Below are 144,179 nucleotides of genomic sequence, written 5' to 3'. Positions count from 1 at the left end.
TAAGTGTACATTTACCTGTGGGAATTAGGTCATAAATAATTCAAAACCTTCAGGCTGAAAAGTCAGCATTTGAAATAAGTAAACCCTTATGATGCAAAAAACATCCTTGACAGTTTTGGGATGTGCCTTTAGCAAGAAAGAAGACACTTTTGTTTTAAAATTATTATTAATTGTTGAGACAACATATCTATGTGGAAAAAGCAAGTGTGAATTATACATTCTATTCCTGAATGGATTTTTTAAACCGTACTGAACAAGTCCCAAGCACGTTTGACTCTGCTCTTCTGTTTACTCTTGCCAGTGGGTGATTTTACCACTCAGCCATTTTTGGCGGTGTTGTATGAATGCCAGTTGATAACACAGCAAACTCATCTGTGTTACTGGAGGTCGATGGGATGCCCAGTCATGGGTTCAATGACTTGTAATACACATTATCTGCCCTGGCAATGAATTAAAAATGGAACAGACATATAATCAGCAAATTTTGCTGGGCACCGATTTCGCCTAGTGCTTGCTTCCAAAGTCCAAGGGCAAGGCAATCTAAAGTTTTATACCCCTTTTTTTGTTGCGAGAAACAATTTAACGAATTGCATTCTGGATAATGGGCGACCAACAGGAACGTTTTATAAGCAAGTACTGTTTCCAAAATTCACTCCACATTACTGCTTTAACTAAGTGTCTAATGGGACATTAATGAACGGTCTCCTCGCTGCAAGACTGCCACCTAGTCTAAGTGAAATCCAGAATGACATGCCACAAATTGAGGTACCAACCTCAAAACAAGAGGAAAGTTTGGTCTCCTCGATGACGTTGTGTGAAAGTGTATGCAGCACAAAAGGAGGAGTGAATGGCCCATGTCACCTCATGCCCAACTCCTACAACACAAAAGAAAAACAGACATTTGAAGTGAGCAGATTCAGAGTGTGTGGGCCTTGGCCCTTTTTGCAGGGTCACCCCTGAAATGTTTGCCTCCCTCCTGTATTTTGTCTGACCTGTTTTTGTTGGTTTTACGACTCTGGGCACTTTACCACTGCTGATCAGTGCTAAAGTGCGTATGCTCTCCCTATTGTAAATTCATGTATGTATTAGTGACTCCATGATTGGCTTATTTGATTTACTGTCAGACGCTAGTACAGTGCACTGCGGGTGCCCAGGGCTGGTAAATCAATTGCTGCTGGTGGGCTTTCAGCACTGGTTGTGCCACCCACAGAAGCAGCCTGTAAAGTGTGTCTCAGGTCTGCCATTGCAGAGCCTGTGCGCAGTCTGGTACTGCCATGTTGACAGGACAGTGCACCCACTCGCCAGTCCCTAAACCTTCCCTTTTCTGCATATTAGTCACCCCTATGGTAGGCCCAAGGGCAGGGTGCATTGTAGGTCAAAGGTAGGACATGCCCTGGTAAGTGTGGCATGCCCTAATAGTGAATGACAGCCATTTTCGTTTTTCACTATTGTAAGGCTACCTGTTCCCCATAGGCCAGAATGGGAAGATTGATTATAACATCTTATAATCCTAACTGACTCAGTGAACTAGGTAGAAATTCGAGTCTAGTACGCCTGAACTCAGAATGTTAAAATACATATTTTTCGTGAAGTTGGGTTTAACATTCTGTGTTTGAAAATACCACTTTTAGAAAGTAGTATTTTCTTTACTAACTATCCAAGCCTGCCTCTGCTGGGTTGTGTATTCCTTGTCTGGAGTTTGAGTGACAGGGGCTGGGGAATTCCAGTAGACAGGATGAGTCAGCACAGGGCAGTAAATGGTTTGGAGTAGTTGCACCTGGGACCTGAAAGGGGCTGTGCCTGCCTTCCACAATGCTGGCTCTACCTCCTGTGGTGCGTCTGATGTCCCTGGCCACACTGTCAAAGGAAGGAAGGAGTCTTGTCAGCAAAGTGCTCCAGGACTGCACATAACTGGTTTGGACTAGGTACAGGACCCTCTGCCTTCAGAGGACAAAGGATTTGCTAGTATAGATATTGGGACCCAGACCCAAGAACTTTAGATCACCTTTGGGAAACAAGAACAACCTTTGCTGAGGAGAGGAACCAGAGAAACTGAGGAGGAGACTATCGATAAGCTGAGTGCTGTTTGGGGGATTGGCCTGCACAGGGCCATTTCTGCCATTAGGCAGGACTAGGCGGCCGCCTAGGGTGGCAAAATGGTGAGGGCGGCATTATGTTGTGGCACAAAAAAATCATGCAGTGGAGTGCACTGTGCAAGTGCACCTGCTGCTTGTGACATCATGTTGCGCAGTTTAAACTTTAGAGCCGAGCGGCGAGCGCACACCCTAGATTAGTGGCAGGGGCGGCGCGCACCCTAGTTTAGTGGCGTGTGTGGGTCGGGACGGGCACATTAGTGCTAAGTGTGAGTCCCCAGGGCCGTCAATCTTGTAGCGCTGGATAGCGCTACCAATGATGGCCCTGGGAAACATTTTTGGCCAATCCGTGAGCAGTGCTTCGGCCAGGGAGGGCAGCCCAGTGACGGTGATGCATGACTCGCACAGCGCACCTTTGCCACCATCGATCTCTCTCGGCGTGCACGGGGGACTGAGTGTGTGTGTCGACTGGAGCACTGCTCTGGTGCCCCCTGGCTGGCCCCTGTGTGAACAGTGTGATGGCCGTGAAACCTGAATTTGGGCAATAATTTATTACTATTACTGCAGCTGCCACACAGTCTTGTTGTCCCGTCTGGTACCGACTCCCGGCCCTCTTATTACTGTCTCCCCGACAGTCCGACTCCAGCACAGCACCACGAGCCTGCAAAGTGCAAACAGCACAGCCGTTGTGGTCGTGGGGACGTACGTGACTTGAGCAGTGCACCGGTGAGTCAGCGCAGTCAGCGAAGGCCGCTGGCTGCGAAAATAAATATATATATCGGATGCAATCTATGTTGTTCACTCAGGCCTCAGAGGCCTGCTAATGTTGAATGAAAATGAGGCGGCGGCCTGTAAGTCAGTGAATCATTATCTCCGAGTCCCGAGACTCCGAGCTCGTCCTCACGGTCACAGCCGGACTGGCGAAAAACACTGAGTGAGAGCTGGGTTACTTGGTAGCAGCACTGTGAGGGGTGAGGTGACGGGCAGGGTGTCTGAGTGAGGTGTGGCGCGTAGAAAAAGGGAGGGCCGGCATTTTTCAATTCTCGCCTAGGGCGGCCAAACACCTAGAAACGGCCCTTGGCCTGCAGTGGTTGCCTGACTGCCAAAGAAAGGAGAAAGGACGTTGTGCTACTTTGAAATCAATTTGGGCTGGGGGATTACGGGCACCAGGGTGAGTCAGCACAGGGCTGAATAGAGAGATCTGCATGCAGATGGGGGGGTGGAGTTGTACCTGGGACCTGAATAGGGCTGTGCTTTCCCTCCACAATGCTGGCTCCACCTCCTGTGGTGCGTCTGATGTCCCTGTCCTGCACTGTGAAAGGAAAGAAGGAGTTATTTCAACGGAGTGCTCCAGGACTGACCAGAACTGGTTTGGACTACAAAATGCCCCTCTGCCTTCAGAGAACAAAGAGAAACTGTGTATAAAAAGGGGGACCCAGACTCCAGAACTTTAGATCACTTTTAGGAAACAAGAAGACACCTTTGCTGAGGAGAGGAACCAGAGAGACTGAGAAGAGGCTATCCCTAAGCTGAGGTGCTGCTTGGGGAATTGGCCTGCAGTGGTTTATGCTACAACTTGTGTGGTGTTCATCTGTAGTGTTGTCACTGGGTTACTGTATGTGTTCACAAACGCTTTACACACTGCCTCCGAGATAAGCCTGTTTGCTTGTGCCAAGCTACCAAGGGGGAGAGCCAGGGTTATTTTTGGAGTGTACCCCCCTTACACTGACTAGACGCAAGGGTCCCTATTTGGACAATGGTACCTACCTCTGCCAACTAGAGGCCCCCAATTCTAACAGAGTGCAGCTGCTGTTGTAGGGTGCTCCATATATAGAAGCTGCTCTCCACCTAAACTTAGGAACTAGGCAGAGTTCCTTGCTTCCTGCCGCTCGCAAGCTTGGGACGTGTGCAGTTTGCTGTTTTTTTCCCCCACGGCTTGGTTTGTGTCCAGATTACGGTTCTTTTCCTCCACGGAGCAGCGGACAGGGACAGAGGACTAACGAGCGCCAGAACAAGGAGAGCAGGGACTTGGGACTGCGAGGTCCAGCGGGCCTTGCGCACAGACTATTGGCCGCAGCTGGGGCCTCTTCCAGTATCACTCCCATTAACTATTTTAGACACGCCCATTGATGTGCTAGCGGGACGCGCGCGGGATGAAGACCGGGGCGAAGCCCGGGCCAAGGGCGGGCCCGTTGTAGCCCGTTTGAGCCCGGCGAGACCGGACCGAGCCACCCCTCTTGGCCTACGGCTAGCCCACCCGCAGGATAATTATTTCGCACCGTAACAAACCTGGCTGGGACTTCCACTAAGAAAAAGGATCATGACTTCAAGGGAGATGAGAAGCAAAGCCATGGCATCTACGTCCATGGTTGCAGGTACTTTGGACAGTTTTCTAATTAGAGCTAATTCTGTGGTGAACAATAAACTAACTATGTTAGAAAGGCGGCTATCGGATGGGATTGAAAGCGCTAGAAGATCCTCCTTGGGTCTAATTGCAAATGCCAGATCCCCTGAAAAGGTTGATGCTTCCCATGTAGCCCTTTTGGACAGTATCGACCAAACGATTGAGTCTGTCTTGGAAGAGCTAAGGACTACTTCATCTTCACATCGAGACTCGCTCCAGACTATTTCTGAGGTTGCACCTGAGGTTGCACCTGCTTTAACATCGGAGGCAGTTCCGATTTTGGATGAGGGGAGTGACCTAAATCTAACCCAATCTTGAGGAATGCGGGAAGGTGCTGTCCCGAAAAAGAAAAGAGGGAGGCAGTTAAAGGGAGAAAAAAGGGTTAAATTAGATCCTCCCCTTAATAACCCTGAGAACATCCCCCATATAGTGGATTGTCCTACCCCTTTAACTGTAAATGTAAATGCTAGTCCAACTCAGCCCGTACAAACACGGGTGACAGCGCTGCCTGTTTCTTTTATTTTTGGCGTGGGGTCATCTGGGGGGGGATCAGTCTACCCAGGCTTTCACCAACGTTTTGAAGAATTTTTTAGACCCCCTGATGGCCAGACTTGACTGTATTGATACTAGGTTACAAGTAATAGAAACGGTCACCGGGGGTATCGAGGATCATCTGAGAAGTATGGGTAGCACCCAAAGAGTGTCTCGTAATGTGGGGGTCCCCCTTTCATCTGGTCTGATAACTGCCAAGAAAATCATCCTTCCCACTTCAGCAAGCGTACCTCTATCCAAACCACCAATCCCTACTTTAGTAGCCTCCCCTAGGCAACCACCCCCCTTGCCCTTAGCACAGAATTCCAAGCTGGCAGTCACAAAGAACCCAACGAGGCCAGCGAAGATCCCCACTGAGATTGGTGACCGTTCTGCCCAGGATTCAAATAGCCTAAGCCGGGAAAAAGTAGTTAATCTACCCCCAGAGGCGGCATCTCATGTAGTAATTTTAAGCGGTGTGCCTGAACTTACCAACTCCGCACCAGAAACCTTTGATTCCATAAAGTGATCAGTGAACTTTAGGGATCCGCAGATCGTTTCCCATATCTGCAACTGGCTGGGTACTTCGGGAAACACAACTATTCAACCACTGCCATTGTCCTTCTTTTACCCACCACCAAATATCAGATTGAACCCAGGGAATGATGAAGGATGGACAAGGGTGGGACCAAGTTTTCAAGGCAGAAGATAGAGGCCTATTCGATATGACGCACCTACTCCGGGTGATTATTCATATACCAATAGGTACAGCTGCCTTGACCAGGTAGATTGACTCCCGTGGGAGGTAGGCACTGGGGGAAGAGAAGGGGGCCCACTCATATAGATCAGCTAGGGACAGTGGCAGCTATCCCTGATGATGGTCATCTTTCCAACGAATATTTATTTCCTGGTCTCGTGAGCACTAGCAATGAAGAATCTGCTATGCAACCTCTTGGCACCCCCTCCGACCTGTGTGTATTAAAAATCCTTTCCTGGAATGTAGCGGGCCTTTGTAATAAACTGGCCTGCCCCGATTGGAGATCATTTGTAGATCTGAATGATATTTGCCTCTTCCAGGAAACATGGGCATGGGAGGAGCAATTTCGCTTAGGATTTGCTTCATTCTCAGTCCTCGCATGGTGGGGAGGGAAAGGTAGACCGTCGGGGGTCTAACAATTTGGGTCGCAACCCATTTGGGTTGCAGTGCTAGAATCATGGATACAGCTTCGGAGGACATTCAGTGTGTGATCCTAGAGTGGCAGAATGGCTCCAGACTTGCACTGGTCAAAATCTACTCTAGACCTGTGAGTTCCACCTCTGAGTCTGAAGCCATTGAAGAGCTATCCTCCTTCCTAACTAACATTCCAGAGGGAGTTATGCTTGTGCTGGGAGGAGACTTTAACTCCCACTTTGAACCACTTGAGGGTTTACTGGATGGCGTAAATCAGGAGGAAGATGATCTTTGGAAAATCCCACAGGTAGTAGGCCCCTTGGTAAGGCCATGGGCTCCTCTGGCCATTCAAATTACGTCCCTGACTTTGGCCCATTCCATCAGGGCATGTAATGGTGGCACAAAATCTGACAAGCCGCCTATGACCACCTTTAACAAGCCAGGGAGGGAGGCACAACTGGATTATATTTTTGTTGAGTGTAGGACTTGGAATATTAGACTTCAGGGTTGTACCCAGGGGAGAGAGCGATCATAACCCCTTGATTCTGGACTTTTCTGTGCCTGATATCGATAAGGGCAGTCCCTCACCACAGCCCGATACATCTAATGGGGCCACCCTGTCTAGTAACAGACGTAGGGTGAGATGGGATAAGCTGGTTATCAACCCAGATGGTGTAGGCAAACTATACGCCCGGGTTATCCCTGTACTAGTAGACGTGGTTGCTCTTAGTGAACAGCACCATACGCATGATTTTTCTGAAAGGCTGGGAGAACTTAATAAGGTATTACTTGATAGTCTCTCATATATCCTAAATCCCCCAGGTCCTAGTAGGAGAAGGGCTGGAAGGAATCCAACCTGGTATAACAGGGCATGCAGATTGGCGATAAGAGAACTCCTTGGTGCCTTGAAACAGAATAACAATGGGGAACTCATGAAGCGCAGGAGGGAAGCATACCGGCAGCTAATCCAACATGCTAGGATCGAGTGGGGGAATGAAAACTGGGCAAAGTTAACATCAGCCCTAGTCGCTAAAGATGCATGGAGGTTCTGGCAGATTGTGAGCACTGGTTCGGTTGAACCAGAGTTGGCAGTAGTGCCAAACATTGCTGCAGAGGTCTGGGAAGAACACTTTAGCATCCTGTATAAGGGGGCCAATTCCCGTATGGAGTTCCCTCCGGGTGACATAGTGACTAGCCCTGTTGTTGATTCATCTGAGATTAGGTTCACTTTAGGAGAGGTCCGGGCTGCCATATCCAAGCTCCCTGAGGGTAAAGCACCAGGATTGGACAAGGTACCGGGCGATCTTTATAAATACGAAACCGGGATTTGGGCTCCTTACTTGCTAATGATTTTTAATGCAATCCTTGGAGGTATGGCAGTTCCAAGTACTTGGCTGGGAGCAGAGTTAGTCCATATCTCCAAGAAGGGGTCGCCTCTGCTCCCAGCCAACTACAGGCCAATCAGCCTAATAGATGTATCCCAGAAACTCTTTGCAAGGCTGATTCTGGACCGCCTCTTGGACTGGATAGAGGATTCTGAAATTTTAAGCCAGTATCCACCATTGACCAGATTTTCAGATTATCTATGCTTTACTGGAAAACGGTCAAGGTGGAGGGCGGTTCATAATATACTGTTTTCGTAGACCTCCGTGCGGCCTTCGATCTGGTCCCACGCAGGAAACTTTGGAGCATTTTAGGGGACTTAGGCATTCCAGTCCCCCTTTTAGATATCATAATTCGACTCCATACTAAGAATTTCGCAAGGGTCAGGTGTCGTAGAGAAGGCAATTTGTCATCAAGCTTCTCCGTTGGCAGGGGGGTAAGGCAGGGTTGCGTCCTGGCGCCAACCCTGTTTTGCCTCTATGTCAACGGAGTAATCCCCCAGCTGAATGCGGTCCTCAATAGAGATGCCCCAAGGCTCGCTGGGTCGGGGATCTCTGCGATCATGTTCGCAGATGATACCCTGTTACTCGCTAAGACTTCAATGGGTATACAGCGAGTCTTGGATGGCTTTGTCACCTTCTGTTATGATCGGGGGCTCGAAATAAATACATCTAAAACGAAACTCATGATTTTTAATCCCCCGAAAACAACACGCCCAAACCCTGCTATAGATGGTGTTCGATTGGAAAGAGTACAGACGTTTCCGTATCTGGGTCTGACTCTCAATGAAAATATGACCTGGGCTCAACATCAGATCAAATCTCAATTATAGCTCTCTCAAAAGGTGGGGGGGATTCTTAAACTACTGAATAATTCCACTCTCAAACCTATTGGCTCACCTCTTGAAATCTACAAAATGCAGGCACGTGGGGCGGTAATTTATGGAGGTGAACTGTGGGGCCACAATTGTGCCCCTGCAATTACTGCCACGAAAAATATGTTTCTCAGGCAGTTGGTATCTCTTCCTGTCAGTACACCCCTGCTTCCCCTGAGGCTAGATCTGGGATTGAGATCATTAAAAGAGGAACTGGGCCTTAAGCCCCTAACTTTCTGGAGGCGTCTGTAGGTAACCCCGGAACTCTCCAGTTACAGGCAAGAACTTTCGAAGCTGTTAAATCTTCCAAATGCGTGGAAATTCCCCTGGCTAAAATATATAAGGCAGGAATTTGAGAGGCTAGGCTGTACTTTATTGTGGATTAACCCTGAACAAGCTTGTAGAAGCATATCCCGTAAAGACCTGGTTAATATGTGTTATGATCAGAATTTGTCTGCTTGGTTATCGAATGCCAAAATGGGATCACGTCGAGCACATTTGTAGCAATGAAAGATTACTATAAAATGGAGACTGTGCTTGATGACATTAGTCCTACCGGTCTTAGGAAGTTGTATCTACAATGAAGACACGACTCTCTGCCAATTAGAGCCCTCACTAGCCGATGGTGCCCACCTACTCCCAAAAATTGTCCAGCCTGCACCGCGGAGCTAGAAAATGAAATCCATGTAATGTTTTTCTGTCCTTCCTACCAAACATCCAGGAAGAAGTGGATTGTTCCAATTTGCAAAAACTTGGGGATTAGGCAGTGTTTTTACACCTATCGAATATTAAAAACTGATTTATCTCCAGAAATAGTTTTTGCTGTAAGCAAATTGTTAGCTGCTATGTGGCATATCAGAAGATATTATGTGGCAAAATGAGATTTAGTGTATCTTTGTATAGCTTTAGGGTGCCTGAATGTTATTAGTGAGGAGCAGGACCTTGAGTCGAATTTCTTTTTAACTGTTGCAAATGTTTTTATGATGAATTAGTTTTATGACAAGATCTATTCCTGGTTTCTTATCTTAAAATTGTAATGACTTGTGCTGAAATTTTATTGTGACCTCTTTTATGACATTTCTTTTGTCGAAATAAAGATGATAAAGAAAGTAAAGCTTCTTTTTTTGCATAAGTTATGCATCACTCCAATCTTAAAAGGTTATTGACTTGACTTATACTGGGTGCTCTGTTGTGTCTGGACAAAATTATACCTCTCTGATGTATTCTTTTTCTTTTCAAATATATTATTATAGAGAAAGTTCTTCATTATACATTGCAATGATAATGGTGCATACTAAATAATGTAAGACAAAGCCCTGGTGAAATCATGTATTAAAGTATGCCTATGTTAAAGTATGATACCCTGGAATTCATATAATCTGAACCTGAAGTTGGTGGTAATTTGCGATTCCTTAAGCCAAAATCTCACAACTTGGGTGCTTCTTACATTGCATTTAACGAATCGCAGTTTGCAATTCCTTAAATGCATTTGCAAAATAGAGAATTGCAAATTTTGCGATTCCTTATTTTGCAAGTCGGTTTTTGTGTGATACATTGCACACTGCGAATTTCAGCATTTGCAATCACAATTTGGCTTGATACATATGGCCCTAAACGTTCCAAGTCACCTGTAAGGTGGCCACAGTGCCAAGAAGCAGCTGTTGGCAATAGCGCTTGTTTGCATAATTGTTCAGGAGTCCAAAGAGATCTATAGGCAGTCCATAATTTACATTTTTAGCAGAAGGGGGGACATTTTATGTGGCAGGAGAGATTTCCATATATCATCCCATCCAGCGGAAGAAATGGGCTCCTTATTATATTTGGAACAAGAATGATTCCATGCTCACTGCATCACGATTGTTTTTGTAGACTAATGACAGAGTATGCATTTTAGACAAGAGTTTTTCAAAAAACTGCAAACATTCTGCCACGTGTATTTATTGCCCCTTAGAGCGACGTTTCTTTTTTTTAAATATAAAAATCCAATGGCTGCATCTTTGAGACTACATAGCAAAAGATATAGGATTGTGAGGTTGAACAATATCTCTAATATAAAAGATACCCACAGAGGCCCAATCAAAAGGATAAGAGAGGGTCTAATTTTATAACAGTATCAAACCACAAGGAGGTGAGAGCTGTGAGCTCTTAATCGTCTAAGGGAAGCACCTATCCAGATGTTTTATAGCGAAAACTGAATCTTTAATAATCTGGAAGAAGTGAGCGACTTTCATTTGTTTAAAAGAGTCAAAGTGTTAATGAGCGATAATAGGCAAACCAAATCTAATTCAATATCCGAACAAACTGGACAATTGAGAGCTGTGGATGTAGCCACCAAACGGTTTGTTGGGCTAAAAATGCTATTTGATCATTTTTAACATTAGGTAGGTTTATAACAGGCTGGCATTTATTTAACTTTAGTTTTCAGAGTGATATCCTCGCTTCCATATAAAAGATGTTATTAGCACGTTGACTGAATTATGGAAAGAAAAAGAGAGACTGGCAAGGGACATGGTAAGGAAAACATGTATGGAATGTGGAAGCAACATTTTGACCATTTCAACCCAGCCCCATCCTGTTACAAATTTCGTGACCAAGTATCACTTAACTATTCATGTTTTGAAAGTAGAGATTCCTCCATATGGACCCTGATAACATCAACTGAGTTCGCCAATTCAAGTCCAAGATATTTTAATCGAAACGGTTGTCAATTTAGATTGAAATTGACAGCTATATGAAGAAAACAAAGAAAGTTCAAAGGGAAAAGTTCGGTCTTTTCTTTAATCAAAATTTGCAATGATTTTAAGAATTTCCGGAACAGCTATATCAGCTTTCATTGAAAATATTAAAACATCATCAGCATAAGCTGCTAATGTTTGGGCTTCAATAATACATGGGATATCTTTTATTGTATAATTAATCATGATGGTGTGTAAACACGGTTTAATTGAAAGCAGGAAAAGGAGAGGGGACAAAGGGCACCCTTGTCTGGAACCCTGTGATAAAACAAATGTATCAGAAAATTGGCCATTAAGGTTTTATTCATGCTCTGGGTTTATGATAAACTGCCACAGACATTCATAAAAAACAAGGACCCAAATTTTATTTTTCTAGCATAGATCTGAGGAGGCTCCAAGAAATCTTATCAAAACCTTTCTCTGCATCCAAGGCCATGGCCAAACTGGGAGAAGGAATCTGTTTAGCTTTCTCAACTTTGTGACAAAAAGTTTTGATATTATCAAGAGCCAGTAACCCTTAGCAAAGCCAGTCTGTGAAGGGTGAATAAGAGATGGGAGAACCTTTGCTAATCTAAGATCTAGGAGCTTAGTGTATATTTGATATACTGTATTAAGTAAAGAAATACAATGGATTTTTTTTTCATTTCTGTTGGATCTTTATCCTCTTTTGGTGGCACCACAATATGAGCTACTGAAGTAGAGTTCACTTTGCTTTTCAAATATACTGAAAAGATGGGACAAATGGGGTGAAAAAATGTGTTGGAAACTGATAAAAAGAAGTTAACCAGGTTTGTTGCATTCCAGGATCTTTATAGCTTTATTTTTAGGGAACCATATATGGGCCCTTTCCCTCAAGATGTTGTCATATTTATATTTAAGTTGCCTAATTTTGGAAGTTAATAAAGGGTCTAAGTTTAAAATGCTATCTTTTTTCTGAAGAGGAGATTTGTTTTTCTAAAAGATTTAGGGCCTGGTTTTAAGTACAGTGGTCCCAAGACCACCGAACCTGCGGCTGGACTGTCACAAGACTGCTACCACCTTCAGGATCCTGGATCCTACAGAGGTGGCAATGTGGAAAGCGGAAGTTGATGTCAGCATGCCTATTCCAACCTTGCTGTCCACTGAACTTTCATGGTGGGAACCCCGCCATAAAAATGTTTGTGGAAAGGCAGGAAAGGGGCCTCAAATAGGGCCCTCTTGCATTTTAGCCTATTGGGCATTGTGGCTGGGGGCACATGTTGTGCCCCCATGCCTGCACTGTCGTGCATGCACTGTGTACCATGCACAACATGATGCATGGCAACAGTGCGCGCACAGCAATACAGGCACTGCAGTGTGGTGGCAATACCTTCAGGCTCACTCAGTGAGCCCATGCATGCAGCCACAGACAGACCACTACTGGCTCACCACTGGCCCGGCAGTCAACTCCAAATGCATCAGTCGTGATGCTGCCAGCCTGTTGGCATACCCCCAACCGCCGCAATGGCAGTCTGGCAGTCGGACTACCAAAGTTGAAATTGGGCCCTAAGCCTTGTAGTTAATTGTTTATTCCTAAATAACATAATGCCAATCATTTACCCAGAATAGTCGCTTTCATAGCGTCCCATATCTTTTCAATATTCATATCCATGATGTCATCATCTTAAAAGAAGAGGGCAAAGGATTGTGGAATTTGGTCTTTAGAAGTCTGATCTGATAGTACATCATAAATTATTCTCCATGAGCAAGATTTAGACTGTTGCAAGGATAGGTTTAGGGTTAGTGTGATACATGCATGGTCCAATTCAAAAATCGGTTTAATAGTGGGATCAATGGCTGAGTGGACTACATTTTTACTAACAAAGAGGTAGTCAATTCTAGACAGGGTATTGGGGGTATGTGAATAAAATGTGACATTGCGGCACGTCGGATTGTGTAGTCTCCAAATATACTCAGTTAATGTATGAAGCTGTGTAGTATCCTCAGGGAATTATCCTCAGTAAATATATGGGGCTGTGTATGAGAGTGTTTAGATCTTTAAGGGCATGGTGAGATTCTGTTTAGAGTAGTATCATATGGAAGATTAACATCACCCGCCAAAATAAGTTTACTATCCTGGGGGGATCTCATGTAATTTATGAATTAACCCCTTCGATGCTTGTGACGGAACCATTCCGTCATGCCTCCGGTTGGGCTGTGCGGATGACGGAATGGTTCCGTCACGACCACACCCGCGAACGGAATGTTCAGCACCGGGGGAGAATCGGCGCCGCAGGCATCGTGTTAAAGAAGTCCAGAAGGATGGATTATCCATCATTGGGGCGTATACGTTTGCAATAAAAAAGGAAAAAAACATCTTTCATGATCTTAGAAAAGAGCTGTCTACCCTGATCGTCTATGCCAAAGTCTCAACTAAATATCTGGCTTGTTCAGAAATCAGAGTAAACCATCCATTCTTCATATTAAGTGCCGGGGAACATGTACAATCAGAAATCCAAGTATGTTGCATACTGTGAGCCTTAACCTGCCCCAGCTCTGGCCTCTTGAAGAATGATGATATCATGTTTCAATTTCTGAAAATAATCTAAAAAATGATTTTGTTTGATTTGGTGATTAATACCTTTTCAGTTAAGAGAAATGATTTCAACTGTTGAGGGTACCATCATGCAATAAAATAGTTCAAAATATCATGCTATGCACTGAGAAGGAACCTCCAGAGAAAAAAATAGGAAAGGTAGATGACAGAGAAAAGCAAGAGAAGAAAAGAGAGAAATGCAAAAGTTAAGGAAGGGGCAAAAACATCATGATATGTATTATCATTGCACCACATTACAGAAAATATAACAACATTCTCAAAGCATCTCCCTGACACCCCCTCCCCCACCAACAACCTGCCCTGTAAACTGAAAGGAAACTAACTGAAGTTTTGCTCCTTGGAGACCGTAGGGGGGCTCGTTATAGATGCAATCTGTTGGTTAAAATGCAAAAGGAGTTAAGTGCATCTGCCTTATGTGTGAATGGCATTACATTAGAAGAAGGATGGGTGGAGCTGCCTTTATAGTAAAGGAAACAAGGAACAGAGCCGTTACCACCGGCATTAGTTATGTATTCAAGTCATATAACTTATAACTATAGAGCCCGCCGAAATACCTACAGTGGGGCCTCAAGTAATCCCGAGGACGTCAGCGGTACATTCTCGTGGCCTTAACACAATCGCTGCTGAAGGAATTCCCCTCCTGTGCTGGCCCTTATTTATTCCCATTGTTCATGACGAGCTCAGCTCGTCATAAGCACAGCTCAACCGTGCCTCATGACGAGCTGAGCTCGTCATGAGCATCGAAGGGGTTAAATGCCAGTTTCACCCGTGAACCTTTCTGCCCACGTGACTCGCGGTACTGTCATGTGACCGTGCGTGCGTGTGATGAAAGGGGGCGTGGCTATGAACATTGGTGTACTCGGGTCCACTCAGTCTTTGTTTACAAGAGATAGGGTTAAAAGTTAGGTGATTTTATGGAGTACGGGGGGATCGAGGGCAAACTCATAGCCTCTAGAATATTGTGAGTTGCTATAACTTTATTATTTCAAATGCAAACAAAATGTGTGTTAATCCAATACCTCAACACTTAAATTAGAGGTAAATGTGGATTATCATCCGGTTATTACGATAACGTTTGTGCTGCAGCTTGCTCAATAAGCCTACTTTCCTATCAGATGCACAGTGCAAAAAACAGACCTTTGTTATAATACTATACAGGCAAACAGGGAGATCCCATTGAATTCCATCAGCAGCATGTTCTGTAGAATCATGACCATGGTAACTTCCCTATATAAAATGTATCGATGTGTATGATTGATTGCAGGATATCTTATACATAGGAGAGGGCTGGTGGACCGGGGATTTACATGTACCAAGTGAGATATCCCTACACTGTTAGTTTGAGGTGGACTGGTGTGGAGGAACTCAGGACGATGTGACCTGTTGGATTCAGGGAGAAGGAACTATGTGTCTGTGGTGATCACCTCTGTCTGACAGTGTTCCAGGGAATATTATCATTAAGGCCAATGATGATGGTAGCTAACCTGTGGACCTAACATTGTTCCTTTTCAAATAACCGTTGTGTTGTTTTTTGCCCAGGTTTCACTTCTTCTATCACTGTCCATCTCATGTCATTGGTAGTGTTGTTGTTTGGGAGGAGGTGTTCAGTCACTTTTGTAGTGACATTCCTGCACCTGATTGTACTGCGGTGTTCGCAGATCCACTGTTTCACCTTCCTTCCTGTCATGCCCACGTAACATAGACCGCATGGGCAGGTTATCAAGTACACCACACTTGCTGCTGTTGCAGTTTGTGTGAGCCCTTTGCGTCCAAATTTTGTCTTCTTCCAGATTGAGTGTTTTGGTTGCAGAAGTCAAATGTCAAACACTACAATTGGCACATGGATTGTGACCAGTTATTTTTGGGAGGCCCCTTGCCCTAAATACTTTTGTGGTTTGTTCATTTTCCTCCTGTCTTGGGCGAGTGTTACTAGTGTATCCCTAATACTCCTGGCTCTTTTGCTCTTTTGTAAGAAAAGAGTGGTATGTCCTATTTTAAGTGTCCAGTCTTTAGGATACACCAATGTTTAATATTAGACCTAGTCACTTAATGTGCCAGTGTGTTGTATGTAGTTACACACATAAATGGTGGTTCCTGCTTAGTTGGACCTCTAGGAGTGCCTCTCATGGTTGGTTTCTTGCACTTTATTGGCATTTCCTCAGTATGTGATCCCCTGTTTGAAAGTTTCTTCGGGGAGGTCAGTAGCTTGGTTCCAATAGTCTTGTAATTTGCTACAATTCCTCTTAAGCCTAAGGTACTGACCATAAGGTATATTTTCTTTCAGTGCCCTGGGGTGGAAACTTTCAAATTTGAGCAGATTGTTCTTTGCAGTAGGTTTATGGTGAGTCCTGGTTTCCAACCTCCCTTCTTCTTTAGTGATGATTATGTCTTGGAATAGCATAGTCTCTTTGTCCGTTGAGTGGGAAACCTTAAGTTGTTGTCACAGGTGTTAATCCAGACTATGAACTCTCTCAGAGTGTTCTCCGGTCCTTGCCAAATAGCAAGGACATCGTCAATGTATCTCTTCCAAAATACAATGTATGGTGCGAAAGGGTTACCATCGCCCAAAATGAATTTCTTTTCAAAATTGAAGACGTAAACTCCTGCTACACTCGGAGCGAAAGTGCTCCCCATAGAAGTTCCCCCTGTCTGCAAGTACAGCTTGCCTTCAATCTCAAAATAGTTCCTTTTGAGTGCTACGGAGGCGCATTCCAAAACAAAGTGTTTGGGAGTATTGTGTGTCCATACAGTATCATCCAGCGCTCTACCGAGAACCTCAAGGGTTTCCTCTTGTGCAAGACTAGTGTAGAGGCTTTCAATGCCGAAGCTTACAAAAATGGTAGTCTCTTCTACCTGAATGTCTTTCAGGAGGACCAGAAGGTTCTTGGTGTCACACAAATAGGTGTCAGTTTTTTGCACCATAGGCTTGAAAAAGCAGTCACAATACCTTGATAGGGGTTCCAGGAGGGACTCAATGCCAGAAACAATGGGCCTTCCTGGTGGAGGGGTTTTGTGTTTATGCATTTTTCGGCAGTATGTAGAAGTATGGGATTTTTTCTTCACTGGTGGTGAGAAAATCAGCCTCATGCCTGGTGATGTAATTGCATGTTTCGGCTGCGTCCACCTGTGATTTTATTTCCTGTTTCAGTTCTTGTGTGGGATCATCGCTTGTTGTGAACGTATCTAGGACCCTAATTAAATATTCCTGATTTATGCCCTTATGTGGTTATAACAAATCATATCCTTAAAAAGGCATAAGAATCATATCTATATTTAGTCATAGCCAATGCAGTCCAAATACAGCAAGGCTACTTCCTTAGACTCCTAGAAAGTACAACGCGTTCTTTAAAGAAACCAAACCCCAGCAACCCGGGAAATCCCCCTGCTTTTGTTTTGATTTGTCCTAGAACTCCTGCGAGTCCTGAAAGAACTGCCAGTTCTTAGTGACAGTTCCTATTGACGTCTTATGTCCAACCTTACGTCAAATACGGCACCTTCCAGGTATAAATATACCAGCATTTACCTTAAGCAACACACGGTGGCTTGGAGCAGAACGGCTATCTACTTACCCAAAGCCCAGCTGATTCGAGTGCCGAAGGAAGCCGTCCCTCCGATTTGATGCACTGAGAAAGACGCTGTCTTTTCTCCTGCCGAGAAAATCTAGCTTCAGTGTTTCCAGTCACCATTGCGGGTTACTGGGAGATCGAGTCCTCAGAACAAGATACAAGACCTCCTTCACCTAACACCCAGGTAAAGAGCTGATTAGACCCTTAGAGAAATCTTGATTCAGATTCTTGGCAAAACAAACTTAACTTAAACTGCAACACACTTACTCCTTCCCACGTACTATGCTTAGGTTAGGTACACCGGGGTAGGCGTATTTTAGAAGCACTAGTTGAGTACGTTTAGTCAACTTTTATCATTGTATGTAACTGTATATATTTCATCCGTTTTAAGTATCATATGGCTCAGAAACCATATCAATGCTTTTCCAGTATTATTTCATAATACTCCTTTTACTGTACGCACTTTACTTTATGATAAGTATTGTAATTGTGGCAATTCATTTCTCTTGCATGAGAAAGAAGACTGCTCAATAAATAACACCTTTTATTGAAAACGCCCGTCTCTCTATTTCTCTGCACTCTGATGAAACTAAGTATGCACGATTGACTGAGTGAAGTAGCTATCTATTGTTTTCACAACAATCCGGAGATATACTCCTTATTCTGGAGGGAGCAAAGTTGCCATGTTTATGCGGTTGTCAGAAACGAATCCCTTCTTGTCTAATCAGGGAAGTTAACTCCTCCCTGTTCATTCGAGAAAGTTTCTAGTGACCTCTGAGCTAGCTGGCATACCAAATTAAGTCTAACATATTCAGTAAAGACCTAGTCGACCTCAGTCCTACGTCTAAACTGCCGTTTATGTTTTCCAATGCGCAGAGCCTATTGGGAATATAGAAACTACACTACAAGGCGCCCAACGTTTGGTAACGGCGATAATCTAACGCAAGATACTAGAGTAACTCAGTCGTGCTTTTTCACACAGACCCCTTTTTCCCGTAAAAACTCCAATAGACGTGGGTAAAAGGTTAATATCCGCCAGAACTTAGTAGGAAGAGATTCCTATGTATTAGTTTTTGGTTTAGTCAACGTTGAAGGATACAGTGTTCCAAAATATTGTGCACCCACAATCTTTGTTTCCTCAAAACTTGCTCTGCAAACTTTCTGTCAGTAAAAATCTCAAATAGTGAGGATGAAAGGGAGAGAGCTAGACTAGCAGCTCAACTCTTAGCGGACGACACAACTGTCCAAAATAACAACCCGGATACAATAATCATCCCGGTCAATATAAGAAAAACTATAACTATAAAACTTATAGAAAATGGAGTATCATCAAGAGGTGGTACGGTCGTATTTGTGGTAGAGGCACATGCATTTCGGCAGACAGAGGTATTCTATTCCTGGATACATTTTCCAGCAGCACATGCTGTAACACATGAGCTCCACTACTACAAAATAGCGGAATCTCCAGAGGAATACTCTCCTTTCGGGGAAGTTGAAATACCACTAACATACCAAGAGCGCCTGCTCTGGTTTAATGGCGTCCTAAAACATCAAAATCACAATACCAGGCTCGGTCCACTAGGTAGACAAGGAGCCACATGGCCGGTTCTAGCCAGCTACACACCACACCCCGACATTGAAACAATGTCAGACAGAGAACTTTTAGGTCAGTTAAAACCATTAGTTAAAATACATAGACAATTGGTCCAATATGTCATGCGGACTTCAACAGTCCAACCTGCAATTAAAGTTTCACAAAACACCCCGCAACAGGGGAACACAAATAACATTACACCACAGAATATGCAATCATGTCTTGGTAAAACACCCGCAAAGCGGGAACAAATTCCATTCTGGTTAGCTCAAAAAATCACTCAAATAGAGGCAGTATTTCCTAATACTACCCCTCACGAAAAACACAGACTCCTGACTATCTGTCTCCCAATGGGGATCGCACCACATGTGGAGGACTGTGACACTTGGGGCACAGTCTTTGCTTCTATCTACACAAAAACACATGGTGTTCCGTCTATGGCGGTTATACCAGATGTAATAAGACAGATTCAAAATGAATACGGTCCAGAACCTGCTTTAACTCTGGGTATGAAATTACTGAAAGACTTTAAGCAGGTCTCGGCTACATTATTAGCCAACATAAAAGGAGAAGCAGCATCTGTGGCGATCCGCCAAAAATTGAAAGCGACAGATATAGCAGAACAACCTTTTGAACTTGCTAGAATAATTGAAAAATCCTATGAAGAATTAGGTAGAGATAGCTTGGGTGGTAAACCAGTAAAACCCCAACTAATTGAAAATCCTGAAAAGACTTTCATTAAAAATAATCTCAAATCCCAAAAGAAGAAGTGGGAGGGTAATAAACAAACCTCTCCCAGAGAAAAACAGTTTCAGTCCAGAGGAAGGTCTCCCCAATGAAGAAATAGATCTCCAGAAGGGGGAGGCAAGTCTCCAAAACGGGAGCCCTCTGAAAAAAGATACAACCTTAGAAATAGGGAAAATTTGAAAAAACCTGACAGATATCAAGATATTGATACACGTCCCTCTCGATCTTTTCAGACTTCCTCACAGAAATCGGAAAGAAGAGGACGGTCAGAACATTAAGAAGAGCACGTCAAGTCCAAAGACAAGGAACCTGCTCATCAAAGTAAAAAATTACAATTTCCCAGAAAGAAGGTAGCCAGTACTAAAATAAAACATGCCGAGAATCCTGAGGACACAACTGAAAAACGGAGAGTGGGCCCAGACAATGCTAGACAGCGCAGCAGAAGTGACTATAGCTCGCCAGATCCTGAGGAATCTTCTGGAGACAGTGGACACGAATGAATACATTCAAGTAGAAACTGCAGACACCCGAGTTAGCGTGCCCCATAAACTATATGAAATAACATTACGTATAGAGGGAGATAAAACTAGGAAAATAAAATGGTCTCTTTTGGGAGAATCTAAAGGCTATGATATCCTTCTAGCAGAGAAAGACTGGCCACCAGAGTTTGTCAGGGAGTGCCCACATGGCAAAGAAATGATTATGCCTGCCTTCTCAAATCACATTCCAATTCATAAAAAATACACAATTGCTAGAAAATGGGCAGTGGCCCAAGCCCCTGCATTATATAAAAATCATGTAGGATGGGATGAGGATTCTCCTCACCATAAAATCCAGTTAAAAAATCAACCTACTGCACAGAGGCAGTATCCTGTTAAGCAAGATGCTAAAAAACAAGTAAGAGAAATTTTAGATCAACTTGAATATCAGGGGGGGATTGAAACATGCACCTCACAAATGAACAATCCTTTGTTTCCTTTCTCCAAGCCTGACGATTCATATCGTCTAGTTTTGGACTACAGACACCTAAACTCCTGCTGTAAAACTTTTGCAGTACAAAACTCACACAGTGCAGCACTAATGAATAGCATTGTGCGCAAAAAATATAAAACATCATTAGATATTTCAAATGGTTTCTTCTGTCAAAACATAGCACCTGAAAGCAGATATTTGACCGCTTTCTACAGCATGGGGACCCAAAAACAATGTTGTCGTCTCCCACAGGGATTTAAGAACAGCCCAGGATTGTTTTCAGCCAGGGTAACAGAGTTACTACAAATTTATGATGATGAAGCATTATCCTATGTCGATGACATCTATCTTACAGACGATGACTTGGAGACTCACTTGAAAAGAGTGACCACCATAATACTTGGGTTCGCATCTGAAGGGTACAAATACAACTTTAAAAAATCACGAATTGCCCATCTAACTGTCATATTTTTAGGATATGAATTATCAAGTGAATGCAAAAGCCTAGCAGACAACTTCTTAGAGAAGTGTGCAGTGCTCCAAGCTCCAAAAACGCTGAAAAACTTACAATCAATTATAAGTTTCCTGAATTTCGGAAGAACATACATTCTAAGTTATGCAGAGAGAGTTAAACCTCTCTATGAACTAATAAAACCTGATTTTAAACCAATTAATTGGACTCAAAAACACACAGAAATTTTAAGATCATTACAGACAGACATGTTAACTAAAACAAAATTGCAAACACGCGCAAACGAACGCAAACTTGTAATCCGAGTCATCGCAGGAAGATGCGGATTCACATACCTGATCTCTAATGAAGGAGAAACGGTACCAATAGCTTACAAATCACACTTGTACACACAAGCTGAAATGAAATTCAGTTCTACTGAGAAAATTCTAACTGCGGTTCAAACTGCTGTAGCGAAAGAAAGAGCCTTTGCACAAGGTAAACGAATAATAATCATTACACCGATACCTGCCCTAGAAGCAGTAACAAGAGCAAGCATCTCCAGTGCTAAAGCTTTACATCCGAGATGGATACAATGGGTTAATTCTCTTGCTGCACCAGACGTAGTATACGAATTTGATCCTAACTTAAAAACACAAGAATTTCTACAATATGAATATGAATATCCTCTGCCGACCGAGGTCCTGCCTCTGGAACATTACGGCTGTGTAATATATACAGACGGCTCAGCACAACCCGCAGTTGGGGGTAAACAAGCCTATAGTGCTGCGTGCTCGATTATTAAAGATCGTTGGCACGAAGGAAAATTTAAACCTTTGGTCACTAAAACTCAATCACTCGGAGACTGTACAGCTCAGCGAGCTGAACTACAGCCGTTTAAGATATCACTTGAAAATACCGATCGTGAATTCCCCACACTAATAGTGTGCGATTCATATTACTGTGTCCAGTCTTACAATGAATACTTGCAGAACTGGGTTCAAAACAACTACCAAGATGCAAAAGGTGGCACAATCAAGCATAAAATGCTTGGGAACAAGTAGTTCTTTTACAGAAAGAACTACAAAAGACTCATGTGATTCATACACTGAGTCATCAACGAATGGCTCACTTCTGCACATGCTGGTGTTTCCGCCACAGTATCATTATTAAAACAGAGATATTGGTGGCCACGCATGAGAAAACAGACTAGGAACTATGATCTAGAAAGTGAAATATGCCAAAAAAGGAAAGTATCCACAGTGAAACGACCAGCGCAGACGCCCCTTCTAATCTCAGACAAACCATTAGCATGTGTTTACCTGGACCACTGTGGTCTCTTACAAAGGGATAGCAACTATAAATATATCATGATCGCTTGGATTCCTGCACGAGATTCATTTGGATGTGGCTCCAGCGCTCGGCTGACGCCAGAACTGTTATAAGAGATTTGCGAGTCTTTATCTGCACATACGCAATTGGCATGCTACATTCTGACCAGGGTCCTGGGTTTAGCTCTCGGGCTTCCAAGGAGGCCATGGCCAGCATGGGCATTGCAGTGCGGTATTCTAGTCCATTCCATCCCGAGGGAAATGCAGTAGTGGAGAGAAAAAACTGTGACATAAAGCAATCTATAACAGCGAGGGTATTAGGTTCGGGTGATGGGTGGGCATCTAACAAGTGTCCAACGTAGTCTTAATAACATGCCAAGAAATTCTCTAGGAGGTATCAGTCTGTACGAACTTTTATTTGCTACTAGAATGACCATCCAGGATTTTGATTGTCAGACTTCAGTGGTGAAACAAAAAACCTTTGATATCATCTACAGGACTTAAATGAAACAAGAAAAAGTCTGAGTAACGAAAAGCTAAAGCCAACGACCACTGAAGAAAAACCACCTGTCCCAGCAAGACCTGTCTGGGTTCCAAAGATTGGGGATCTGGTCAGAGAAAAGATCGCGGTAAAGAAGGAATTTGGGCCTTCTTACAGAAAAGCAGTACCCGTCTTAGCTGTCAGCGGAACAAGATCAGTAGTACTACCGCCCCTTGCTGGTAAAAAGGAGAACCGAGTTGTATCGATCGACCTGCTGAAACCACAACCATGTGGCCAATAATAAGTAGTAGGCCCAGTGGACTCCCAAGAAATAGCAGAAAAACAAATCTTGCTACAATCCAACAGGTTCAAACTGAGAGACTAATCACATTTGATAAATCTGCAGTGAATAAAAACGGACTATGCAACAAAGCCATGGAACTTGTGCCTATTGAATCCCAAATCGCAACAGTTTGTCAAGAAACACCTGTCTACAACGATGTAGCCTCTGACTATACAAATGTAACAAAAGAAAATCCAAAGATCAATGGAAATCCGGAAGCAATTCCACCAATTGACAGAACTGCATCTGGCTACTTTATCAACTTTGATGACTTTTCCAATGATCCAAGTGAACATGGAGACAAGCCAGCAACAAAAACATTTAAAAAGAAAATCACTGAGCTCTTTCATCAACTCAGAGAAACATATCTAACTTCACCATGGATTACATTATGGATTGTGTTAGGTGTACTTTTCCTCCTTCTATGCCTCATCTTGGTTTTATGTTTGGGTAGATTTATTGATGGAAAATATAGTACAATGGACACAGCAAGTCAGAACATCAACTTGGTGCTGAAACCACACAGATCTTCTCAAATCGAGAAAAGAGAACTATCATCAGTGAACATCACAGCCATCCCTATACCTGGTGGTATTGCATGGGACAAAACTGACTATGATATCTATGGCCCGGTTGAGCTCTTGAAATATCCACACCAATTTAAGATCTCCTTAAGTGACTTTGTATCACCTAGTACTTCCTCTGATGATTGGGACTTTGAAAATAATAATAATATGATGTCAGATTTGGAAATGTCAGCAAAATTTACAGAACATGATTATTTACAGGGTTCATCGAATTATGAGGAAATGTATTGTTTCAATCACTTTGGGCATCATTATCTGCATAAATCTGCTAATCTTTGAAATATTTTCAGTTATAATCAGTGGGAACATTGTCCAACTCTGCCAAAAGGCAGTTCCAAAACATTTTATGAGAAATGTCCATACTTCTCAGGGTTTAATTACACTAATCCAGAAACGTTTTATTTCAAAATGTTAAATAGGACAGGAGTGAAAAACATGTTGACAAATACTAAACTGATTTATTCAGAAAAATTTTATGAAAAAATGTCTACATTTGGTTTTGAATTTTGGAAAAATACCATTGAGACAAAAACCATCTGGGGTACAAAAGAGTGGCAGGTACAAGGTCTAGAACCATTGTTTAGAGCCTGCATGATCCCAGAACAAATAATGTTCCTGAATGAAACCATCCAACAAACAACCTGTCTTGGTCTAGCCGAGATAAAAGATTTAAACAACCTGTCTATACCAAAGTCTATGCCTGATAGAAACACCACTACAGATGAGGGGTTAGACGTGTCTAGGCTGTGGGGTTTTAGGTTTAAACCTATAATAACTGATAAAACCCCACTGAAAGAAAAATAGCCCTCACCGGTTAAAACATATAAACACTGAAAAAACACCTGGACAAACACAAACTAAATGCCATTCAAAGAAAGGAAAAAGAGAGTGAAAGTCATTTTTTTCTTCCTGAATGGGTCAATACAATGTAACTTTGTTATACAAGCTAGCAGTAAGAAAGACTGGCTAACATTATTCTGCTTTAAGTTTTGTTCTTTAGGGAAACCACTAAAATAGTGTTTCTTCTTCCTTTTACTTTTTTCAATTTTGTGGCCTTTGGTCTAAAGATGCAGGGTTTAGTTTAATGTTTTAGGTCTAGTTTAATTATTTTATAAACTATGGAGAATCAGGAAATATCAAACTCATGTTTGATATTTTGGCTGCATTTGATTCTTTCACTGATAGGTAAAATGGCTGGTTTCATAAAAATCTTTCCTAATATGTGTCATCACATTTACCCACTGAGAATGGGTAAAACCCCTTAATACATCAGACCATAGTTTCTAGTGGGTCAGTATTGATAGTAGGGGAATTTCCAACACCTCAGACTTTAAACATTCAATGCAAGGTATAGTGACAAGTATATATATCACCAAGCATCTGGGATAGTGGTGAAAACATGACACCAGACTTTTGGAAAACATGGAATGCAGTGTCACTTGTAATGCTCTGCAAAAAAGGTTATTTCCAAGTTCAACAAAGATTGGAGTGATATTGTTTGTATTAGCAGTGATTCAGCTACGTATATAAAACAGTTGTGTGATGACGTGTCAAAATTGCTACCTGAGCTGAAGTTATTCCCTGTAGGAGATCCTTGTCACTTGTTAGATGGTATGCTAAAAGCATCTTTACAATCTTCAGAGTTAATGAGGTATGCTATTGCCTTTTTTTTCTGGTGCACTGTTTTCTTATGCACATGAACTAAAACACAAATATTTATTATTTTGTGCTTTATGTGGCATCAAAGAAAGAGTCATACCACCTGTGTTCCTTAGCTGATGGTTCTCAGCCCAAGGGGCTATGAATGCTGAGAGGGCCTTTCACAGAAGTTTACATGAGAAGGAAAGAGCGAACATACATGACCCAAAGGCTCACTGAAGAAGTATTGTATGGTGTACTACAATAAGATAATTTTGCAAAAATCTATTTGGACCTCATATACTATAAGTACACTGTCTATATACCATGTTCTTTCAGTGCAGAAAGCAAGCAATAATAAAAGCAAAACGTTCCATAAACACTGGAAAAACACTTTTTCTGTTGTTTTTAGTGGCGCGAAAATGTGTAACCACTGAGAACAACAGTTTTTTAAGATATTGAAAACACTGAAAAAACCCCACCAGAATTTACCAAAAATAGAAACTGAAAACAGGAAAGCCTAGACGTGTCCTATATTTTAAAACAAAACAGAACAATTCATGATTGGAACAAATGGTTGATCTGGCCCACAGACACAAATAACTGTCAAAATAGATTCCTGAACAAAATACTGGGGTTCAAATAGAACTGGCCAGACCCAAGATATTCCCAGAGACAACATCCAGGGATAGTTACAACATATAGTGTAGGAAAACTATGCCTCAATTGGCTACTAAGATCCACACTTCCCGAAATTAAGCAACACTTTCTTTACTTAAAGAAGGTGCTTACTTGCGAGATGTCATAATGGGACCTTGCAAACAGCGTCACAAACTTTTCATATACGCCGGTATATACGCAGCTTAGAATGAAGCTTGGAAAGTATCACAAATTGAAACTGCAGAAAAAATACGAGAAATTGATCGTATTAATTTGGAAAAATCCCTTTCTGTAGTGGACAATGGGTTAACGACTCTGTCCTCCAGAATGTATTCACTGGACAGCATTGTATCATCTGCTATTGATATAATAGAACAGGATATGCTAATGTTACAACATGGTCAATCCCAATAGCGTTCTATTGTACAGCTAGGCTGGACGTTACAAAACCTCCGTTCAGGCTACGTGCCATGGCGTCTAATCCACACAACGTCATTATTTTCTATCTTTAACCTTACTGATAGACAAATCTCGTTGGCACAAAAAGGAGCAGACTATACGGTGCTGAGCATTGCAAAACTAGAAAGATTACCATTGACAATGTCAGAAAGACCTGTCATTGAATGGATAATACATGGCACCATTACAATCCCGATAACAACATTTCAGTTTCAATACTGCCAAAAGTATATACCAGCAGGCCTGTATGAAAGGTTGGGTAAAGGATACATCAAATCAACCTGGAATTTACCTTATACACATAGATGTTATAGTGAAAGGAAAAAAGAGGTATTTCTTAGCGGTAACAATTGTAAAAAATCACTAAGGGGTACACTTCTGTGTCAAGGTATGACCTTGCATGGAGCCTGCGAAGGTTCATCAAACAACCTTTCATGTCATCTGCACGGCACCCCTGCTACACAGATAGAGCCCTTTTTCAGACAACTTTCCAACGGTAGCTACGTTATATTAAGTGACCACAGCTGTTGTGGCATGATGCCAGGAAAAGCCTATCTTGTGAGCGTTACTTCCAGGGTCATTTGTTGTATGGAAGTATTGTATCCAAACAGCAATCCAGACATGGAGGCAGCAATATGGCCTTCTGTGAATACCTCTTCTACTGGAATTGATACTTTAAGCAGAATGAAGTCTATTCTTTTACAAACAACTGTGCCTTTAACCTCGTCCAAAGAGACGTATGAACTGCAAGTTGTAAGGACAGCGGCAGAGATACATACCCTATTATCGACAAATTGCCCCGTGCATTTCGTAAAAATGTTAAGCCAAATCTTAAACATGTCAGATACCAGTCGCATCGCACATGTATTTAAGACAAATTTTTCTGGACTGTTAGCACCCTTTGAAACAGTTTTGGGCATCTTCCCGAAATTTGTGCATTCCCTTTTTGGTGGCCGCCTCTTATTTTGGGACTCGTAGCAGGAATTTTATTTTTGTTCCTTCTGCTCTGATATGGCAAGCCAATTCACAGACAAAACTCAGGCTACGATGGAAGAAATGATCCTAGCAATGCAATACCGAGACCGTATCACTAAGGTCCTCGGATTGGGACATTGAGTACTGAGAACGAGATACAAGACCTCCTTCATTCTAGAACCAAGGTACGGAGCTGATTTGACCCTTAGAGAATTCTTGATTCAGATTCTTGGCAAAACTAACTTAACTTAAACTGCAACTCACTTAGTCCTTCATACGTAGTAGGCTTAGGTTAGGTACACCGGGGTAGGCATATTTTAGAAGCACCAGTTGAGTACGTTTAGTCAACTTTTATCATTGTATGTAACTGTATATATTTTATCCGTTTTAAGTATCATATGGCTCTGAAACCATATCAATGCTTTTCCAGTACTATTTCATAATAATCCTTTTACTGTACGCACTTTACTTTATGAAAAGTATTGCAATTGTGGCAATTCATTTCTCTTGCTTGAGAAAGAAGACTGCTCAATAAATAACACCTTTTATTGAAAACGCCCGTCTCTCTATTTCTCTGCACTCTGGTGAAACTAAGTATGCACGATTGACTGAGTGAAATAGCTATCTATTGTTTTCACATGACTCTGGAGATATACTCCTTATTCTGGAGGGAGCAAAGTTGTCATGTTTATGCGGTTGTCAGAAAATAATCCCTTCTTGTCTAATCAGGGAAGTTAACTTCTCCCTGTTCATTCGAGAACATTTTTGGTGACCTCTGAGCTAGCCACCCCCTTTTCTGAATCATCTCTGAGCTAGCTGGCATACCTAATTAGGTCTAACATATTCAGTAGAGACCTAGTCGGCCTCAGTCCTACGTCTAAACTCCCGTTTTTGTTATTCCAATGCGCAGAGCCTATTGGGACTATAGGAACTACACTACAAACTCAGGGGACAATAATTTCTACTGTCAGTGAGAAGGCAGAGGTATCCGGTTTGGTATGTCGTTCTATCCAAAAATACCACACCACCGCCCTTGTCTGCAGGTTTATGATCTCTTTGCCGTTTTTTTAGCTCTTCCAAAGCCTGGGTCTCAGTTTTTCTCATATTGTAGAAAGGTTTTTTCTCTTCCATCCTTTCAATGTCGTTGTATACTGCCTGTTTAAAAGCTGCTATTTCCACTGGAATTGTGTGTGGTGGTGGTAAGAAAGTGAATTTATTGTTATGTTATGTTATGTTATGTTATGGAAAGGTACCGGCAGGGTTTAAACATGCTCTACTGATTCCCCTGATCAAAAAACCCAGTCTTGATCCTCACGATCCTTCTAACTATCGCCCGATATCCTTGCTGCCATTCCTATCAAAAATTCTGGAGGCACACGTTGCTAGCTGTCTCTCTAGCTTCGTTGAAACTACTGGATATCTGGAGCCCAATCAAGCTGGGTTTCGACCAGGGCATTCAACCGAGATGGTGACACTGGCGGTCCAGAACGTACTAAGAAGCAATGCAGACAAGGACATCCACTAAGCATTGGTACTTCTTGACCTGTCGGCCGCATTCGACACGGTCGACCACACCATCTTGGTCGACCGTGTCGAACAGGCTGGCCTGAGGGGCTCGGCACTTAAATGGCTGAAGTCATTTATCTCGGAGCGTACCCAGGCAGTGAGATTAGGAACTTTTACAGCCCCCAAAATCAAAAACGAATGTGGAGTCCCCCAAGGCTCGTCCTTGTCCCCACTTCTATTTAATTTGTATTTACGACCCTTGTTATTTTCACTAAAAAAGTTTAGAGCCTTAATTTTTAACTATGCAGATGATCTGCAACTGATCTTCAGTCTGGACTCACCTGGCGCGGCCACCGAATTTCGGGAGGCCATGATTCACATTCAGAGATGGATGGGCCTAAATCACCTGAAACTCAACCCAGGCAAAACGGAATTGATTTTGCCTGGGAAGAGTGAACTGTATTGGGGACCACACTTCTGGCCTCCAGAAATGGGAGACCCTCCAGCTAAATCCCAAACAGTTAAGAGCCTAGGGATCACTTTCAACGAAGATCTTTCGCTCAAAAGTCAGGTAGGGACTGTGGTATCTGCAAGTTTCTTTCAACTTCGCAAGATTAAGAAGATTGCCCACCTCTTAACCCACCCTGCTCTGATTCAGGTCATTATTGCTCTTGTGCTGTCCCGTTTGGATTACTCCAATAGTTTATATTTGGATCTACCAGCGGGGCAGCTCAAGAGACTTCAACTGGTCCAGAACCAAGCGGCCATGCTGATCTGCAAAATTCCTAAGTGGCAGTCTATCAGATCTGGACTGGCCAGTCTCCACTGGCTGCCTGTAGCGCAGAGAGCAGCATTCAAAGCGGGATGCATTATCTTCAGGGCTCTACAAGGTAAGGGCCCTGGATTCATTAGCAGCCTGCTTGTCAGTTATACTCCCTCTCGTGCTCTCCGCTCCGGCCAAAAGAACTTGTTAGTGGTGCCCCGGATCAGGAAACAACGTCAGGGAGGAGGATCTTTCCACTTCCTAGCTTCCTCCCTATGGAACTCCTTGCCACAGCCGCTAAGGCTCCACGAAGATCTGTTAGCCTTTAGACAGGCTTTTAAAACTTGGCTCTTTAAGCAAGCTTATCCTTAGTTAATTTTTTCTTTCTGTCACATGTTATGTTTTGCCAGTCTTCCACAGCGCCATGAAGCCTCCGGGCGTACGCGCGCTTAATAAATTTAATTTAACATAACATAACATAACGAATGTATCATGTGGGAACAATGACTGTGGATAACCTGTTTGCCATCCAAAACCTGATAATTGATGGTGTGGGTTAAAAGGGCCTGAGAAGTTGCCTATTAGGGAAGCATTGTACCGTTGCCATGTGATCTGGGACCTGCCTCCTCCTCTCTGTATAGTTCTCCCACTCCCTATGCTCGATCCACTGCTGACTGAGGAGTAATCACTAGATGCCTCTGAATTTCGCTCTCCCTTTGTAGGTGGTACAAAGTCTGGGTCACAGTAGGGGTATGTATTGACATATGAAAACCGTTTCAGGTCTTTCTGAAATTTTTGTACCTTTTGTTGAGTTAAGTTGTCTTTGTACTCAATAAGCTCTCTATTTAATTAATTCAGTCTTTTTTTATAGCCAGTGATCATGGTTTTTATGTGATTCTCCGTGTACTGAATTTCCACTAGTAGGGCCTCAGACAACCTTACTGCTGTTTTTATTACTAGCACCACCCAGTTGCGTGTGCAGTGCTACGCGATCTGGGCCATCCAGGAAGATTCATGGTACATTAGTGACAAGTAACCCCTTTGCCGCGGTATTATTTCTCAAATACACGGTCAGTATTATACCGTGTAGGATGGTTCTGATTCTATTCCTTTTAATTTCTGATAGTTTATCCCAGTCCGTGGTTTGGGTATGCTGGAGTCCGCAAAAATTGAGGTTTCGGCTAAAATAGCCTCTACCTCTTTATTAGTAAAAGATAAACCTTGGTTCTCACTCATGTCTGTCGATAAAGTAATGCTTCCCAGAGGGAAGGACTCTCACAGCTGCGTTCTGCCTAGATTATGTTTGTACAAAGAGTGAGTAAGGGTAATTCGTCAGGACACAACTCCCAGTCCCCTAGGGTCATATATCCAAAAACAAAGAGGGAGTATCCCCACGACACAGCGTCCTAGTGATTTGTGGAAATGAAGAGAAATACAGTAAAAAAAGGATTCTTTCTTTATTTAAGAAACCCCTCACTGACAAACCTAGTTGGTGACATGATTCATCATCGGGGTCCACCCAAGTAACCAGTGCCACTTGAGTGTGCTTCGACGCCTGTAACTACAGAGGAGCTGTTTTTTTCTTCTAAATACCTGCTATTATTTATTTCATTTATTAAATTTGATTTGGTTAAAGTAAACAAAATAAAATATCATATTAGAATGTGACTACAGCGTTCAATAGAAACTTGCATTTTACTTACAAGAAATATTATTTAACTAATGCATTTTTCAAATACAGAGTTATTAGTACTATACACCTGTATATTTGCAAAATTTCCAAGAAACATATGACATCCAGGGTGGCTCGTGGGTTGCAGGGTGGGGGACGGGGACACGGGGACACGGGCTGCTTGATATAAATAAATGAATAAGTAAAACTTACCTTGCCGCTACTGGGTCCAGCGTCTTTTCTTCTGCTCACCAGTGTGTGACTCCCGGTCAGAACAGGAAGTAGACGGCCAGGCGCCCACCCCTAAGCCAATCACAATGCTCAAATGGAGCATTGTAATTGGTCTGAGCACAGTGACACAGCGCTCAGCCAGAGGCTGGATGAGTGGGCATGTTCTCCATGCAAGCTGTAATGCAGCCTACATGGAGAACAGGGGAGTGTGCATGACTGTTTTGGGTGGCCAGGGAAAGCTAACCAAACAGTCATTGTGCACAGTAGTGGTCTACCACTCCTTCCCTGCACCTCCGCCCCTGCCTCTCATGCACAGCCGCAGCAGGAGGAAAAAATAAAATTATAATAATGTTCCGTTATTATCATTTTATTTTTTCATTTCTTTGTTGCTCATGGCAGTGGGGCGGCGCTCTACTGCCTTCGTGGAGGAGCTGCCACTGGCATTGTCATTTTATTCCTATATGGCGGTGCAAAAAGATGGACAATACATGGCTCCTTCTAATGGTTATATTTTCTTTGTGGAAATCTATGTTCAAATGTCATGACCTGCTTACAACGGTTGTCCCTAATTGGTTCCAGCATTTTCAAAAGTTAAAAAATATATTTTGAATGGAAGTTACAGATGTTATGCTTCTTAGTTTAACAAACTACTAACTCTTGACATTAGTTACTAGACGGCTAAATATAAATTTACAAAATGCTTAGCGCCCAGTTTCATTTTACAAACATTCTTATGAATGTTTATGATTTGAAAAAATTTGGAAGCAGTAGCCCAACATCTATACATAACATTGTGTTCAGTTTTTAGAAGCCAACTGGTACACTTATTTGAAAAAAAGCTCAATAAATGTTAAATGTTATTGTTTAGAAAACATGTATAAATCACTTTGAAATGGTTTCTGTGTGGAATATTACTTTCCAAATATGACAAGTTATTTCTAACATTTAACGATCCACTCTTTTTAAGGCTGTTATAACACTTTTATAAAATATTTTGAAAAGTCCTACTTTTCTTTTCAATTACATAACTTACATATACTCTTTTTGGCATACGTTACACAAAGAACAGTTACATTCGTGGAAAGGAAAAAGGCCTGATGAAGACACCTAGAACTAAGCGTGGGTGCAAAATTCGTTCCGTTCGCGGAAGTTGCAGATTTTTGGCAATTTCGTGGTCCGCGAATCGCGCAAATGTGCCCCAAAATCCGCAAATTGGCAAGCTGGCAAATGTTTTTGCTTGGTCGCACTTGAAAAATACAATATCACACGCGTGGCATTGACTTACCAAGATTCTGCGTTCGCCGAGTTGTTTTTCTCCTGGTTTGCGTGTGCTGCGCAATTTTGGATCTTGCTGTGTGATCGCGTGAGAGATTTTCGACCGTGGGTACGTCATCACGGCCCGCCATCTTGCACAGCGAGAGTTTGACAACGCGAGTACGTAATAAGGGTGCGGCACGCAGTTGACTTCCGACGGGAGATTTGAACAGCTCGCGTTCCCCAACTTGCAAAAATTGCTATTCTGCACAAGAAATCCACCGCAGGCACCATAAACATTCTGAAAATCATGATTTTGATCAGAATAACTCCTCAGATTGACACTTGACTGCACTTTTTTGTGCAAGGAGTCCATTTTTGGGGGGGGTCGGTTCGAAAAAGAGCGGCAGAAAATTGAAGGGTCCGGCAGAAGTACAACTGAATCAGCAGGCCATCTGGCGTCAAGTTCCACTTCTAAATCTGTGGCCGAAGGGAGTCACTTTCCCTCACAGCCGTTAACGACACCAGCAACCGTATCATCATCCTCACCTGCACCCGGCCCAGCCATAACATTGTCGGAAGCGGATTGGCTAACTCATCAATGGTTTGCTTGTTCCAGTGATGCAAAGGCCACAGATGGTATGCAAAGTGGAGCAACCCTGGAGAACCTTGATTGTATGGTGCAGGCCTATCTGGATGACACAATAGAGGTCTTCGTTAATCAGAACCCATTGCTGTATTGGTATAGGAAAAGAGCTCTATGGCCACTGGTCACCAACCTGGCTCTAAATTATTTGTCTTGCACACTCGCAAGCGTGTATCCTGAACGTTTTTTCAGTGCTGCTGGTGCCATTGTAACTTCAAAAAGGACCCGCCTCTCGCCCAAAAATGTGGAGAGGTTAACATTGATCAAGATGAATCAGCACTTCATACCACCAGATTACAAAATACATGAATGCACACAGGAAGAAGAGGACACAAACTTTTGGCCCTGCCGCAAGCATGGGCCAAAAATCCATTCCGCTCGCGAAATTTGCTGTTTACGGCGGCAAATTCGCAATCCGCGAATCTCGCGAAATTGCCAAAAATTCGCAAATTCTTGAGCATAACCGATTTTTGGGCCATGCTTGCGCAGGGCCATGCAGATGGTCAAGACAGGCACCAGTGAGTGAAGCAACTTGATGTAGCATACTTACTAGGCTCTTTTGCACAGACAGACAAAGCATATCTAGGATTTAGGGTTCAGTGCGGTTTACTAGTGTTCTTGGGTTTAATTTGTTAGGGTTCCCGGAGTCTAGGGCTCAGGGCCCGATGCAGGCTCGTTCATAATGATGGCATTTTTTGGTCCAGAATTGGCCGAATTTTGGCCTTTTTTTGTGTTTTGCAGGCGCGTGTGTTTGGGTGAAAAGTAGTCATAAACCTTCCAGTGGATCGATTTTGTTCTGCCTTGCTGAGATTCTTGGGAATCGCTGGAACAAATGTCCCTGTAAGTTTCAAGAGGAACGAAGTGGTGGAAGTGCAGTTAACAGCAATTTTTTGTTAACAGCGCAATATGCCATGTTTTGGGGATACCAGTATTGCATGTTTTTTAGGGAGCTACTTGGGGAGTTCTAGATGTTTGGGGGTGGGTTAAGGGGTCTAGGAGCACTGCTGGGAAGGTCTAATATTGATTGCAAGGGGTTTGAGGAAAATCCATGGTGGAAAAGGGGGGTTTGGGCCTAGTTGCAGACAGCGTTTTGGCATGATTTAAAGGTAGGCCTCACTGAGGATAGCACTCCTGCGTGTTTTGGGGGGGCTGTTTGGGGGTGTTCTCCATTTGTGGGGGTGGGTTGAGGGGTCTGGGAGCACTGCTGGAAAGGTCTAATTTTGATTGCAAGTGGTTTGAAGAAAATCCATGGTGGAAAAGGGGGATTTGAGCCTAGCAGCAGAGTGCGTTTTGGAGCGATTTAAACTTAGGCCTCTGGAGATTCTAAGTGTTGCATTTCTGTGATGGCCTGTTTGGGGGGTTCTACATTTTTCGGGCGGTGTCGAGAAGTCTGGGAGCACTGCTGGGAAGGTCTAATATTGAATGCAAGTGGTTTGGAGAAAATCCATGGTGAAAAAGTTTGGTTTTTTTGCACTCCTGCATGTGTTTGGGGTGCTGTTTGGGGGTGTTCCCCATTTATGGGGGTGGGTCGAGGGGTCTGGGAGTACTGCTGGGAAGGTCTAATTTTGATTGCAAGTGGTTTGAAGAAAATCCATGGTCGAAAAGGGGGGTTTGGGCCTAGTTGCATAGAGCGTGTTGGTACGGTTGAAAGTTAGGCCTAGTAGTATTGCATGTTTTTGGGGGGCTGCTTGGGGGGGTTCTATATGTTTGAGGGTTGGGTTCAGGGGTCTGGGAGCACTGCTGGTTAGTTCCAATTTTGATTGCAAGTGTTTTGAAGAAAATCCATGGTGGAAAAGGGGTGTTTTGGGCCTACTTTCAGAATGCGTTTTAGCACGATTTTCAAGTAGGCCTCAGCCAGGTCGCAGTACCGCATGTTTTTGGGGGGCTACTTGGGGGTGTTATAGAGTTTTGAGACTGGGTTAAAGGGTCTGGGAGCACTGCTGTTAAGGTCTAATTTTGATTGCAAGTGGTTTGAAAAAAATCCATGGTGGAAAAGGGGGTTTGGGCCTAGTTCCAGAGAGCGTTTGGGCACGATTTTAAATTAGGGCTCGTGCCAGGTAGATGTATTGCATGTTTTTGGATGGCTGTTTGGGGGTGTTCTAGAATTTTGCGACTGTGTTTAAGGGTCCAGGAGCACTGCTGGGAAGGTCTAATTTTGATTGCAAGTGAATTGAAGAAAATATATGGCTGAAAAGGGGTGTTTTGGGTCTACTTTTAGAGTCCGTTTTAGCACAATTTTCACGTAGGCCTCAGCCAGGTCGCAGTACTGCATGTTTTTGGGGGGCTACTTGGGGTGTTCTAGATTTTTGGGGGTGGGTTGAGGGGTCTGGGAGCACTGCTGGGAAGGTCTAATTTTGTTCTAAAATCGCAGTTTACACCTAGCTTGAGGGGAAAGATATGCAAAATTCGCCCACACGTATTTATCCTTGAAAAGGAGACTCAGAGTACGCACTTTCTAAATGATGCTTGTATATATTGTAATACTATCGACTCTGAAACTGAAAGTGTTATTTTTGCACTACACAGCGTACCTTATATTTTTTTCTCCGTGGTGTTTTGATATCACTTCCTGTTTTTCCATCAACAATTACAGGCAGGCTTCTACCCTGTGCAATGGGAAAAAGGATGAACTCAGGCTTACCAATAGCGAGCCGCAATTCAGCATCCCCCAGGCAGGCATAGGACAAGGTGTCTTTGGTCCCCAACATTGATCGCCGGAGCGTCAGATGGAATGGAGGAATACCACGAAAAAGAGGAATGGCTGGATACATGCAACTTCCCAAATTCAACTGGACAACTACAACAACATACAGTTACAGTATCCATCTTCATTTCTACTTATCTTTTAATTAATGTTATTGCTGTGAACTTCTATGAGTGTGACTCTGTGCATTTGTTTGCTCTCTGCTTCAATTCATCCCTCCAGCCATTGTATACTTTTTTCTTTGCTATTTTTTAAACTAATTTAATGTACTAAGTGGTTCTCTTCTCTCTGAGGGCAGATAGGCAAGTGAAATTGCGTAATTACTGCAGCCCTGTACTGTCACATTGTTTCTTCATAGTTAGTACATTGTAGAAAGTACTACTTACGTTTCATTAACCTATCCATTTAGCAAACAACGTCATGCATGTAGTAGTGCATGCAGAAGTGCATGCATTTCCTTTATGTCCCTTAAAAGTTTTATGGATAGCTTCGTATCCAAAGATTTGTTTATCTTCATTTGTTGTTTGTCCATGCTGTGTTTTTTTTTCCTCTCTCCACAAAACTTTCTCCAGAAACTCCATTCCTATCCAAGTTTCAAACCGTAACCCTCTTCCCCTGGGCTGTGTGGTTTTCATTGAGGTGTGGGTAAATTACAACAATAATTCCACACACTTGCTGGGGAGGATAAGGTGCAGGCAACCTCCTCAAATCAATTTTAAGGCAGCTAGATGAATCTTGGGATATTGTAATTCTGGTACAAAAAAACAACAATGAGTATTTTAAAATAAATTCTGAATTACATGCCCACCATCGATTGGATCCATCATCAATATCATGTCAAGAAGACTTGTTACGCTGCTGTGTCACTGTTCTTGTTGTAGCCATAATCATCCATGCAATTCTTTTTTCCCCATACTTATCTTCAGCATTGTTTAGGCTACTGTTCCTTCTAATACTCCTCTCAGGCCACTCAATGTCACATTTTTTTACTTTGTTTTTCATATGCTGCTACTGCTAGTGTGGTACCACTCCTACTAACACCACAACACGGAATTTCGGTCCTGGATGGCGTAATCGTCATTTGCCATGCAGCCAGCGCTGTGCCTAGCTCTATTCTCAAACACGAATCAGAGGTAAGATAATCATTTGGGGAGGTAGAATAATGGACTAGGACTCAGAGGAGAGTGTGACAGTAGTACTAGTAAAGTACTAGTCGGCCAAATGAATTCACTAACTCTGTTAGCGGCACTTTTGAACATTTTTGGACGTTTTAGATAATTCATGCTGGCAAGTTTGAGGAAATCAAACGTGCCGTAACCCCCGCCCACCACCCAACAAAATAACATCAACGCATACACTATGTTGAAATATGTAAAATAAATATTTATATATTCACCCTAACAAAAATAAACTAGTCCCATCTCTCCCTAACCCAAACAATTGTCCATTTCAAATAGTCCTCTGAAAAGTCCCAAATAATCCCCAACTCCCGATTCCCACTCCCCCAACAGTCTTTAAAAAAGGGGCAAGGGACACAGTCACTTCCGGCGGTGTGTGGACAGGTGGTCCCGCCGCTCCTTGCGGAGGTCCCGGAGCTGTCGCGCAATATTGTCCACCTTGTGCTCCAGGTAGTCCACTCTGAGGCGTAAGCGGCGCAGGCATGCCCTCCAGGCTCTGGGGGGGCCAGCTGCTGGTGTTGTTGCAGCTGAGCGGCGGCAGAAGGCTGTCCGAGCATGGCGCCGTGCTGGAGGCTGCTGGCTGGTGGACAGGGGGGCACTGGAGGAGGTTGTTGACGCCTCTTCCTCCTGTTTCCGAGCCCACAGCCGGCGATATTCCACACAAATGGCCTCCAGCTTCCGGGCCCTGGCCCGGACAGCCATCTCCTGTCTGGTGAGCTTTTTTGGAGCATCTATATGAAGAAAGAAAGAAAAATAATGTAACCAATACTCTTTAACAATAACACAAAATAATTCAACAGAAAGTTGTCTCACAGTAACACTATCAATTTGCAAGCACAGTATAACATTTTGGCATGTATCTTTCCACTGTCTTTGTAGGCCTGTAACAGTGGGGGTTTCAGGAATTCTACTACCAGGCAGCACTATGGACTCAATACATTGTCAGAGAGTCAGAAAGTACACAAGTATTATTCTTTTTTTCTCTAGTTTTGCGAAAGAAATTACTTGTACGTGAACTTGTGGTAGCCGGCATAATGCCAGCTCAGTCAGCTTGCACCCAAGAAAAAGAGACACAAGCCATGATGACGCAGACTTGCATGCATTACTTTAAGCAGTACATGCAGGTGGGGATAGGGAAGCTCTTACTTTTGTATAGGGGTGGCACTGGCCATACTCGGTTACACCAAGGGTCACTGCTCAATGTAATTTAAATTTCCCACTGCCCCCCCTGGGCCTTCAGTACTACAAAAGGAAAATGAAGATTATTCATTTCTGATCATGTATCCATCCGATCACATGATCTCTTTGCTTATATGATGGATGACTTTAGGTGCTTTGTTGTGATAGATTGAGTGAACAACATCGATATTCCACCCATGATTAACACAGCAGAAAGAAAATTATGAACATAGGGAGTTAGTGTGGTAACCATAATTGCCGGAGGAAGGGACTTGACTTGATATATTTGTAAACTATACAATACATACACAATATATACTGTGCTTGCAAAGTAAACTACTGTTCTTTTACTTTAGGCAAGGGAGAGTTTCTGAACAATCACAACTTGTAGTATTTGGATTTCCTCTGCTTTGCTACTCTGGCACGGACATGCTGTTCGAACAAAGTAACACTCTTCATGCACTTAGCGTCTACTCTACATACACCTCTGCTATGTAGGAGGAAGAAGATACCATCCAGGCTTCCAAAGTTAATATCTGTCATTCTTCTTAATGTCTTAACTGTAACAACTTTACTTTTTCTCAAAAACCAAATAACACCCTTTTCATTTTATTTGGTAAACCACTGTATTGACTTGCATTTAAGTTTCACCCAAATTATATATTGCAATGCACACCGCACATGAATTTACTGATTCACCCACACAGGCAGGCATTTTTTCTTTCTCCTCCAACCATCCTTGCTTCAAGCAGCCATGCATCTGATTCCTTTCTATCAGCCACCTCTGCCTGCATTCAAAAACACATATCATTCTTTAAGTCATAAATGTTACGACTCGCTCGTCCTTCCATTGACCCTAAGGTCTTTCCCTTTTCGTTCATCACATCCCTCAAGTTCATCTGAAATGACTTGGCTTCACAATAAAAGTTTACCAGCTGATTTGAAGACAAATAGCGGGGGCCATTGCTTACTCGAGAACTACCGCTGCTAATGCTATTGCTAAGTCAAGGGTGACTATCTTCTCCGTGATTAGCTAAAATTTAGTTCTAAATCCGTAACTGTTCTTAACAGTACAGTGTACTTGTAGTAGTGTACTGTCTACTGTACAGTACATCATAAACTCCTTTGCGAGCCTACTCTAAAATGTCAATAAGTAAGGAGTATAATAATAACTTACCACCATCCGCCACTGCTGAGCCATCCCTGAAAGCTCTTCCTGGTGGCACTTGTGGCGCCGCCGCATCCGCCCCTGGAGTGGACCCCTCCGCGCTGCTGTCCTCGGCACTGGTGGTGGGAAGTGCCGCATCCGATGTTGTGACGCCTAGAATATACAAGTCATATTTTTACATGCCATACACCACCCCCTATTTTGTCTCGTAATGGAAGAGAAAATGTTAAACAGTTTTTAATTATTGGGACTGAAAAGAAGTAACGGTTTTGGTCAGGGTGTTAACTTATATGCTTAGCCATAATATGCAACTCTTTTTGGCACAACTGATGAATGCTTGCTCTTTAACGTGCAACATTTTTATAAATATAGACAGAACCAACTACTCCTCATCACCACCAGGAGGACTTGAAGTTTCAACAAGGTGAGGGGTCCCGAGTACTGCACAGTTATTTCTGACTGAGGTATGTGGAAAGTCGAACTGCACCTATCGTCAACAATGTCCTATTTCTCTTGTCCATACTTCTGTATGTGCAGAATAGTCCCTGAAACACTAGCGGTATGGTATGTGCTACTATCAAATCAAAAAGCCAACTACTAGCTTATTCTTGGTAGACATTGACATTTTGTTGTTGGAAATTGTCAAAGGACTAACATTAAGAAGATTGGAATAGACAGCAAGGGCAACCCAGAGGACTGCACTCAGTGCCTTTAGAGCTATTGCTGGATCAGAGTTTTGTTTAACACCGTTTGCCGACTGGGCAAGCTTCGCTACCTACACAGACCGACTCATATTAATAGTAAATAGTAGTAGCACAGAGAGTGATGGTAGAGAGGCAGGATAAGAATGTAGAAACAGTCTACAAGAAGATCAAAGACTATTTTGTAAAAAATAGAATTAGGAAACAGTTTGGAATGAATAGGAGCTGTAAAAGTTAGGGAAGTATAATTATATTAACAACGGAACAACTTACTGGGGCGAGCAGAAGAGCCTGTGGAGGGCCGTTCCTGCCCTCTCTGTTCTGGGGTGATGCTGTCTTCTTCCCCCTGGGAGGTGCTGATGATCATGAAATAAACTCAAACATGGATGATTGTTTTTTTTGAAATATTTGATTTCTTTGACCACATTCTAAAATTATCTCGGGGAAACAAATTAGCAACAATTGCACTATATGTATTGGCTTATCCGTGTCAACTAGGAGGATACTAGTACAGTATTCCTGGATTCGCAGACCATCTACTTGGAAAGTTATGCAAATCACTAACTAAACCAACAACAAAAAGGTTCTACTACGACTGCCAGCACTCAGCAGCACGGGGCGTGACAGACACAGTCCGTCATCATGATTGCAGACCACTAAAAAATGTCCTACTACTAATAACAAGTCATACTATACTCAACCTACCAATCCACCACTATCTCTTCTTCTTAGTGGCAGCAAGAGTACAAAGGAAGGACTAGACTTGAGCCTCTAGTCTCTCTAGCATTACGCAGTTCTGTAAAGTACTACACTCATACATATTCAGGCCAAATGAGCACAAAGTTGCAAACAAGTAAGCATAGTAGCAACGCCACTGAGCAAGCGAGCACCCACAGAAGCTATTTAAACATTAATTTACCTTCAATGTAATTGAATCGGCAGCATTCTTGATCTTCAGGAAAAACATATATCAGCAATGTAACACAGAGTAGAAGAAAACAAAGTAGTTGTTAAATAGCTACTCACCAAGGCCAGCGATCTCCACACCTAGCAGGTCGAGCAGGTCCTGCTCCCGGGTGAGGATGTCGGCCCACCGCTGCGTCGCTTGGTCATAGGTGCGCCGGACACCAAACTCCCTACGCATGGCCCGGCACACATTATCCCACTGCTGGCGACGCTCCCGGAGGCCATACCATTGACCGGGCCTGCCCCCGGCTGCCACGGTCTTAGGGAGGTGGCGCAGAACAAAAAATATAAGAGTGTCCACCTCCATCGCGCTGAAAATCTCCCTGGCCACCACATCCTCCCCCCTCAATCGCCCGCATGGGAGCCGGGTACGGGGTGCGGGACCCTTCCCCTTCCTCTTCCCGGCTCCCTTTGCCATGGTCCTGGACAGCTGAAAAAAAAATAGGAAAGAATAGGGAAAAAGTAAGGAAAAGAAAAGAGTTAAAAAAATGTAGCTTTAAAGTAATCAAAAGTAGAAAAAAACATAAAATATAGATGTAGAAAAAGAGATGGATAGATAATGATTAAAAAAGATCCAAAAAAAGTTCAAAGAAACAAAGGATTGCAAAGATTAGGATATGATTGAAAAAGCATGCCCAGAACCATAGCAATGACTGAAAAACAAGATGGCCACGTCCAATGAGGACCGCGTGGGTAAGTTTGCACGATATTTCCCCTGCGAGTACGCAAAAATGCCCCACGCGAGCATACAACTAGTGCCCGGAAATGGAAATACGCAACGCGAACAAGATGGACGCGCCCATGTACGACCGCATGGGTAACTTCGCGGTCGTTGCGCTGCAAACGTCCAGTGAACACGCAAAAAGCCCTGCGAACACGCAAAAACAAATCCGCAAATTCGCACGAATTTGTGAATATTGCAGATCGCGAATTCGCGCATTTCGCCCATACTTACCTACAACTGACCATTTTTGCTTGGAGGCAGAAACATTCACTCACCCCTAATTTTAAATGGTCTTACCCCGTTAGCACCTAATCTGGTATTTAACCGATCCGACCTTGCTCTTCCTATTTCCAGGTGAATACGAGTCAAAGAAAAAGAATAGGACAGGAATGACAGAAACATAGGAAGGGGGATGGCCACATTGCACATTCTCTCCCTCTCTCTCTCTCGGACGGATATGTTAGAATGAGCTGAAAGCCATTTTGTAATTCTGGCAGCCATTTTAGTTAGCCATGTGCTGCCACATGCTCGCCATGTGCTCTGTCCTCCCTCAGTGTTGACCGCTCTTGTAATCTGCCTAGAAACAAACTATATTCAGCATCTTCCACCTTCGCGCATGCTCAGTTGAGCTTGTAGCTGTCCTTGCAACTGTTTCTAGTCTGTAAATGTCAGGATGTGTTTGCCAAAAACAGCCACTGTTAGCTCCTCCCACTTTGTTGAGCAAGCAGATCTTGTATGCCCATATGAGTCATTTTGCATGCTTACATGAGCCAGGACTGTCCCTTGGTCTTATGCTGACTATGTAACCCTAAGCATATATAAGGCCCAGGTTTTCTGTACTCCTTAGACTGCCTCATTCATTTGCTAAGGCTTCTGTGTGACGTAGTCTACCTCATCTTAAGTGAATAAATATGTATTTTATATTACAGTGGGACCCCTGAGAAGGTTTGTTGGTTTCTTCACCCCCCCCCCCCCCCCTCAGCTGTGGGCTGAGAGGGGAGGATGCCAGACAGAACGGCAAAGTTCAGTGGGAAAATCACAACCTGACAGCATTCTTGCTGACCGGCTAACAGCCCAATCACACCCACTGTGTCCATTCAACCAGAATGAGTAGCAACAACCCGTTAAAGAGAGGGACCTGGCAAAAAGTACAATAAACTGGGAAGTGAGTATGCATAGCAGCATTCCAAGTCTTTTGAATATGTGTTCACGCTCTCATCGGATGTTAATTTGCCCTGTGGCATAGATCTGCTGGTGGTCTGGCGGGGAAGAAAAATAAGTGACAATTGTACTTGTGAAGTAATTGTAAGGAAATAGTTATAGTAAATTGAAAGCATAGAGAAGTGGAGAAAGTTAAATAAAAATGTCAGTGGAAATTTAAAGAATAGAGCAAATGTGATTCACACATCAAACCAAATAACCACGTTGGTAAGCATTCTCACATTTGTTGCCCTACACAAGACAGAGTGAACTCAACCCAAAAGTCCAATTAGGCCCATCTGAGGTTATGTGATTTAATATTATGAATGATAATGTCAAGGTTATTGTAAAAGACTATACTTTTATTCACTGCTTCCTCTGGTTTTGGATTTCATCTAGGAAATTACAGGGGGGAAACATGACACATGGCAAATCATTCACAATGTACCATCACCATGAGAAATTGCTGTGGCAGATATTGCTCAGTAATCCAAATCATAGGTATTAACATATTTCCCTAATAGTTCCTTAAGTTCACCTTTGGTATTTTCTACTCAGCAATTAGACTGTACAGGATGTTAGCATTTAATATACTGCATATGTGACATAAAATGGTCTATTCCTGCTCAGTGTCGGTAGCCACTTCAATACGTAGCCTGGTGGTAATTTGTGAAGGATCAATGAGAAGGCAGTTGGACCAGATCACAAACCTTTTTTTCACTGGTGCTATTTCATACCCTTAGTGGTAAGTTAAGGCAGTACTTGGTGGAAAATCTTTTACCACCGCTTTTTGAAAGCAGGTTTCTTGAGCTGGCAATGTGTGACAACAACTTTTGTGAATATTTGTTGTGTTTGTTTTTGTTAAGGAGATGTGTTCTGTTTTTAACTGCTTGGTTTTTGTGCTGCATTAGTGCAATGTGATATTGTTGTGTTGTACAGTGGTTGCTATTTTGAGTTCTGGTTTGATAATTTCTTATGACAAGCAACCATTTTCTTTTTGAATTTCAAAGATTTTATTTAAAAATTTTACAAGAAATACAGTACAGTGGTAATGCAATGCGGTACAGACTGTCTAAGCTGGTGACATAGTTCTGCTGCTGGTCATTGCAATACAGTGGCAGACAGCATGGGGCTCAACACATTAAAGGACCTGACTACGAGTTTGGCGGTGATAGAGCGGACTTCCATTGCCCGCGGCCTGCTTCTGCACCGCCAAGCCGGTGTGCCCACCACCGTCCAGATTGCAAATTTCCTCCTGTGGTGGTCTATTTCTGACGGTTCTTCATTATTTTGTGTTTTCACATCTTGGATCGCAGTGAGTTTTCTTACTTTACTCGCAATATTTTTACCACTCATGTCTGAGGGATCTTAGCATCATTTTCATCCACCTCACATTAGACTAATTCATATCATGTTTTATTCACCTCGTATTCAACTTATTGCACTTTATAGTGGTTTCTCTTGATAACTCTTTCTTTGGCTGATTACTTATCACCACAAGCTCTTGTTTTACTACTGTCTGGTTATCATAGTTTGGTGAGCACTATCTGGGTTTGACTATTAGCAGGCACATCAGGATGATTGTTTTATCGCCTTTACTTGGGCATTGTATTGGTGCAATATTGTAATAATATATCATAATTAATTAACAGTGATGATGTTCTTATAGCATGTTTCTTGTTTTATTACTAGTGCCCCTGAAGAAGGGAGTTCCTCCCGAAATGCATTGGGCTTTACCAAGAAGATTTGAATATTAATGTTCATGAAAATATACTGAAATTCTTTTTGTTTTTTCTTGATTCATTGACATGTAAGAAACACAAAGGTTACTGTGGTTTCTTTGTACTTTTTCCATTTTGCAATATTCATGATTTTTTCAACAATGAAATGAATATGAATTGCATCATTGAGTGATTTGATTTGTTTGATCTCTGTAACAAATTGTTTGAGTGTAGTATATTACAAATTTTGATAATCAGTTTGTACCTAAGAACAATACTTTAATCATTGCAGTGCGTCTGGCATACCAGTGGATTTCCACTAGCTGTTGCACATTGATTCGGGCTGGCCGCCCACCCACCAGGCAGCACGCGACATTTGATCTAATTTTGATATACTTTCATGGTTTAAATTGCATAAATAGGGTGTGCACTAACTATACTACCGACTGGTTCACTATTTCTGACGGTCCCACGGCAGTGCCTCTGAAAATCGGGACTGCAATGGGAATGCCCAAAAAAAAGTCTGTGCTGTGCAGGAACTGGGGTGAATGCAAACATGGGGGCACACATGTTGTGCCCCCCCTAAATGCATCTTCATGCACATGGGAAACAGAGGACCCTTTAGGGCTTGCTTTGTTCCAGGAATGTCACCTTTTCAAGGAGGAAAGATCTCCATTATACCATTGGCGGTCCTAAAACTCGTAATACGCATGGCGGTGCTGCAGTGGCACCACCAGCATATTGCTGAGGCCCCAACGTCCGCACCACCATCTGGGAACGGTGATTCCCTGGTGGCTGCGCTGATGCAATGGTGGTCTGACCTCCTAAGTTGTAATGGGGCAGTCGGACCACCGGTGTGGTGGTGGCTGGACTGCCACCCCTTCACCCCCTCACAAGTCTGGTGGTCTATGGACTGCCAGACTCGCAATAAGGCCCACAGTGTGCATTGGGGGCAGCCACAGTTTTGGGTGGCTTATGTCCCAGATGGTTAAAGAGCTAGAGCACCACTATTTCACTAGCTTAGAAGGTGATAAATGATTGTTTGCCTCAAGTACCTTTCCAGGCGTGGGCTGTTTTTAACTGGAAATGTATCAGCGTTTGTGGACATATATAATGTAAGCAACTAAGCATAACACAATACCATACAAAAAGCAACATAGCATCCCAATTAAAACAGAAAATGACATATCACAACAAAACAGTCAAATCCGAATACAACATATAAACTACAGTACAAATAAACAAAATCACAATGCAACAATGCGGCACAAAAACAACAGAACACATCAGTAGCATAACAAAATGCCAGACACAAAATGTGCCCAAACGCGCTGTCACACATTACCACTCCCTGAATCCTTTTTTCTTAATACAGAGGTAAAAGGTGTTTAGCACAAGCACTGCCTTCGAAAAGCACCAAACCAAAATGTTCTGTGTTTTGACTCCTGTCTTAGGCTGTCACTTGCAGTGCGCGCTTTATGTTGTAATGCCCTCGCTCTCTTCTGCTTTCCAGAATATGGTCTCTGGCAGCTCGCAGTTCAATAGTTAACTTGGCTCCCTGTTTCACCTCTCCAAGGAGTAGCCTGCCTAGATAAGCCTCCTTTGGCAGACATGGACCATCTGGAGGAGCTGACGAGAATTGGCATCTTGAAAGGCGATGTGGACGGCCCAATGAAAGTTCATCTGGGTGCAATATTCTGGGACATCTTGGAATCGACGCGTGCAATGCTTGCTGAACGCTACCCAGGGGTTAGTGTTGGAGACCGTGTTTGCATCAGTTGGGATAAATGCATTCATTTTACTTACTAAATGATGTTAACGCAACAGAGCTGCATGTTCTGCAGTACTTACACTGCTCAACTGCCCGTGTGATGTTATATCTTTCATTTATGCAAATAAGTTAAACTTTTACCGAAATAGATTTTAAATAACCGCTTTGACTTGGAAAGTGATACCACAATGTTTAATTTTCTGAATTTCTTCTGTCTTCACTTTAGATGCTTGAAATGTGTTTTGTAGTTCACAAATGTCGAACCAAGGTCTTAGCTTTCCCGGTAGCCACGATTTGTATTGATTTAATATGAATATTTTTTCCTGCACAGTTTAGCTGAAGGAAGTTCCCACTGAATTTGCACGAACACATGATTGTTGCCTTGTAAATTGATACTTGTATAGCGCACCAGCACTACTCATCCGCAAGGGTCTCAAGGCGCTTGTACAATACCACTGTGGAACCCGTCCTGGCTTTCCCTGTGAGGCGTCCACTCTGGGCACCCCCAGGGTGAAGGCCAGACATCCTTAGCGTTGTGGGGGCCGTTGTGGAGAGTTGCAGAGTGGGACTCTATGATTAGAATAGGCACCGAGGCGAGAATTATCAGGTCCGTGGAATTTTTGAGCCCAAGACCCGCCGAGGTGGGGAATTGAACTCTGGTCCCGGGCTAGACCTCTGCATCAGGGTCTGCCGCTCTAATCATTGAGCCACACTTCTCTGTACATCACTACAGTAAGCAGGCCTCTTACTACTCTTGCCACTTAAATTTATTTGAAGCAGCCAAACCTAGATGAAAATGAGCAAAACTATGCAAGCATTTTCTTTATTATAAGCATTCTTTTTTGGCAGCCATATAGAAGAACATGTGATAGCAAGGCACGCTTAACAAATGGTAATGCTCTTAAAGGTTCAATTAGTCGGTTTGATAGATGGGTACTTAGTCATAAGAATAATGGAGGTCTTGTCCACCTTATTACTAGTGTCATAGGCTATAATCGACTTGCAAAAAAGGCAGATATGGTATGTTTCATGTATGTGATGGAGTAACCCATTCGCAAAACTCTAGGCCATATTTACAAGCCCCTTTCGCCACCATACACCACTTTTCTTGACGTTGTGGGGGTAATACAAGCTTTGCCTAATTAACAAGTCAGCGTTAAGCCACTTAACGTGGCTTAATATCGCTTTGTGAATAGGGCACCATTTCATGCTATGCTTAGCGAAAAGGGGCACGCAATGGTTGTTGCAGGGGGCGTTCTGCTGCAACATCCATTGATTTTGACACTGCCCCATATTTACAAGTGTGGCGTACGGTAATTGTAATTGCATCTATATAGCGCTTACTACCCCTGACAAGGCATTGAAGCGCTTTTCCTGCAAGTAGCATGCTACTCCTGAACGCACAAAGGAATAGTGGAGAATTAGTATAGTGAAATACGAAAGTAATTTGAGTGATGGATATGTTAGTCAGTTATTTGGATTAAGAAGGATAGTGGAGAGATAGAAGAGGGAAAAAGGTTTGCATTATATAGCAATTGTTGCCCGTGATGGGGTGTTGAAGTGCTTTTTCGGCGAGTAGCATGTTACTCCGGAAACCGTAAAGGATTAGAGGTAAATTAGTATAGCAAAATACGAACATAATTTGAGTAGTGGATATGTTAGTCAGTTATTTGGATTGAGAAGGATAGTGGAGGGATAGAAGAGGGAAAAGGTTTGCATTTATAGAGAGCTTGCTCAACCCTGATGGGGTTCTGAAGCACCTTTTCAGCAAGTAGCACGCTACTCTGGAATTCATAAAGTATTAGTGGTGAATTATTATAGTGAAATATGAAAGTAATTTGAATGGTGGCTATTATTTGGATTGAAAAAGATAGTGGAGGGATAGAAGAGGGAAAGATTTTGATTTTATTTTGGTTTGGAGCTCATAGCAGTAGGAGGAGGCTTGGGATGAGTAAAAGGAAAGAGGAGGGGAATACTCAGAGGAAATGCTTTAGAAAGGCTTGTTTTGGGGGATCTGAGTAATAAAAGTGGTGTGAGATGATGCAAGGAGGGGTAAAGTAGGGAAGAGACTAAAAAGGGTTATTTTGGGGATCATTATAGTGGTATGGGGTTTGCGATGAATGAGAGAGTGGAGGTATAGGAAATATTGATAGAGGTATAGGGTGAGAAATAGGGTAGTTCATTGGAAAGATTAGTAGAAAGAGGTTTGAGAAGAGTCAGAGATTTGAGGTAGAGGATATATTGACAGTGGTATAGGGTGAAAAATATGATAGTGCATTGGAAATGCTGAATTAGAATAAAATAAATAAATATATTGATCCATAAATACAGGGAAGGTATGTAGATGCAAAAGGAAAGTAGTATATGTAGATTAAAGATGCATTTAATAAACTCTAGCTTTTAAGTGTTCTTGTACATAAAATATATTTTATTTATTTATGTGTATATATATATATTTATACATACTAAATCAATAGTGAAGCAATTGTAGATAAATAGTTATGATAAAAGATTTACTTAGTTATGCAGTCACTTATATACATGTTAAACACATAGAATAATGTAACTATCAGTAATATGTACAATTGTTAAGCACAACTAATGAATATTTTAAAACATGTATTCTAGACGTTTCTACAAAGATATACTCTTATGTAGGTACATATATATAGTACAAATAAATGCTTATATACAGAGAGATGTGCTGTATAGATTTTTTGCATATGGTGCTTATGTGGGGTAAAGCCAATTCTTAAGTAGTTTTCTTAAGATAAGGTGATTATCTTATGTTGGGGGTAAAGAGTAGCATAGTTTGTCTGCTTGAACAGAGAATGATATGCCACCCATGTTTGTTTTCTTGGCTCTTGGGATTTTGAGGTGATGTGCCACTCTAAAGCGGAGGTTTCTTTGTTGAATGTGTTTGGTGATTTTATTTCTGATGAAAAGTGGTTCCGTCCATGTATCGCTTTGAGGGTGATACTAAGCAGCTTGAACGTGGATCTTCTGGAAACTGGTAACCAATGCAGGGATTTCAAGGTAGGGGAGCTCTGATCTTGCGGTTTTATATGTAAGGGTAGTCTGGCAGCCGAGTTCTGAATCCACTGTGGTCTTTTCATGGTCGTTAAAGGTGATCCGTAGTAGAGGCTATTGGCGTAATCGATTTTTGACAGAACAAAGAAGATGGTAGCCTGGACCTTGTGTAGAAACCCTGAGTGGCGGAAGATTTGTCACACAGTTTTTATAGTAAGAAAGCTTGATCTTAGAAGTTTTTCCACTTGGGCTTTCATCAATAGCTTAGAGTCCATGGTCATTCCAAGGTTTCTTACTTCCTTCAATACTTTAGGCAGTGTTCCCAGATCATCAAGCCTTGCGGTGAGTGGGTCATAATATTTCCAATCGCCACACATGAGTATTTTCAGTTTTGGAAGCATTCAATTTGAGATGGCTCCACATCATCTATTGATCCACGGCTCTGAGACAGCTTAAAATTGGCGCGTTTCCAATGTTTTTGAGTTATTCCAGTTGAAGGAGTATTTCCACGTCATCTGCATAGTTATAGCACATGAGGTGGATGGATTAATCAGTGATGGTAATGACTTCATGTGCATGTAAAAAAGAATGAGAGATATTAGAGCCTTGAGGGACTCCTGCTTTTTTGAAGTACGGTTTGGACGAGAAAGGTGAGGTATGAATGGTATTAGTTCTGTTGCAAAAGTAGGATGTGATCCAGCCTAGAGCAGTCTCCTCGATGCCAGCTTGGTAGAATCTTTGTATCAGATTTTCATGGTCAACCACGTCAAGGGCAGCTGAGAGGTCCAAGAGAAGTAGTGCAGCAACTCCATTGTGGTCAACTGTGTTCTTCACGTCATCCCAGATGGTAAGAGGGTCAGATTCTGTGCCTCTTCCTGGATGAAATCCTGTTTGGAAGTTAGAAAGTATGGCATTCTCTTCAGTGAATTGTGACATCTGGGCGAATGCTTCTCTTGCTATCAGTTTGCCCAGGAAAGGTCCATTAGTAATCGGTCTGTAGTTGTCCGGGTTCAGCGTGTCCAACTTTGTTTTCTTCAGTAATGGGCGTATGCATGACTCTTTGAGTTCTTCTGGAAATATTCCGGTAGTTAAGGAGTTTTTGATGATTCTTCTTACTGTAGTGGTAGAAGAAGTTGCTAGAAGGATTGTCTTGAAGGTTTGCAGTGGACACATGTAAGAAGGACTGCCGGCAGGCATGCTTACTTTGACCTGGTCCATAAACTCATTGTGTGAAATATGTTGGAAGGAACAGAGAGGCTGGGTTAGAGTATTCTTGGATAGTTGTTTTGTAATGGGTTAGCACTGATGCTTTATCTTTGTTTTAAGTATGAGAACAACATGTCTGCTTTGTTTGTGTAATGATTTGCTAGTTTGTCTGTGATATCCTGAGTAACAGGATGAGCCACTTTGAGGTAATTTGGTTTCTGAAATTCATTGAGAATTTTATAGAATTCTTTATTTGCACATTAAGCATTTTTTAATTCTGTCTGAATAGTATCTTTTCTTTGCTTTTTTGATAGCTGGCTTGTATAAGCTGTTAATGTTCTGTAGGCAAAGCCTGTCTTGATTGGAGTTTGTTTTGAGCCTGGTACATTGCAGCTTTCTCATTTTTTGTTTTATCACTTTTATCTCTGTAGCTCTGTATTTCTCCAAGGTGCTCGTTTTCTTTTGCTCTCTTGTATGTTTCTAGGACGTATAAGGATATCAAAAGCTCCCTGTAGATACTCATATAGGTTTTGAGCATAATTTATTGTTTCTAGATCTGTACTGGATTTTAGTTGTGTTTCTAAGTGTTCCAAATTGAATTTGTTCCATGGTCAATAGGTGGATTCAAGTAAGGCGGTTTTTGGTGTGTCGCTTATTGTTATTTTGTGTTGTAAGGCAAGCAAATGGTGATCTGGCCATGTGACTGGAGTCATCGTTTGAAAGGTAACTAGTTCTGTATTAGCATAAATGACTTCTAGGATGAGTCCAGCAATGTGTGTGGGTTTTTGAACGATCTGATGCAGGTTCAGTGCGTCTAGGCCAGCCGTGATTGTTTCGGGATGGGCATATTGGGTTTGTCAAACCAAATTGTTGAGGTCACCCAGAATGCATAGGTTGGAGTGCAGTGTTATCAAGTTTGAAACCATGTCAGGAAGTGTGTCTGGGAATGTTGCATTGGTAGGTGGAGGCCTGTAAAGGAGCAGGAAGTTACAGGAAGAAGATGTGTAGGATTGCAGCGGGTGAAAGGGGCCTCAAACTTTTTAAGGAGATGTCCCCAACTTTAGTGATATGTAATGTTTGCCTGGAACACAACAGCTAAACCATCTTCTTTTTGCTTATTATTGTTATTGTTATTGTTAACTACAGCTTATATAGCGCCAAATCACCATCAGGTCTCCAGGCGCTTATGACAGAAAAGGACGATATTTAGCAGAGTGGGTAAAAGGAGAAAGATGTGTAGGGCCTTGGCACTAAGTGGGGCTTAAGGCTTCCCTAAACAGCAGTGTTTTGTAGAGACCAGCCTAGCCGCGTCGTTCAGGACTAACTGCAGCCTGTTAATCAATGTCTTGGGCAGACCCAGATACAGGGCATTCCCATAATCTAATCTTGAAATTATTGTGGCAGAAACAATTGTACAAAGCGTGGATGAGGAAAGAAGAGGGACTAGCTTACGTAGCTGTCTAATTAGATTTGTGCAGGTCCCAACAACGGAGGAAATCAGGCTGGCCATTGACAGCTCATGGTCGATTTTTATGCCTAGACTTTTTACATTAGAGCATGGTTTCGGGGTGGGGCCAAAATCTTGAGGCCAAAACAAGTCACCCCAGGGGGAGGCTTCCGTTGAAACCACCAAGACCTCCATTTTGTCTGGATTGATCTTCAGCGAATTCGCTGTCATCCAGCTCACCGTATGTCTAAGAATTTTTTGGGCATGGGTCTGTGCAGATGCCGTGTTGTCAATACTAAGTAACAATTGAGTATCGTCGGCATAGTTAAACGTTTTACAGCCCATGCTTACCAGGGTGTCGATTAAGGGCTGCAGATAAAGGTTGAAAAGAAGTGGGGACAAAGCAGATCCCTGAGGGACTCCGCACTTCAGGGTACCCAAATCTGATATACAGTCCCCCAATTGAATCCTTTGAGTTCTCCCGGAAAGAAAGGATTTTAGTGATTCATAGGCTATGTCTTGTATCCCAAAAGCAGCCAGTCTGTCCAAGAGCAGGGTGTGGCTGACAGTATCGAATGCCGCTGACAGGTCTAATAGTATCAGGGCACTCGGCTTCTTACTGTCAGCCATACCTCTAAGCTCATCCAGCACTGAAAGCATCACCAATTCAGTGCTGTGGTGTGCCCGAAACCCTGCTTGATGCTCCTGGAATAGATGGTGTGACTCCAAGAATGATGAGAGAGATATCAAGACGTGTTGTTCCAGAATCTTGGACAGAAAAGGTAGCTGGGATATAGGCCTATAATTTTTTGTGTTGGTGGGATCAGCCCCCAGCTTTTTTATTGGGGGCCTAACTTGAGCTTCTTTAAAACTGGAAAGAAGTTGGCCAATATCTAATGAATTGTTCAGTAAAGAGACAAAATGACTCTCTAAAGTAGGGAGCTTATGTAATTACGGGTGATCGTTTGATAGCCTAGAGGAATGGCTTCATGCAGGACTGGAGCCATATCATCCCCCAACTATGATTCAGTTATGAAAAGTATGCCTGGTTTTGCGTGAGTGAGAAGGTCGTGGACATGATGTTTGTTTTTAGAGGGCGTTCAAGCATATATTAGTAGACAATTTAGAGTATGTGCTTTGGTGATAGTGTGAATTTTTTTTTAAGAGAAGTTAGCAGTATTTTGTGAGCTTGCAGCAGGTGCGTCCTTGGTGTTTGTATTAGGTATATGAGGATAGCAATTGCGTAGCTTTTCTGCATTATGATGGGTCTGCGTGAGTAGGTGGAGGAGATGGTGTTTGAGAGTTGGTGTGCTGTGCTGTTTTTTTGGGGTAACCTTGTTATGCAGTAGACTTGAAGAAGCGAAATTGTGAGGTGTGGAACGTTGCTCGATTTGTTTGAGTGTGTTTAGGGTGAAAGGTGTATGGTTTAGGGGTTGTGGTGCAGCATGTGGGTCATGTAGTAAGATTCTAAATTGTCCAATGGAAGAGAGTTGGTTAACCTCTTTCATGCTCATGACAAGCTCAGCTCGTCATTCAGTACACTGGTCGTGTGCTTATGACAAGCTGAGCTCGTCATGAACCATGGAAATCTGAAAATTTCAGCACCGAGCGGGAATTGCTGCAGCAGTCAAGGTGTTAAAAGAGAGTTGATGTGTTGTTGTACATGTGTTAGGTGTGGTGGAAGTGAGAAAGCTTAACATTGGAGTTTCTTCATTTGTGTAGTTTGAAAGTTGGGTGTATGTTTGTAGTTTGTGATGGTAAGTACTATGATTAGTGAAAGTAGGTGCTGATGTATTTGTTTTTATGAGATGGATGTGTTAGTATAGTTTTGTTTGTGAGTGGAAGTTGTAAGGTAAAGGGGTAGTGATGTGTTTGTGAGTAGAATGTATGTTGTGTGTAGGAGGGGATGAAGTAGAGTTAAGAGTGGCTTAGATTTATTTGCTGTAAGAGGTCATATTTGTGGCACAGTGGAGTGTAAGTGCTGTGCGGTTGTATTATTGTAGTAGAAAGAAGAGGAGGGTAATTGCTGGAGAACTGATGGAAGGCTGAGTATAGGTTTGTTAGTGATGAGAAGGGGTCTGTTAGGAATAATTAGAGCAGAGTGTGTGTGTTTGGATGGGATGAAGTTGAGTATGGTGTGGATTTGGGTTGTGTTAGTCATGAGTGGATTGTTTAGTGGTATAGAATAGATTTGTGTACTGTTTGTAAGTGATGGTGTAAATGTGTGGGAACTGGTATTAAAGGATGCATAGGTGTGGTTTGTGGGGTTGCGTAGTGGGTGCTGGGACGGACAAGTTACTAACATTCGGTAACGCCTTATCTGGTAGAGACATGATCTATCCACAGATTCCCTCCTCCACCTCCCTGAAACTCCAAGTGCCAGGCTGGATCCAGAAACCCCCAAATGCATTATCTCTCATTGTTTTTGCTGTTTTTTATGTGTGCTGCATTGTGTAGCACACATAGAAACAGAAAAATGCAATGAATGATTGTTTATGTGCAGGAAGGTGTCCCTTTCTGCAAACAAACAATAATTTTCAATATTATTTTAATTAATATATTTAGTGATATTTGTGTAAGACGATATTGATGTGGTTGATAATATGTCATACAACCATTGTGGGACCTGAGCTTTAGAATTATTCCTCAAATGCTTGGACTTTTTCCTAATTGGTTTGCTTTGGTTTTAAGACCATGGCGTGCATAATTTCATATAGGTTTCTGGTATTTTCCGTATGTGTCTGGTAGTGTTATGCGTGAATGTGAAGATACATGGGGTGGCCACAGATACTATAAATAATTTTCCTTTTATATTTGCACAAAGATATTTTCCTGAATTTCAATCGTATTTTCTCTTTATTTCAGCTGGGTGCTGTGGGGGATAGGGAGCCTGGATTGCCACAGATATTCCCTTCAACTTTTCTTAATTTTAAAGTGTTTGCTATAGTTGTAGTAGTAAACTATATTGTTTGGTTAATTAAAACCGTAACAATGTTACATAAAGACCTTCAAGTGAGATCATTTAAAATGTTATTCCATACAGTACATAAAAGCCTTCAAGATTATAGCAATTACAATGTAATTCCATACAGTACCTATATTTCATCTTCTTAATATTATAAGTGTACTTGTTCCATCTTCAATCTTCAGTGTAAAATATTGGTTATGCTAAAAAGTAAGTAGTAGTAGTGAGTAATCATTCCTGACTGTTTTTAGGGTGAGTTTGAGGAGCTTTAAGTACTTTAACAGCTTACAATTCAGTTGAGGATCTGGCGGGTCAAGGCTTTGTATAATGGTGGCCCTACATGTCCTGATCCATCTTAAGTTGAAGTCAATCCTTAAAAATGTGATACATGCAGCATATAAAAATGGGCATTCGCAAATCAAGTGAATTAAATCCTCATTTTTTTTACCCAAAAGTCTGCATGCTGGGGGGCCACTGCATTTCCACCTAAGCTTGTTTTAAAGTCTCATACTTCTTGATTTCCATCCATGCATGTACTAGCTGGCAAAAGCTGTGTTTATCTTGTAGCAGGGAATTACATTTTGCCTCGTTATTATTGATTTGACCAAAGGATGTAAAGGGAAAATTTGTATTCCATAATTGCCGTGTTGGTAGTTTGAAGGGTTTTGAGTAGATATTGGTTATATGAGGATGTTTTGTCTTTTTCCACTTCAGTCCATAAAGCTCGTCAATTGGTAAATAATTTGCTTTAGAATTTATTTTGCACCAGCTTTATATTGTGGACTACAGCCACCTAAATGATTAGTTAATTAGCCCAAATTCCAACTGCACCTGCCCGCTGATGCATTTTTGGGTAATTGAAAGACCCGTTTATAGGTGGCAACATGCAGTTTGTTTAGAAGTATCAAGTCTTTACCTAGTAGGACAATGCTGGTGTAGGATATTGTTGGCAAGAATCTTGCTGCTATCACAGAAAGCAGTGGTTAAAGGAAAGGCATTCCAATTTCTTGGCTAGTGTGCTAAGGGCAAATGTTAGTGCACTGGCTCTTTTTGACAAGTAGTTATTCTGTTCCTGTTGGTTGAAACTATTATCTAGAAAGACTCCTAAATATTTATAACTAGTGACTTCATCCAGCAGCTTTCCACCTAAGCAGATGTGAATGACTGGGTTGGTTTTGGATCAACATGCTATTAGTTTTTGTTGTATTGATTTCCAGTTTATTGGTAAATGTGCAATCCTGCATTTCTGCTAATGCCCGCTGGAGGCCTACTTATGTTGGGCTCATTCATGCTACACCTTCAGGGTATGAAAGATGTGACAGGGTTAGTTTACCCAGTCAAGGTGGGTGAGAACTGATTTGGGCAAGCCTTTGTGCTAAATCTGACTTGAACAAATTAAATATATGGGGAGCCAACATGCATCCTTGCTTCAGGTCCTTGCTTGTGGCAATTCTTCTTGAGACCCTGGTGCCATACCCCAACGTGACTCTTATCCAGGTGTTGCTGTATATGGGCATTATTCCACGCAATATTATTTCTGGAATGTTCCGATCTATTAGTTTTCTCCACAACTGGTGTCAATGCATTTCTGTTTTTTCCTTTTGCAGTTGTTGGCTATTACTGAGGCCTCTTGTATATTTATTGTTGTTCGGGTCTGTTTCCTAAATTCAGTCTGATTGTCCGGGATCAGGTTGTGCTTGTCTGACCACTCAATCAGGTCTGCCCAGATCATTGATGCATAGTACTTTGCTTTTCCATCAAGCAGTGCTATAAGCCTGTAGTTGGCTGGGATCGATTGGTCTCCACCTTTGTAGATTGGATTTATTTTAATACTTAGCCAGCTGGGTGGTAAGCAACCTAATAGTTCTACTTCTTTGAATAACGTAGAAAGGTGGTTGCCCCAAAATATCATGTCCCATTTTAAAATAGCCTGGGGCATGCAATTTGGGCCATGTGCATTGTTACTTCTTGCTATCCCTATTGTGATTATAACGTCTTCAGCTAGGAAAGTTGGAATGGGGATGTTGTCTGCGACGGAGTTACTTTTTCTTACTGCACCCGGATTCTTACATATCTGGCATGTTTAAAAGGTTTTCCATTGACAGAGTTGGCAATGATTTGGGCAGTATATCCCCCTTGAACTTTCTGCTATAGCATGATCCCGAGGCTGGTCACATATGTTTTGCCATTTGGGCATTTTTGTTCTTTTTTTCATGAGGCATGCATGTGCTTGTGCAGAACCTAGTATCCGTTTTGTCTCTAATGCTATTCTTCAGGTGTGCTTCTAGACCAGACCACCATTTGCTCTACTATGCTAGTCTAAACATGTGCTGGTGGGAAAGGAATCCATTTTGTTTACTATGCCATTTTGTGTACGCTACTGTCCTATGCAGTCATTCTGTTAACAATGCTGTTCTTCATTTTGGCTGCTGATGTGGTCATGCTATTGTGTGTACCATTGGGTGCACTGCCTTATATTTCCTCTATTTCTTCAGTATTTTCCATATATGTCTGCTGGAGTCTTTGGGAATTAATTAGCTGGGATGACCGCATTGTTTTTCATGTCATTTTCTTTCAATGTGTCTCCTCAAGTTTGTAGGAATTAGGAAGCTTGGGGAACTTTTACTGATAGTTACCTAAATTTTATAAATAATTCTTTCTTTTTACTTGCATGGGTTCTAGTTGTATTACGCAAACTGGATGACCTCATGATTTAAATCTAGTCATTTTATTCTGCTTGCCTTGAGGGATATCTTTGCCATAGCCAAGGGGGGTTCTATAGGTCCAACTGGAATTCCTATTACACAGCAAACTCATGCAACTTTCAGTATTTTTCTTCTAAGTGAATTTCAGAGTGAGTTTCAGAAATGTTTTTGCCATGTTGTCATTGTATAATTTTGAGTATCTTTCAATCAATGGCGACTGGTTATAACAGGAGACACTTTCTTCTTGGAGCAGTCTCCAGCTGGTCTTTTGCATGACTTTTTAGTTGCAATACATACTAGTCAAGTACATTTGACTATATGTAATTTTTGTGAAAAACATGCATATTTCAGGAAAGTCTTTTTGCAAACCAATAGGTGATGGTATGTAGATGACTGTCAGACTCATTAGATGACAAGAAAGGCGATGGTTAGAATGGAAGTGTATTGATGAATGATTCTGTGATAAGTACACATGTTGACATCTAATAGATTAACATATTTCTTCTTGGATGTAGGTGGAACACAAAGGAACCCTCCCCTGATCTTGAATCTCCTAAGCAATAATTTACTCAGTGGGACCCTAAAAATCTGCAGCTACGAAGGAAGTATCCAGTTCCTTCAGCACCTCCTAAAAGCCATCCAGCAACATGGGACAAGTTGGTTTAAGACTCTCCATCTTCTTCTGAAGATGTACTGAGACTTTTGCAGCTGGTGCGCATAGTACTTCTGACCATCAAAATGTGGATCCAGTTTACAATCATCATTGGAGAAAACATCCTGTTTTCATCTCAGTGCTGCAGTGGAGGCAATCTTGAGTGCACAGGAAAGTCCCAGAAAGACTACTGAAAAAAGAACAGAGTGTTACATTAGCAGTAGCAGAGGATAATCTTGGTTTTGACACATCTACATTACAGTCCTCACCATCTCCTCGAAGAAGTCCCTCAACTTTAACACCCTTTTAGATAATGGTGAAGAGAACAGGACCCTTGTACACCAAGAGGGAAATGGCAAAAGGAAGTTTTAAGAAAGCTTGATTGCCATTGCTGATGGTGATTGTGAGACTGAAACAAAAGATGTGCAAGACATAGTCTGTCAGTGCTTAATTTGCAAAATAATGAGTGTCAGGCCCATATTGTTACTAAAAAGCCCACTCTGGGTGCTGCTGAATGTCAGAATTACTGAATATGAAGACACTCTAGTTTCGAGTCGTACTCAATGTTTTTTCATCCATAAACTGAGCAAAGTCCTGCCCAGCCTGGGTTCCAGCTAATGGTGATGTAGGAACAACGGAATCCACTCGAGTGATAGTGATCCCTAGAGTGATGGGGAACACACAGTGTTGTTTAAATGCCCCTCACACACCAACAGGCCCCTTGGTGTCATGCTTCATCATCGGGGCCTTCGCACCCCTCTACGGGATGCGGCGTGCTACGACTCGCGAATACGCAGGAGCACTTGAAGTGAACTATGTGTGGGGGTGTGTGTTTAATACAAAGATGTGAGTGAGGTGAGGTGAAAAAAGTGAGTGGTTAAAAAATACCTGGCACGTGGGAAGAAAAAAACTTTATTAAATCCCCGGCTGGTATTATTAAAATTTAAAGTGCAGGGCGTGGTTTTAGAAAGATACGTGTTAGGGTATCAAACCACTGTATTAAAAGTCAACATGTTTCGGAGGTCAAAGCCCCCTTCTTCAGGACAAGGGTGAATGCACTTACCCTCCCCTTACTCACATGTAAGATGTAAAAGTGAAAAATAAAAATTACCACAATGTGTAATGTTCCTCACAATGTTATATGTAAGTGAGTGTAGTTGCGCCCAGTTGGCGTAAGAACTTAAAGTTCCCAAATACAGGACTTCATGAGCCTTTAACGTATATTGGGGAATCCTTCCTTTCTAATCAGAAACGGTTACAGCAACAGCTAATCGCCTGCCTTCCCTCAACGCGGCTCCGATGAAGTTCTTACGCCAACTGGGCGCAACTACACTCACTTACATATAACATTGTGAGGAACATTACACATTGTGGTAATTTTTATTTTTCACTTTTACATCTTACATGTGAGTAAGGGGAGGGTAAGTGCATTCACCCTTGTCCTGAAGAAGGGGGCTTTGACCTCCGAAACATGTTGACTTTTAATACAGTGGTTTGATACCCTAACACGTATCTTTCTAAAACCACGCCCTGCACTTTAAATTTTAATAATACCAGCCGGGGATTTAATAAAGTTTTTTTCTTCCCACGTGCCAGGTATTTTTTAACCACTCACTTTTTTCACCTCACCTCACTCACATCTTTTTATTAAACACACACCCCCACACATAGTTCACTTCAAGTGCTCCTGCGTATTCGCGAGTCGTAGCACGCCGCATCCCGTAGAGGGGTGCGAAGGCCCCGATGATGAAGCATGACACCAAGGGGCCTGTTGGTGTGTGAGGGGCATTTAAACAACACTGTGTGTTCCCCATCACTCTAGGGATCACTATCACTCGAGTGGATTCCACTTTGTTTATTCATATGACTCGGGAGACTGAATCCACTGACTCTCTCTCTCCCCCCTCCTGTTAGAATTTGGATGTAGGAACAACAGCTGTCAGGACGTTTTCAGTTGTGCTTTCATGCAAGTCTCCACAATTACATCAGTGCCTAACGAGCAATGAGCCACATGTCAGTAATGCGAGAATTCTCATGTAATGGACTTCCCAGAATGTTGGGCAGTCACCATGGATACTTGCTGGTCACAACATGAAATGGCTCAGAATCGATGGGAGCAACAGATTTTCATTTTCTAGACTGAGGAACAAGCACTCAATCTCCTCTAGTAAAAGTAACGATATTTGCATGTCAACACTTGTCTGCATACACCTTCAATTTCCTTTTATGATCCAAGTCTCTAATACAGGTTACTTCATCAGTACTTGATCTTCTGTTTGTCCATTGAGATTAATTAGTCATCATGGCTTTCCTGAACATCAAGGTTACAGGGTTTTCACCTGTGGAAAAGTGAGAGGTTGAACGGTGAGCTCGAAGAGTAGAATTCAAGACAGTTTTAAGGTCAAGCTTTTCCAATACAGCAGGCTGAACATCTCTATTGAGAGTACTCATTAAACTTTTGACAAGCCCATTGCCCTTTTACAAAAAAGGTGTGCTGTTCTGATGCTTCACATTAAGATGATTGAGGAAATCTCAGATTTTTCAACAGTTGAAATAAGGAGCCATTGTCAGATTTTAAGATCGCAGGAACACTTCATTTCACAAAGATGCTGCCATACTCTCAATGACTCTTTCTTGAGAGATGGATAAGAGATCTTCTATCAATGGAAAAACAAGTATTCATCAACAATCACCATCGGGTGATGTCTATTCTTTTCAATACATGCTTTGGCAACTGTGACATGTTTAAAGTGTGTTGAGTGGTTTTCGATGAAAGGCAGTTGCATAGCTGACAGGCCTTCAATTCTCTTTCAACTCTCTTATTTGCAATAGAGAAAACAGACTCAGTCTCGGAGAGCTTGTTTTGTGGCAATGATTCCATGATGTCCTTCATGGGTCACTTCAATTATCTGTTGTCGGACAGTCTCCAGAATACCAATTCTCAAACCTCTGAAGATAACGACATCTTGAGTAATGGACAGTTTATTTTTGACAATTGTTATCTTCTGGTATTCCCTATCACTGGTAAGAGGTCAGGTTTGCTGGTTCCAAGATTGATGGGTAATAATGTCTTTTAGTTCTAATATGTTACTATCTTGGTTCGTGGCAGTGACAAATTGTTCTAACAAAATTGCAGCTGTCTTCACAATGAAATTTATGTAGGCTTCATCTGGCTTGGACGGTGTACTATGCTCTGTAAAGCCACTCATGAGAAGTAGTCAGCGGGGTTTTGATCTTTCCCTGGATGGTGCACAATTGTGTAGTTGTATTCTTGTAATTGTAGACCCCAATGTTCAATGTACAGAGGCATCTTGGCATTTGAGTTGCCAAAGATGGTCAACAATGCTTGATGATCTGTCACAAGCAAGAAAGGCTTTCCATTTAAGAATGTGTGGAAATGTTCACAAGCCTACACCATAGCTAACTTTTCCTTCTCAGGTTGTGACTAAGCTTGTTCAGTTTGGGACAAACCTCTGTTTGCATATGCCACAATATGTCTTCAAGCATTTGGGTGTCCACTGTGCTGGGCAAGGATGGTGCCTAACCTGACAGGGCTAGTGTCAACAACAACCTCTGTATGAAGCTTTGGCTCAAAGTATGCCATTTCAGTAGCATTCTTGATAGCTTGTCTAGTTCTCTTGAAACTGTATTCCTATTAACACGAGCAATGAAATGATATATCTTTTTTTGTCAAGTATCTCAACAGAGCACTTACGATGGCAAAGTCTTGTATATATCTAACACAGTATCTAGTCAAGGAATGAATGTAACATGAAAACATCTTGTGGGGGACTGGCTATTGACAATGCTATTATTTTAGCTGGATCTGGCGTCATTCCCCCATCAGAAAAGATATGGCTAAAGAATTTTAGCTTCGCCCTATAGAACTCATATTTATTAGCATTCCAAATCAAAACTGCATCTGCAAGTAAATGACACACTTGCATGAGATCTTTATTGTGGTCCTTCTATATAGCTCTGAAAACCAGTATTTCATCATCATAATTAAACATATTTATGACAGGCTGCATGATACATCAAATGACATCTGGAAACAGCTCTGCAGCTGATGATACACTGAAATTTAGGTCCTGATTCTGAGTTTGGCAATGCGGGAGTATGCCGTCACCCCAGCACCCTGCTGCCACACAGCCAAACTCCACCACCGGCCACCCCTTGTCTGTCATGCAGTGCTTTGGTGGTCCCAGACAGTGAGCCTTAAAATGGTACCGCCTTGCAAACACCAAAGCCTGTTCCTGCATGGCGTGGACTGTGAAGTCCATCCCGTGCAGGAACAGGGGGTGCAGGCATACAGGGGGGTATAACATGTGACCCTCTTCATGCATTCCCTGGTCTTGAAAGAACAAGGGCCCCTTTTGTTTCCTCCCACCACAGTTTTCATGGAGGGCTCACCGCCTTGAACATTGTGGAGGTGAGGAAACTCAGAATATGCTTGGCGGTGCCGCAGCGAGTTTGGCCTTCCGATGGACCGCTGTAGTGTAGTTCCTATTTTCCCAATAGGCCCTGCGCATTGGAATAACATAAACAGCAGTATAGACGTAGAAGTGCGGTCTTCCAGGTCTCTACTGACTATGCTAAACTTAATTGGGTTTGTTACCAACTAGCTCAGAGGTCACTGGAAACTTTCTTGACTGAATAGGAACTGATCAGCTTCCCTGGTACAGACAAGAAGGGATTCAGTTTTCCAACAACCACATATGCATGACAACTTTGCTCCTTAGAATAAGAGTCAATCTCTAGAGTCGTGTGAAACAATAGACAGTTATTTTACTCAGTCAGTTGTGCAGATTACTTTCACCAAGGTGCAGAGAATAGAGAGACGGGCGTTTTCAATAAAAAGGTATTATTTATTGAACAGTCTTTCTTCTCGTGCAAGAGAAATGAATTGCCACAATTGCAAGACTAGTTATTATAAAAAGTGCGTACAGTAAAATGAGGATTGCGAAATAATACTGTAAAAGCATTGATATGGTTTCTTAGCCATACAATGGTTTAAAATGAATAAAATATATACATTCATATATACATTCAGCTAACATACTGAACTGGTGCTTCTAACTACGCCTACCCCAGTGTACCTGACCTAAGCCTAATACTTGGGAGGGAGTAAGTAAGTAGCAGTTTTAGTTAAGTTGGTTTTGCCAAGGTTTGCTTCAAGAATTCTCTCTAAGGGTTTAGTCAAAACCATACCTCTGAAATAGAATGTTGGAGGTCTTGTATCTCCTTCCAGGACTGGATATCCCAGTTACTCGCAAGAGTAGGCAGGAAATGCCCGAGCTGGATTTTCTCGGCAAGAGAAAAGACAGCGTCTCTCTCAGCGCGTCAAGGAGGAGGAGGGGCAGCGTCCGTGGGCAGCTTGCATCTGCTGGGCTCTGCAGGGGACAGCTGTTCTGCTCCTATGTTCACCACACCATCGCTATCATGGATGTCGTTGAGGCAGCGTTTGCTTAAGGCAACGTTGGTAATATTTATACCTGAAAGGTGCCTTGTTTGACGTAAGTTTTTGGACATAAGACGTCAATAAAGATGTCACTAGGAAGTGATCGTCTCTCAGTGCTCTTTAGAGTTCTATTACTTATCAAAACATAGCAAGCGGGGCTTTCCCAGGTTGCTGAGTTTTATCTTGTTGAAGAACTTGGAGTGTAATCTAGGAATCTTAGATAGTGGCTTCTGCTGTGTCATTTGCTCTAATGAGCTGCTGAGGAAGAGATTCTGAAATGTGGCTCTGATCGTGTTAGGCCAGAGACGAGTTTCTGAAATATCGCTCTTGATCGTTTATGCCATTACAGAGGTATAAATGGATTATAGCCGTATAGGGGCATAAGGTCACAGTATTGATCGGGTCCTAGATTGGAACACGACACCCACTCCACGAATTTATGTCCATCAAATTACTAAAAACTATAGCAATAAGATGCATGTGTAACATTACCCACCCCAAAAATACATATTTGCATTTGAAATGGCGTATTTGAAATACATACTGTACGTCTTCAAGCATAGAAATCATTCAAAATTATAGCATATGTAATCAGTGAACGATTTTGCGAAAAAATTACACATGAAATATCTCTTTATACAGAAAAGAAGGGCGAGATAATTTCATCACATAGAAATGCATTTGCTGTAACATGAGCTAGAAGCTGATGTAAAGTTATTATGTCTCTAGAAGTACCTAAAAATAGAAGTTCTGTTCTTTATGAATAGGTCTACTTTAAGCAAAGAATTTTCGTGCCAGAAAAAGGTAAATATTTTTAAAAATGTTCAATTAAAAAAAAAAAACAATCTTGGTGAACGGGGGAATAGAGTTCCAACGCTTTTCTGTATTTTTTGTTGATCAAACCTGAAGGCCGAATTCAGAGTTCATGGGAACGCTGTGTGTCGGAATGCTTTTCAAAAATTATTGTTTCTGTTCAGGGGAGAACCTCATATCAGACAGGCTCTCAAAGAATTGGTCTACAAAATCAGGTGACAGTTCGACCAAGTTCGATAACGCTGTAACTTGGCAGGTGTGAGAATGATTGCTATCATCAAAGTCTGGATCAGCAATGCTCACAGAAGGTCGTACCTGTGTGATGTTGCTTTTATTTCTCGCTCCACTGTTACCACCTAGTCGTAGCACAGGAGTCTCAACGAATGCCATCATCAGGATTGGTAGCCGCTGGGGACAACACAATGCATGAGCCGTTACACGACTTAGCAAATTATCGATATACATTGGTACTGCTGATGGAAGTGCAAGACAGGTGTCCAACACGCACTCATCTCTGCATAGCATACATCGAAGCACAGGTAAGATGCAGGTCTGCCATATAGGTCTGAATGAAAGAAACCAGGTCATGTTCAGATCTCTCAGCCTGGCCAATCCAAGGACTCTAGTTATTCGGTCCCGGTAGCGTATTGCTAGGATCGTTTCTTCCATCCCTGCCGGAGTCATGTCTGAGTTTTGGCTTGCCATATCGGAGCAGGAGGGTAAAAAATAAAATGCCAGCTACAAGTCCCAAAAGTAGGGGTATGCCGCCAAAGACTGAATAGACAAAATTAGGAATGATTCCCAGAATTACTTTGAATGGTGTTAACAGTCCTGTAAAAATGGTCTTAAATACGCCTTGGATGCCTATGGCACTCGACATGTTAAGAATTTGGCTAAGCATTTCTGTGAAATGCACGGGGCAATTTGTTGATAAAAGGTCATGTATCTCCGAAGCGGTCCTTGCAACTTGGAGATCATACGTCTCTTTTGATGACATGATGGGCACTGTTGTCTGCAAAAGCACAGACTTCATTCTGCTTAAAGTATCAATTCGTATAGAAGAGACATTCAAACGAGGCCATACGGGAGTCTCCGTGTCTCCGGGGCCGTTTGGAAACAATGCTTGCATACAGCATTTGACCATGGAAGTTACGCTTACGAGATATGCTTTCCCTGGCAAAAGGCCACAACAGCTGTGATCCGTTATTAGAATGTAACTCCCATTCGAGAGCTGCTTAAAGAAAGGCTCTATCTGCGTTGCAGGTGTGACATGTTGGTGGCATGAAAGGTTGTTTGAATTTCCTTCACAGGCTCCGTGTAAATTAATACCTTGGCACAAAAGTATACAGCTTAGTGAATGTTTACAGTTTTCACCACTAAGAAATACATTTTTGTTGCTGTCACTATAGCATGTGTGTGTGTATGGTAATTTCCATGCTGACTTAATGTACCCTTTACCCAAACGTTCATACTGGCCAGTCGGTATGTATTCAAGGCACTTTTTAAATCGGAAAGTTGTTATCGGAATTGTGATAATCCCGTGTATTATCCATTCAATGACAGGACTTTCTGACCTTGTCAAAGGTAATCTCTCAGGTTTTTCGATGCTCAGGATTGTATAGTCTGTTCCTTTCTGTGCCAAGCTGATTTTTTTTATCAGTAAGGTTAAAGATGGAAAACAATGACGTTGTGTTGATTAAACGCCATGGCACGTAGCCTGAACGAAGATTTTGCAGCGTCCAGCCTAACTGTACAATAGAAGCAATTGCGACTGGCCATGCTGTAACATTAGCAAGTCTTTGTCTATTATATCTATGGCAGATGATACAATACTGTCCAGTGAATATATTCTGGAGGACAGAGTCATTAACCCATTGTCCACAACAGAAAGTGATTTTTCCAAATTAATACAATCAATTTCTCGTATTTTTTCAGCTGTTTCAATTTGTGTGACTTTCCAAGCCTCGTTGTAAGCTGCATATATACTGGTTGCTATGAAACGTTTTTGACGCTGTTTGCGTGGTCCCAGAATGAAATCGCGCAAATCAGCACCATCTTTAAGTAAAGATAAGTGTTGCTTAATTTCTGCCAGTGTGGATGATTCTAGCCATTCAAGGCACAGCTTCCCTACACTGTATGTTGTTACTATCCCAGGATGTTGTCTCTGGGAGTATCTAGGGTCTGGTCTGGTCATTGTTAACCCCTGTGTTCTATTCAGGAATCTATCTTGACAGTTGTTTGTGTCAGTAGGCCAGATTAACCACTTTTTCCAATCAGGATGTGTTCTGTTTAGATATAAAATTTTAGATACGTCTATTTCAATATCTGTAGTTGCATTATCAGGTATTGGCTTTGGAATAGACGGTTTGTTAAGGTCTTTAATCTTAGCTAGGCCAAGACAGGTTGTTTGTTGAATTGTGTCATTTAAGAACATTATTTGCTCTGGGGTCATGCAGGCTCGAAATAATGCTTCTATGCCTTGTACCTGCCAATCTTTCGTACCCCAGATCGTTTTTGTTTCAATGTTATTTCTCCAATAATCAAAACCAAATGTCATCATTTTTTCATAAAATGCTTCTGAATATATCAATTTAGTATTTGTCAGCATTGTTTTCAACCCTGTTTTATCTAAAAGTTTATAATAAAACATTTCTGCATCACTGGTGTTAAACCCTGAGAAGTACTGAAATTTCTCATAGAATGTTTTCGAACTGCTTTTAGGTGGAGTAGCACAATGTTCCCATTGGTTATATTTAAAAACATTTCTAGGTTGTGCAGATTTATGTAAGTAATGATCCCGATAATGTGAGAAGCAGTACATCTGTTCATAACTAGACGAACCTTGTAAATAATCATGTTCTGTAAATCTTGCTGACAACACTAAATCAGACATCATATTATTAATACTTTCAAAATCCCAATCATCAGAAAATGTACTCGGTTTTACAAAGTCACTTAAGGAAACCTTGAACTGGTGAGGATATTTCAGGATTTCCACCGGACCATATATTTCATAGTCAGTTTTGTCCCATACTACGTATTGGAATGGCTACGTATTGGAATGGCTGTGACATTTACTGTTGACAGTTCTCTTTTCTTCACGTGGGATGATCTGTGTGGTTTGAGGACTAAGTTGATGTTCTGACTTGCTGTGCCCATTGAACTGTATTTTCCCTCAATGAATTTTCCCAAACAAAGTACCATGATGAACCAAAGCAGGAGGAAAAATACCCCTAGTCCAAACCAGTACTCTAACCATGGAGATATAAAGTAAATTTCCTTGAGTTGATGAAAGAGTTCTGTTGCTTTTTCTTTAAAAGTCTTTGTTTCTGGCATCACTTCGGCGTTGCTTTGATCCTCAGAAAAGTTGTCGAAGTTAATGAAGTAACCAGAGGCAGTTCTGTCAATTGTTGGAATTGTTCTTTCAATTTGTCTTTCGGTAGCACATTCTGATGCCACGTCATTGTAGACTGGTGTTTCTTGACGAACTGTCCCTCTCTGTGCGCTGCAGGCTTATCAAATGTGATTAGTCTTTCAGTTTGAACCTCTTGGATTGTTGCAAGTTTGGGTATTCTGTTGTTTCTCGGGTGTCCACTGGGCCTACTGTTGATTATAGGCCACATGCTTGTGGTTTTACCAGGTCGATTGATACAACTCTGTTCTCCTTTTTACCAGCAAGGGGCGGTAGTACTACTGATCTTGTTCCGTTGATTGCTAAGACAGGTACTGCTTTTCTGTAAGAAGGCCCAAATTCCTTGTACACCACTATTTTTTCTCTGACTAGATCCCCAATCTTTGGAATCCAGACAGGCCTTGCTGGGGCTGGTGGTGCCTTGTCAGTGGTAGCTGGCTGTTGCTCTAATTTTATGTTGCTTAAGGATTTTCTTGTTTCATTCAAGTCCTGTAAAACAGCCAAACGGTCTTTGATGCCAAAGTCTTTATTCTTATCTTCTACCACTGATACCTGACTATCTAAGTCCTGAATGTACATTCTAGTTCCGAACCAAAGTTTGTATGGGCTGAAACCTTTTAGAGAATTTCTTGGCAAATTGTTAAGACTGATCTGGACACTTATTAAATGTTTGACCCACCCATCACCCGAACCTAATACCTTCGCTGTTTTAGATTGCTTTATGTCCCGGTTTTTCTTTCCACTACACTGTTCCCTTCGGGGTGTGATGGACAAGAGTATTGCAAGCCAACGCCCATGCTGGCCATGGCCTCCTCATAAGCTCAAGAGCTGAAAGCAGGACCCTGGTCAGAATGGAACATGGCAATTGCGTATGTGCCGATAAAGACTCGCAGATCTTTTATAACCGTTCTGGCGTCAGCCGAGCGCTGGGGCCACATCCATATGAATCTCGTACAGGAATCCACTGCGACCATGATATATTTATAGTTGCCATCCCTCTGTAGGGGACTACAGTGGTCCAGGTAAACACATGCAAATGGTTTATCTGAGATGAGAAGGGGTGTCTGCGCCGGTCGTTTTACTGTTGATACTTTCATTCTTTGGCATATTTCGCATTCTAATACATACTTCTTAATTTGTATTCTCATGCGAGGCCACCAATATCTCTGTTTTAATAGTGATATTGTTGCGGAAACGCCAGCGTGTGCAGAAGCAAGCCCTTCGTGTGCCGCTTTGATAAGTCCTAACCTGTGTTCCATGTTTGGAATTACTCTATCCCCGACTCCAGGGATTCAGGCAAAAGGAACATTATTCGTATCTGTTAAGTATAAGTACTTTTCTGGAAAGCCTTTTGGAAGTGTTTTTTTATCATCTTTTACTGACGCACTGACAGCTTGTAGAATGTCGCTGTCTATTTTTGTTTGTGACCGAGTAATCACAGCTACGGAAGCCGTTTGCACAGCTGCCTTCGCCAATGAATTCCCTGCAACGTGAACGCCATCACGTTGGTGACTCAGAGTGTGTATCACGTGAGTCTTTCTGTAAAAGAACTACTTGTTCCCAAAGCATTTTATGCTTGATTGTGCCACCTTTTGCATCTTTGAAACCATTTTCCACCCAATTCTGCAAGTATTCATTATAAGATTGTACGCAATAATATGAATCGCACACTATTAGTGTGGGGAATTCGCGATTGGTATTTTCTAGCGCCATCTTAAATGCTACCAACTCGGCTCGTTGAGCTGAACAATCTCCTAGAGATTGTGTTTTAGTGACCATTGGTCTAAATTTTCCTTTGTGCCAACGACCTTTAACAATCGCGCACGCAGCACTGTAAGCTTGTTTGCCCCCAACTGCGGGTTGTGCTGATCCGTCACTATATATAATACTTCCGTATTCTTCCAGAGGCAGGATTTCAATTGGCAAAGGACATTCATATTCATATTGTAAAAATTCCTGTGTCTTTAAGTTAGGATCAAATTCGTAAACAACGTCTGTTGCAGCAAGAGAATTAACCCATTGTATCAATCTCGGATGTAAAGCTTTAGCATTAGGAATGCTTGCTTTAGTTACCGCTTCTAAAGCCGGTATGGGTGTAACTATTATTATTCGTTTACCTTGTGCTAGGGCCCTTTCTTTTGCTACAGCAGTCTGAACCACAGTTAGAATTTTCTCAGTTGAACTGAATTTTATTTCAGCCTTTGTGTACAAATGTGATTTGTAAGCTATTGGTACCTTTTCTCCCTCATTAGAGGTCAGGTACGCGAATCCGCATCTTCCTGGGATGACTCGGATACAAGATTGCGTGTATTGTCACGTGTATCTAATTTTGTTTTTGCTAACATGTCTGTTTGCAGTGATCTCAAAATTTCTGTGTGTTTTTGAGTCCAAGTGATTGGTTTAAAATCAGGTTTAATTAGTTCATAGAGAGGTTTAACCCTCTCCGCATAATTTAGAATGCAAGTTCTTCTGAAATTCAGGAAACCTAGAATCGATTATAAGTTCTTCAGCGTTTTCGGTGCTTGGAGTACAGCGCACTTCTCTAAGAAGTTGTCCGCTAGGCTTTTTCCTTCACTTGATAATTCCTATCCTAAGAATAATACTGTCAGATGGGCAATTCGAGACTTTTTAAAGTTGAATTTGTAACCCTCTGCTTCGACCCAAGTATTATGGTGTTCACTCTTTTCAAGTGAGTCTCCAAATCGTTGTCTGTGAGATAGATATCATCTACATAAGATAATGCCTCATCATCATACATTTGTAGTAACTCTGTTACTCTGGCTGAGAATAGTCCTGGGCTGTTCTTGAATCCCTGTGGGAGCCAACAGAAATTTTTCTGAGACCCCATTACTGAGAAAGCGGTCAAGTATCTGCTTTCTGGTGCAATGTTTTGACAAAAGAAACCATTTGATATGTCTAATGTCGTTTTATATTTTTTCCTAACTATGTTATTCATTAGTGCAGCACTATGCGAATTTTGTACTGCAAATGTTTTGCAACATGCGTTAAGGTGTCTGTAATCCAAAACTAAACGATATGAATCGTCTGGTTTGGAGACAGGAAACAAAGGATTGTTCATTTGAGAGGTGCATGTTTCAATCACCCCCTGATACTCAAGTTGATCTAAAATCTCCCTGACTTGTTTTTTAGCTTCTTGCTTAACGGGATACTGCCTTTGTGCAGTCGGTTGACTTTTTAACTGGATTTTGTGAGGAGGAGAGTCCTTTATATCATTCTGGTGCCTGGGCTACTGCCCATTTCCTTGCATATATATATTTAGTGTGAATCGGAATGTGATTCGAGAAGGCAGGCATAATCATTTCTTCGCCACGAGGGCACTCCCTGACAAACTCCGGGGGCCAATCTTTTCAGCTAACAGAATATCATAGCCTTTTGAGAGTTTATCCCAAAATAAACCCTTTATTTTCCTAGTCTTATCACCCTCTATACACAGTGTTATTTCGTATATCTAATGGGGCTTGCTAACTCTGGTGTCGGCAGTTTCTACTTGAATGTATTCATTCGTGTCCACTGTCTCCAGATGACTCATCAGGATCTTGCGAGCTATGGTGATTTCTGCTGCACTGTCTAGCATTGTCTGTGCCCACTCCCCGCTTTTCAACTGTGTCCTCAGTATTCGCGGCATGTTCGATTACTCTAATACTGGCTACCTTCTTTCTTGGAAATTTAGATTTTTTACTTTGAGCAGGTTCCTTGTCTTTGGACTTGGTGTGCTCTCCTGGGTCTGACCGTCCTCTTCTTTCCGATTTCTGCGAAAAAGATCGAGAGGGACGTGTATCAATACTTTGATATCTATCAGGCTTCTTCAAATTACCCCTATTTCTAAGGTTATATCTTTTCTCAGAGGGCTCCCTCTGGGGAAACTGATGTTCTTGAGTCGGAGTTCTTTCCCTCCGTCGAGGAGACCTTCCTCTGGACTGGAAAACTTTTTCTTTGGGAGTGGATTGTTTATTTCCATCCCAGCTCTTTTTAGGAGTATTAGAATTATTTTTAATAAATCATTTTTGAGGATTTTTGAGTAGTTGGGGCTTTACTGGTTTTCCACCCAAGCTGTCTCTACCTAGTTCTTCATAACATTTTTCTATAATTCTGGCAAGCTCAATTGGTTGATCTGTTATATCTGTTTCCTTCAACTTCTGGCGGATCGCCAAAGATGCTGCTTCTCCTTTTATATTGGCTAGTAATATAGCCGAGACCTGCTTGAAGTCTTTCAGTAATTTCATACCAAGAGTTAAAGCAGGTTCTGGACCGTATTCATTCTGAATCTGTTTTAGCACTTCTGGTATTACCGCCATTGATGGAACACCATGTGTTTTTGTGTAAATGGAAGCAAAAACTGTACCCCAAGTGTCACAGTCCTCCACGTGTGGTGCGACCCCCATTGGAAGGCAGATGGTCAGAATTCTGTGTTTCTCAATAGGGGTAGTATTCGGAAATACTGCCTCTATTTGAGTAATTTTCTGCGCTAACCAGAAAGGAATTTGTTCCCGTTTTATGGGTGTTTTACCAAGACACGATTGAATGTTCTGTGGTGTAATTTTATTTGTGTTCCCCTGATGAGGGGTCAGCTGTGGAACGTTACCAGCTGTTTGGACTGTAGCAGTCCGCATTACATATTGGACTAATTGTCTATGTATTTTAATTAATGTTTTTAGCTGTACTAACAGCTCTTCTTTTGACATTTTTGCAATGTCCGGATGTGGTGTGTAGCTGGCTAGAACCGGCCACGTTGCTCCTGGTTTACCTAGTGGACCGAGCCTGGTAATATGATCATTGTGTTTTAGGGCGCCTTTAAACCAGAGCAGATGCTCTTGAAATTTTAATGGGATTTCAATCTCCTCAAAAGGAGCGTACTCTTCCGGTGGATCCCCTATTTTGTAATAGTGGAACTCGTGTGTTGCAGCGTTTGCTGCTGGAAATTTTATCCAAGAATAGAATACCTCTGTCTGCCGATATTCGTGTGCCTCTATCACGAAGACGACTGGCCACCTTGTGTGGTCAGTCCATTTTCTATAAGTTTTGACGTTATAGATTTTCTTATGTTGACCGGGATGATTATGCACCCGGTTCATTAACACCGTCGGGACCCTGCTCAGTCGCATTTACTGCGGGTGCAGCGGTTCCGTTCTCTAAGTCTGACATTGTATAAAATGCAGGTTTTTGCAGAGCAGGTCTCCAAGGAGACAAAGATTAGGTGCACAATATTTTGGAACACTGTATCCTTCAACGTTGAACAAACCAGAGCTATACATAGGAATCTCTTCCTACTAAGTTCGGGCGGATTTTAACCTTTCACCCACTCCAGACGTCTATTGGAGTATTTACGGTAGAAAGGGGTCTGTGTGAAAAATGCACAACTGAGTTACTCTAACATCTTGCGTTAGTTTTATCGCCTTACCAAACGTTGGGCGCCATGTAGTGTAGTTCCTATTTTCCCAATAGGCCCTGCGCATTGGAATAACATAAGCAGCAGTATAGACGTAGAAGTGCGGTCTTCCAGGTCTCTACTGACTATGCTAAACTTCATTACCAACTAGCTCAGAGGTCACTGGAAACTTTCTTGACTGAATAGGAAGTGATCAGCTTCCCTGGTACAGACAAGAAGGGATTCAGTTTTCCAACAACCGCATAAACATGAAAACTTTGCTCCTTAGAATAAGAGTCAATCTCTATAGTCGTGTGAAACAATAGACAGTTATTTTACTCAGTCAGTTGTGCAGATTACTTTCACCAAGGTACAGAGAATAGAGAGACTGGCGTTTTCAATAAAAAGGTATTATTTATTGAACAGTCTTTCTTCTCGTGCAAGAGAAATGAATTGCCACAATTGCAAGACTAGTTATTATAAAAAGTGCGTACAGTAAAATGAGGATTGCGAAATAATACTGTAAAAGCATTGATATGGTTTCTTAGCCATACAATGGTTTAAAATGAATAAAATATATACATTCATATTTAGATTCAGCTAATGTACTCAACTGGTGCTTCTAACTACGCCTACCCCAGTTTACCTGACCTAAGCCTAATACTTGGGAGGGAGTAAGTAAGTAGCAGTTTTGCCAAGGTTTGCTTCAAGAATTCTCTCTAAGGGTTTAGTCAACACCATACCTCTGAAATAGAATGTTGGAGGTCTTGTATCTCCTTCCAGGACTCGATATCACAGTTACTCGCAAGAGTAGGCTGGAAACGCCGGAGCTGGATTTTCTCGGCAAGAGAAAAGACAGCGTCTCTCTCAGCGCATCAAGGAGCAGGAGGGGCAGCGTCCGTGGGCAGCTTGCATCTGCTGGGCTCTGCAGGGGACAGCTGTCCTGCTCCTATGTTCACCACACAATCGCTATCATCGATGTCGTTGAGGCAGCGTTTGCTTAAGGCAACGTTGGTAATATTTATACCTGAAAGGTGCCTTGTTTGACGTAAGTTTTTGGACTTAAGACGTCAATAAAGATGTCACTAGGAAGTGATCGTCTCTCAGTGCTCATTAGAGTTCTATTACTAATCAAAACATAGCAAGCGGCGCTTTCCCAGGTTGCTGAGTTTTATCTTGTAAAGAGCTTGGAGTGTAATCTAGGAATCTTAGATAGTGGCTTCTGCTGTGTCATTTGCTCTAATGAGCTGCAGAGGAAGAGATTCTGAAATTTGGCTCTGATCGTGTTAGGCCAGAGACGAGTTTCTGAAATATCGCTCTTGATCATTTATGCCATTATAGAGGTATACATGGATTATAAGCGTATAGGGGCATAAGGTCACAGTATTGATCGGGGTCCTAGATTAGAACACGACACCGCCAAACTCATAATCAGCACCATAGTCCTTTGTATTGGAATAGACCAATATGAGTAGAAAAGGTTGTAAAGTGCCTCCAGCTATCTTCGTGCTCCAACTGATAATAGCCTTTGTTCAAATCAAGTTGAGAGAAGACCTTCACGCCATTCAATTGTGTTATCATGTCAGCTATGGGTGGACTGAATGTCATACTTGTTCAATTGCTCTGTTTGTTTGATGCAAATAAACATAGATGCCTACTGCTCCTTCACTGTCCTTTTTGGGCACTACCACTATGGGAAAAACCTATGGCATTGGACCAGTTGTATGTTCAATGATGTCATGTTTGAGCAATGGTTCAAGTTCTTTTTCAATAGCTTCCTGTAAATGTAATGCAGTTTGTCTGTCTTTGAGCACATATGTTCTCATTAATGCGTAACTGTAGTTCATAGTCTTCAGTTTTCCTAACCCATGAAACAACAAAGGGAACTGACTTACTACTTCTTGATGAGCATTCATGTTATAGTTCATTGATATCAGTCCCATATCAACAGCTGTACTGAAAGAGAGTAAACAGGCACTTGATGCCATACCTTGAAGTACATGAATGGGTGCTTGAACTTTTTTTCTTGTGTTTCATCAATGCTTTAAGGGAACCTTGACTTTTTAATGGAGCTAATGAATCCCATATATGCAAGTTGTGGCAAAGGAGATTGTTCACTGTTTTCTCCTCAGGCATTATGTTTATTGATCCACATTGATAATATAAAACATTGAGGAAAAGTGTACTTTTAGTGTAATCTTCGGACAATGTTTGAAGGGTTTGGTTCTTTTTCATGTTGACTTTTCTTTGACTTGTATTTTTCTTCACAAGTGGCCAGTCCAACATGCGCATAGTTTTCTGAGGAAAACATTGATATTGCACAGCCATATTCTTCACTTTGACTTGATGTTGCTACTGAAGAACTTTTTGAAAATGATTCAAATGATGCTCAACTTTGGTGTTGATTTGCATCAATTGGTGTGGTCACTTGGCCTTGTGAGCGTGCATTGTCCGTGACTTTTGAAGTGTTCGCGTGGCCATTTTGTCTTTGTGCGGTGACAGGCCTACTTTTTCCTTCACCTTGCAAAGCATTACAAAACGGTTATCCTTCCCACAGCCATTGTAAACCTGTCTAATCGAGGGACATTTACCTTTGTGTCGAAACGAAATCCACATCTGAAGCACAACTATTTTTTCCGTGCAGACATCACTATGTGTCCCTCTGCCTTGTGCTTTGGCTTACTTTTCATGTTCATGATTATCTCACTCTGGAAACCTCCGGCCTCCATGTTAGCAGCTTGATGATCAGCACACTCTTTAGCTCTAGCTACCTCAAGAACTCTCTCCAGACAAAGAGTTTCGCTCAGTATTCATCATCTGTCTTCCTGACTGAAAATATACCTTTCGTATTCTACATTCGACACCGGATTGAACTTGAAATTCATGGCTTCTTTGATTTGATGACATGTAATTTAGTCAACTCTCGGCTTTTTCTTCATGACTTGTTTTACACCTTAACCAGCTAAATTCTTAAGATATTTGATGATCTTACTGTTATCTGTTTCTTCTAGCGCATCAATGTATTAATCAAATGTCACTATCCAAGCAGTCCATCTGTCGCCAATATTCAACTTTTTGGCGGTACGCAATAATGGTGGTGATTTCAGAAAGGCAGTGGAATTGTAACCATTTATGAGAATGGTTCACACTGAGAGTAGAGTTCTCTCGGACACTGTCTGCTGACCACTAGGACCTGCATCACCCATACCATCTCTAACACCCTGTGCTGTGCTGGCCTCTGGGTCATCTTGGCCAGTAAGTGGAACCTTGACCTCTCTCTTGGTCTTCATACGAGCCCTTCATTGTCTTGGAGACCTTTGGAGTCATTCTGAGTTGCCGGCATGCAGTTTTGGTGGTGTATCACTTTGTGTATGGACGGCGTCTTAAGTAAAACCCTGGGTACTTCTTTGGGGCTAAGTCCCTCAACACTGTGGTATGATGGCTCACTCTACTCAGTTCTGGCAAGCAGATGACCGTTTCCTGTATCTAAACCACTTTGCTTTTGGGCATCTCTTTGTACTGTTTGACACATGGTTGATCTTTGCCTTAAAGCGCTTCTGATCACAGCATAATCACTCCATATGATGTATATCTTTTGGTTCCATAGTAGTGCACTACCTCCCTCCCTCATCAGGTTCTTGGCCAATGATGTGTAGACTTCTCTGTGAAGCTTTCATTATCTTCAAATACTTAACTCTGGCTGGAGTTGTGCTTTGACTCCACATACACCAAGCATTGATTCTGCACTTCCATGGAGGCACACGTTGAATGCACAAGCAGTTTGCAGGACCACAGTAAACTCTATGGGAGAGCACTGTTGACCTTTGTGTTACTCATCCCCTTTCTTGTTGCCAGTTGTAGTGTCCTCACCAGCTTGGGTACCCGCTAATGACTACGCAGCACACAGGCTTAGTATAACACTTCTATATGTGTCTGCGTGTAACCACAAACTCAAAATTCTAAACCTGCATTCACTTCACTCCGCTCTAATGCTTACTTACAGTTCACAGAAGTACATCTGCAGGCAAAAAGGTTCCCTCATTGTTAACTCACACAATGCTACATACTGTACTCCCTGCCCCTTTATCTCATTTTTTCAGGTTCTTTACCATCACTGCCTTCTTCTTTTGCCACTTTTTTCCTGTATTCCTCTTCCTCCTTTGCGCAGCCTTTCTAATACTAAGGTAATGTTAAAAATAAGTCCTGGTTCCCAAAAATGAGTGGTGTAACTACCTGTAAATACTGGCTTAAATGAGGCACTGTAGCCAGCACTCCATACCATTTCTATCTTTTTGTTACAGAAACAGAAATGGACCACAGTTTAGCAAGTACATCTAAAATTGCAACAAAAAGCTCCGCATTTGTATCCAAGTTTCTATGTCCATTGTGTCTGGCACCACCGAATCACACAGTTCTGCTGTCAAAAATCAAGAATTTCATTTTGATTAACTTCACAAGACACATGACTGTTTGCAGTCTGCACCATCTACCATGTTGAACTGAATTGTTGGATGCACAATGAAAAGATGCATACGGAAAATACATAGAAAGAATATTGATTTTTGGGTGGAATTGCTTCTCAATCCATAGCCCATACATGTAACAAAGAAGATCACATAAGTAAGCATACCTCTACCTGAAAGTGTTAGGACGCCATGCCCTGGCTGTAATGTGCCTGCATGCAGGACACCAGACAATAGACAAGTACAAATACTGCATCACCAAGATTTTTTATGTGGCACACTATGCCACAAGCCTGTCTTGCCAAACAGTCTGTACTGACTCATGTTACTGGGGCAGTGAATCCCGACACTACTGTCAGCACCGAGTCACACTCATGTATTCATGGTTAAAGCAACATCTGTAGTGGGCAAGTACACACAGTTTAAACATTTTACCAAAGTCACATTGTTCTACTGGGACATTGGAGTATATGAATTAACAAAGCTGTCTACATGAACATTATGCAAGCTACCAAGAACAAAGCATTGGAGCATACACATATATGAAGCTACCGTTATGCAGAGTCAAGAGACAACACACACGTTTTGTCGTCCTGTGTATCTGAGCCAATTTCCATACAATAAATGTGTGTCCATATTTATTATATTTGCCACATCTGTAATTGTACGTAGTCAGGCACATGAATTTCATTTTTGCAATGGTTAAAGTGTTGCCTGACACCCAAAAATAGGATGTGACATTATCTCAGATGGCCTGAGTTGGCATACCTGTCCTTGGTCCATGTAAAACATGGGATTACCCGGAGCAACTAGGCAGGTGACTACGCATTTTGAACGCTAATCCATTTCATTTGTCTGAGGCATCAACATTGGTCTTACCTGTGTGTGTAGTATATTTCTCAGAAACCTGTGTTGACCCAGAGCAGCAATTCGAACACTGATGTATTTACCACACAGAGTACAGGTCATATTTCACTCAATGTGCTGACACATATCGGACAATTTACTCACTCATGATGGTCAACTCAATGCACCTGTTGTATATGGTTTTATTCACATTAACCTTGGACTACAGCAAATACACAGGATCCAAGGGACACATGTAACAGATGGAAAAGGACACACCTGGGCATTTGAAGAGGAAGGGGCATCATTACATTTTGCCACATAAGTGTTGTCTCAGGAGACAGATGAGCTGTGAGAGTGTTACCAGGCTGATTGAGTGCAACATGCATGTCAGACATAGTACAGCAAAATGGCACAAACTCACCCCACCTTGCTGCTGTCTGGCCTTCAACTACCCATCCAGGTCAGGGAAGACCACAGTCAGTATACGGAGCATGTGGGGGGTCAGGGTTCATCGTCCACCCCTTTTGCGAGGAGGTGACAGCTTCAGGTGGACTCTTGCAATCCTCCAGGTCCAGCCACAGAGGTCCTGTCACCTCTTATGGCAGTGGTGGATGCAGTGTTTGAAGACCCCCACAGATCTCACAATCTGGACAATAGTCAGCCAAATTTCCTGCTTCTGATGGGCGTCGACCTGTAAGGATGACATAGTGACACACCATTACTACACATTCCACATGTTTGTTCATCACACACTTGGACATATAGGTCATTGTTAGACGGGCATATAATGTATAAAGGTTGTACAAGTATCATCAGGGTCAGTTGTCCGGTGTGCAAGGCTGCGTTAACAGTGCATGAAAATCAATTTGCACAAAATACACTTTTAAATCACTGTACCTGTCCAGAACATGATTCTACACACTGTGAGACTTACAATAACTATGTATGCATGCTTGCCCTTGGGGATCACAATAAAAGTAGTGCCAGATTTAAAACATGATCAATTGACAAGGTAGTGCAACAACACTCACCTGCTCCCCTGGTTTTCCGTACAGCTTTCTGTACTCTGGAAGGAGGCTGTCCAACAGGGCCTGGTTCTCCTCCTCTGTGAAAGTTGGTGCCCTCTCCACAGTACGGGCCATTGTAAATCCCAGAAGATGCAGAGATAGCAGCAGTGGTAGGCCGAGATGTAGGCAAGTAGCATGTAGTGCAGGCAATTGAAGTCTCTTGGGAACAAACAGAGCAGGATTCTGTTCCATGCGTCCAAAGAGATAAGTCCGAGACATTTGCATTGTCTGAATATGGCCAATCCATAACATTGTACGCATCGGACACCCATGACTATGCTCAGTTTTTTTCATTTATTGAATTATTAAACTGCATAGACTTGATTGACACGCCGGTGAAACGGGATGGGGGGGGTGCAATACAAGTTGACCTAATTATGATAAGGCCTTATGATGTGATGTACAGGTTATGCAAGAATATCCCAATGTTAATGCGGAATGATTTGCGTTATGTGCAGGCTATTAACGATTGTTTGAATGTTCTGATTTGAATGTACTGTAGCAAGTCAGTTATTGAGGCCTGTGCCCTGACGAGGCCACACACTTGTGTAATTTGGATTGATCATCTTGTATGCTAGCTGTGTATAAAAAACAATAAAAATATATATAATTTTTTTTTTTATTGTACGCATCGGACACGCCTACCGCGTCGTTCAAAGATTCGGCATCGTAACACTATTGAGTTTGATACATTTTTGTTGCACGCGATTCGTACACCAAGCAAAACCATGACTGTCCCTATGAAGACCAATAGCCAATGTGTGCGTCCAGCTTTGTTCGGAAGTGTACAACACGTCTTTTCAATACTCATCTACGTCTATCCCCATTACAGTCATTAGCCAATGTGTGCACCTTGCTTGGTTTAGAAGTGTACGACGCATCTTTTGAATACTCACCGGCGTCTGTCCCCATGACGACCAGGAGCCAATGTGTGCATCCGGCTTGGTTCGGAAGTATACGACGCGTCTTTTGAATACTCACCGGCGTCTGTCCCCATGACCACCAATAGACAATGTGTGCGTCCGGCTTGGTTTCGAAGTGTATGCGCTTCTTTTGTATACTCACCCGTGTCTGTCCCCATTACAGTCAACAGCCAAAGGATGCAAACCACACTGTTTTTGCTGAGGCTCAGGTGCCCTACACCAATCAATTGAGCATGTCAGACAGTATAGGAAACTTCTTTTCCTGCTTTATGAGATGTGTGGGTACATAGATGAACATGTCATATTGGACAGAGCTCTTCATAGCTCACACTCCCATGATGAGCCGACCTTCATGCATCAAATACATAGTTTGTGAAGCACATCACAACTGCGAGTAACAAGTTTACAAAGCACACTCCTAGGCCTGGACACAGTCCCAGGGGACCACTGTGTTATCACAAGTTACAGACACACAGAACAACAGCTGTATGGGACTGTGTGTTACAAAGGGCTTTGGCTGCAGTATTCTTGAGTGAATACACAGTGTCTGAGTATTATACAATGCACACACTCCATTGTTTAGGTTGTTGATGATATTCACTTTAAACATCAAACTGTATTAGGCATGTGAGTTGCTGTTGTGTATTTGTGTCACAGAAATACCCGTTTGTTATTCAAACAAAATGTGATGCACCATCAAGTGTTTTTTTTTGTGTGTGATGGTACATATATGTCAGGCATTACATCATGACAGTGCCCATGTGTCATTACATGATCCCTGTGTGTGTACCTTTCCACCACATGTCAGTTGTTCCACACATCTCTCTTTGATAGTTACTTAGGTGTGTGTTTAGTATGTGATGTTTGTTAACATGGACTGTAACAGACACCATTGATTGGTCACAGCACAGCATTGCACTTGTTGTAAAACCATCATGACATGAAATGTTCTGTGAGGGTCACATTGCTGGCCTTTGTGTCAATGCCCAACAATGCACACCTGACTTCATTGAGTCTTGCTTTGATGTTGCATATGATATTCAGCATGTTAATTGGCACATTTGAAAAGGAATTGATAATGTTTCTTTGTCACCTATGTGTTCCTAGTTCTCATCTCATTGCACACACGTAAATGTGTTTCATTAGCAAATGGTGCTGCTGCTTAGTTTTGTGCCTGGTAACATCATGTATATTGTTCTTGTCTTCCATGAGTTAACCAAGGCTCCTTTCTTGCTTTTCCATTCTCAGGACTGTGAGGTACAGAGGTTTGCGTGCTTGGGTTTTGCTGCTGTGTGTTGTACCCATCCTCCTACCAAGTGCAGATTATTCCTTTTGTTGAAAGTGTCAATGACAGTGAGGGGAGTGTAGTGCCAAGGATTCTAACAACGCTGCATGATGTAGAAGTTCAATGCAGCTCACAACAGTGCTTTGTATAAATGACACCATGCAACTGTGTCAGCTATCTTTATATGGCCATTCCATTCTCAGTCAGGTATCCCTTGTCAATGATGGACATGTTGCTTTGTGTGTGTGTTTTGATGCATGCTATGTCTGCATCTCACCACATGTCCTGTACTCCACACACCTTCACAGCCAGCCTAGGGGGCACCCCTGGGACAATGCATCCCAAGACAGCGAGTGGAAATGTACAGTGAAGATTTTTTATAGTGTTGACTGGTGTGAGAGGGCCAGAGCCTAGGTGTGACTTGTGGCCAATTCATACATAAGGCCCATGTGTCAGCCATCATGCCGGTACATTTCATTTCACTGTCATGGACTGACTACTCACAAGAGTGCTATTTGATCTGACTGAGAAGGTGTGTGTAGGGCAGGCCTTGATAGTTAGTAGTTGAAGTCAATGAAGATACTCCTCCCTCACCCCAAAGCAAGTATACCACCATAAACCATGCTCCCATGGCAGTGATTAAAAGTTTACCTTCAAGATGTCTGACAGTGGCGGCCTGGTGTTTGTTTGTGCACAACTCCCATCAAGGCCTTGCACTCCCCACATCATAGCCCAGTGTCAGTCATCTTGGCAGTATTTTACCACTCCCTGTGAGATGAGCATAGTTCAAGGTGGGCTTGATGGGCCATGTGAGAGGAGAATTGTTAGCTGTGACTATGACTCCCATCATGCTTTTGACTACACCCCCCTTCCCAGCAAACCCTACTTTCCTTCCTGCAACTCATCTTCCCTGTGAGTGAGGGAAACCGAGCTGGCAAGATGCCTGACAGTGGTGACCTGGTGTTTGTTCGTGCACAACTCCCTACATGGCCTTGTACTCCCCACAGCAGAGCCCAGTATCAGCCGTCTTGTCAGTACTTGTCCACTCCCTGTGAGATGAGCATAGTTCAATGTGGGCTTGATGGGCCATGTGGGAGGAGGATTGTTAGCTGTGACTACAACTCCCATCATGTTTTTCACTACACCCCCCTTCCCAGCAAACCATACTTTCCTTCCTGTGACTCAGCTTCCCTGTGAGCGAGTGAAACAGTGGTGGTAAGATGTCTGACAGTGGTGGCCTGTTGTTTGTTTGTGCACAACTCCCAACAGGACCTTGTACTCCCCACAGCAGAGCCCAGTGTCAGACATCTTGGAATTACTTTTCCACTCCCTGTGGGATGAGCATAATTCAAGGTGGGCTTGATGGGCCATGTGGGAGGAGGATTGTTAGCTGTGACTTCGACTCCCATCATGCTTTTGGCTACACCCACCTTCCCAGCAATCCGAACCTCCCTTCCTGTGAATCAGCTTTCCTGAGAGTGAATGTGTTTAAACAAGATGGCTGCTGTATGGACTGGTGTTTGGAACCCGTTGCCTTGCTGTGAGTTAGTGCTAAGTTTGTAAATATTTTTACATGGTGAGCTTTCCTGTTACATTGTAGGTATGTTGTTGGTTACAATTAACATTTTATCACATATCCCATCATGGACTGGTGCAACTCACCCAACGCCCAGTGTCAGGCATCTTGGAAGCAGATATACCTTGACTCTTAGGTTGTGCATGGTCCCAGGTGTGGTGTTTGGTGTTGGTGGGAGGGGTGTATGTGTGACAGGGCATGCTGGTAGATGTAGTCAGCGCTAGCCCTCCTCCTCCCCCGACCAAATAGGCAACCATGAACCATGCTTCCATGCCAGTGATTAAAAGTTTACCATCAAGATGTATGACAGTGGTGGCCTAGTGTTTGTGCACAACTCCCAACAGGGCCTTGCACTCCCCACATCATAGCCCAGTGTCAGTCATCTTGGCACTACTTTTCCACTCCCTGTGAGATGAGCATAGTTCAAGGTGGGCTTATGGGCCATGTGGGAGGAGGATTGTTAGCTGTGACTATGACTCCCATCATGCTTTTGACTATTCCCACCTTCCCAGCAAACCCTACTTTCCTTCCTGTGACTCAGCTTTCCTGTGAGTGAAACAGTGCTGGTAAGATGACTGACAGTGGTGGCCTGGTGTTTGTTTGTGCACAAACCCAACAGGGTATTGTACTCCCCACAGCACAGCCCAGTGTCAGCCATCTTGGCATCACTTTTCCACTCCCTGTTAGATGAGCATAGTTCAAGGTGGGCTTGATGGGCCACGTGGGGGGAGGGTTGTTAACTGTGACTACGACTCCCATTTGCTTTTGACTACACCCACCTTCCCGGCAAACTCGACCTTCCTTCCTGAGACTCGGCTTCCCTGTGAGGTAGTGTAACAGTGCTGGCAAGATGGCTGACAGTAGTGGTTGGTGTTTTGAGGCCAAATCCTTGCTGTGTGTGTTAGTAAGTTTGTACATGTTATGACATAGTTACATACTACCCTGAGATTGGCGGTATTTTGTTTGTCTAACTGGCATACACATTGCAGGATAATTTGCTTTATGTTGATATGGCTTTTCTAACAGTGATTGGTCTCACTGTCTCCTTGACAGTGATGTCTGTGGGTGTGTATTGGCTCACAATATTGGCTAGTTGGTTATGTACTCACCAGGCTCTGGTATTCCTGATAATCCATGGATGCCCACCGGTGGAAGGATGGCCCGCACCTTCACCTCCCAGAGAGTGAAGTTCGTATGTTTTGCAGGAAGGCCACCTCCAGTCCGCTGGCTCAGGGCATGGTCTGTGCCAATCATCTTCTTGACCCTCCTTCGCACATCATAGTACCTGTTCCTAATATTGTCCATTGTGCGCAGGCAAGGTGCTTGTGTGTTCACCTTGTTGGCAATCCTCTCCCACATCTTTGTTTTCTGTGACATCGGGGTCTGTTGGACCAATGTGCTAAATAACTGTGGCTCTACTCTGGGAATTTCATCTACCATGACTTCCAAGTCACTGTGAACTTTGTATTCTTCTTTGGGGGCATGGTGATGGGTGGTGGGGGATATGGATTTGTGGGTGAGTGTAAAAGTTAGGTTGAGGTTAAGTGAGTATGAGTAAAGGTATATGTTTGTGAGTGTGGTATTTGACAGGTGCAAGTGGTGTACAGGTTATGTGGTGGGTGGGTTGTGAGTGTATATCTCAGTGCAGTGTAGTGGTGGTATCTGCTGGCAGGTCTGTTGAATTTGCAAAGGATGCGGGTAATGATTTTGGCCCTTAATATAGGTGGAGTTGTGGGTGTGTCTTAATAAAAAAAATGGTGCCTTTGACAATGCTTGTTTGGACTTTTTCTGTCTGTTTTTGTTGTATTGAGTTGAGCATGGCGGATACGTTCAGTTGACCGCAACATATGTTTTTTTTAGCATTTACCGGGTAGTCCAAGTCTGTCCCATTCACATTATACTATGTTGCAGCATTCGCGCACCAGTCGGTATTCTTGGGCTCTTTTCTATACGATGTACTCGGACTTCTTGATTCCCATAAGTGTCGGTAGTCCATATTGTACTCAGTGCGAGTCAGTTGTATTTGACACGCGCTGCATCGTACTCCACCAGTCGGACAGCGCGCACACATGTTGGTCGGAATACATTCCTGGTCCGTGTCGGACGGAAGGGTTTTCTGAGCGGGGTCTGAATCGGACCCTTTGTAGTAAATATACAAATGTTGGGGTTTCATCATTTCCAAGGCTCAGTTTACGACGTACTTGTCTCAAAATCATAAAACAGTGGGTGGATCCAAATTTACGAGTGTAAACTTACTAGTAGTACCTTTTCAGACAAAGGTGAAGGTCTTTGCCACCGGGGCAGAGATCGTCTTTAGATAAAGTATGGGAAAAATTTCAAAGTTTACTCAACTTTAAAGAAATTGCTAAAATATGTTTACGTTAAACATCAATTCATTTTCATTATTCATTTTATATATTTATTTTTAAAGTAGACCAAACTAAAAACTGCTATAGCACTATTAATTTAATTTTGAATAAAGTATGTAATAATTTAACTAATTTAAATTTATTAAATTAAATTAAAATAATTTTGTAAAAATTTATTTTAAAAACATTCTCACCTAAAGTAATATGTTTATATTCATTTTTGTGTTTATTAAGAATTGCTAAACATGAATAGAATGTATTAAAATTTTATTTTACAAAAAAAGAAAGTTAAATGTATATTTAAATTTAAAAGTTTATTAAATTATTTTATATTAAGATAGATAGATAGATAGATAGATAGATAGATAGATAGATAGATAGATAGATAGATAGATAGATAGATAGATAGATAATTTGTCACCATTAGTTTAAACCCATTATATTTTTACAAAGTCAAGATAAACTATTTTATTTTCACAGTAATTCCTACAGAGTTCTATTTTAAGTCTCTGTCTTTATTATTTTCTTTGGGAGTGTGTTGAAATGCCTGTGAGTGGCCATATGTGATGCTGGACCTACTGCAAGTCTGGGCTGGAGTATATTTATTAATGCTTTGTGTTCCTTTGGGACTTTGTGGAAGTAGCACTCATACAGCAAACAGGATCTAGTAGGATGATGATTGACCTCAATTGAAGCAGTATTGGTATGCACTGACAAAAAGAGCTTCCATCTGAATTAAAAGAAACAAATTGATACGCTAGAATGCAGCACATTTCTACATATTTTAGAAATAAAACCACATTCTGTAAAGCTACAATTCTTCCATTAAAATAAAACATCTGATTTTTGCAATTTTCGTATGTGAATTAAATAAAATATTCAACAGGGTGTATTTGTTTGATGCATGATTTTGTCTGCATGCTTGAGTATTGCTTTGAGGATCAATCATACAAATTGCTAATCCAGGGGTCCCTGGCTTCCAGTAGCTATTCAGTGGCAGTCCACAGAAATCCAAATTTAAGACACCCAGCTCTATACTGATATTCAGAGGCACATAGTGCACTACATGCAGAGCCTTCTTAACTTACCCAATGAGGTGGACTGCAGCCAAATGTTTATCGTGATTGTTGGTATCTCTAGGTCGAAGAAGCCAAAAGTGGGTCACTTGCTTGAAGCTATCATCTTCATTGCATACTGCTCTGTTTCCCAGATAAAATCCTGAAGCCAAGGACACTAAAATAAAGCAGACCACAGTTAGAAGCATGTATAACAAGGCTTCCACCTCACCAGAGAGCCACTGCCCATCTTCTAAAAAGTCCCATATCAGCATGCAGCCACAGTGATCCTTCGACCTAGTGATGTAATTTGAGATGTCATAAGTGATGTCATCAGTGATGTCACTCACCATGTAATGAATGTCTGTCAAGACGACGTTTTCCTCAGGATCTGTCGTGAAGTTATAAAGACCCACCTCTCGATACCTCCAATTCCGAATGTAATTATTACACAGAATCTTGGAGTGATCAAGCGGGGGGGAAAAGGGAATTAGGAAGGGGACAGCAGGGAAGGAGATCTGGAAAGGAAAAGTTAGTAACAAAATATTCCGTAAATCCAAGTTGACCATAAAACCTTGAGCCAAAGCTGAATTATTCAGCAGAACCCTAGTGCTTAATCACAGTCCTTGAAGATACATTCAACTTCTTAAAAATAAATACTAAATCTTTTAAAACATTCTTTTCACCATATTGTTATTCTCTTGTGAATAGCGACAAAACATTCTTATCACAATTTTGTTATTCTCTTGTGAATTGCGACAGATTCTCCTTAAACAATAACAAACTCCACTCTTTAGTAAATAACCTCTTTACCAAAGCTTTGCGAACAATCCAATGCAAAATCTCTCTGCTATCTTTGTTTTAAGTTATAACTAAACTCCTTTTGACCTTTTCTCCCAAAAACATTTCAAAGAACGAGTTGCGCATAAACAATCTGCATTTGGAAAGAATGCACGCACTTTCATAAACTTTGCACTTGTAAGTTAAACATCCCTTGCCAGCAACGAGATGTAAACACAGTTTTATAGAACAAAATATACCAATGATTTCGAGTTTCAGTGTTCTTGAATATTCCTCATAAAATTAACAACCCGATTTATCACATATAAATCAGAAAAAATATGCTTTGAAGATTTTAGCGCTGAGAACTAGGTTTGTTATTTCCTACCTGTAGAGTACGACCTACTCTACTACCTTGAAGGACAAGACGTCCCCTCTGGACACTCAAAACGGCTCTTCCAACCAAAAACCTTGCACACTGAGAAAGCTGGATGCTGCCACGCCCCTTGGAAACGATCTGCAAAGGCCTCCGATGGAATCCTTCTTCAAACCACTGGAACTGTGCAAAAGGGGGAGGGAGCAAGAAGAGAACACAGCCACTCCCCAGAAGATGCCAGAATAGTGAGCACTGGAGACAGGGCGCGGTCGCGTAAGCTAACGTGCCTACGGCGCTCACGTATGCGACCGGTCTCCCAAAGCTCACGCATTACGCGTACATGCCAAACCTCACGCATTAGGCGGAACGGCATTAGGCAGCAAGCAAAGAACAGGAAACTGGCACAGACACTCTAGGAGGGACGCAGAACAGATAGACAAGCGGGTTTAAAACACCACAACCACCAACGCCCTCCCATAGATGCTTGATGCATTTTGCCACACAGATGACCCCGAATGTTGAGTGGGGCGGGCCCTAGACCACAGGCCACCCTGGCCCTGACAGTACTCCCCCCTCCCAAGAGTGGTCTAGGGCCCGGCTTTAGAGAATGGAGGAGGTGGAAACGGCGTACCAAGCGTGGGGCATGAACATTGTCAGCCGGCTCCCAGGAATCATTCTCAGCACCGTATCCCTTCCAGGAGACAAGATACCACAACTGAGAACCCCGACGCCTAGAATCCAAAATGTCCTGCACCTCATATTCCCAATTACCATGAACTAAAATCGGAGCTGGACGGGGAGCCAGATTCTGATTAGCAGGTTTAAGAAGGGAAGTATGAAACACTGGATGAATTCGTAGAGACTTAGGCAACAACAACTTGAACGTCACAGGGTTCACTTGTCGAAGAACTGGGTAAGGACCAATGTACTTAGGTTGAAACAGACTTTTGTGTTTGAAGTTTAGGTTCTTTGTGGATAACCACACTTTGTTTCCAGGAGCATACGTAGGACCTGAACGATGTCTTTTGTCATACTGCTCTTTGTATTTCTTCTTGCTTTGCAACAAGCGTTCCTGAACTTGACGATGGATAGTTTGCATGAGTTGTACAGAGTCTCTAACTGCTGGCACACCACTACCATCATTGGTTATAGTTAACGGAATGGTGTTGGGTTCATAGCCATAGAGTGCTTTGAACGGAGAGGAACCGGTTGATGAATGAGGCGAAGAGTTATACGCAAATTCAGCAATCCAAAGTAAATCCAACCAAGATTTCTTAGAGTCCGTAACATAACATCTCAAATATTGTTTCAAAGATTGGTTCAATCGTTCAGTTTGTCCATCAGTTTGGGGGTGATAACTAGTGGACATATTGGAAGTGATGTGTAGATCTTTACACCATTGTTGCCGGAACTTGGAAGAGAACTGAGACCCTCGATCTGAAAGCAACACAGAAGGCAGTCCATGTAAGCGTACAACATGCCGCAGAAATATTTGTGCTAACTGTCCTGCAGTGGGTAGTTGTTTACAAGGGATGAAATGTGTATATTTGGTTAAACTGTCCACAACTACTAGAATCACAGTATGGTGTTGGATTGGTGGTAAGTCCGTAATGAAATCTAACGAAATATGTTTCCATGGTTCAGTTGGTGTAGGTAGAACCTGTAGAAAACCCCTTGGCTTAGTGTGATCGGATTTAAATCTTGCGCAGACCTCACAATCATTAGCCATTTTCAGCACATCCTTTTGCAACGTTGGCCACCAAAACATCTTTTGAATTTTCTCCACAATCTTTCGAGGGCCTGGGTGCCCGGCCATAGGATGTGAATGTAACCAGTTGAACACAGTTTCTTGTAATTGCAAAGAGGGCAGATAAACTTGCTTTCCATGGAAAGGTATCCCTTCTTTGATGGTTTGGTTAACATTGGAGTTTAACCATGATTTCCACTGAGAAGAAGGAAAATTTTCATGAATGTTCTCCAAAAATTGATCTGCCGAGAGTACATTAATTACTTTGCCTGGATCGATTATTGGTTGAGGAGTTCCTTCAAACCGATGCAAAGAGGAATCTTTTCTGGACAGGGCATCAGCTTTCTTGTTATCCTGGCCTGGACGGAAGGTGATTATGAAGTCATATTCGGCAAAGAACATCATCCACCTGAGTTGTCTCGGGGTCAACATTCTGGCTGAGCTCATAAACTGTAAATTTCGATGATCAGTGTACACGGTTACAGTAAATTTTGCTCCCATTATGTAATGTCTCCATTCTTTGAAGGCTTCTAGAATAGCTAGTAGTTCTTTTTCAGCTATTACATAATTTTGCTCTGCAGGATTTAGTTTTCGAGACATGTAGGCAACCGGATGCATTTGACCAGAAGTGTGATGTCTTTGAGAGAGAATGGCTGCTATAGCTACATCAGAGGCGTCAGCTTCAATGATAAAGGGTTCCTCTACATTTGGATGCATGAGAACAGGAGCTTCAGTAAAGGCTCTTTTTAACTTCTGGAATGCATGTTCTGCTTCTGTGGACCATTCAAAGTTCACCTTCTTCCTTAACAACCGTGTGATGGGAGCTACCACAGCAGAAAAGTGATCAATGAAGCGGCGGTAAAAATTTGCAAATCCCAAAAAGCACTGTATGTCTCGAACAGATGTCGGGGTGGGCCAATCAGCAACAGCTTTGATCTTTCTGTCCGTCATTTTCATCCCAGTTGGAGTGAGGAGGACTCCTAAAAATTCGACTTCACGAACATGGAAATCACATTTAGATAATTTGCAATACAAATTATGAGATTGCAGAGTGCTCAAAACCTTTCTGACGTGACCCTCATGTTCAGCTTCAGAGTCAGAATAGATCAAAATATCGTCGATATAGACAATAACAAAGAGATCCAAAAACTCTTTCAAGGCATCATTCAAAAAAAACTGAAAGGCAGCTGGTGAATTGCACAGCCCGAATGGCATCACCAAGTACTCAAACAATCCATATCGGGTTTTGAAAGCAGTCTTCCATTCATCCCCTTGCCTGATACGAACCAAATGGTAGGCTCCTCTGAGGTCCAATTTAGTGAAGATTTCTGCCCTTTTAACTTGGTCCAATAGAACAGGGATGAGAGGCAATGGGTACTTATTTTTAACTGTGATTTTGTTCAATGCCCTATAATCGATGCAAGTCCTCAATTCCCCATTAGCTTTCGGAATGAAAAATAAAGGAGACGCTGCCGGAGACTTGGAGGGGCGGATGAATCCATTCTCTAGATATTGATCGAGATATTGTCTTAAATGTTGATTCTCTTTTTCAGACAGAGCATAAATGCGACAATTTGGAACACTAGATCCAGGTACAAGATCGATTTGACAGTCATAGCTTCGATGAGGAGGAAGGATGGCTGCCTTAGCTTCACTGAAAACTTCTGCGAAGTCCTTGTAAACTTTAGGTAACAATGTTTCTTTTTCCTCAGCTGTGGCCAATTGACTTAAAGTTGGTTTTGAGGTATTGAGACAAGAAGAATGACAAAAATCTGACAGAAAAACCAGTTCTCTCTTTCGCCAATCTATGGTTGGATTGTGTAAGCAAAGCCAAGGCATTCCTAGAATAAAACCATACTGAGGTGCTTGGATAACATCAAATTGAAGCTCCTCTTTATGTATCTGTTGCTTAGCATCTTCGCAGAACATAACAACCTTAGATGTTTGCATGGTTACTGGACCTCCAGCTAGAATTTTTCCATCCACCGCTTGCACTATTTCTGGAGTCTCTTTTTGTTCACAGATGATTCCTAAGCTTTGGGCAGTTTCTAAATCTACAAAATTTCCTGTAGCTCCTGAATCAACTAAAACTTCCATTTGGCATGTTTCATGAATTAACCTGATTTGTACGGCTAATCTAAAATGAGCTTTGTAGTTAGAAATGCATGAGTTCACAGAAGGGAAGGCAATAGTACCCAAGAGATCTCCCTTCAAACTTCTTGGGCCAGTTAGTTTTCCGATTTTGGATCTGTTTTTTCCAGAGCAGCAGACTTACTCGAGTTAGGGAATTTTCCCTTTGGCTTAGTTAAACAGTCCTTCACGAAGTGACCTTTTCGACCACAATAAAGGCATTGTCCATTCTTTCGACGATTGTCTTTCTCATCTTTAGACAATGGTTGTCTTAAAGTTCCTATTTCCATAGGCTCTGAACCAGTTTCTGAATTTGTAAATTGAGGCCTAGATTTAGCTTCTGATCTCCAGTTTGGTTTGTCTGTTCTTTTTTTATCTGATCTCCGTTCAGAGAGTCTATGGTCTAAACGCAGCGTTAGATTAATCAATTCAGAGCAAATTACAGGTTGAGGATCAATTTGTGCCAGAACATCTTTTAGATCGTCTTTTAAACCTTGATAAAAGAGGGCTGCTCTTTTTTCCTCTGGCCAAGAAGTTTCAGCGATTAATCTGTTGAAGTGAGACAAATAAGAAACAAGGTCCCTATTGCCTTGTTTCAACTGAAGTAGTTCTCGATCTGCGGATAAAGTAACAGTTCTGCGATCAAAAACTTTTTCAAATTCCTCCACAAATCGTTTCCAGTTGTAAAGCAAAGTGTCATCTTGTCTGACCAAAGGAACTGCCCAGTTTGCGGCATCTCCGGTCAAATAGGAAATTAAAAACGCAATTTTAGACTGTGGGGTTGGAAACGCAGTTGGTCTACAAGCAAAATGCAACTCGATCTGGGTCAAGAAGATTTGCACCTTAGAGGGGTCCCCAGAAAAACGTTCAGGAGCTGCCAAAGGAATTTGGGGGGGCACTGTAACAGCTATGTTTGTATTTCCCCTGCTAACACCAGTTTCTTGAACCTCTTCCGGAAGAGGAGTACTCTGTAATTGAATATTTTCTACCTTAGCTGCTAACAAAGCAGTTACATCCATGGTTTCTTTTAAGTCTGCTTGTATACGCATGATTGCAGACATTAAATCATTGATGGTGGTCATTATGACGTCACGTACAGACCAGGAGGAAAAATAATTCGTGGGCTCACTATTCTGTCAAGACGACGTTTTCCTCAGGATCTGTCGTGAAGTTATAAAGACCCACCTCTCGATACCTCCAATTCCGAATGTAATTATTACACAGAATCTTGGAGTGATCAAGCGGGGGGGAAAAGGGAATTAGGAAGGGGACAGCAGGGAAGGAGATCTGGAAAGGAAAAGTTAGTAACAAAATATTCCGTAAATCCAAGTTGACCATAAAACCTTGAGCCAAAGCTGAATTATTCAGCAGAACCCTAGTGCTTAATCACAGTCCTTGAAGATACATTCAACTTCTTAAAAATAAATACTAAATCTTTTAAAACATTCTTTTCACCATATTGTTATTCTCTTGTGAATAGCGACAAAACATTCTTATCACAATTTTGTTATTCTCTTGTGAATTGCGACAGATTCTCCTTAAACAATAACAAACTCCACTCTTTAGTAAATAACCTCTTTACCAAAGCTTTGCGAACAATCCAATGCAAAATCTCTCTGCTATCTTTGTTTTAAGTTATAACTAAACTCCTTTTGACCTTTTCTCCCAAAAACATTTCAAAGAACGAGTTGCGCATAAACAATCTGCATTTGGAAAGAATGCACGCACTTTCATAAACTTTGCACTTGTAAGTTAAACATCCCTTGCCAGCAACGAGATGTAAACACAGTTTTATAGAACAAAATATACCAATGATTTCGAGTTTCAGTGTTCTTGAATATTCCTCATAAAATTAACAACCCGATTTATCACATATAAATCAGAAAAAATATGCTTTGAAGATTTTAGCGCTGAGAACTAGGTTTGTTATTTCCTACCTGTAGAGTACGACCTACTCTACTACCTTGAAGGACAAGACGTCCCCTCTGGACACTCAAAACGGCTCTTCCAACCGAAAACCTTGCACACTGAGAAAGCTGGATGCTGCCACGCCCCTTGGAAACGATCTGCAAAGGCCTCCGATGGAATCCTTCTTCAAACCACTGGAACTGTGCAAAAGGGGGAGGGAGCAAGAAGAGAACACAGCCACTCCCCAGAAGATGCCAGAATAGTGAGCACTGGAGACAGGGCGCGGTCGCGTAAGCTAACGTGCCTACGGCGCTCACGTATGCGACCGGTCTCCCAAAGCTCACGCATTACGCGTACATGCCAAACCTCACGCATTAGGCGGAACGGCATTAGGCAGCAAGCAAAGAACAGGAAACTGGCACAGACACTCTAGGAGGGACGCAGAACAGATAGACAAGCGGGTTTAAAACACCACAACCACCAACGCCCTCCCATAGATGCTTGATGCATTTTGCCACACAGATGACCCCGAATGTTGAGTGGGGCGGGCCCTAGACCACAGGCCACCCTGGCCCTGACAATGGTGTAATATGTGATGTCATCAGCAGTGCATTGCAGGGGCGTGAGTTATAGTTAGCTTAGCTAACTATAACGGTGGAATTTCTATGGTTTTGTATTAGTGAAATGTCCAATTAACTATAACGCCCCTGAAACCTATGTTTTTTCAGTTAATTTCAAAGGTTTGTAAATGCAAATATCTAACTATAACGTGCCTGAACCCTATGGTTTTTGTTCAGTGAATTTCAAATATTTTTTAAATACTAATTTCTAATTATAATGTTAATTGAACCTATGTTTTTTTCAGTGATTTTAAATTATCATTCCATTCTCAACCTGGTGAAAACAGCCAATATCACTAGTTTTCCAGTAATAGCTTCAGCCCAAAAAAAATCGACACAAATGAGAGCGACAACTAACGCTAATAATATGCAGAGTAGGCATTCTCGTGCAAAAATAACATGAAAACACCACTTCCCAATATTTTCGACGAGCAGCCAAATCTGGGGTGCGATCCAAAAACAGGCGATAAGCTGCGTTAGCAGTAGGAACTGAACATCCACCTTTTGCTTGTGTAAAGCAGGACGACTACCTACAGTGTGAAAGGGAGCCCAGCCCAGAATCACATCGAAAAACAAACACATGTCATAGAGTTACTGATCATGCAGCTCCGACAACCAAGAAGGTCACAACACCCACTGCCACTACCCTCAGGACCTTCCCCTTCGGACCACCCCCTCCCTACTACCACCGAGGCAGCGCAGAACACCTTCCAAAAACGGCATGGTCCCTCAGCCACACAATAGCTGAATGTTGGGAGATGTGGCATCCAAGTACGTGTGAAGGACGCAAGTCACCCATCAATAATAATGCACACAATACCAAGTGTAGCGGTGATGTGCTGGACAGACCTTACAATGCAGACCACAAACCTCCCCATGTGGACATATACTGCTGATGCTTGTAGTGTTGTGGACAATAGACACAACCATGTTACCTCAGGCAGTAGGAAAGATCTGGGTCATGTAGCTTTGTCGTCCCCCCCGGAAGTAGAAGCTGAAAGGGAAGGTCAAAGCATACGCCAGAGCGGCAGACCTCACCCTGCCACAAGGCCTCTGCTGTGACCGCCGGCCTCCTCGACACAGGCCCCGTGAACCCAGCAGCACATTACCACAAACTTATGTCTGTACAGACTACTGCCTTTGATCTATACTCCGGACAGCAGGGCTCACAATTAAGATCGAGTTGCGATTGCAGATGACTCAGTCCAGTAGGTAAGAGACATTGCTCCCTGTGCAGCCCGACCGGACCACGCATCATCACAGACTGCGCACACACTGAGTGCTTTAGGTGCCACTAACTCAGTGCACCACAAGTCAATGCCATGTGTACTTATTAAGGTAGAATTCATTAGGCAAAAGACATTGCTACCAGAGCGACCTGCCCGGACCACGCATCATCGCAGGGTCCACACACGCTGGTTGCTTCAGGTGACACAAATTGTGCAACTCAACTCAACCACGTGGCTGTGGGCCCTTGCTGACCACTGCCTCCTGCCTATACTGCAGTCATCAGGGCTCACAGTTAAAATTGAATCTTGGTTCATTAATTGCAGAGTTCAGTAGGCAACTAAGTGTTAGGTCCCTAAACCCGACATAATATCCTTTTAGTGTCCTTGCTTCAAGAACTTGTTTTATAACAGTTATACCTTTAGTACAATGACCAAATTCATCTTGCAAGTCCAAAGGAGCACTGAATGGCAGTCTACACTGAGGACAGCAGAGCTCACAATTTGGATTCAGTCTTGATTTATTCATTGCAGTCAGAATTGTACTCTATGTCCTCGGATTTTGTCAAGAGGAAGTGACAAAAAGCATTCCTTGATGTCTGTGCTGACTACTGCCTTCCATCTACACTGTGGACAGCAGGGCTCACAATTCAGATCGATTTGCGATTCCAGATGATGTAGTCCTGTAGGCAAGAGAGACTGCTCCCAGTGCGGCCCGCCCGTACCACGCATCATAGCTGACTGTGCACATGCTGAGCGCCACACCTACCACTAACTCTATGCACCTCAAGTTAGCGGCACATGGCTGTGAGCCCTTCCTGACCGCTGCCTCTGGCATACACTGCGGTCAGCAGTGCTCACAATTCAGATCCAGTCGCGATTGGAGATGATGCTGTCCTGTAGGCAAGAGAGACTGCTCCCAGTGCGGCCCGCCCGTACCATGCATCAACGCTGACTGTGCACATGCTAAGCGCCACACCTACCACTAACTCTATGCAGCTCAAGTCAATGCCACGTGGCTGTGGGCCCTACCTGACCACTGCCTCCGGCCACACTGCGCTCAGCAGGGCTCACAATTCAAGATTAGTACTGATGCAAATTGTGTAAGAGTCTGTAATCGGTTAAGAAAACCAAATGCTCCCCATCTGTGCAGCTCAAATGAATGCCACGTGGCTGTTGCCCTTGGATGACTGCTGCCTCCTGCCTATGCTGTGCTCAGCAGGGCTCACAATTCAAATTCAGTCTTCATTCATTAGTTTCAAAGTGCAGTAGGCAACTAACTATAATGTCCCTAAAACATACATATTTCGACAGTGTATTCCAAAAATGTTTCATCTTTTGTTCCATACACCTACACTGTGGTCAGCAAAGCTCACAATTTAAATTGAGACATGAGTTATTTATTGTAGAGAGAATTATACTCTGTGTCCTCTAATTTTGTCAAGAGAGAGTGACTAAAGGCATTCCTCGATGTCTGTGCTGACTACTGCCTTCGATCTACATTGCGGATAGCGGGGCTCACAATTCACATGGAGTCATGATTGCAGATGAAGCAGTCCAGTAGGCAACAGACATTGCTCCCAGTGTGGCTCGCTCGCACCACGCATCATCGCTGACTGCACGCACGCTGAATGATTCTGATGCCCCTATCTCAGGGCAGCACAACTCATGGACTCTTTATGATACAATTTTTTGTGTATTATTCCACACCAACCATTCTCAGAGGGCTGGCTTACACTCACCCCAGAAGCACCCAGCAGAGACATCACTGGACATGTGACACTGGCAATAAAAAGAAGTCGAGCACACGTGCCCGTATCCAGTCCCACTATCTATCTAACTCTGTCCGTGTGTTCATTATGTATGCAAGATGCTGCCCCTGGGCCCTGCCACATTACATTGTGCTGTGGACAGCATAGGCAACCATGTTATCACTGGCAGTGGGGAAAAGTTTGGTTATGTAACTTTGCCTCGGTCATTGTACAAGTACGTACATAGAGACTGGATCATTAGAGTACTACAAGGAGAGTGTATAGAGAATTTATAAGTGCTTGAGGATTGGCGGAGTGATTGTATAAGTGCATGTGTTGGGGCAGCCTAACCCCGACCACAAGCTTAGCTCTAATTGACTGCCCTCTATGTGCCAAAACTGAAACTTGAACTTTGCGTTGCTCTGTATTGCTACAGCCGCAACACTCCACTGAATGTGCAATAAACATTCATATCCACACAGATGTGTCATGTCCACCATCTTTCATGTGTGAAACTATGGATGAATGTAGGGTCAGCGATTCCCCGTACCTTCCATGTTGACCATGTTGTGGGACTTGGCTCACAGAGTGACATATTGGCACTTGCAACCCGGGTGATGGCAGCACTACAACAGGATAAATCTTGTTTTAGCCAACAGTTGCACGCTTTTTATTATTGTAATTTCGATCAAACTTCATATGATTTCTTAATTTTGTGCGACTCCCTTATTGAGTGTTTTGTCTAGGAACACTGTAATGTCAATTAGGATAGATGAGAGCAGGGGTGCTACTCTCTAGTTAAGGTGTGCACACTCTTTCATGGACCAGTATCAGTCCTCTTCTTCACTTCATCATAGTTAAATAAAGAATCCTTAAATACGTTTTTCCTTTTGTATCATCTTTTTATGTGATTTTTAATGATAATTTCTCATTAAATTCATTTTTTCAAATATTGGCAAGTACCATTTTTTCAACATTTCACATTCACTCAATGCATTTCGGGTACAAATGGACCCTTCGTCGGGGGTCTCGGGCCGAAGCTGGCCTTGATCTTGGAGATGACATAGCTCAGAAGGTTCAGGGGTGTGCAGCCCAGAAGCACGTGATTCAGTTTGTCAGGGGAGAGAACAGGTCTGCTTCGGGCTAGTTCTCGCTGGTAATGATGACTCAGGTTGCATGTTAAAATTGTTCCCAAGTTTCCAGCTATGACTGTCGAAGAACCCCTGAACCTTCTGAGCTATGTCATCTCCAAGATCAAGGCCAGCTTCGGCCCCGAGACCCCCGACGAAGGGTCCATTTGTACCCGAAATGCATTGAGTGAATGTGAAATGTTGAAAAAATGGTACTTGCCAATATTTGAAAAAATGAATTTAATGAGAAATTATCATTAAAAATCACATAAAAAGATGATACAAAAGGAAAAACGTATTTGAGGATTCTTTATTTAACTATGATGAAGTGAAGAAGAGCACTGATACTGGTCCATGAAAGAGTGTGCACACCTTAACTAGAGAGTAGCACCCCTGCTCTCATCTATCCTAAAAGCACTACAACAGGGACACCCGCATCAGTTGATTCCTCATGCAGCCCAGGACGGAGCCACCCCTGTAGCTCCAGAGCCATTCTTCACAGCTTCACGCAGGACCGGCAAACTCCAGGCCAGCCCACTCCACTTACGCTTACAGGGAACGACAACAACGCTACATGGCCCAGATTTTCATTGCAATGATCTGCTGGTCACAGCCTAGTTGCCAGTACGCCACAGCCATTCCCTCATTTCTGGTATACACCCACACCACACCCATCCAGCACAGGCATCACAGGAAACGTGACCCTGCCAATAAAAAAGACCGGGTGCGCATGCTCTACGCCATTTCAGACTTGCTTTCACTAGATGCACTACGGCCGGCACAGGCACACCGACACGGGACAGTGACTTTCGGTCCACTGAGGTATGGGTACCATAACTGCTGAGCGGGTGTGCATCCTGCGGTGATGCTCCGTCCTGGCAGTCTGGGCAGCTCAGGTTTTGTGGGCCCTGCTGGATCACAGTGTAGGCCTGAGCCAACAGGTCAGCTGCTGTGATGACAATTGTCCCGCCCCCTGTGCTTTTGCCGCTTCCATACCTGCCGATAGAGCCGCTGCAGCTGGGTCATCGCCATTACTCAATCTCCGTTGCATTGCTGTTCCGGATCGCAGGGTTTGGATCTGAGGCTGTGCTGTGTCTGCGGCAGACCCTCCGGTACTCATCGTTATTGTCGGCACCGCGCGGGAGTTCAGAGGTAGGAACGCCTCGAGTACTGTAGGCTGCCTCATGGTCGCCTGCTCAGCCATTTTACCCCCTGTGTTATGTCTCTTGCTGGATGCCGTTTTCTCCTTACTTTTCTTCTTCTTCCTCTTTTCAATCGGGATGGTGTCTCCAGTGTCAGCAGCAGCAGCATTTTTATCGTGCTCATTATCTCGAGGGTTAGTGCGCTCCTCCTGGTTACGCGTCACTTTCTTTGCCCGTAGGTTAGCTGCCGGAGCATCAGAGTCACTCCAAACAGCTTTCTCCTTGTCCTCCCTAGTATTCCTCAACAACTTTGGGCCCATTGTGTCCCGCGATGATAGCGCCCTCCACCAATGGTGCCGGCTCCAGCCAGTAATCTCAGCTATTAGCTGTGCTGATAAAGTCAGCGCCCACTCTACCGCAACCTTAAAGCTCCAGGTAAGCGGATTCCTCCCAGGTAAAAGCGCCTTGAGATCCGCTGGGAAGCAGAAAGATAAATTCAAATTTTTAGCGTTATTCTCTCCAAAACGATGCAGCATATCTTGTGGTATTCGGGAAGCAAACCAGTTTAAATCCTGGGATAATGGTGTGTTTTTCTAGTCCGTTTCGTCCACGTCAGGGAGAGTGAAGAAGCACGACTTCTCCCTACAGCCTACCAGCGGCCATCTTGCCACCCTGTTTTTCCATTTCCACTACCCAATTTTAACAATTTTTCGCACTCAGCACATATTATTTCATCTTATTTTGCACTGCTAGTCAGTTTACCTCCTGATGCTATAGTATACCACACTCACATTTGAGGTATTTTCATCAGACTAGGCTACGACCTGCCTAATCTACTGTGGGTAAAACTACTTTCCTTCAGGGTGAAGGATCCCAAATGATGTAGGGCGGTACAGGTTGGTAATCTGAGGGAACAATTATTTCACCACGATATACTCTCAGTGGATTTCGCGGTTGTACCCTTTAGACACACAGATAGTTTATAGATAGTTTGCTCTTTGACCCATTGTTATCCTAGTTGTTGGTATTCATAGTTGTTAGGGATGATAACAATGCAGGGTCGGTAAATATTCCCTTGGACCCCCTTTGTCTTCTTTGTATGGTCTGAGCCAACAGACATCGCAGGCCTACCGCCACGTGGTGTCCCCTCGCTGGTCACAGAGTTAGTGGCACCGCAAGGGCTGAGCGGGAGTGCAGCCTGCAATGAAATGCCAGGTGCAATGGTTTGTCCTCTGCCATGGCAAAATCAAGACCCAGCATCAAATGTGAGACCTGCGGAGTGGGGCTGCATGACATGCAAGGTGCCCTGTCTGTGGACCCCGGGCTTTTGGCTAGCAGCGGCACGTAACAGGCCCTCTTTTCTACACGCAGGCTGTGAAAGGTGAGCAGAAAGGCTTGTTTGTGCAGCGGCAGGCAGTCACCTCCGGGCAGTGGGAGTGGATGGGGTACAGCAGCCTGGGTGCGCAGTGGCAGGCAGTCACCTTCGGGCAATGGGAGTGGATGGGGTGCAGCAGCCTGGGCGTGCAGCAGCGGGACACCTCTGGGCAGTGGAAGGGGATGGGGTACAGCAGCCTGGACTCACAAAGGCGGGACAGCGATTTAGGCATGCACAGTTGTATGTACTATTCCATTACTGTTTCCTTACTACCGACACGTGGTTGGAGACAAACCAGTGGCGGAAAGGTGAGCTGTGAGGGTGTTGTCCACAGTGTGGGCACTCACTGTCCCTCTCCATCTCTTCCTTTCTCTCCCTCAAACTCTTCCTCTCTCTCACACTGTTTCTCTCTTTCTCTCCCTCTTCCCCTCGCTGTCTCTCTCTTTCTCTATCACTCACCCCTCCTCTGTTTCTCTCTTTCTCTTTCTCACACTGTTTCTTTCTTCCTCTCTCTCTCCCTCTCTCTCACTCTTTCTCTCTGTCTTCCTCTCACTCTTTCTTTCTTTCTCTCTCTCTTCCTCTCTCTCAGTTTCTCTCTCTCTCTCAGTTTATGGACGTATGATGCACAATCTATCTTGCTTTTTGTCTAGGAGGCTGTGATTCACAAATTGATGACTTCCCCCGGCACGGACCTCCAGCCACATGGCGATGACTTCAGTTCCACTGAGTTAGTGCCACCAGAGATGAGCACGTGTGCAGCCTGCGATGATGCGTGGCCTTCCTGGCAATCAAGACCCACTCTAAAATGTGAGCTCGGCTTGACCACGTGTTCGCAACGGCTGAGGTGGTTGCTTCAGCATGTGGTGGACCCTCTTAGACACAGGCCTGGTGACGTAAGGTGAGCAGAGAAGCTTGTTTACACAGCAGCGGGCAGTCACCTCTGGGCGTTGGGAGTGGATAGTGTGCAGCAGGCTGGGTGCACAAGAGCGGGCAGACACCTCTGGGCAGTGGGAGCGGATGGGGTGCATCAGTCTGGGTGCACAGGAACGGGCAGTCACCTCCGGGCAGCAGGAGTTGATGGGGAGCAGCAGCCTGGGTGCGCACGGGCGGACAGACACCTCTGGGCTGTGGGAGTCAATGGGATGCGGCAGCCTGGGTGCGCAGGGGTGGAACAGAGAGTTAGGTGTGTGCAGTTGTATGTACTCTGCCATTACTGATTCTATACTATGTTTCAGACAACTAAGCTTGAGGGCTGCACTATGTACTGACACGTGGTTGGAGACACACCGGTGGCAGAAAGGTGAGCTATGAGGATTTTCTCCACAGTGTCAACACTCACTCTGCCTCTCCATCTCTTCCTTTCTGTCACTCACATTCTTCCTCTCTTTCTCTGTCTCTTCCTCTCTCATTCTTACTTTCTCTCTCGCTTCCTCTCTGTCTCACTTTCTCTCTCTCTTCCTCTCTCTCACACTGTTCCTCCTTCTCTCTCTCTTACTTGTATCTCACTATTTCTCTTTCTCTTCCTCTCTCTCTCACTCTTTCTCTCTCACACTCTTTCTCTCTCACTCTCCTTTGATAGACACATGACGGACAATCTTATCTTTCTTTTTGTCTTGCAGGCTGTGATTCACAAATTGTCGAGGGATGACACGCCATGCCTGTACCTACTTTTATTTTGTAGTTTTGTTTAAATTAAATGTTTTATATGTAAATCCATAGATGACTGAGATTCTTATTTGTCCAACCTCACATACATCTTTTTTATTATAATTGTGTAACATCAGCCAATTTGTTACGTTCCAGATTTCCTACGGTTGCTGTCACATTTGTATGTGGGGAGCGGTAAGGGGGGAAGGCGGACAAGGGGCGGGTGGCGGGGGTGTCAGAGCAGTGTTAGGTGTCCAAGCTGCATGATCATTGGCTCCATTGCATCTGTTGTCATTTAATTGTGTCTCTTGGCTGGGCTCCCTTTCATGTTGCAGGTTGTAGTCCGACTTTACACCAGGTCAGAGCATGTATAAACTTCCTGCTACTAACGCACCTTATCGCCTGTTTTGTACACTCTTCGACGATCTTGCGGGTGTTTGAGAAACTTGTGAAGTGATGTGTTTGCTGCTTTTTGCACGGGAACGCCTACTCTACATCTCATTAGCAATAGTTGCTGGGGTCATCCGTGACACTGCTTTTTGAGGCTGCTATCACTGGTAAACTGGTGATATGGTCTGTTTGCTCCAGCTTGTGAATGGTGCGTTAAATTTATCACCATTTGGTTGCGATAAAGTGCAGTTAACTCGGCGATGTGTATATGTAAATATACCCCTTAGTGTTTGAAAGACTTAAGAAGTACTCAAGTGCAGCAGTGAGAGCAGCGCACCCATCGCAACTCCATTTTTTTTTAAACATCCACTTTCACTAATTTACATTCGCCTCAGGGGCCATATCCCTTGAAGCATGCAAACATGTTCATTATTTTTGAAAACAAATGAGAAGAGGGCCACGTCGGCCTCTCTCCCGAGATCATGGGGGGAGCCCCAATGCCCCCACTGTCCCGCCGGCTTCCGCATCCTGCGGGAGCCGGCATTGCTTTCCACACTGGGAGCTGTTGACATGCAGCTCCCCGTGTGGAAAAGCAATCAGCTCTTGCTTCCAAAATCCAAAGTAAGTTTACTATGACAGGGCAGGAGCCGTGTGGCTCCCTCCCTTTCATAGCAAACAGCAGTTGGGTACCCGGGGACACTGCAGGAGCCGGCCCTGGGGGGGGTGGCGGTCCCCAGGGCCATCACGGGCTCCAGGAGTGGGGTGCGTAGCCCCCGTCCCATGATGAGTGAAGCTCCGGGGATGTGGTGGTACCAGCTATTCTTTTTAAGAAATGCCCCGGGGACCTAGCCCATCCGTGGGCCTCATTAAAATAAAACTCAGGTACCCGCGCTTCATTGATTTTATAAAAATTCAGCGGAATTTGCGACCCCAGCGCGAATTGTTCAATTTTATTGTTTAAAATGCTTTTTTGAGCCCTGGGGGTCCTTCTGGGGCCCACTGAGCAGGCCTAGGGGGTCAGGTTCAAACTTCTCTTGTTTTATATCTTTGTTTTTCTGTTTTCTGGTGACTCTCTTTTACCAAGTCACAAGATGGCTGCCAACACTTTCTGGTTTGGAGTATTGACAGCCAATTAGAATGAAGCGTGTGGTCGTGGCAGCCAATAAGAATGAATCTCGTGGTCGGGAGAGGTCACGACCATAGATATCGAAACTTTTATTTTTTACATTTTTTAGCAACTACTGAACGGATTTACATCATTTAAAAAAGGTCTCTTTCTGATCCAAGCACTACCTTTTTGACAAATTTGGGGTAATTCTGTTCAGTAGTTTCTGCTGTAGCCTTGCCCAAAATTTCCTATGGGAAATAGATTGTTTGACTCTTATATTATTCATTTCTCAAATACTACTGAATGGATTTACACATTAAACAAAAAGGTTGCTTTCTGAACCAAGCTCTACCTTTTTGCCAAATTTGGGGCAATTCCGTTCGGCAGTTCGGGCTGTAGCCTGTCTCAAAATTTCATATGGAAATTAACATGGGGAAAACGTTTTATGGGACCCCCTTTTTTCTTACCCCCTGCTTGACGAACCATCCCCAAACTTCATCTCTACTACTCTACTACTCTCTACTACTCTCTCTCTACTACTCACTCCCTACTACTCACTGTCTACTACTCACTCTCTACTACTCTCTACTACTCACTCTTTATTACTCTCTACTGCTCACTCTCTACTGCTCTCTACTACTCACTCTACTTCTTACTCTCTACTACTCTCTACTCTTCACTCTCTACTACTCACTCTCTACTACTCTCTACTATTCACACTACTATTCACTCTACTACTCTCTACTACTCACTCTATGCTACTCGCTCTACTGCTCTCTACTACTCTCTACTACTCACTCTCTACTCTCTATTACTCACTCTCTACTCCCTACCTCTCTACCTCTTTTTACTTCTCTCTCTACTAGTCTCTACCTCTCTACCTCTACCTCTCTACCTCTACACCTCTACCTCTACACCTCTACCTCTCTACCTCTCTCTACACGCACACATATACACATATATACGCATATATATGCATATGCATTTATATATATGTATGTGTATATATATATATACATACATATATAATCTGCATATCTATATAAATACAAATATAAATGCATGTATACATATACATATATGCATACATATGCATGTTATTTACATGACAGTTTGAAAAACACTAATAAAAGCAAAGCTAAAAAGCCACCTCATTACAAACAGAATGGCTTTAACTTAAACGAGGGCGAGATCTATTACATTTTCAATGCTTGTTTACTTTGGTTCCATCAAGAAGGCATTCAGATGTGTCACACATTTGCCATAAATTCTGAATGTTAGCACTCTAGTTGCTCATTAGATCACTGTAGTAAAGCTACTGCTCACCAGGGAAGTCTGCTGCTGGTATTCAAAGTGCATGTTTCAGTCTGCATGTCATAATTTTTTTTAATGAAATAGAAGAGGATTTGAGAAGTTAAAATGTGCCCTAATTTTTCTTTCTTCAGCACTAATCATAATTTCTATGGCAAAATGAACCTCCTCATTTTGTTCCTTTGCAAATTAAATGTTTTACGTGTTACCACTTTATTCCAATCAAGATGACTTCAGGTGTCCTATACTTTTGTCATAAGTAAGACTGTTAGCGCTCTAGTTGTTCTTTGGAACACTCTGGGACATTCTGTTATTGGGCTATACTTGGGCTACATCTGGGTGATATTTGTGCTACATTTGGGCTCTTTTGTCTCTGGTGGCCATCTTGGGACACTTATTTGTTATGAAGTTTCCTAATTTCCTCATTTACTACAGTCTCCTCAGTAGGAAATACTTTCAGTTTTCTACTTTGATTCCATCAAGAAGGCATTCAGATGTGACACACATTTGCCATAAATTCAGAATGTTAGCATGCTAGCTGCTTATTAGATCACTGTAGTAAAGCTACTGCTCACCGGGGAAGTCTGCTGCTGGTATTGAAAGTGCATGTTTCAGTCTGCATGTCAGAATTTTTTAATGAAATAGTAGAGGATTTGAGAAGTCACTCAAAATGTGCCCTAATTTTTCTTTCTGAAGCACTAATCATAATTTCTATGGCAAAATGAACCCCCTCATTGTGTTCCTTTACAAAATAAATGTTTTAAGTGTTACCACTTTATTTCAATCAAGATGACTTCAGGTGTGCCATACTTTTGTCATAAGTAAGACTGTTAGCGCTCTAGTTGTTCTTTAGAACACTCTGGGATATTCTGTCATTGGGCTATACTTGGGCTACATCTGGGTGATATTTGGGCTACATTTGGGCTCTTTTGTCCTTGGTGGCCATCTTGGGAGACTGCATGTCAGAATTTGTTAATGAAATAGAAGAGGATTTGAGAGGTCACTCAAAATGTGCCCTAATTTTTCTTTCTGCAGCACAAATCATACTTTCTATGGCAAAATATACCCCCTCATTATGTTCCTTTTTAAATTAAATGTTTTAAGAGTTACCACTTTATTCCAATCCAGATGGCTTCAGGTGTGCCATACCTTTGTAATAAGTAGGACTGTTAGCGCTCTAGTTGTTCTTTAGAACACTTTGGGAAGCTGCAGTAGAACACAAAGGAATCAACTGACAGTCTCTGTCCTTGTTGTATGTACATGTTTTACTGAGAATGTCAGACTTCATTCTCACATGACTGAGAAAGATAATGTGAATGTACAGAAAATATGCTTTCAGTTTAGCTTATAGATCCCATTCCCAACCACTGTGGAAAAAGCATGAGATAACAGTATTCTTTCAAACATGATTCATGATATCCCAGCAGAAGGCTTTTTCACATGGTAAAATCACCTTAGAACACACCACAATTCCTAAAATGAGTATGGTATCATCAACAAATGATTTATAATGTAACTAAAGTCCTAAAACCTCCTATTAACTGCAATGCTTTTTAATGAGGTGCTATCATGTATATTGGTCCCAAGATGGCTGCCAACACTTCTTGGATGAAGTGCTGACAGCCAATCAGATCTCATGATGAGATGTGTGGTTAGGCTCCAACCAGATATATATATTTTTTTCTTTTGATTTTCTCAGGAACTACTGGAGAGATTTACACCATTTAACAAAAAGTGTGAGTTGCGTACCAGACCCTACCATTTTCCCAAATTTGGTGTAATTCCGTTCAGCGGTTGGGGCTGTAGCCGTGTCTAATCATCCTATGGAAATTAATATGGGGAAAACACGTTTTGGGATCACCCTTTTTTCTCGGCCCCCGCTTGACGAATCTTAGCGAGACTTTCAGGGAAGTAGCGGAGCGGAGCGGGCCATCTTCTTTGAGAAACTCGCGAAGATTCAACAACCAGCGCCAAAGTTATTCCCAATAGAATGTTGCAGATTTCCTATGGAAACTAGGTCCTAACTATAACTACCTACTTGTGACCGCCAGTAGGTAATATATATATATATGGAACCCCAAGGCAGTTATAGTTCGGACCTAGTTTTTATAGGAAATCCACAACATTCTATTTGGAATAACTTTGGCGCTGGTGGACGAATCTTCGTGAAATTCTCCCAGAAAATGGCCTGCTTGGTTCCGCTCCTTCCCTGAAAGTTTGGGGGTGATTTGTCAGGTGGGGGCTGAGAAAAAATGGGGGTCCCAAAACTTGTTTTCCCCCTACAATTTTCCATAGGGACTTTTAGCCAGGGCTACATCCCAAACGGCTGAACGGAATGACACCAAATTTGTCAGAGAGGTAGAGTTCGGTTCGCAGAATGTGCTTTTTGTTAAATGGTGTAAATCCGTTTAGTAGTTTCTGAAAAAATTTAAAGTAAAATCATAGCGATAACTAGAGACAGAGTTCTACATGTGTACGGAGATCCGTTCAATTACGAGCGCGAGCTGCATGATGATTGGCTGTCAACTGTCTATCAACACTCGAAACCAGGAAGTGTTGGCGGCCATCTTGTGCCTCGGTAGAACCGAGAAACAAGAAAACAGGTAAACAAAGGTGAAAACTAAGAAAAGAGGGCAGGGTAGAAACACCCTGACCCCCTAGGCCTGCTCTGGGGGTCCCACAAGGAACCCCAAGGCCAAAAAAAACATTATTATTTTTTTTAAATTCACAGGTACGCGTACACTGCTGATCCCCCCAAAAAAACTTAAGGCAACACTCTGCAAACAGAGGGTGAAATAATTCCCCTTGAATACTGGGGTCCCTGGGGGCCAAGTAGCTCACCAGGAACCTTCAGTATGCACTAGGGGGCTGCCTTGCACAGACGTGTGAAGAGGCCACTCACCTTTTTACACCTCTCTGCAACACCGCCCCTGGAGCATACTGGAGATTCCTGGTGGGCTAGTTGGCCCCCAGGGACCCCCAATATGCAAGGGGAATTAGTTCCACCTCTGTAAACGTGCCAGGGGGCTACGTTGCAGAGAGGTGTAAAAAGGGGCATGGCCTCTTTACACCTCTCTGCAATGCAGCTCCCTGGCGCATACTGGAGGTTCCTGATGAGCTAGTTGGCCCCCAGGAACCCCCAATATGCAATGGGAGTTAGTTCCCCCTCCGTAAACGCACCAGGGAGCTGCGTTGCAGATAGGTGTAAAAAGAGGCGGGGCTTCATTACACCTCTGTGCAACGCAGCCTCCTGGCGCATACTGGAGGCTCCTGGTGGTCTAGTTGCCCCCCAGGGACCCCCAGTATTCAAGGGGAATTAGTTCCCACTCTGAAAACGCGCTAGGGGGCGCCTTTGCAGAGTGGTGCAATCCGTCACCTCAAGTCCTGCGCCCTCCCTGCACCACTCTTCAAACACGCTCCTAGCGCGTTTGCAGAGGGGGAAGTAATTTCCCTTGAATACTGGGGGTCCCTGGGGACCAACTAGCTCACCAGGTACCTCCAGTAAGCGCCACAGAGCTGCTTTGCAGAGTGTTGTAAAAAGGGGCGTGGCCTCATTACACAACTTTCTTTAATGCCGCTCCCTGGCGCACCCTGGAGGTAACTGGTGGGCTAGTTCGCCCCCAGGACGACAATATGCAAGGGGTATTAGTTCCCCCTCTGTAAACGTGCCAGGGAGCTGTGTTGCAGAGAGGTGTAAAAAGGGGTGTGGCCTCATTATACCTCTCTGCAATGCAGCTCTCTGGCACATACTGGAGGTTCCTGGTGGGCTAGTTGACCTCCAGGGACCCTCAATATGCAAGCGGAATTAGTTCCCCTTCTGTAAATGCGTCACGGGGCTGCGTTGCAGGGAGGTGTAAAAAAGGGCGGGGCCTCATTACACCTCTCTGCAACGCAGCCCCCTGGCGCATACTGGAGGTTCCTATTGGGCTAGTTGGCCCACAGGGACCCCCAATATGCAAGGGGAATTCGTTTCAACTCTGTAAACACGCAAGGGGGCTGCATTGCAGAGAGGATTAAAAAGGGGTGAGGCCTCATTACACCTCTGTGCAACGCAGCCCCCTGGTGCATACTGAGGTTCCTGGTGGGCTAGTTGGCCCCCAGGGACCCCCAGTATGCAAGGGGAATTAGTTCCCCCTCTTCAAACACGCCAGGGGGCTGCCATGCAGGGATGCGTAAAGAAGCCACGCCCCTTTTTACACCTCTCTGCAAGGCAGCCCCTGGTCCATACTGGAGGTTCTTGACCCCCTAGGCCTGCTTAGGGGGTGCCACCAGAACCCCCGAGGCCAAAAAAAAAGATTTTTTTTTAAATCACGGGGTATGCGTACACTGCCGATCGCCCCCAAAAACATTAAGGCACTCAGCAAACACGCCCCCTGGCACGTTTGCAGAGGGGGAAAAATTCCCCTTGAATACTGGGGGTCCCTGGCGGCCAAGTAGCCCACCAGGAACCTCCAGTATTCGCTAGGCGGCTGCCTTGCACAGGCGTGTTAAGAGGCCAAGCCCCTTTTTACATCTCTCTGCAATGTAGCCCCCTGGTGCATACTGGAGATTCCTGGTGGGGTAGTTGGCCCCCAGGGACCCCGAATATGCAAGGGGAATTAGTTCCCCCCCTGTAAACATGCCAGGGGTCTGCGTTGCAGAGAGGTGTAAAAAGGGGCATGGCCTAATTACACCTCTCCGCAAAGCAGCTCCCTGGCGCATACTGGAGGTTCCTGGTGGGCTAGTTGGCCCCCAGGGACCCCCAATATACAATAGGAATTAGTCCCCCCTCTGTAAACGTGCCAGGGGTCTGCGTTGCAGAGAGGTGTAAAAAGGGCGGGCCTCATTACACCTCTGTGCAACGCAGCCCCCTTGCACATACTTTAGGTTCCGGGTGGGCTAGTTGGCCCCCAGGGACCCCTAGTATGCAATTGGAATTAGATCCCCCTCTGCAAACGAGCCAGGGGTCTGCGTTGCAGAGAGGTGTAAAAAGGGTGGGGCCTCATTACACCTCTCTGCAATGCAGCTCCCTGGCATATACTGGAGGTTCCTGATTGGCTAGTTGGCCCCCACGGAGCCCCAATATGCAATGGGAATTAGTTCCCCCTCTGTAAACGCGCCAGGGTGCTGCATTGCAGATAAGTGTAAAAAGGGGAGGGCCTCATTACACCTCTCTGCAACGCAGCCCCCTGGCGCATACTGGAGGTTCCTGGTGGGCTAGTTGGCCTCCAGGGACCCCCAGTATTCAAGGGGAATTAGTTCCCGCTCTGCAAACGCACCAGGGAGCAGCCTTGCAGAGATGTGTAAAGAGGCCATGTCCTTTTTTACACCTCTCTGCAAGGCAGCCCCCTGGCGCATACTGGAAGTTCCTGACACCCTACGACTGCTCAGTGGGCCCCACAAGGGGGCCTGCACAATCCCGGGACACGTGCAGGGTACGCGAACCCTGCCAAGCCCAAAAAACACACAAAGGCACCACTCTGCAAATGCGCCCACTGGCGTGTTTGCAGAGGGGAAATAATTCCCCTTGAATAGTGGGGGTTCCCAGTGGGCCAAGTAGCCCAAAAGGAACCTCCAGTATGCGCTACGGGGCTGCCTTGCAGAGAGGTGTAAAGAGGCCATGCCCCTTTTACACCTCTCTGCAACGCACCCCCTTGTCGCATACTGAAGGTTCCTGGTGGGCTAGTTGGCTTCCAGGGACCCCCAGTATTCAAGGGGAATTAGTTCCCCCTGTGCAAACGTGCCAGGGGGTGCGTTTACAGAGTGGTGCAATCAGTCACCTCAAGCCCTGCCCACTCCCTGCATCACTCTGCAAACACGCTCCCTGGCGTGTTTGCAGAGGGGAAAGTAATTTCCCTTGAATACTGGGGGTCTATGGGGGCCAACTAGCTCACCAGGTACCTCCAGTAAGCCCAACAGAGCTGCTTCGCAGAGTGTTGTAAAAAGGGGCATGTCTTAATTACACCTCTCTGCAATGCAGCTTCTTGGTGCATACTGGAGGTTACTGGTGGGCTAGTTGGCCCCCAGTGACTCCCAATATTCAAGGGGAATTAGTTCCCCCTCTGTAAACGCGCCAGGGGGCTGCGTTGCAGAGAGGTGTAAAAAGAAGTGTGGCCTCATTACACCTCTCTGCAATGCAGCTACCTGGCGCATACTGGAGGTTCCTAGTGAGCTAGTTGCCCCCCAGGGACTCCCAATATGCAAAGGGAATTAGTTCCCCCTCTGTAAATGCACCAAGGGGCTGCGTTGCAGAGAGGTGTAAAAAGGGGTGTGGCCTCATTACACCTCTCTGCAATGCAGCTGCCTGGCGCATACTGGAGGTGCCTGGTGGGCTAGTTGGCCCTCAGGGACCCCAATATGCAAGGGAATTAGTTCCCCCTCTGTAAACGCGCCAGGGGGCTGCGTTGCAGAGATGTGTAAAAAGGGGCGGGCCTCATTACACCTCTGTGCAACGCAGCCCCCTGGCGCATACTGGAGGTTCCTGGTGTGCTAGTTGTCCCCCAGGGACCCCAGTATGCAAGAGGAATTAGTTCTCACTCTGGAAATGCGCCAGGGGGCTGCCTTGCAGGGAGGCGTAAAGAAGCCACGCCCCTTTTTAAACCTCTCAGAAAGGTATCCCCCTGGTCCATACTGGAGGTTCCTGACCCCCTAGGCCTGCTCAGGGGGTTCCACAAGGACCCCCAAAGCCAAAAAAAAGATTTTTTTTTTTAAATCACGGGGTACGCGTACACTGCCAATCCCCCCAAAAAACATTAAGACACCACTCTGCAAAAGCGCCCCTTGGCACGTTTGCTGAGAGGCAAATTATTCTCCTTGAAAACTGGGGGTCCCTAGGGGCCAAGTAGCCCACCAGGAACCTCCAGTATGCGCTAGGGGGCTGCCTTGCACAGACGTTTAAAGAGGCCACGCCCCTTTTTACACCTCTCTGCAACACAGCCCCCTGGCGCATACTGGAGGTTCCTGGTGAGATAGTTGGCCCCCAGGGTCTCCCAATATGCAAGGGGAATTAGTTCCCCCTCTGTAAACGCGCCAGGCAGCTGCGTTGCAGAGAGTTTAAAAAAGGGGCGTGGCCTTATTACACCTCTCTGCAATGCAGCTATCTGGCGTATACTTTAGGTTCCAGGTGGGCTTGTTGGCCCCCAGACACCCCTGGTATGCAATTGGAATTAGATCCCCCCTCTGGAAACGTGCCAGGGGGCTGCTTGCAGAGAGTTGTAATGAGGCCATGCCCCTTTTTACACCTCTCTGCAACGCAGACCCCATGCGCATACTGGAGGTTCCTGGTGGGCTAGTTGGCCCCTAGGAACCCCAATTATTCAAGGGGAATTAGTTCCCTCTCTGCAAACGCACCAGGGGGCTGCCTTGCAGAGACGTGTAAAGAGGCCATGCCCTTTTTTACACCTTTCTGCAAGGCAGCTCCCTGGCGCACACTGGAGGTTCCTGACCCCTAGGACTGCTCAGGGGACCCCACAAGGGGGCCTGCACAATCCCGGGATACGTGCAGGGTACGCGTACTCTGCAGAGCCCAAAAAAAACATAAAGACACCACTCTGCAAATGCACCCCCTGGCGTGTTTGCTGAGGGGGAAATAACTCCCCTTGAATACTGGGGGTCCCTGGGGGCCAAGTAGCACACAAGGAACCTCCAGTATGCGCTACGGGGCTAGCTTGCAGAGATGTGTAAAGAGGCCATGCCCCTTTTGCACCTCTCTGCAACGCAGCCCCATGGCGCATACTGTAGGTTCCTGGTGGGCTAGTTGGCCTCCAGGGACCCCCAGTATTCAATGGGAATTAGTTCCCCCTGTGCAAACGCGCCAGGGGGCGCGTTTGCAGAGTTGTGCAATCAGTCACCTCAAGCCCTGCCCACTCCCTGCACCACTCTGAAAACATGCCCCCTGGTGTGTTTGCAGAGGGGGAAGTAATTTCCCTTGAATACCGGGGGTCCATGGGGGCCAGCTAGCTCACCAGGTACCTCCAGTAAGCCCAACAGAGCTGCTTCGCAGAGTGTTGTAAAAGGGGCATGGCCTAATTACACCTCTCTGCAATGCAGCTCTCTGGTGCATACTGGAGGTTCCTGTTGGGCTAGTTGGCCTTCAGGGACTCCCAATATGCAAGGGGAATTAGTTCCCCTCTGTAAACACGCCAGGGGGCTGCGTTGCAGAGAGGTGTAAAAAGGGGCTTGGCCTCATTACATCTCTCTGCAATGCAGCTACCAAGCACATACTGGAGGTTCCTGGTGGGCTAGTTGCCCCGCAGGGACTCCCAATATGCAAAGGGAATTAGTTCCCCCTCTGTAAATGCACCAGGGGGCTGCGTTGCAGAGAGGTGTAAAAAGGGGCGTGCCTACTTACACCTCTATGCAATGCAGTACCAAGGTGCATACTGGAGGTTCCTGGTGGGCTAGTTGGCCCCCAGGGACTCCCAATATGCAAGGGGAATTAGTTCCGCCTCTGGAAACGCGCCAGGGGAGCTGCGTTGCAGAGAGGTGTAAAAAGGGGCGTGCCTAATTACACCTCTATGCATGCAGCTCCAAGGTGCATACTGGAGGTTCCTGGTGGGCTAGTTGGCCCCCAGGGACCCAGTTATTCAAAGGGAATTAGTTCCCCCTCTGTAAACGCACCAGGGGGCTGCGTTGCAGAGAGGTGTAAAAAGGGGCGGGGCCTCATTACACCTCTGTGCAACGTAGCCCCCTGGCAAATACTGGAGGCTCCTGGTGGGCTAGTTGGCCCCCAGAGACCGCCAGTATTCAAGGGCAATTAGTTCTCCCTCTGCAAACGCGCCAGGGGGCTACCTTGCAGAGACGTGTAAAGAGGCCATGCCCCTTTTTACACCCCTCTGCAACGCAGCCCCCTGGCGCATACTGGTGGTTCCTGACCCCCTAGGCCTGCTCAGGGGTTCCAACAAGGACCTCCGGGCCAAAAAAAATATATATTTTTTAAAATAATCCCGGGATGCGTGCAGGGTATGTGTACCCTGCCGATCCCCAAAGAAACCCATTAAGGCACCACTCTGCAAATGCGCCCCCTGGCGCATACTGGAAGTTCCTGGTGGGTAGTTGGCCCCCAGGGACCCCCAATATGCAAGGAGAATTAGTTTCCCATCTGTAAACACGCCAGGGGGCTGCGTTGCAGAGAGGTGGAAAAAGGGGCGGGCCTCATTACACCTCTGTGCAACGCAGCCCCCTGGCGCATACTGGTGGTTCCTGGTGGGCTAGTTGGCCCCCAGGGACCCCCAGTATGCAAGGGAAATTAGTTCTCCCTCTGCAAATGCGCCAGGGGGCTGCGTTGCAGAGAGGTGTAATGAGGCCACACCCCTTTTTACACCTTTTGGCAACGCAGCTCCTGACACATACTGGAGGTTCCTGGTGGGCTAGTTGGCCTCCATTGAACCCCAGTATGCAAGGAGACTTAATCCCCCAACTTATAACACGCTACGGGGCGTGTTTGCACTTTGTTGAAGGCAGGGGGCGGGGCTAGTTGTGATATGTGTGCAAGCATGCCCTGTGGCATGTTTTAAGTTGGGGAATTAATTCCTCTTCAATCCAGAGGTTCCTTGTGGGCCAACTAGTCCAACAGGTACCTCCATTAAGCACCAGAGAGCTGCGTTGCAGCGTGTTGTAAATAGGGGGCGTGCCCTCCGAACACCTCTCTGCAACACAGCTCCCTGGCGCATACTGGAGATACCTGGTGGGCTAGTTGGCTCACAGGGGACCTCAGGATTGAAGAGGAATTAATTCCCCAATCTGAAATGTGCCACAGGGCGTGTTTGCACACATGTCACCTCAGGTCCCGCCCACTTCCTTCACTAATGAGTACAATATTCCTCTAAAATCAGCGAAACTACGAATTCCGATTTACTCAACTGTTATCACGAGAGACGTCAGTGCTGCATCTTTGAGCCCAGTACGGACCCTGAAAAGTAAAGCTAAGCGTACTTATCAGTAACTTGTATTTCCTTCCATAGGAATCTATTGTGTGGTTTTCACCAGAAAAGTTTCTAAGTATCTATTTTTGAAATGTACAAATATTCCTCTAAAATCAGCCGAACTACGAATTCCAATTTACTCATCTGTTATCAGGGGAGTCCTCAGTGCTGCATCTTTCAGCCCACTACTGATCCTGAAAAGTAATTCTAACCAGACTCACAGTAACTTCAATTTCCTTCCATAGGCTAACATTGACTGGTTTCACTTGGAAATTCTTCTAAGTGTTGAGTTTTGGAACTTTAAAAAATCCTAAAAAATCAGCCTAACTAAGAATTCCGATGTACTCACCTGTTATCAGGAGAAACATCAGTGCTGCATCTTTCAGCCCACTACTGATCCTGAAAAGTAATTCTAACCAAACTTAGAGTAACTTGAATTTCCTTCCATATGCTAACATTGACTGGTTTCACTTGGAAATTCTTCTAAGTGTTGAGTTTTGGAACTTTAAAAAATTCCTCAAAAATCAGTCGAACTTTGAATTCCGATTTACTCACCTGTTATCAGGAGAGACATTAGTGCTGCATCTTTCAGCCCACTACTGATCCTGAAAAGTAATTCTAATCCTAGTTACAGGAACTTGAATTTCCTTCCGTAGGCTAACAGTGACTGATTTCACTTGGAAATTTTTCAAAGTGTGTAGTTTTGGAACTTTAAAAAATTCCTCAAAAATCAGCCGAACTACGAATTCGGATTTAGTCACCTGTTATCAGGAGAGACCTCAGTGCTGCATCTTTCAGCCCACTACTGATCCTGAAAAGTAATTCTAATCGTAGTTACAGTAACTTGAATTTCCTTCCAAAGGCTAACATTGACTGATTTCACTTGGGAATTTTTTTAAGTGTGCAGTTTTGGAAATGTAAAAATTTCCTCAAAAATCAGCCGAACTACGAATTCTGATTTACTCACCTGTTATCAGGAGAGACCTCAGTGTTGCATCTTTCAGCCAACTACATCCCATGAAAAGTAATTCTAATCGTAGTTACAGTAACTTGAATTTCGTTCCATAGGCTAACATTGACTGATTTCACTTGGAAAATTTTTCAAATTGTGCAGTTTTGGAATTTAAAAAAATTCCTCAAAAATCAGTCCTACTACGAATTCCAATGTACTCACCTGTTATCAGGAGATACCTCAGTGCTGCATCTTTCAGCTCACTACTATTCCTGAAAAGTAAATTTAACTGTACTGACCAGTAACTTGAGTTTCCTTCCATAGGATATCTTTGCCTGCTATATAAAATATATATAAATTATAAAAAATAATAAAAAAATAAATATTACAATTGAAATATTTTTTTAAACTTTTTTTTAATTTATATTAAAAATATGTAATGTAATCAAAAAAATAAAATATCTAAAAATAAATACTTTAAAACAATGTAGTAAATTAGTATAAAAAATATAACAAGTAATACATTTAAAAATGATCATTTACAAAACCTTTGAAATTCACTGAAAAAAACAGGTTTCAGCCACGTTATAGTTAGGAATAAGCATATAAAAAACCTTTGAAATTCACTGAAGAAACCATAGGTTTCACACATGGTATAGTTATCTGGGCATTGCACTCATACAAAACCATTGAAATTCCCCCGTTATAGTTAGTTCAGCTAACTATAACTCACGCGCCTACAGTTTAGCTGTAGTTTGCTGCCATTAAAGCGTCCTTGTAAATATGCCCCTAAGTTTTGGAATGTCGACAATTCTGTATCCCATTTAAATAGGCACAAAGTTTTTAGTGAAGTGCACACTGTGAATCATGAAGCAACACTGTCTAATTTTGATCGATAAAGAATTGCCCATTGTTGAGTACAGAGTAGGCAAATTGTACTTGGGGTTTTGTAACGTCAGTGGCTATTCCTTGAGCCCTCTCTTGAGGTTAATTCAAAGAGTTGTGTACTTCTTTTGCTCGTAATGTACATACGGGCAGATTTACAAGTCCCTTGCGCCACTATTGTGTCACTTTTAACATAAGAAAAAATGACACGAAAGTGGCGCACGGGGCTTGTAAATCTGCCCCACAGTGTTCTGTCGTCTCAGTTTGCTTTCCCCTCTGTCCTGTAGAGGATCCTGGGTAAATATAACAGCTTCTGTACAGCTAGTACCTTTCAACCCTACCTCCAAACTGCTTACTGCCAGTTACCATAGTAACAGTTCATGGAACACTTAACTGAGCACACAGGTCACAAGTTCACCACACAATGTTGCTAATCCAAACAGTGAGTGTGCTGGACTTTTTAAAATTTTCCATAGGAACCGTTAATTGCAGCTACAGACTCTGGTAAAGAGCTGGTAATCAGTTAGCCTCAGTATTATACTTCTAGTTTTAAACATAATTTCTACTTTTAACTGATAGATCTTCTCTAAGCATATGATTAACACACCAAATAATAGTGAAATGTTGTCAGAAAAAGAAGACGTATACACTCATTATTTAAATTAATTATTTTTTTTAAATAACAAAAAATAAATAGAAATATAACTTTAACATAACAGTATAATGAACAAAATGTGAGATGGACTCCAATGTTAGGAGGGGAGGTAACCTGCAAAACAAAATGAAAATAAGTCTTTAAAATTAGATCGATGTGACTGAATGAGGTCAAAGATCACAAATTAACATAACACTTGGCAATATTGCTTATTCGCACGTGTGCAGTGTGCCTGATACATCCCACCCCTGTCATAGGCAGCACTGAAGAGGTGTCTATAGGGAAGTGCCTGCTGGGTCAGATCTACAGTGTGGCCAAGCAGGTTTTTACAATGATTCAGAGATGAGACAGAATTAGGTGAGAAATCACTTCATTATGCAGGACAATATCGTTTATTTGCAACACGTTTAATTGAAGGAATTGTGTTTCTAGGCCGCACTGCTTACCTTTTAAAAACACTGTTTTCAGCAGAGCTCACAACTTGAAGTCTGTTTTCGTTCTATACTGCAGACTGTATTAAATTCAGCCTTGATTTATTTACGTGCAGAGTGGACAGCAGCGTCCATAACTTGAAAAGAGAAAGATAAACAATGTGAGAGAGAGGGATAGAGAGAAATAGAGAAACAACGACATTGAAAGTGTGAGAGAGAGAAAGTAATATATGTAGCAGGAGAGGTAGTGTTGATACTGGAGAAAATCTGTGTAGCTCACCTTTTTGCCTCCGGTGTGTGTCCAACCACGTGCTGGTTCATCGTGCATCGTCAAGTTTAGTGATCTGAAAGATAGTATAGAGTTAGTAATAGCAGAGTACATACAAATTAAGCATGGGCGAAATTTGCAAATTCGCGATCGCGAATTCGTGCGAAAGCGAACTCGCAATTTGCAAAATTTGCGAATTTGTGCGAATTTGCTGGTTTTTTGTGAGGGTTTCGTACAAGTTCGGGAACGCGAACTTACTTGTGTGGTCGCAACGGTCGCGACCATGTTGTTTCTACGTGTCCAGCCTATTTGCGACCCTGTCGTTCATCGCGGCCACCCTCCGGTTCATCACTGTCACCCTCTGGTTCACCAATGCCACCCTCTGGTTTGCCACTGCCACCCTCTAGATCATCACTGCTATCCTCTGGTTCATCACCTTGTGGTTCACCACTGCCACCCTCTGGTTCATCACTGCCACCCTCTGGTTCATTACTGCCACCCTCTGGTTCGCCACTGCCACCCTCTGGATCATCACTGCCACCCTCTGGTTCATCCCTGCCATCCTCTGGTTCATCCCTGCCACCCTCTGGTTCATCACTGCCACCCTCTGGTTGATCACTGCCATCCTCTGGTTCATCCCTGCCACCCTCTGGTTTGCCACTGCTACCCTCTGGATCACCACTGTCCCCCTCTGGTTTATCACAGCACCCTCTGGTTCATCACTGCCACCCTCTGGCTGATCACTGCCATCCTCTGGTTCATCCCTGCCACCCTCTGGTTTGTTACTGCCACCCTCTGGATCATCACTGCCACCCTCTGCTGCACCAGTGCCACCCTCTGGTTGATTACTGCCACCCTCTGGTTGATCACTGCCACCCTCTGGGTCAAGGCTGCCACCCTCTGGTTCATCACTGCCATCCTCTGGTTCATCCCTGCCACCCTCTGGTTCATCACTGCCACCCTCTGGTTGATCACTGCCATCATCTGGTTCATCACAGTGTAGAAAGGTGGATACCTGACTATGGTTACCCCAGATTTTTATGCCTAGTGTTTAGCTGGTTTTCGACTTATTTGGCATGGGATCCTGCTAATCAGGGCCCCAGGCCATCTGCTCTTTCTGTAAAATTAATATCCATATACTTTAGGTACATTACCAATTGGGATTGGATCACCTTATCAGCCCCTGTACAGAGTACTATAGGTACACAGTGCATAGGTGCATCCAAGGCCTACCAGGGGCTGCAGCATATCTTTTGCCACCCCTGGCTGGCTATCCAAACTGACACAACTGGCTGATCACTCAGCTGGGGCAAGATGGTGTAATCACCCCTTTCTTAGATATAGTATACCTATATCTAAAGCTATATCTGGACACATATGCACCTATAAGTCACTCCTATGGCAGGCCTTAACAATCCTGGAGGCAGAGTGCTTGGTTTTATGTGAGATGGTGCTCTAGCATGAGCTGAGCCTATCTGCAGCTTTCGGAACCATGTCCTTTAGCTGTTCTGGGATATTGCTGTACCATATACTCTTAAGTGCATTATAATCCTCGCGGTTACGTGCTAACTTTGGTTTGGCTTTATCGAAACATGTCCTGTAAGGTGTCATACGCTTTGGAATACTACCCCCTCGCCAGTTCTGGCAACGGGGGTAGCATTCCACCCTTCTAGAGGGAGAAGACTTGTTACTTTGCTTAAACGCGGTTAAATCTAACCAGAGCCTCAGCATCACAAAATGGATGCTGCTGCCACAGACACAAGTCTGGCCTCCTGCTGCTGACCGAAACTCCGGCAGGGGAGGCCTGGAAAATAGGTTTCCTGTCGCAGGGAGGTGTTACACCTCCCCAGACAGGAGCTAGTGGATTGGGGCAGGGAGGGCTGAATGAAACTAGACACTGCCTGGGGCACACAAGGTGTCCCATGCAAAGTCCAGTTCAAACCGGTGCTGGGGCTCTCTCGCTCCAGCTCTGGCGCGAAACTGGACAAAGGGAAAGGGGTGTAACCACCCCCTTCCTGGGTCCCACCCACAGGAGGGACCTAGCAGGAGATCCAGCCCCTAGATTTGGAATAAAGGTGGGAGCTGTGCCAATGCAAACCAGATCATCCTGACTGAAACTTTGAAATGAAACTCTGGACCCTTCGACATCCCACTCAACGTGGAAGACTGAAGAATCTACTTTGTGGTCAAGGAGTGGCCACCCTGTGCAAGCAGGCACCATCAGGGCATCAAGACTTTCTTTGCCGTTGCTCCCGCCAGAGCTCGAACAACAGAGATCAACAAGACCCAGACTCCCAGACATCCAACAGCCCGATCCACAGTCCTGGCAAAGCTGAGACCCGTGGAGGTGACGAGAGACGTCGGACCGGCCATCTTGAAAAGTCAACAAAGTGCTTTCTGTGCAGCTCCCGACGCACCCTCGATGCTGTGCTTTGGGGTTTGAGAAGCCCCAGCCCCGAGCAGCCTGTGCTCCAAAAATCACCCCTCCACACTCACCGAGTGCTGCGTGGGGCTCTTTTGCACTTTTCCTGCTTGAAGCGTTGTCCGGTCGCTTGCCCATTGGCTAGTGGCCTCTGTGACAACGATCCATTAAAACTACTCCGCTGGTCTGGTTGCTCCAGACTGGCCCTAGCTCCCCTGAAAAGGAGCCATCGATCTGACCTTCCTGGTACGATCCAGAAGACATCTTTGAATCCTGCTTGGGTTGCATTTGCCATGGTTTGGTGACTTCAATTCGAGAACCGACACTGCCGACAGCAAGAGCCTTTGTGGGACAGCTTCTGTCCACCAGCTGGTTATCTTCGATCTTTCCTGGTCCACGTGGCAGCGGAGACAAACTACTCAACAGCACCTGATCGCAACCCGACACTGCCTGGTTCCGTCCTGGTTCCATCCTGGTCACTGGCTAGTGACCTAGACTCTGTCCCCTCTGCTTTCAGGTACTCTACATCTTCGATCCACCCTTGGATCCAACTGGACTCTTCTATTGGCCGCCTGCAGCATTTTACCTCCAGGATCCATAGAACTCCACAAAGAAACCCGACGCACTTTGGCACCTATGCACCCGCTTCCTGTGGGTGAGGTAACGAGATTACACCGGTGCTCCTATAGTGGTTTACACCTCTAGTGTCCTAGTTTTTAGTGGCTAAGTTCTAGTCCAGTCAGAAGACTCCTAAACCTATAACTTTCTGATTTTTACGCACCATTGAATCGTATGGTAAACGCGGTTGCCTATAGACACTGCACCCGCATCCTGTGGGCCTCCTATGTCCTAACCTTCGTTAGTCCAGTGTAGGCCCAGCGATTCCCTAGGCCCTAGGCCTGTTCATTGTTTGTGACGTGGTACTTATGCCACTTTCTTAATATATGGTTTGAGTGGCCACCCGGCCTATCCACAATTGTGCATCTTATTGTATGCTATACTGTGTTCTTTGTTTAACGCTTGTGCTCCTGTGCTCATAAAGAGTCAAGGGGATTATTCTAGAAATAAATACATATATTTTATAATATATAACTTGTGTGGTGTCCTTTCATTTGGTATTTAAAGGATTGCAAATGGTGAAACAGCTGGCTTCACATGCCCTCTTGAGTTTAGCCTAAGACTGCTTTTGTCCATGCTACCACTAGGATAGCTGGTCTATACGGTTGACTTACAACCAATCACCATAAGGGTCATTTGGACTGGTGCAAGGTGCTCACTAGAACAGTGATCATCATATACCAGGCCAACTTCTCACATACATCACCTTCTGGTTCGCCCCTGCCACCCTCTGGATCATCACTGCCACCCTCTGTTTCATTACTGCCACCCTCTGGTTTGCCACTGCCACCCTCTGGATCATCAATGCCACCCTCTGGTTCACCACTGCCACCCTCTGGTTCATCATTGCTATCCTCTGGTTCATCACCTTGTGGTTCACCACTGCCACCCTCTGGTTCATCACTGCCACCCTCTGGTTCATTACTGCCACCCTCTGGTTCACCACTGCCACCCTCTGGATCATCACTGCCACCCTCTGGTTCATCACTGCCACCCTCTGATTTGCCACTGCCACCCTCTGGATCATCACTGCCACCCTCTGGTTCATCCCTGCCACCCCCCGGTTCATCCCTGCAACCCTCTGGTTCATCACTGCCACCCTCTGGTTGATCACTCCCATCCTCTGGTTCATACCTGCCACCCTCTGGTTCATCACTGCCACCCTCTGGTTTGCCACTGCCACCCTCTGCATCATCACTGTCCTCCTCTGGTTTATCACAACACTCTCTGGTTCATCATAGCACCCTCTGGTTCACCACTACCACCCTCTTGTTCATTACTGTCCCCCTCTGGTTCATCACTGCCACCCTCTGGTTCATCACAGCACCCTCTGGTTCACCACTGCCACCCTCCGGTTCACCACTGACACCCTATAGTTCACCCCTGCCACCCTCAGGTTCAGCACTCACCACTGCCACACTCTGGTTCATCACAGCACCCTCTGGTTCACCCCTGCTGCCACCCTCTGGTTCAGCACTCACCACTGCCACCCTCTGGTTCATCACACACCCTCTGGTTCATCACTTCACCCTCTGGTTCACCACTACCACCCTCTTGTTCACCACTGAATTATGGGGGGAAAGCACAGCTGCCCTGCCTCAACTGAGATGAATTCATTTGGGGCTGGTTAACCCCTTCCATGCTGGGCCGATTTTTCTCGTGTGCTGAGCTTTTAAAGAATCAATGGCTTCATGACGGCCCCCAGCCGTCATCAGCACACGAGCACTGTAATGCATGACGGATGGGGGCCGTCATCAGCATGGAAGGGGTTAATGTGTCACTGAATTTGTGCTTCAAGTCTGGCACCTGCTTCCTTAGCTGTAAGTACTTCCTGTTGCAGTTATTTTTTTTACAAGTTCATTGTGCCATACTTGTAACTATTCTCTGACCCTGCTTTGAGGGTCAGAGCAGGGTCAGAGAATAGTTGCAAGTAGGCAACTGAACTCTCGAGGGGCCCCTCAGGCAGCACTACAGGGAATGATTACAAATTAGCTTGAACTTTTGCACCTGCTAAGTGCTTTCAGTTTTTCAAAATTCATTTTTCTGCCATTTCGCGAGATTCGCGGGGCGCAAATTCGTGCGAAATCAAACTTGCAATCCGCAAATTCGTGTAAATTTGCGGATTTCTTTCCGTGTTCGCGTGGTTTTTTGCTTATTCGCGGACCGCTTGCAGCGCACCGACCCCGAGGTTGCCCATGCGGTCATGTATGGGCACGGCCAGCGTGACTTGTTTCTGTTTCTGGGCGCTAATTGCATGCTCGCGTCGTATGCGGTGCACGATTACGTGTTCGTGGGAGTTTTTGCGTGCTCGCGGGGGAAATATCGCACGAACTTCCGCACGCGGTCCTCTATGGGCGCGGCCATCTTGTTTTTCATTCACTGCTATGGTTTTGGGCATGCTACCTTTCTATCCATCTTACATCTTTGTAATCCTATGTTTTTCTGAACTTTTTTGTTTTTTTTGCTTATTATCTCTCTCTTCAATTTCCTACATCTATATTTTGGGCTTTTTTTAAACTTTTTGTTACTTTATTACCTACTTTATTTCTTTCGCTCTCTCTCTTATTTTTTTCACACCTATTCTTCTTTCCTTCTTCATGGCCAAGGGAGGCGACAAGGGCAAGGGGAAGGCCCCAGCACCCCGTACCCGGCTCCCTTGCGGGTGTTTGAGGGGGAGGAAGTCCAGGCCAGGGAGATCTTCTCTGTGGTGGAGGTGGCCGCCTTGATGGTTTTTGTCCAAGTCCACCTCCCTAAGACCGTGGCAGCAGGTGGGCGGATTGCTTCGGGTACGGCCTCCGGGAGCATTGCCAGCTGTGGGAGAAGGCGCATGTCTAAGGAGTCTGGGGTCCGGCGCACCTACCAGCAAGTGACGCACCGGTGGAGTGACATCCTGGACCGGGAGCATGACATGCTTGACTTGCTAGGATTGGAGATCCCTGTCCTTGGTAAGTAGCTATTTAATAACTACTTTTTTTCCTTCTGCTCTGCTATATTGCTAATCTATTTTTTTCCTGAAGAGTACGAATGCTACTGATTCGATTACATTGCAGGTAAATTAATGTTTAAATAGCTTCTGTCATTGCAGGTGCTCGCCAGGTTATTGGTGTTGCTACTATGCTTACTTGTTTGCAACTTTTTAGTCATTTGAGAGCATTACTGCGTAATGCTAGAGACAGTAGACTCAAGTCTAGTCCTTCTTTGTACTCCTGCTGCTGCCACTTTGAAGAGATAGTGGTGGATTGGTACGTTGAGTAGATTATTTCTTACTTGTTATAGGACATTTATTAATGGTCTGTAATCATGATGTCGGACTGTGTCTGTCACGTGAAGTCTCGTGCTGCTGAGTGATGGCAGTCGTAGTAGAACCTTTGTGTTGTTGATGTAGTTAGTGAATTACATAACATTCCTATTAGACGGTCTGCGAATCCTGCAATACTGTACTACTATCCTCCTAGTTGACCAGATCAGATGTAATTGATGTTAATTTGTTTCCCCAACATATTTCCCAAAAAACAATCATCCATGTTGTGTTTCTTTATTTCATGATCACCAGCACCTCCCAGGGGCAAGGCGCCGGCGGCGACAGAGACTCCGGTGGCAGAAGGTGGACAGGAGCAGTCCCTTGCAGACTCTTCTGCTGGCCCCAGTAAGTTGTTCTATTGTTATATTAATACTTATACTTCCCTAACTTTTACAGCTCCTATTCATTACAAACTGTTTGCTAACAATTCTATGTTTTACAAAATAGTCTTTGATCTTCTTCTAATGTAGACTACTTTCTTAATTCTTATCCTGACTCTACCATCACTCTCTGTGCTACAACTATTTACAATTATGAGTCGGTCTGTGTAGGTAGCTAAGCTTGCCCATTCGGCAAACGGTGTGAAACAAAACTCTGATACAGCAATAGCTCTAGGCACTGAGTGTAGTCCTCTGGGTTGCCCTTGCTGTCTATTCCAGTCTTCCTAATGTAAGTGCTTTGACAATTTCCAACAACAAAATGTCATTATATACACCAAGTAAAAGGTAGCAGTTGCCTTTTTGATTTTAGAGGAGCACATCCCATACTGCTAGTGTTTCAGGGACTATTCTGCCCACAAAGAAGTGTGGACAAGAGAAATAGGACACTGTTGATGATAGGTGCAGTTCGACTTTCGACATACCTCAGTCCGAACAGAAGTTGAACCCCCCAATCCCCTGACAGACTATCTAGAATGTCTGACCAATGATTTTACGACCCAGAAGAATAGAAGAAGACTACCTGTGAGTCCCGGCCTATCTGAGTCACTGAAACATGACTGCCAAGTGCAGTAGTTCAAACCTTTCCGCTCACTCACTCATAAACAAAAAACACACAGTGTTTGTTAGTTTTAAAGTTTTATTTTCAATTAAGAAATGAAAACATTATTTCTTTATTTTTAATAGCGTAGTATTCTGATGGATGAAGATGACATTAAAGTTTAATCAACATTCCCATGAATGAAATTAGTATGAGTAGAACGTAATAATAGTTAACAGAAAAACTATTAGAAAAACTGTGCGGGAGCCCCACCTTCTTTAAAGTACTTAAAGTACTGCTGGTGATGATTTAGTAGTAGTTGGTGAATCGTCTGGCAGAAGGGCAATGGAATCTTCTTTCTGTAATGAGAAAAATTGTGCACGTTAAGCAAGCATTCATCAGTTTTCATAAGAAGAAGTGTAGCATTTAATGGAATAAGCATATAAAAGGTTAACACCCTCCCCAAAACCGTTACTCTTTTTCAATCACAGTAATAAAAAATGTGTTATGTAACATTTTCTTCCATTACGAGACAAAATAGGGAGTTGTGTATGGCATCTGAAAATATGACATGTTTTTCCTAGACGTCACAACATCTGATGCGGCACAGATGACCACCAGTGCCGGGGCCAGCAGTGCAGAGGGGTCCACTCTGGATGCGGCGGCGCCAACAGGAGGAGCTGGGGTGGAGGACTCAGCAGCGGCGGATGGTGGTATGTTATTATACTCCTTACTTAATTTAATTTAATTTAATTTAATAACGATTTCTAAAGCGCCTGGTGACCCAAGGGCATCCCAGCGCTATAAGATTTGTGATCCTGTTGACGGGGAGGAGAGGGAGGGGAGACAGTCAAGGGGACTTCATTTAGGAAACAGATGAGTCTTTAATTTCTTGCGGAATGCTAGGTAGTTAGGTTCAAGTCTGAGGGAGCGGGGAAGAGCGTTCCATCCCGTAGCTGCTTGAACGGAGAATTGTCGTCCTCCTGTGCGGGTTCTTTCGAATCTAGGAATGCTAGCTAGGTTCTCATTCTGGGATCGTTGGGATCTGGTTGCTGTGTAGGGGGTGATCATTTTGCTGAGGATCGCCGGGCCAGATCCGTTGATCAGCTTATGTGTCGTACACATCGCTTTGAATTGCACCCTTTGGCGCACAGGGAGCCAGTGCAGAGCTTTGAGGGCCGGCTTGGCGGACATTCTGGAGGGGATGTTAGTGAGCAGGCGTGCCGCCGCATTTTGTGTCCGCTGGAGTTTCGTTAGGGTGGCCTCAGGGGCTCCCAGATAAACCAGATTGCTGTAGTCCAGGTGGGACAGTACTAGTCCCTGAATGAGTAGTTTCCTAGAAGTAGGTGGCAGTAAGGGCAGGATCTTGCGGGTCATGCGCATGAGCCCGAAGCAGGTGCCCGAGGTTTTGGTTGCTTGTGTTTTCATAGTAAGCTCTGGTTCGAGCCACACACCGAGTGTCTTAATTTCACGTTTCGGGGGGGGGGATTTCCCCGAACACATCGGGCCAGAGTGCTGGAGGGATGGTCGTCCATTGTTTTCCTAGGAGCATCACCTCCGTCTTTGTCCCATTTAGTTTTAATGATGAGTTATTCATCCAGTTGTGAATTCCTGTAAGGCAGTTGGTCAGGTTTTCTGGATGGTCGATCAATTGGGACAGGGAGACGACCAACTGAGTATCGTCAGCATAGCTTACCATTTTTATGTTAAATGGTGTTACCACGTCCTCAAGAGGGGCCATGTAGACTTATTGAATTTTTTTTGAATAGGCTCGCAAAGGAGTGTATGATGTACTGTACAGTAGTACACAGTACACTAGTATAAGTACACTGTACTGTCAAGAACATTTACTAATTTAGAACTACTTTTTGGGCTATCACAGAGAAGACAGTCAACCTTGACTTTTAATAGCATTAGCGGCGGTTCTTCTCTGGTAACCAATTGCCCCCTCTATTTCACTTCAACTCAGCTGGCAAATTTTTATTGTGAAGCCAAGTCATATCAGATGCAGTTTAGGGATGTGAAGAACGAAAAGTTAAAGAAGGGTGAAACGAAGGACGAGCGAGTCTTAATATTTATGACTGTAAAGAATGGTTTTGTTGAATGCAATTCAACATAAGAAGACAGCGGTTCCCAAAATATAATGAAAAGGGTGTTAGTTGGTTTTTGACAAAAAGAAATTTGGGTACATTTGAGATATTAAGAAGAATCATAGACGTACTTTGGAAGCCTGGATGTTATCTTCTTTATTCTCCTCGTCGATAGCAGAGGTGTATGATGTAGTAGAGCAGACGCTGAGTGGATGAAGTATGGCCAGTGGCAGTGCCACCCTTATAGAAAAGTAAGACATTCCTATCCCCACCTGCATGTACTGCTTAAAGTACTGCGAGTCTGCATCATCATGGCCTGTGTCTGTATTTCTTTGGTGAAAGCTGAGTGAGCTGCCATTATGGCGGCTACCACAAGTTCGCGTACCAGTAATTTCTTTTGCAAAACAAGAGAAAAAAAGTTAAAAAGGCCTTTTTTCAGTACTCTCTGACTATGTATGTAGTAGTGAGTTCACCTATAGTGCTGCTAGTGGAATTCCTGAAACTCACAGTGTCACAGGCTTACAGGATTGCAGAAAGATACATGCCAAAATGTTATACTGTGTTTGCTACTTGCTGGTGTTACTGAGTGTCAACCTTCCGTTGAATTATTTTGACTTTCTGTTAAAGACTATTGGCTACAGTATTTTTCTTTCATTCTTCATAGATGCTACTCCCAAAAAGCTCATCCGTAAGGAGATGGCTGTCCGGGCTAGGGCCCGTAAGCTGGAGGCTATTTGTGCTGAGTATCGGCGGTTGTCGGCTCGGGAGCATGAGGAGACATCAACATCTACATCCTCCTCCACTGCCTCCGGGTCCACCAGCCAGAAGCCTCCAGCCAAACGGAGCCGTGGCCCAACAGCCTCCCACTGCCGCCGCACAGCAGCAACAAAATCAGCGCCCCCCCCCCCAGATCCTGGATGGTTCGTGTGCTTCGGCTACGTAGAAGAGTGGACTACCTGGAGCGGTTGGCCGAAAAACATCAGCGCCAGCTCCGGGACCTCTGCAAAGACCGGCGGGACATGCAGCAACAGCTTGCCAAACTACGCCACCGGAGGAAGTGACTGCCCCTTGCCCCTTTTTTAAAGACTGTTGGGGGGGGTGGGAATTGGGTGTTTGGGAAAAGGGACGTTTGGAATTTTTGGCATTAGTTGGGTTAGGGAGGGGGGGTGAGTTTGGGTAATTTATTTTATTGTTGTGCTGAAAACAACACAAAGATATATTTCTTAATAATTATTTTGCTTACAAAATTACAGTATACAAGTTCATATATTATTTTGTGTGGGGGTTGGCGGTGGTTACTGGACATTTGTTTTCTTCAAACTTACCAGCATTAATGAAATATCTAGTCCTGAAATGTACCAAAATGCAAGTAACCGAGTTAGTAAATTTAGTAGCCCTACTACTGTACTTTACTAGTAGTACTGTCAGTCTCTGCTCTCCTCCCAACTTAGTCCTCCTAGCCCATTATTCTACTACCTTTCCAATATTCTTATCTTACCTGTGATTTGTGTTTGAGAATCGGGGTAGCTCCAGGGCTCTCTGCATTGCAAATGGTGATTAAGGTTGGTTTTTGACTTGAATCCTCGACGGATGCAATATCATTGTTGTGCTGGTAGCAGAAGTGGTGCACATTGGCAGTATCACCATATGAAAACAAGAGGAAATTAAACATTGAGTGGCCTGAGCGTAGCATTTGAAACAGTACAATAGATAGTACGGTACAGAGCAGTGCCCTAAATTGTAGCCTAAGCAGTGCCAACGTAAGGTAAGCATTAAGCATTTGATTGTTCACATCGTGTAGGAGGAGGATGTTCTTATGAATCCACGATGACGCACATGAACTTCTGGTTGATTTGACCTTATCCTCCCCAGCAAGAGTGTGGATTTATTGTTGTTGTCAGTCACACCTCAATGAAATACCACACAGCCCGGGGGAAGAGGGTTAGGGTTTGAAAATTGGATGGGAATGGGGGGTTTTGGGAAAGTTTGGTAGAGAGGAAAAAAACACAGCATGGACAGTCAAACAACAAATGAAGAGAAACAAATCATTGGATTAGAAGATATTGATAAATCTTTAAAGTGACATAAAGGAAGTGCACTACTGCATGCCAGAAGTTGTTTACTAAATGGATGGTTAGGTTACTAAAAAGTAGTACTACTACTTACTGCAACTTACTAGTATCTACGAAGAAACAAGTTGACAGTACAAGGCTGCAGTCCTTACGCAATTTCACTTGCCTCTCTGCCCTCAGAGAGAATAAACACCTAGAACATTAGTGTTAAACATAGCAAAGACGTATCAAATAGCTGGAGGGATGAATTTGAAGCAGAGATCAAACAAACGCACAGAGTCACACTCGTAGAAGTAAGTTCAAGTTCACAAGAATATCATTTAAAAGATAAGGAAAATTTTGGATACTGTTATTTTTTTTGTAGTTGTCCTGTTGAATTTGTGAAGATGATGCATCCAGCCATTCCTCTTATTTGTGGTACTACTTCATTCCATCGGATGCTCTATCGATCTATCTTGGTGACCAGACACACTGTTTACTGCCTGCCTGATGTGGATTTGAGGATCGCTAATTGTAAGCCTGAGTAGTACATCGATGGCACAGGGTAAAAGTCTGCCTGTAATTGATGATGTAAAAACACAACAGTAAGTGTTAAAGACACCTCGGAGAAAAAAATATATAAGGCACGCTGTGTAGTGCAAAATTTATACTTTCACTTTCAGAGATGACAATCCCCAAAATCTAGAACACCCCACATTACCCTCCCAAAAACGTGCAGAATACTGCTGCTACCTCTCAGAGGCCTAATTTCAAATCGTGCCAAAACGCACTCAGAAAGTATGCCCAAAACCCCCCTTTCCCACCATGGATTTTCTTCAAACCACTTGCAATCAAAATTAGACATTCCAACAAGTGTTCCAAGACCCCACCCTGTTGTAAAAATCTAGAACCCCCGCCCAAACACATGCAATACAATACTGCTAACCTAACAAGCCCTAAGTTAAGAATAGTGGCAAACGCTTTCTTTAACTAGGCCAAATCCCCCCTTTCCCAACACAGATTTTCTTCAAACCAATTGCAACCAAAATTACACATTCCTACGAGTGCTCTAAGACCCCATAACCCAGTTGCAAAAATCTAGAACCCCTCCAAAAACACATGCAATACAATACTGCTAACCCTAACGAGCCCTACGTTAAGAATAGTGGCAAATGCTTTCTTTAACTAGGCCAAATCCCCCCTTTCCCAACACAGATTTTTTTCAAACCACTTGCAACCAAAATTGCACATTCCCACGAGTGCTCTAAGACCCCAGAACCCAGTTGCAAAAATCTAGAACACCCCCAAACACATGCAATACTGCTGCTAACCCTAACAAGCCCTAAGTTAAAAAAAGTGCCAACACGCTTTTCAGCATGGATTTTCTCCAAACCACTTTTATCCGGTATTAGACCTTCCCAGCAATGCCCCAAGACCCGCGCACCAACCCGCAAAAAAGCAGAACACCCCCAAACAGGCAAAAAGCAAAACTGGAAAATCTCATACTTCGAATATTTTCGGACTTCTTTCAATTCTGTCCAAACGCACTGTGCAGCTAGGTCATAACTCCACTTTTCCACCATGGATTTCCTGAAAAACAAATGCAATCAAAATTAGACTGTGCCAGCAGTGCTCCAAGACCCCAAAACCCACCCCCCAAACACCAGGAACCACCCAAACAGCACCCCAAAGACAAGCAAGTGAGCAAAAACGCAAAAACTTTTTCACCTTCGATTTTCTCCAAAACACTTTTATCCGGTATTAGACCTTCCCAGCAATGCCCCCTGACCCGTCAACCCAGGTGAAAACCAGTAGAAGACCACCAAACAGCCAAAAAGCAAAACTACAAAAATGGGTACTTAGAATTATTTTGGCCTCATTCCAAAATCACTCCATGCGAGCTCTGCAGCTAGGCCCTAACTCCCCTTTGCCACCATGGATTTGCTTCAAACCTCTTGCAATCAAAAGTATCCATACCCAGCGTTGCTCCAAGACCCCAAAACCCACCCACAAACACCAGGAACCCCCCAAACAGCCCCCCTGAAAACGCTAAAGTGAGCAAAATTCCTGAAAAGTAAAAAAACTTTTTCACCTCCGATTTTTCCAAACCACTTTTATCCGGTATTAGACCTCGACAGCAATGCCTCCAGACCCGTCAACCCAGGCAAAAAACAAGTAGAAGACCCAAAAAACAGCCAAAAAGCAAAACTACAAAAATGGGACTTCGAAATTTTTAGGCACATTTCCAAAATCACTCCGTGCGCGCTCTGCAGCTAGGCCCTAACTCCCCTTTGCCACAATGGATTTTCTTCAAACCACTTGCAATCAAAAGTATCCATACCCAGCATTGCTCCAAGACCCCCAAACCCACCCACAAGCACCAGGAACCCCCCAAACAGCCCCCCGAAAACACTAGAGTGAGCAAATTCCTGAAAATTGAAAAACTTTTTCACCTCCAATTTTATCCAAACCTCTTTTATCCGTTATTAGGCCTTCACAGCAATGTTCCCAGACCTGACAACCCAGGCAGAAACAAGTTTAACACCCCCAAACAGGCAAAAAGCAAAAATGGGCCTGCTATCTTCAATTCAGTCCAAATACGCTGTGCAGCTTGTACCTAACTCCCCTTTTCCACCATGGATTTCCTGAAAAACAAATGCAATCAACATTAGACTGTGCCAGCAGTGATCCCAGACTCCAAAACCCACCCACAGAAACGTAGAAGCCCCCCAAAAACATGCAATACTGGTATATTCAAAACATGGCACAAAACATTGCTGTTTTCAGCACTTCCACTACTTCGATCCTCTTGAAACTCACCTGGACCGTCACTTGTTCCACCAATTCACAAGAATCACAGCAAGGCAGAACAAAAACGAACCACTGCGCTCTTTGAAGAAGAAGGAAGGTCTACGACTAGTTTTCACTTAGTTTTCACCGAAACACACACGCCCGCAAAACACCCAAAATTCTGCCAATTCTGGACCAAAGAACACCAAACCCCCCCTAAAACATTGCCAACATCATAATGAACGAGCCAATGTTAAAAATGGGATCCCTGGCCGGCCAGGGCTTGCGCCAAAGTCAGTCAGAGACCACCACTTCCACGTCAGGGCAAGGGAGTTACGCGCCAAGATAACCCCGGCTCACCCCCTTGGTAACGTAGCACGAGCAGTAAGGCTAAACTCGGAGGCAATGTGAGTTAAGTGTTTGCACATGCACCCCCAGCAACAACACCCAAGGCCCACCACAAAGGAAACTCCACACAAGGTTATGTATAAAAATAGCCTTTGTATTACACCAAAACACATTAGATAAAAGCACACACTTTACAATGTGCCAACAGGCAAGGGCAGAATTTACAGGGGATATGTACCAGACAGGGCCACCTGGACCACTGTCAGGAATCAGCACTTTTATAACTGGAAATACTGTTAGAATTAGCACTTAGAACATAGAGTATAAATCACTTTAGCACACAACCAGTAACTACTGGTAACTGGTAAGTACCACCTACGCAAGCCTAACCACCTTAGGAGAATATTACTCAGGGAACCAGGACCTCACAGGGAACACCTGTACTAGGAGAAAACAACCAACTAAATATCACCGTACATTTAGGGGTATAAAACACATGATGCATAAACATACATTCAATGGTGTAAGAACAAGGCACATGATGCATCAAAAAAACACATTCAGAGGTGCAGCACAGGAGAACACATGATGCGTAAACAACACATTCAGAGGTGTAAGAACAAGGCACATGATGCATCAAAACACATTCACAGGTGCAGCACAGGAGAATTTGCAGAAATTACCTTAGCACAGAACTTACATCAAAGTCCAGGTTGCGCCACTGCACCAAAACCAAATCGTAGCAGCTGCCCACTACTTGCTGGGCAGCTGAGGACAGGGACAGAACAGGACCTAAACGCTGAGGGAAATGGATAGGGGGAGTCTGGAGGAGGAGTATAAAGGAGCATGATTGAGTTGTGAACTTGTGAACCTCAGGAATGCAGACTGAGGCACCTTCAAATCAATAAGGAATATAAGATGAAGACAGTGCTGCTGATGGACTTGTTGTGATTAGGTGATTAGAGTTTTGTTGTGGTAAAAGTTGCAAAACAAAGAAAGACACACAGGAAAAAAAGTGAATAAGGACGAAAAAAAGGAAGTCATTTTCAGGGCTCGGTGTCAGGGAAGTAGAGCTCATCCTCAAACTCCATGAATTGAGACGGGAGTAGGTCAGGTAAAAGAGAAGAACTTCTGTCACCTAAGTTGGTGTCCTCTTCTTCTTGCGTGCATTCACGTACTTTGTAATCTGGTGGTATCAAGTGCTGATTCATCTTGATCAGTGTTAACCTCTCCACATTTTTGGCCGAGAGGCGGGTCATTTTTGAAGTTACAATGGCACCAGCAGCACTGAAAACACGTTCAGAAGACACACTTGTGAGTGGGCAAGACAAAAAATTTATAGCCAGGTTGGTGATCAGTGGCCATAGATCCATTTTCCTGTACCAATACAGCAATGGGTTTGTATTAGCAAAGACATGTGTTGGCTCATCCAGATAGGCCTGCACCATCAACTCAAGGTTCTCCACGGTTGCTCCACTTTGCGTACCATCTGTGGCCTTCTCAGCACTGGGACAAAGAAACCCTTTATAAGTTAGCCAATCCGCTTCCTACAATATTATGGCTGGGCCTGGTGCAGGTGGGGATGATGATACGGTTGCTGCTGGTGTCGTTAACGGCTGTGAGGGAAAGTGACTCCCTTCACCCAAAGATTCAGAAGTGGAACTTGAAGCTGGATGGCCTGCTGATTCAGTTGGACGGCTCCTTGAGTTTTCTGCCGCTTTTTTTCGAACCGACTGGCTGACACAGCTAGCCAATGTTTGTACTTTGAAACATCTGCTTCATCAAAAGTAATGAATGCTTTGCTGGCCACTGCCTTTTTGTACCGTGGATCCAGAATAGTGGCACAGATGTAATGTTGTTCTGTATGTATGTTATGAAGCCTTTCATTGGCAACTAGGCAGCTTAATAAGGTCTCCGCCAACCGATATGCATCTTGCTTTCCAACATCATCTCTGAACGTTGAAGACACGTCCTTCAGTTGGTGCTCTAGCATGACCAACAATGGCATAGCTTTGCTCAAAGAACAGTCCTCCCTGCTGACTTTAAGCGTGAAGACAAAGCATGTCTGTCATGCTTTTAACTGGCTTCCATTCCCCCAACTCTAGCCTCTTGTCTTTATGATCAGAATCAATCCAATCCAATCCAAAAATTCTTTATTTCGGCCATTTAGGCCATAAAAGATACATATAAAACATACATTACAAAAGATACATATTATATTAAAACATTGTGTTAAAACGTACTTTGAAGGAGTACATAAAAACAAAAATCAATCCCAGTATGGTTATTAAAGATACATTGGCGATACAATTATGTAGAAGTTCCATCCTTTGGTAGTCAGGCTTTTAATACTTTCCTCCTGATGTGCCACACGGCCATAAGAAACTTTGCAACTGCAAATACTATATGAGGGGAAGTATTTGTTTTCAGTATTCTGTGTGAGATCACAAAGCTCCTTACGCCCAAGTTTCTACATAGAGGCACTAGCCAGTGTTTCCTAGGTCTATTGTAGGCTGGGCAAAAGAACAGAACATGAATTTCCTCCTCATCATACTTGCTACAGCCGGAGCATATTTTGTCTTCCCCCCTAGCCCATTTACATGTAAAGGATTTAATGGGCAAAGTACCAAACCTCCATTGGATGAATAGTTGTCTTGCCAATATCGGGAAGATGATATCCATAAAACTTTCAAAGTAGTAAGAATTTTTGGAGTCCAGGAATCGTTCAGTTAAAATCCCATTATGGGGTGCAAGCACAAGGGAAGCATGACTTCTCTCCTTATGTATCTCCACAAGTCTTTTCTGGGAAACATTTTGGCAGCCTATCTCAGGGGCCTCCCAGAGCTCATGGAGACTCAACCGGTACAGTTCTTTCTTCACAAAAGCCAACCACGGAAATCTGTCACATTGGTTCAGGTTCATTACGTGGGTAAGATCTTGCCTGTAGTGTACAAGCTCAGTGGTGGTCCAGAGCCTGTGCCAGAATCTAAGTGGCTTTGATTCCAGATCCTCACCTATGGGTGGAAGACCCACGTCTAATCTTAAAGGAAGCAGGGGCATGCCACGGGGAAGGGCCAGGAGGCGTCTCAGGAAGTTGTCTTCTACACTCGCCATCGCTGTCCCTGCTTTGTGCCCCCATAGCTCACTACCATATGATGCAGCCGCTTTAGCTTGTGTTTTGTACATTTCAACTGCCGGGGCAAGGGGTTTAAAAGTGGAAGTGTTCGTAACCTTCAAAATTGCCCCAGACATTTGAAACAGCCTTATCTGAGATCTTGCTATTTGTGGTTCCCAGGATAGATTCTCGTGCAAGGTTACCCCCAAATACTGGAATGTTTTTACCTTCTCCAGACTTGCAGAGCTCAGTAAAGGATTTGGTGTTGTTTTGGGTGAGGGGTTGAATATCATGAATTTGGTCTTCCCTGTATTGATCTCTAGACCATATTTTCTACAGAAAAGACCAAATCCATCCAGGATCCACTGTATCCCCATCGGGGATTTGGAGAGCAGGAGGGTATCGTCGGCAAACATAATGGCCGGCACCCTCCTGCCTGCCAGAACTGGAGCATCATTATCCCTTACATTACCAAGATGGGATATAACGTTATTACCATAAAGGCAAAACAGGGTTGGTGCCAAAATGCAACCCTGCCTTACCCCCCTAAGGACTGGGAACCTTTTTGACAATGCTCCACCCCTCCCACACCTGACCTGGGCAAAGTTACCATCGTAGAGCCGGATTGTGGCCTGTAGAAGGTGTATAGGAACCCCCATCTCATTTAAAAACTCCCAAAGTTTCTTTCGGGGGACCAAGTCGAATGCTGACCTCAGGTCCACGAACACCATATACAGCCTCACACCCTCGATCCTCACAGTTTTCCAATAGAGGAGTACGAGGCGGAAGATCTGGTCCATGGTGGACGTGTTTTTCCTGATGCCAGCCTGAAGGGGGCTTAGAATATCATTGTCCTCCATCCATTCCAGGAGATGGTCCAATATGAGGCGGGAAAAAAGTTTTTGGGGCACATCTATAAGGCTGATCGGCCTGTAGTTGGTTGGGAGAAGAGGACAGCCCTTCTTGAAGATGGGTACTATCTCCGCCCCCAGCCAAGTACAGGGGATCTCCATGCCTCCTGCAATGGAATTGAAAAGAATAAGGAGATACGGAGCCCAGATCTCAGGATGGGACCTAAAGAGGTCGCCAGGCAATCTGTGGAGTCCCGGGGCTTTACCCAACGCCAGTCTCTCTATTGCGCTGACCACCTCCCCAAGGCTAAATTCCAATCCGTCGCCAGATTGGGATAAAACGGCAGCAGCCAAATCATTGGTACCTTCGAAGATATCTTCATAGAGCTTACCAAAGTGGACTTCCCACACAGAGGCTGCAATGTTGGGCTCCACTGCAGTTTTTGGTTCACCTGTGCCGATGTTTACCAAGGACCAGAATATCCTAGAGTCCCTCATTTCTAGGGCGAGAGAGAGATCCTGCCATCTGTCCCAGTCCCACTCTGACCTTGCCCGCGCCATTATATCCTTATATTCCCGCCTGAGCTCGGCGACCTTGCCCCTGTCTGTTCCTGCTTTTATTGCTATTATTAACTCAGACTTGGCCTTTTTACAGTCTGAGTTGTACCAGGTGGAGGTTTGAGTCTTTTGCTTGCGCTGCACTACCTCCGGATAAAGGTCCTCACCCAGAGCGCCCACTAACTCTTCGTGGATTAGCGCTAATTTGTTATTAAAGTCTTGAAGTCTAGGTTGGTTAATTAGATTATCCAAGTCCTTTAGCTTAGGGAGTGCTAGCTCATACAATTTCCTGATACTTTCTTGCGAATTTGCCAGGTTCTCCCATTTTACCCTACGCCTATTGGAGGTGAAAACCAGGTTACATGGGTCCTCCCTGGTCTCAGCGGGCTCCGGTCCAGCTGCGACTGCAGGATACACCAAGTCTAGTAAAAGTGCATTATGGCCGCTGTCCGTTCGTGCAACTACTTTAAAATCCTTGACCAGGCTAATATCTACGAAAATGTAGTCCAGCCGCGATTCCTGGTCCTTCCTATTAAAAGTACATTGTGAGGGGGTGTCTGAAATTGTTCGCCCATTGCAAGCCCTTAGCGCAAAATTAAGTGTCAAAGACATAATTTGCACCGCAAGAGGAGACCAAGATTTGGGGTGTGGAGATTGACACACCGGAACACCCCAAAAGTCATCTTCTGCAGTGAGTGCGCCTTCCCTCAACCCTTCCAGTGGTTCAAAGTGACTATTGAAGTCTCCACCCATCACTATCTTACAGTCTTTGGGTAGCTGGCCCAAAAAGGACGAAAGATCATCAAGTGTGGGTGACTCCATGGTTGGACCAACTGGACGAGAGTACACATTTATAATTGCTAACTTAGGGGCATTGGGCCACTTGAGTAGAACACAATGTATGTCCGTGGAAGAACGTAACTACATTCTCCGCAGTACATCCAATGTGGCTGGCTACCCACACTGCCAAGCCGCCCGAGGGTCTCCCCTTGCCACTCCAGCTGGCCTTGATTTCAAAGATTGCATATCCCATTCTGGTCAGGGGTTCCCTAGCCCAAGTCTCTTGAAAGAGACAAACATCACTATTAGCTACTAGGACATCCCAGTCATCAGTATGTATTTTGTTGGCAATGCCCGCAACATTCCAGGACAGAACCTTCAAAATTACGGGTAGAGGTTTAGATTTGGAGCCCAATGACCCAATTTTAGCGTGATCAATGACCACTTGCGCAACAGAGGACCCTTGTAATTGTGTTGATTCCTGATTAAGTGAGACAGAAGATGTTGAAGTCCGATCAGGCTGGTCTATGGGTATCAGAGCATGGGCATGTGCACTATCAGGTAGAATATTTTCTTGTGCCCGCACACTGTAGAGGGTTGGATTATCTAGATGGGGCGTTTCATATTCCAGAGTGGTACTGACAGCATTACCTCCCACAGTCCCTTTCCCTTCAGATACACTAGTGATTGACCGAATCTGTTTACGGTGAGTTAGGTTCACTTTGTTGCTGTTACTCCTCGGGGGTAGCGATGAATAAATGGAGGTACCCAACCGTCATTCGCAATCTTCAAGGCCTGAAAAGGCTTCAAATCTATTATTGACTTCTAAAGGAGTAAAGGGGATCAGATGTTCCATCCCTCTTGTTTCTAACATGTGATCCACCCTCCCAAAATTACTACCATAGCCTCTATAGGGAACGGTGTCCCACCCAAATACATTATTTGGGGCCATAGGATTGGGCATCGACGACAGAAACTGATTATTAAATTTGGTGCATGGGTTACTCAAAAGGGCAGGGGGTGGCCAAGGACATGACATGGGAGCCACTAGGGCTCTTGGATAAAAGTATGTAAGGTCACAGGGGGCGATTGTTTTACCTGCGTTCCCTGGTATCCAATTAAGGATGTACCTAACCGCTCCAGGATCTCTAAAATTTACCACAATGATATCGCCCTTGATGTCTTTTTCTCGGCTCCCCAACCAGGGGAGTCGGCGTACATGCACAATCTCCCCGTTGATGTTACCAGGGAGCGGTCTATTCTGGGTGAGCCAATGCATGGTTTTGTTTTTGAGCTGTCAGGGGCCTTCTCTCTTGTCAGCCTCAAGTGTAGGGACACCCGTGAGCACCACCACGTAGGGAACCGCTTCTGGGGGTAATTCAACCTGGCGGCCCCTACGGTATTCAACTCTGCTAGGGGACATCCTCCCTCTTACCTCCCGCATGCCTCTTGCAGCCGGACAATTTCTCCCCTTCGGGATAGCGCCAGAAGCATGTGTGGCAGGTCGGGGAGCAGGTTTAGAAGATTTTACCCCTTGTGGATTTTGGCTCACTATTTTACTAGGTACATTTAAGTCCTTGTGAGATGTGGGGACGGAAGATGTAGCTGCAGCGGCAGGGGTTGGAATTAATTTAACAAGATCTTTTTGTTGACCCACTTTATTGGAAATAGCCATTTCCAAATGCCCCAATCGTTGCTCTATCCCCATTAATCGTTCTAGGATTGGAAGTGTATATGTCCTAAATAGGTGCTCAAATGTATCAAAGGAGGGGACAGGCGACTGTGAATCCAGCGAACTGCCACTTAGAGATTCTGTGCCAGTTGCCGGAGCAGCCGTCATAGGATATGATGGTGTTTCTTGAGGGGCCATTTGGATTTCTTCAGGTGTTAAAGTGTCCTTTGGTTTGGGAGCAGAAGCTGGATTAGCCCCTTTGCCCTTTGCCCTTGCCAAAGTCAGAGTGGCTAATCCTACCTTTTTGGTATGCACCCCCCTTCCTCCATCTTTTATTTGGGGGCGGGCCATGTAATTTGGGTACGTCCAATTTTCTGGGTTTTGGTTCTAACAGTCATTTTCGCAGCTAGTGGGGTAGCAGTTGAGGCTTCTGACCCTACATCGGTGCTGCATGGAGTTACTATGATGTTTGAAGCTGAGGTATTTGAATCAGCTATTATATGGGGTGAAAGGGAGGTGTCTCGTAGAAGTACAGGAATACCCTGGGTGGCAAGAGGATCCTCACTTACTGGGGCCACACCTGTACCAGGAGTAAGGGTCTGGTGTGCAGTGGATGAATAAAGTCTGGCTTTAATACCTTCAATGGAGCGACGTCGCTCTACCCTTCGTTCGGCCAGAGCATTTTCCCTATCTATCGTAGAGGTGGGTATTTTAAAGTAATTATCTATGGTGCCTTTACTAATGTTTCCCCCCACAATGCTCAACGTGGGTGAGTCCATGGTGATAGCTATAGGGAGAAAGCCTCCGAAAGCCAAAGTGTATAGTGCCTAACGGTTGACCAAAATGACTAAAATTTTCACAAATGCCCGGGACACGCAGGAAAGTTATGCACTAATAGCAATATGGGTCCACAGTTAGCATCAGCACGACATGGTACTGAAAGATGTAAATATTAGCTGGAGCAGGTGAAACCCAATCACATATACCACTTACAAATAACAGTCCAGCGGCGGGGGCGGCAATACACAGTTAATGAGAAAAACAGGTAAATACTTTAAGTTTGAATAGGCGGCTGTCTAACCACAGCAAAACATGCAGCAGCCTAATGGATGGGAGGGACGTTAGAGAAGGGCCCCAGCCCAGCCTCCTACAGCCACCTAACGGCCACACAACGGCCCACCCTTTGCCCGGGCTTAGCCCCGGGCTGAGTCCCGCGGATTGGTGTCAGTACAACGCGGATTTTTACATCGCATTCCGTTACAACGGAATTTTTACAACGCAGGATCCATTACATCGGATGCCATTACAACGCATGGCATTACATAGCAGATGGTATTACAACGCATGGCATTACATCGTAAGTATAGGTAAGTATACCTTTTTTTTAAAAATGTTATTAAGTTAATTTATTTATTTTATTTTAATTAATTTAATTAAAATACATTTTAAAATAGCCATTAATTTAATTTAATAAAATAATATCTATTTAATAAATGTAATTTTAATAAAAAATGGAAATAATTTAATTTAATTAAAATAATAAAATTAACTTAATGTACATATTTTCATAATTGAAATTAAATTAAATTAATTGAAATAATTTATTTAATTTAATTAATTTAATTTAAAAATGTAATTAATGTAATAAAATTAATTTAATTTATTAAATATATTTTAATTAATTTAAAAATGGTAAATATAATTTAATTAACCCAAAACACAAACCTACCCCTGAACCCTAAAAACACCCCTGTACCCCAAAACCCAAACCCTGCCCTAAAACCTAAAAACACCCCTGTACCCCAAAACCCAAAACCCTGCCCTAAAACCTAAAAACACCCCTGTACCCCAAAACCCAAAACCCTGCCCTAAAACCTAAAAACACCCCTGTACCCCAAAACCCAAACCCTGCCCTAAAACCTAAAAACACCCCTGTACCCCAAAACCCAAACACTGCCCTAAAACCTAAAAACACCCATGTACCCCAAAACCCAAACCCTGCCCTAAAACCTAAAAACACCCCTGTACCCCAAAACCCAAACCCTGCCCTAAAACCTAAAAACACCCCTGTACCCCAAAACCCAAACCCTGCCCTAAAACCTAAAAACACCCCTGTACCCCAAAACCCAAACCCTGCCCTAAAACCTAAAAAACCCCTGTACCCCAAAACCCAAACACTGCCCTAAAACCTAAAAACACCCATGTACCCCAAAACCCAAACCCTGCCCTAAAACCTAAAAACACCCCTGTACCCCAAAACCCAAACCCTGCCCTAAAACCTAAAAACACCCCTGTACCCCAAAACCCAAACCCTGCCCTAAAACCTAAAAACACCCCTGTACCCCAAAACCCAAACCCTGCCCTAAAACCTAAAAACACCCCTGTACCCCAAAACCCAAACCCTGCCCTAAAACCTAAAAACACCCCTGTACCCCAAAACCCAAACCCTGCCCTACAACCTAAAAACACCCCTGTACCCCAAAACACAAACCCTGCCCTAAAACCTAAAAACACCCCTGTACCCCAAAACCCAAACCCTGCCCTAAAACCTAAAAACACCCCTGTACCCCAAAACCCAAACCCTGCCCTAAAACCTAAAAACACCCCTGTACCCCAAAACCCAAACCCTGCCCTAAAACCTAAAAACACCCCTGTACCCCAAAACACAAACCCTGCCCTAAAACCTAAAAATACCCAAACACCCCAAAACATATACCTCAGTACCCCAAAACATATACTCCTATACTCATACTTATTTAAAAAATTACTTAAATTAATATATTTAATTTATAATATTTAAAAACATAAATAAATATTTTTATTTATTTTTATTTATAATTAATAATAATTAAATCAATTATATACTATTAAATAAAATAAAAAAAATTATATACTTACCAAAACTTACGATGTAATGGTATGCGTTGTAATATCATCTGCTATGTAATGCCATGCGTTGTAATGGCATCCGATGTAATGGATCCTGCGTTGTAATAGCTGCGTTGTAACAGCATTACGACGTAAAAGTTGCGTTGTAAGTGATACACACCGAGTCCCGCGCGCGTCCTGCGATACGCGAGGGCCGGTCAAACTTATACGTATTAGGGGGCACGGCACGGCCGGGAAGAGGAACCAGCTGTGGGTCTTCTGCTGAATGCTGGTCCTCGCAGTCCCGGTCTCCGCTCCTCTCTCCTCCCAAGCCACGCAGCACAGGCTCTCGAAACAACAACAGGGTCCCGAGGGAACAGGGACC

The sequence above is a fragment of the Lissotriton vulgaris genome, chromosome 12, assembly GCF_964263255.1.
Source record: "Lissotriton vulgaris chromosome 12, aLisVul1.2, whole genome shotgun sequence".
Taxonomy (NCBI): domain Eukaryota; kingdom Metazoa; phylum Chordata; class Amphibia; order Caudata; family Salamandridae; genus Lissotriton; species Lissotriton vulgaris.
This window is presented reverse-complemented; position numbering follows the sequence as displayed.